The following is a 124500-nucleotide window of genomic DNA, read 5'->3' as shown; positions in this document are numbered from 1 at the left end:
AGGCTGAGAAATAGAGAAACTGCGATTCATTTAATTTTCTCGTGAGAGAAGCAGCGCGATTCACATATTAAATAAAACAATTAAAATATGAAGTATTTAAACAAATTTACAGAGCAAGAAGAAAATAGCTGTCTATAAGAGGACAACTAAAAGTAAAAGTCTCGCTACTGTACATCAGTGCAAGTAAAATTTGTGAAGTTAGTTTAAAGGTATAGAGAGAACTGAACCTGTAGTAATTTTATAGCTTCATCTATTGATTCTGAAGTGTATTTATTTGACCTTTATATATGTATTCATTTAAAATCTGCGTAATAATAATAGATGAACTAAAATTGTACCCGTGATTGATTTAGGGTATAATAATTACATAAATAATATTTAAATCATACAAATGTATTATTCTAAATTAGCATTTCTATAAGCCAGACGATTTTGTCTTTAAAAATCATTTGCTTTGTAGTGACCTTTAATTTGGAGCAGAAACAGGTGGAGTGACTTTATCGCATCAGACATGTGACACTTTGCTCACAGCTGATTGGTCAAACTTCAGTCTGAGATCTCGAATCCAGAACATAACTTGCCCCAGAGCAGTAATATTAACTTTTTTATTTCCTCTAAACCTTTGTAAAAATATTCCATACAACCACCGGTATAACTACATGACATTGGCCTTTATTGTCGATGAGTAGCATACAGCAATACAGCATATTTTATACTATTTTTAACACGTATACAATATTGCCTACATTTAAACTCATGTAAGAAAAATTTTCGAAGTAAAATTGAAACATTTAGGAATAAACATTCAAGTAATTCAAGTGTAATCAACCGGTCTGTTATTCAATATCCACCGGATCAGTGCTGGTTCCCATGCCGGAGATGGACTCGCCTCTGCGGGGGAGCCTCTAACTTTACACCGCCGTCCTGCGTCACTCTCAGCCGAAAAGATGCTGCGACGCGACTGACTCCATCACCTGCCAATAAACAAACAGTGCACAGTTCTGAGGACATTTTATCAGCCAAATTAGTTATATTCATCATCTTTAGGAATATAGTCGTGTGTTTTTTATGCAAGGCGTTACAATCATGCGAAAAGGCAGACGCGAGACGACACTTGTTTAACTCGTTTAAGGTGAGTAACATTGCGTCTCTGTATGTTCTTTCGCATTAAATAAATTGATTTAAAGCACATTAATGATTATACAGATAAAATAAAACATACACACACCTGAATTTCACAGAGGAAATGCACCAATTCTGCGATGCTGAGGAGAGAAGAGAACTGTTCTGGAGACTGGAGAGAGTTCACACAGCACGCGCTCACTCAACCGTTGAGTTGTTGTCACGTCAGAGGGTGGGGGAGGGGTGCATTGTTTTAATTGAGTAAACTTAATTTCTTATGCGTGTTAAATATTAATAATATTGATTTTTAATTGGTTGGTCAAATACTAAATTATTTTAGTGAAAAACTTAAAACTTAAATACAACTGTAAATTTCAGACAAAATTAATTGTTGGAGTTTTAGTCAATTAGTTTGGTATGTTCAACTCAAACTATCAAGTAAATGATATTCAGAGATTTTTATTAAGTTAATAAAGTTAATTATGACTGTGATATTTACTAAGCCACTGAATTATTTTTTAGAGTGTAGGGAGAGAACCACTAACTAAATTTAGTTTAAGGCACAGCAGAACAATCTATAGGCCTATGTCACGAAAAAATTGAAGACCGGAAGTACGTCTTTTAGTAGGGATACAGCTCTTCCGGTTAGCATTTTACAATGGCAGAGTCCATATATACCGCTGTATCAAATCTCTCCGCCACCTGCTTTAAGTCACATATGACGATGTGGTTCGGATGGTAAATGAAAACTCTCAAGTGGAAACGTCGAAACTGAGGAAATGGTACAAGTTCTTCTGGGAGAAATTCATTTTCAATTACAGAGGTAAGTGTTTGAATTCCGCCGCCAGTAAGGTAAACGTTTCTATGGTAACAGCGAGTTGGACCAATCAGCAGACGTTGCTGCTCCGCTTAGGATTGTGGGTACTGTAGTTTTTTTTCATAAGATCGCAGATAAAACATGTTTTTCTTAAAACAAGGTTGATTTTATACGAACTTATAGCTTCTACAGGAGCAAAAAAACTTTGTTTCACAACCTCATAGCTTGTGGTCAGTCTACCTCGGATGGTTTACACATTATGGCAGATAATCCAAATCCTTATAGAGAAACACTGTTGACCGGAAGTTCTGAATCCCTACTCCGCGTTCCGGAAGCAGGAAGTGTGACAGTTTATTGAAGACAGGTTGAAACAGTGATAATACTCAAAACACCACGTATAGCAGGCGGGCGACCAGGATACAAATTCACAGGAGAGGATAAGTGATATGAATAAATCCAGCGTGGATGCCAAACTGGAACAGGATGAGGAGAACTCCAAACGATCTCCAGAAGTCTGGAAACACAGACGAGATCAAGGAAATAACTCTGTAAGGAAACTCAGGCACCGGAATTGGGTAAGAGAGCACAAACAAGAGTGACAAACCAACACCAAGTAATAATCACTCCCGCTAGATATAGCCAGCTAACAACAGAAGTAACTAGCTGCAGCTGCAGGCTGATTAAGTGATCAGCTGGTTACTAAGCATTAAGCAACAAACAAGCACAACACACTCAGACCCCACACCCACAACAACCAACAGATACACAAAATGTGAGTGGGAACAGCTGTGTGCAATGGTCAGATAAGTACAGACAAAGGATTATGGGAAATGCAGTTCATGATGAGGTGGTGACGGTATGGGGAAGAGACCTCTAGTGCAGTGGTTCCCAAACCTGTCCTGGAGGCACCCCAACACTGCACGTTTTCGTTGTCTCCCTAATCAAACACACCTGATTCAACTCATCAGCTCATTAACCCATGTGATAATGAGCTGATGAGTTGAATCAGGTGTGTTTGATTAGGGAGACAAAGAAAACGTGCAGTGTTGGGGTGCCTCCAGGACAGGTTTGGGAACCACTACTCTAGTGAACACCCAGGGAACACCAACCAGACACTGTGACACTTTCAAACCCCTTAATAAACAATACAAAAACACAACATACGGATTTTCCCAATAATAACCAGCAGCATGAATCAAAAGCTTATCTGTTTTTATGTGATGATGATGAATGTTCTGTCCAAACAGTGTAGAAATTAATGTTTGTGAAAGCCAATGTTCAATGGTGCAATCGAAAAGTTCTCCCAGATCAAGCTTGACTCTATAAATTCTGTCTATTTTAAGGTTGATCTAGTAATCAAGGTGGTATTGGAGGTATTACAACTAGTCTCAAGTCTCATTTATTTATATAGCCCTTTCTACTACAACGTAGACCAAAGGACTGTACATCTAAAAGCAAGAAAAAACATACAAAAACATAATATACAATGACAAAGTCAAGAATTAAAAGAAACAGAATACAAATACGTTTTCACACGAATTTTAAAAACATCAACTGACGGTGCAGATCTAATATCAGGGGGAAGAGCATTCCACAGTCTAGGGCCAATGACTGAAAAAGCTCGATCCCCTTTGGTTTTAAGACGAGTTCTTGGAACAAAAAGCAATAAACAATTAAAGGACCTTTGAGATCTACCAGAGTTCATAAGCACCAAATCCTTGATATATTCCGGGGCCAACTCGTGAACAGCTTTATAAACATATAACAAAACCTTATACTGTATTTGATATTTCACAGGGAGCCAATGAAGCCTTTTCAAAACTGGTGTAATATGCTCCCTTTTCTTAATACCAGTAAGGAGCCTCGCTGCAGCGTTTTGAACCAGCTGCAATTTTTAAATAAGAGATTGACTAATTCCTACATATAGAGCATTACAGTACTCCAAGCGTGAGGAAATGAATGCGTGAATCACTGTTTCCAGATCAGGAACAGACAAAAAAGATTTCATTTTCGCAATAGTCCTTAACTGTTAAAATCAATTTTTTACCACATTTTTAACCTGATGGTCAAACATAAGAGCAGAGTAAAAAATTACACCTAAATTTCTTATTAGGCTGAACGTATGTTTCCCATATACCTAGAAAATCGGTTAAACCACTGTCATCCTTCTTCATCCCAAACACCATGACTTCAGACTTGCTGGCATTTAAAGGAGAACTTGGCAAATCTAGCGAACTCTAGTCACTTCTTCGCTGATTTTTCCTTTGTTGTCGCATGTTTTCCCCACGAGCTCCCCCTACAGCTGTGGGGGGGTGTATATTTCAAAACACGGTCGTAAAAAACTCACTTGCGTCGGCCTCCTCCCCCTCTCTACCGTTGCTCATGTGCGTTTGTTTTGATCGGAGCAAGCCAACTGTATCTTGTGGAGCTATGTCTACCGAGGTGGGTAATCTGGTAATACATCATACACGAGTGTGTGTTTATGTTGAATTGCCGTAAAGCAATTCGTGTTTCGCGCTCGTTCTCGCTTCTCACGAGACTTTCAATTTCTATCTTGCCGGGACGGTAGTCCCCAAGTTGCAAGGTTGGTTTTCCGCCTGGGAACGCTGGGGGGAGCGGGGAAAGTCACCAATATCACCAGAACAGGTTGTTTAACCTTCCAAATGAATTCTAGACAGTTTTATTAAGTTAAAAAAGTTACCAAGTTCTCCTTTAACTGCAAACAGTTTTGCTCTAACCAACTAGTCACCTCCTTTAAACAAGCAACCAGGGATAAATTAGGGCTTGATCCTCCAGCTCCAATCGGTAAGTAAATCTGAATGTCATCGGCATATAGGTGATAAGATATACCATATTTCTTGAAAATTTGGCCTAAAGGCAGCAAAAACAGAGAAAAGAGAATAGGTCCCAGAATTGAACCCTGAGGTACTCCACAATCCAGAGAAACTGACCCGGAGGAAAAATCCCCAACCCTGACAGAAATTGAACGCCCCCTTAAATATGAGGAAAACCATTTTAAAACCGTCCCTCTCAGCCCCACAATGTGTTCCAAACGATTAATAAGAATATCGTGATCAATTAAATCAAAAGCTGCACTAAGATCCAACATAGAGCCCCAGTATTGCCAAAGTCTGCAATAAGTAATAGATCATTTGAGACTCGCAGTAAAGCTGATTCAGTACTGTGCCCTGCCCGAAAACCAGACTGAAAGACATCTTACACCTCGTTTCTAGCCAAAAAAGAACTTAACTGAGATAAAACTACCTTTTCCAAAATTTTTGAGATACAAGGCAGCTTTGAAATGGGCCGATAATTTTTAAAATCCAACGGGTCAAGAGTGGGCTTTTTAAGAAGGGGCTGAATAACCGCCTGCTTAAAACTTAAAGGAAAAGTGCCTGTATAAAGACTGCAATTAACAATAGCAGTAATACAAGGCCCAGTGTAATCGAATGTCGCAGCCAACAAGTCTAAAGGCAAAACATCCCAACTAGCAGCTGGGCGTTTCAACTTACGAATAATAAGACTAATATCCTTAATTGAAACCAAATCAAATTTATCAAACGTGCTGACATTTTTTTAAATATCTCCTGTCAAGCCATTCCAGTCATGAAAACCAGATCTAATTGTGTTAACTTTGTCTAAAAAGACATTTAAAAACTTCTCACAACACTCAGTGGATGGTAGTATTGAGACAGTGTTTGAGTTTAGAAACCTATTAATAGATTGAAACAAAATTTTGGGTGATTTTGAATGCTGTGATATAATTTTGGAAAAAAATGCTGATTTAGCATCCTTTACAGCCTTCTGATATCCGTAAATCACATGAAATTTCTTGAGAGATCACAAGTTTATCCTTTTTCCAAACCCGTTCTGCTCGCCTACACTGCTGTCTAAGAGCCCGAGTTTGTTCATTTAACCACGGCTGATGATTAACCTTACTATGCTTGATCTTATATGGAGCAACAGAGTCTAAAACTCCAGAACACACAGAATTAAAAGCAGTAAGTAACTCATCTGGATCTGCCGTAATAGCTACAGACTCAGGCCATGATACATCAGAAAGAGTAATAAAACTATCACCAAACGCCTGAGGTGTAGACTGAGTGATTGTATGGGAGCGTATATAAGAAAGCTGATGCTCCACCTTCTCAATTTGCACATTTACATTAAAAGTAACAGGCAAATGATCTGAAATACAGGCATCATTTACAACAACATCACAGATAGACAGACCTAAAGAAAAAACAAGGTCCAAAGTATGTCCTTTTTCATGTGTGGGACCAACTACATGTTGTAAAAAATTAAATGAGTCCATCAGATCAGAAAACTCCTTCTCCAAAGGCTTCCCAGGGCAGCAGATATGAATGTTAAAATCCCCAACAAGTAAAATATGATCAGACAATAATAAAATAGTGGATAAGAACTCAGAAAATTCCTGAATAAAAACTTGGCTATACTTTGGAGGTCGATAAACAACTACTCCCAAAACAGACTTATAAAACTCAAGTCTTAATTAGAAAAATGCATTTCCGGAGGAACTGCAAAGTGTGCTTGCTCGGGTGCAGTGCACTAACGTTAGCAGGTAGTGGATAGATGCGAGATGCGAGAAAAAATGCGAGAATGCGAGAAAAAAAGATGTAAAACTGTCTTTTATTTTTGAATTTAATTCCTCAATCAGCGCTGGACCGGCATTTTCTGTCTTCCGCTGAGCCCTGGCCGTAGACAGATCATGTTTTACCCTGTCAATGCAGTGGTCTGCGTTGCGCTGATCTTATTCACACTATTGAGTGTAGGTGCAGCATTCTAACATTGAGTCATAATGAGCTGTTTGTGAAGAAATTATCCGCTTCCAAATTATGTCATTTTAATCACGAAATTGAAACATTAAAAAACAATTTGCTCTTTATGGTGTGCGAGTGATAGAGCGCGGCAGCAACAAACCATCAGCTTGCAGCGTAACAACATTGAATGCTCGGCCCAACAGCTGATCATAGCTGTACAGGGCGCCTTATTATTTTCCATCTCCATAAATATATCTAATAGTAAAGCTAATGCAAGGGCTAGAAATCTATTAATCTTTTGCTGATACTTCCTTAGCTGTGTCTGAAACCGCTCACTCATTCACTCGTTCACTAATCCCGTATAGTGAATGGCAGTTGAGTGCACTACATCAGCAAAGAATTCGGACGCTGACATAATTATCACGCGCCAGAGAGCTCAGACAATTTGTCATAAACATTACCTACCCATCTTTAATATTTCCTTTTTTTGGCTGTATGAATTGTATGTAACAATTGTATGTAGTGTAATGATTATGATTCGATGGACGGTGCGTGACGTAATTGTTACGGACAAACACGGAAGGATTTATGGTTTCTGGAACACCTGTGGACGATGAACGATAATTGGGGACTTTTAAAATGGGGGTTGTCGGACACTGAAGGGAGGAGAGAGACTGAAAAACTGTGTTTTTAACCTGCTGGGTTCACAAAGGGGATCTGTGGCGTTCGTGGTTGGCTAGCACCACCGGCGTGAAGAAAACCGGGGTCCCACTTATTGGCCTGGAGGTAGACAGTTGGGGGGAAAAATAGAAAGATAGGGAAGTAAGTGTAGGTGGACCTGGCTGGTTTAAAGAGACCTTCCTACCATTACTGCGGCGAGGCAGGTTGAGTCCTCACAGTGACGGCAGGGTGTCGTCGGACGTGGACAGGGAAGTCCGAAATTATTTTAATCATTCTATATGATTTATTATGTGTGTTGTGTTTAGCCCTTGGTGATTATTGCCTTCATGAACTGTATGTTGATTGCCTGTGCTGGTTATTATATCTAGGGCATGTGATTGGAGTTTCTAATTAAGTGTGCTTTGTCTGAGATATCACTACAGTTTGCTGTGAATTTGGAATGAGTAGGCTACTTGGTTCCCTAACAAAATGTGTGTTCACGGTTTAATGAAATGAGATGACCAGTATATGTAATCAGGATATTTGAGTGAGCGAATGCCATACGGCTGCTATTGTTACTAATAAAAAGTGTATTCCTTTTGTAATTCCTGTTTTGGAGTGTGTTTGGTGTGTTCCCCCCGGACCAGACCGGGTTAGAAATTAAAGGTGGTGGCAGTATAGGTCTCAAGCCGCAAGAAGGCTTGCCAGTGGCCCCTAGTGGTGGCCAAAAATCATTACAGTATGTATTTTTCACGTTTATTGCGTTATTTGAATAATAAAAAAAAGATAATAAAAACACTTGCTTGTCATATTTATTTACTTTTTACATTTATATGTGAAAATAAAAGAGAACAAAACACTACACAACACATTTGTTTATTCAAATATAGATATAACGGTATATATAAATAAATAACCAGGCGTCTGGTCTTATAAATGATTGTTTTCTAACTCGCGTGCACCGTTGCCATGGTGACATTTTTGTTTATTTTTCATTCGCGCTCTATCGCCTTATTGTGTTGGATTGTGGGAAATAGTGTCTCAGCAAGTGTACATCGTATGTACACTCGAATTCAGAGAGGATTGTGGATAAAAGTAGTGAAGAATGTAGGGAATGATGTCGTTCACTCAGAATTCGGACACCACTACAAAATGGCCGACACCCTAAATAGTGCACTATAGTGGATAGGGAGCGATTTCAGTCACAGCTCTTGTCATCATGGAGAGCGCAGTTCATGGTTGCATAGCAACGACAGACGCCACAGGAGAACAAGCGCTTGTGGAAAGGAGACAGCGGCGCGCTCGCGCTTTCCACTTGTTTTTACACATCTAATGTGCGTTCCATTCGACAGGGTCCATATGCAGTGTTCACTGCTCCCCTACTCCCTGAGCACAGTATATCAGTTGAAGTGGACTTCACTGACAATAACCGAAACGCCCAGCAAATGTCATCAAAGAAAGTCAACGACGGAGTCGCACAGATTATGATATAACAAATATATATAGGACTACATTCATATTTTAATTTTTATTATTATATTATATATTTACAATTATATTGCACTATTTTACAACTACCTAAAATAAAACCACTTTACTTCACAAACTAGCTAAGCTGGCTGCATTCACTGAGGTAAATTATAATCATCAAAAATAGTAGGCTATATGTAATATTCACAACAATAACCGTTAAAAATACTGTCATTTGTATAACAATGGCGAAATGTATTACTTGCACACATACGTAAACTCCTCCATCGTTATGACCGTTCTGACTAGTGATGACGTGGTGCGCGAAATGACAGTTAGGTGTGTGATCATCGCTCACTTCCTGTGAAGTGATGTATCGATGTTCCCTTATTCCCTATGCCGTGCGCAGTGCCCTTCGAACTGAACATGTTCGCTCCCTTCGGATTAGACTCTAACTTAAGATGGCGGAAAACCCTGTGAAGTCCACTTCGCAGTCCACAACGCACCTCTAGAGCGACGTTGTTGATTGTTTGAGCATGTGACTGTGCGTTTCTCCTTGTTTTCTATTGTTATGCGCAGCATATTTCCCATACGCACAAACACAGCCACAGACAATGAATTGTTTGTTCGGTTATCGAAGAAGAGCATGATGTATTTTGTATAAAGTTTTTTTATTATTTTTTTATTAACTGCTTTGAGGATTGGAAATGCACAATTCATGCATACAAATCTGTATATATTGATAAATGAAGATGATTAAAATAGACCAATGCAAAAAACGAAATTCATGCCTGCATTTATTAAGACAAACCTGGTAAAAACTAATGCAGTATATATACACTGACTTGGCTGCTCTGTGAAATGTAATACAACAGTGCCACCTACTGTCTAAATGCATTAACATTAAAAGGTGAAACTCTTGCATAGACATAGGTAAATGGGTTTGTCTATTAGCCTGAAAAAAAACAACAACAACAAAAATCTCACATTGGAGTCTTGAGTTAATGTACAAAGTTTGGTTTCGATACGTGACAGAGTTCCTGAAATATGAACTACTTCCTGTTTTGGCGACTACGCCGCTGATTTCGTTTGGCTGTGACGGGCAAATGCTTCCGAAAATCAAAAATCCTTCTAGTAACTTTTGTGAGGCTTGGTCCAAGGATCATGCACGTCCAGTTTCGTGAAGTTCGGACTAAATTTGTGACCTGTGAAAATTTAGTTTCGCTTTCTGTTCAATCCAGTGTGGCGGACAAACGACATGGACTCGTGATGTCATCTTCGCGAGCAACTTAAACCGGTACTGACCGTACGTTTTAAAGTTGGAACGGTGTCTCTGTCTCAAAGGGCCTAGGCGCAGGAGCTGGCCAAAATTTTTCTCCCGGGAATAATAATAATAATAAGAAGAAGAAGAAAACTTAAGAAGAACTATAAGTGTGCTGCTTTCAGCAAGCACACTTAATAATAAGGAAACTTAAGAAGAACTATAAGTGTGCTGCTTTCAGCAAGCACACTTAATAATAAGAAAACTTAAGAAGAACAGTAAGTGTGCTGCTTTCAGCAAGCACACTTAATAATAATAATAATAATAAGAAAACTTAAGAAGAACAGTAAGCACACTTAATAACTGAACCTCAAAGCTCGAGTAACATCAGGTCGATAAACGGTGACATTTATACTGCTGCTTACAAACAGTAGCTAAACCCCCACCACGACCCATCAGTCTCGGGGTATTAATTAACATATAGTCAGGTGGACAAATTTCCTCACAAGGACTACACTCATCCCGATTTATCCATGTCTCTGTAATAAATAGGAAGTCCAAGACATTATGCAATATAAAATCATTTAAAGGGCACCTATTATGCAAAATTCACTTTTACATGGTGTTTGAACATAAATGTGTGTTGGCAGTGTGTGAGCAAAACCACCCTAGAATGATAAAAATCCACCCAGTAGTTTTTTTACTATCTCAATAAATCATAAGCACTGTCTCAGAATGCCCTGTTCTAAGATAGAGACAGAGCGCAACGCGTCATAATCTGAAGACCACGCCCACCCAGGGGGAAAACAAACCAACTGTCTCCATTGACTTTGCATTGCGCGAGGCTGCCTCCTTGTCATTTCTTGCTTCTAAGAAAAGACAGAATAATGCCTAAAAGCTGCTATGTGTACAGCAAACAAGCTAAGAAACCCAGAAATAAGTTTTCACAAGCTGTCGACTCCAAACAACGAGCGTTTGAGGACATAAAAGTGGATACAGGCTGGAACGAATGGGTAAATTGTGGGATCCTGACACTCAGTATGCACTAAAAATACACTACGTGTGCAGTAAGTTAAACATTTGGTCACTGGTGAGTCAAATATCCAAATGTCAGTTTTATATATTATATTTCTGTAAGATAAACTATATCCTGTGTAGCCGATTACGGTCTCCTCCGGCGGACGTACGTTAGTTCTCAGAGTAATGAGTCACGTGACGCTCTGTCTCAACCGTCTGTATCCACTTTTATGTCCTAAACACTCGTTTTTTTGGGGTGGAGAGCTAATAAAAACTTATTTCTGTTTTTTTTAGCTTGTTTGCTGTACACCTTGTCACACAGCAGCTTTTAGGCATTGTAGCTGTCGTCAAAGGCAACTCATATATTTCACTTAAATATGGTTCACAGTTAAAATATAAATATAAATATATAAGGTTAAAAATCATATGATTAAAGTAAATGATGTCTCATGGCCAATAAATAATAATTTCATGTTTATTTCTTTTTGTTTAAAAACTTTGTGTAAAAAGGAGGGAACTTATTTTTTGTTCCGTGTGGAAATATAGTTTGTTGCTATGGGGACGCTGCATGGGTGCACTCGCTAAGATCATAGAGAGAGAGATGTGCTGCGGCTTGCGAAGCCTGCTGTCTGAAGAAGATTTTAAAGTTATCCATAAGTTTTGTTGGTGAAGTGTGAAGATGAATACCCCCCTTAAGTTTACCCTCTCGGGTTCATGCGGCCAATGAGGTATATTTTCTGTCTTTGTCATTTATTTGTATTACACGACTGTGTTTGTAACAAGCCAATTAAGATATTATTTTACATGGCATAAATTTATGTTTTATTTATTTGTTTTCTGTAATTTCGTTTATTGTCTGCAAGTATGTCACGAATTTAAGGTTAATTTATGCTTTCTGTGTTTTATTTATACCAGTTCTGACGGCAATATGGTAATATATGGCAATAAAGGAACATGTCAAGACATGTTTGAAGATTCTGTCACCAAATAAATGCCCGTTAAAACCCAGGAACGACTTGAGCCTTTATTAAAACTCGAGGGGAGTAACAGTCAGAACTCAGCCTGCTTCGTGCTGGAGGAGAAGAGAGCGGTGCCTGTTGCAACGGAGCCATTAACGAGCAGCTCGTTACATCGTTAACTACGCTCACGAGCATCAAAGACAACACGAACTGCGTGCACGGAAAACCCGACAAGTGGCAACCGGAGTCCAGAAGTGTCGTGGGGTCAAGCTACAAAGAAGTAACACATTTAAACAAGTTAAATGTTAAGAAGTAGTTTAATCCTGCTAACTTTAAAGGGACTCTAAAATGCTAAAAGAGGTTGAAGTGTATGTTTCTGCAATTCAAGTTTAAGTTTAAGTGTATGTTTATTTCTTTGTAAGGTGATTATTACAAACTAATTGCAAATCTAATCACAAGTTATTTGCTAAGTTAAAGGTGCACTAAGGCATTTTAAAGGGCAAGTCATATTGGTTTTCTTTGACATTGAAGGCCATTTCTTTATTTCATACAAGGTGAAAACAGTTCATAATTTGCATTAAGGTGTTTACACATTTTAAGTTAATTCTAACAGAGTTAATATTTACAGTTAAAAGTATTATATCCCATAATTCATTACAATAATTTAGGTAACCTTACAAACACAAGTAATTTGACCTTAAGTCAATACACATACATCAGCTCAAGTAGTGAAATGTCTGAGCCTGAAGTCCAAGGAAGCGAAGCTGTGAAGTTGCAGGAGCAAGCAAGCCCCGATGAAGAAACTGTAGACTCAAGTCCACAGCAAGAGGCAAATACAAGTCAAGCAGCTGAAGAAGATGCTTTGAGAAAAAGCCAAAGAACCAGAAAGCTTACTGAAAAGGGCCAAGCTCTACATGAAGAAAGAATGAATAAGCTTCAGTGTCGCTTTAAGACCAATTATGACAAATGGAAAGTGGTTGCCAAACAAGCTAAGAGAGCACTCGATGCACCTAGCACTGCAAGCTTACAGGATCACATCGTAAGGGTCCAAAATGCTTCAGGAGAAGTAAAGCAAACCTATCACGAGTTGCGCAGTTACGACACTCCTGACAGTGATACCCGTCGCAGAGTAGACACATGTCATGCTGTTTCTGTAAGGATAATAGAACAAGCAACAGAGATTCTTAAAGAAGAGGAAAGTGGTAAATACCCAGCTAAAAGGTCAACTCACTGGAGTGAGGCTGGCTCGGTGTTCCAATCAGCAGCATCTCACAGGTCCAAACGTGCGGGTAGTGCAATCACACATTCAAGTCATTCGAGTAAGTCATCTGCGAAGAAACAAGAAGCAGCAGCAGAACTGGCTGCAATTGAAGCCACCTTGAAAGTGATGCAAGAAATGCAGCGTGAGCAAAGGGAACTTGAAAATCTTGAAGCTGAAAACAGAAAAAGACTTGCACAACAAGAAGCAGAAAATGCTGAAAAACAAAAGATATTAGAAGAAAAGCGAAGGCAGATAGAGCGCTTTGAAACTGTCAAGAAAATGGAAGCCGCCAAAGCACGTCTGAAAGTTTACGAACAAGAATCAACTTCAGATGAAGAAATATCAGACCTTCTACACAGTAAGTCTAAGCCTAAGAAAGCTGCATCTTACCTGGTTAGTTTGCCTGAATTTCACCTTGCACAACCCACTGCTAACCTGCAACAACGCACTGTTCCACAAGAGGCCACAAGCCGGCAACATGCAACCAATGCTACACAAGAAGATAGCACTACTGCATTAGCCAGAGCGTTAGCAGAGTCAATCAACATAAGCCGTTTACCAGTACCAGAACCTTCAGTCTTCATTGGAGACCCACTCAAATACAAAGATTGGAAAATGTCCTTTCAAACCCTGATAGACCGGAAGAACATCCCAGTAAATGAAAAGCTCTACTATCTCCGCAAATATATTGGTGGATCAGCAAGAAAAGCAATTGAGAGCTATTTTCTGTTGGGGACGGACACAGCGTATCTTGCAGCATGGGACATTCTGGAGGAAAGGTATGGAAGCTCATTTGTAATCGCCAAAGCCTTCAGGGATAAGCTCACATCGTGGCCAAGGATAGGACCAAAGGACTGTGCTGAACTACGAGAGTTCTCAGACTTTCTCAGAGGCTGTGAAGCAGCAATGTTCCAGATTAAAAATCTTGAAGTTCTCAACGACTGCAGCGAAAACCAGAAAATGCTCAGCAAGCTTCCTGATTGGTTGACAGCAAGATGGAATAGAAAAGTCATTGAGATTCAAGAGGAAAGCGGGTCATTTCCAACATTCAGCAACTTTGTCGACTTCGTCACAAGAGAGGCCAAGATAGCGTGCAATCCAGTAACGTCGCTTCATGCACTAAAGGCAAGTGACTCTGAAAAAACAAAGACCCCAAAGACCAGAAGTGTTGGTGCAAAGGTGCTAGCAAGCAGCTCAGAAGAGAAACCAGACATTAAGATGTGTATCTTCTGTGAAAGGCCAAACCATGGAATTCATGTTTGCAGAAAGTTCATGGACAAGTCAATTACTGAACGAGTCAAGTTTGTACAAACAAAGGGCTTGTGCTTTGGATGTCTCAGCCCTGGACACCATTCAAAGAAATGTGAAAGGAGAAGTATTTGTAACACATGCAAAGGAAAACATCCAACATGCTTACATCAGGAACGTGACAAGGAAGTCAAAAGGACAAAGGATTCTGACAAGGAACAAAAGGACATAAGGGAAACCAAACAACCAAGTACAGAAACACCAAACAAGGCTATATCCAACCGTGTTGTACAAAACACTAACAGTGATCTCACATCCACAATCATTCCAGTTTGGTTATCCACAACAAGCGATTCAGAACACGAGGTTCTTGTCTATGCCCTTCTGGACAGTCAGAGCGACACCACATTCGTTCTTCAAGAAAAGGCGGACGCTTTAGTCACAGAAAAGAAACAAGTGCAGTTGAAACTTTCTACCCTGTCATCCAGGGACACAGTCATTCCAAGTCAAAAGCTATTTGGGCTACAAGTCAGAGGCTTCTACACATCTAAGAGAATTCCTCTCCCAACGACATACACAAGAGACTTTATCCCTGCCAATTTAAGTCATATTCCCACACCTAAGATAGCAAGAGCATGGCCTCACCTAGAGCATCTTGCTGAAGAGATCGCTCCCATGATAGAGTGTGATGTCGGCCTGCTTATAGGGTACAACTGTTCGCAAGCTCTGATACCCAGAGAAGTGGTGTCGGGGAAGGACAATGAACCATTCGCTCAAAGAACAGACCTTGGTTGGACTATAGTCGGCGGTACTGATCCCTGTGTGGACTATGGTGACGCTATAGGAAGCAGCCACAGAGTTATAGTCAAAGAAGTGACACCTTCTGTTCAGTCACCAACCTCCTTACCAAATGAAGTCATGTACGTCTGTCGTACACAAGTCAAAGAGCTAGTCACACCACTAGATGTGATCAAAGTACTGGAGTCCGATTTCAATGAACGCCGCGTGGAGGACTCTCACTTCTCCCAAGAGGATCTACGTTTCATTTCCATAATGGAGGAAGGAGTGAAAATGAATGCAAATGGTCACTGCGAATTACCCTTGCCCTTTAAGAAGGACAGACCAAATCTACCAGACAATAAAATCTGTGCCGAACACAGACTCAAATGTCTAAAGAAAAGATTTGAGAAAGACACGCAATACCACAAAGACTACACAACATTCATGAATGAAACAATAACACGTGGAGATGCAGAAAAGGTTCCATTTGACGAACTGGACAAAAGCCCCTCCTGGTACATCCCTCACCATGGGGTCTACCACCCCCAGAAACCTGGAAAAATAAGAGTCGTGTTCGACTGCTCGGCAAAGTACGAAGGTGTGTCATTAAATGACTTTCTGCTTACTGGGCCAGAGTTGACCAACAGCTTGGTAGGTGTTCTGTGTCGGTTTCGTAAGGGTCAAGTAGCAGTGATGTGCGACATAGAACGCATGTTTCATCAATTCCATGTCAAGCCAGAAGATCAAGACTACTTCCGATTTCTGTGGTGGGATAAGGGAAGCTTCTACTCCAACCCCTCCGTCTACCGTATGCGTGTTCATTTGTTTGGAGCCGCTTCGTCACCCGGCTGCGCAAACTACGGCCTCAAGTACATTGCAGCTCAAGGGCAAGGTCATTTCAGTGATGCCACAATCCGTTTCATTGAGAGAAACTTCTATGTGGATGATGGCCTAATAAGTGTCCACTCAGAAGAAGAGGCTATCCAGTTGGTAAATGAAGTAAGACAACTCTGCAATACAGGCAAGTTGCGACTTCATAAGTTCATATCAAACAGCCAACAAGTATTGGCATCCCTCCCAAAGGAAGACTGTGCAGAGACAGTAATGAAACAAGACCTAGCTCTTGGCGAACAACAGATTGAGAGAGCTCTAGGCGTCAAATGGTGTGTCGCCTCAGACCATTTCCAGTTTCGAGTAGTCGTGAATGAGCGCCCTCTCTCCAGAAGAGGAGTTTTGTCCACAGTTGCCTCTATCTTCGATCCACTTGGCTTTGTGGCGCCTTTCGTCCTACTCGGGAAACAAATACTTCAACAAATGTGCCGTGAGAAGATCGACTGGGATGAGCCACTGTCAAGTGAACTAAGGCCACGGTGGGAGTCCTGGCTTTTGGATCTACAGAACTTAGCCAATGTCAAGATTGAGCGATGCTACCTACCAGTTGATTTCAAAACAGTTCACAAGTATGAAGTCCACCATTTTTCAGACGCAAGTGTCACGGGGTATGGAGTCTGTACTTATCTAAGAGCAACCAGCACAACAGGACAGATACACTGCGTCCTAGTCATGGCCAAGGCCAGAGTATCCCCCACAAAGGTAACCACTGTGCCAAGACTCGAGCTGTCCGCAGCAGTTGTAGCAGTACGCACAAGTGACATGCTCAGAGGAGAATTGGAGCTTGAAGACGCCCAAGAGTTCTTCTGGACAGATTCAAACGTCGTCTTAGGATACATCAACAATGACGCAAAACGGTTTCATATCTACGTAGCTAACCGCATACAGCGCATCAAGGAAAGTACAAACCCAACCCAGTGGAAATACGTGATGTCAGAAGACAATCCCGCTGACCATGCGTCACGAGGGCTTAAGGCAAAGGAGCTCATTGCTTCCAACTGGTTTAGTGGTCCAGATTTTCTCTGGCAGGAAGAGCTTCCAAGCGGTGAGGTTAAGGTGAGCGAACTTGATGCCAAAGATCCAGAAGTGCGCAAGGTCATTGTGCACCAGACCTCAACCACAACAGATTCTTTCACTAATCGCTTCCTTAAGTTTTCAAGCTGGACAAGACTAGTGAAAGCAATTGCCAGACTCCAAAGATTTCTCAAGGAGTTTAAGGGTACAATACAGAGAACCAATGAAGCCACAAGTCTCGAGGAAAGACAGGATGCAGAGCTTACCATCATGCTCATTATACAAAGGGAAGTCTTCTCCAAAGAGATCAATGTTCTTGAGTCACAAAGGGAGATGACCAAAGACAAAACCAGTAGGCTGTACCGACTCAATCCCTTCTTGGACCACAGGGGCATTCTTAGAGTGGGAGGTCGATTAGAGCATGCTGCCATGCATCCACACATCAAACATCCAGTCATTTTACCAAAAAACAGTCACATAACAAGGTTACTGATCGATCACTATCACAGACAAGTGCAACATCAGGGTCGTGGCATGACCATAAATGAGTTGAGATCAAATGGTATCTGGATCCTTGGATGTAGTCAAGCTGTGTCATCAGTCATCTACCACTGCGTCAAGTGCAGAAGGTTTAGACGTCACACAGAAGAGCAGAAAATGGCAGACCTGCCGCGTGAGAGAATGGAGACAACTCCTCCCTTCACGTATTGTGGGATGGATTGTTTTGGTCCATTTTACATCAAAGAAGGTCGAAAAGAGCTGAAACGTTATGGACTATTGTTCACATGCTTGTGTTCTCGTGCAGTGCACATAGAGTTACTTGATGATCTATCAACCGATGCATTCATCAACTCACTTCGTGCCTTCATTGCCCTACGTGGAAACGTTCGTCAACTCCAATCAGATCAGGGCACCAATTTTGTTGGAGCAAGGTGTGAATTCCTGAAAGCAGTAAAGGAAATGGATCAAGAATGCCTTAAACAACTAGGCTGCGAGTTTGTCATGAACCCTCCCTCTGCTAGCCATATGGGCGGAGTTTGGGAAAGGCAAATCCGGACAATCAGAAGTGTGTTAACATCCATACTGGATCAGTCATCCCGAACACTCGACAGTTCATCCTTACGAACGTATCTTTATGAAGTGATGGCAATCATAAACAGCCGACCTATGACAGCACATTTACTCAGCGACCCAACAGGTCCCCAGCCTCTTACGCCCAACCTGCTTCTGACAATGAAGTCCTCAATAATCTTGCCTCCACCTGGAAACTTTGTAAAGGAAGACCTTTACCTCCGCAAGAGATGGCGTAGAGTCCAATACCTTGCCAATGAATTTTGGCACAGATGGAAAAAGGAGTACCTACTGAGTTTACAACAAAGACAGAAATGGCACAAGACAAAGAGAAATGCGAAAGTCAATGATATAGTAATTGTACAAGACGATAATGCACCCAGAAATGAATGGAAGCTGGCTAAAGTCGCCACGGTGTATCCAGCTGAAGATGGATGTGTGCGGAAGGTCCAGTTGCTGATCAGCAACTCAGCATTAGATGACCAAGGAAAGAGACTCAGCAAACCAGTCTATCTGGAGAGACCTATCCACAAGACAGTCACATTACTTGAAGCTGACTAACATAACTTTAACTTACAGTAATCGCTCACACATAGTTAATTGGTTAAATCACAAGTGATTTGGTGGGAGTGTAGCTGTCGTCAAAGGCAACTCATATATTTCACTTAAATATGGTTCACAGTTAAAATATAAATATAAATATATAAGGTTAAAAATCATATGATTAAAGTAAATGATGTCTCATGGCCAATAAATAATAATTTCATGTTTATTTCTTTTTGTTTAAAAACTTTGTGTAAAAAGGAGGGAACTTATTTTTTGTTCCGTGTGGAAATATAGTTTGTTGCTATGGGGACGCTGCATGGGTGCACTCGCTAAGATCATAGAGAGAGAGATGTGCTGCGGCTTGCGAAGCCTGCTGTCTGAAGAAGATTTTAAAGTTATCCATAAGTTTTGTTGGTGAAGTGTGAAGATGAATACCCCCCTTAAGTTTACCCTCTCGGGTTCATGCGGCCAATGAGGTATATTTTCTGTCTTTGTCATTTATTTGTATTACACGACTGTGTTTGTAACAAGCCAATTAAGATATTATTTTACATGGCATAAATTTATGTTTTATTTATTTGTTTTCTGTAATTTCGTTTATTGTCTGCAAGTATGTCACGAATTTAAGGTTAATTTATGCTTTCTGTGTTTTATTTATACCAGTTCTGACGGCAATATGGTAATATATGGCAATAAAGGAACATGTCAAGACATGTTTGAAGATTCTGTCACCAAATAAATGCCCGTTAAAACCCAGGAACGACTTGAGCCTTTATTAAAACTCGAGGGGAGTAACAGGCATTTTTCTGTCTTTTGTTAGAAGCAAGAAATGACAAGGAGGCAGCCTCTCGCAATGCAAAGTCAATGGAGACCGTTGGATTGTTTTCCCCCTGGGTGTGGGCGTGGCTTAAATGCGCTCTGTCTCTATTGCCCTCACTGTGACGTAGAAATGAGCTAAGCCCCACCGACGTGATTTGACTGACATCTGGTTTTGGCATAGACCCCGCCCTCGGTGATCTGCATCCTCCATTGTTTCAACGACAGCCGGTAGCCTAATGTCTCCTAAGCAGAGGCGGACAGAGTACACAGCTACATTACTTGAGTAAAAGTACAGATACCCCTTGCTAAATTTTACTCAAGTACAAGTAAAAGTACTACAGTCAGATGTCTACTTAAGTAAAAGTACTAAAGTACTTGTTTTTAAAAGTACTTGAGTATCAAGAGTACAAGAGTACATTTTCTAAATATTGCATTACTGCTGCCACAGTGCTTACATTGGTAAACACAGAAAATTGAAATAGTCTGGCGAGGTGGGGCCACGGCTTGGCACATTCCCGGGATGCGATTTTTTTTTTTTTTTTTTTTTTTTCAGGATGGTAGGGGAAGACTCATGAATATTCTTTAGGGAAGTCATCCCTGATTGGTCTGATGACCTGCCCCTAACCCCACCCCTAAACCTACCCGTCACTGGGGGTCTTATGACCTCCATAACCCCGCCCCTAAACCTACCCGTCACTGGGGTTAAGACCAATCAGGGATGACTTCCCTAATGAATATTCATGAGTCTTCCCCTACCATCCTGGGGAAAAAAATATCGCTCCCGGGATGGACCTGCTGCGTCTTCATCCATTGTTTCGCCCATGGTTTTGTCTCTTATCTAAAGCTGTGTCCCAATGTAGAGGCTGCATCCTTCGAAGGCCGCGGACTTCAAATGATGCAGCCTATGCGTCCTCCGAATGGCGCACCATGTAGCCTTCGTAGGATTTCCTAATTGCGCAGCCAGGTGTTCCCGATTACCGCTCCAGGCGCCAAGCAACGGTGCGAGAGTATGCTGCTATCCTGATAATTAATTTTATATAATTGAGTAAACAGCTATGGAGCCAGAATTGGCTATTGTCATTTTTATGTTTTATATTTGACTGGAGGACATGGTATGGATGTTTCAGGCCATGTACTTTCGGCTTAGCCGAAGATTCAAATCTTACTTTGATGTGATTTTGTAGGCTAGTGTATTATTTTTATTATGCACATTGTTGTGGAAAATTCAGTATTTCTTATAATCATTCGGTTCCAAACTGTTTAATCATATGTTTCTGTGAGGTTTTCTAGCAGCTGAGGAGGGACAGGGAAGCGAGAGGCAATTTAGGTCATAGATGAAGGCCTTTGGGTGTCTCAGGGACAAAGAACAGTGTGACCTGCACCAGGGGGGTTGAAACCAGTCCGAACTAGCTGAAGATAGGGGGTATCTTTCTGGAAATTTACAAGAAACCTGGAAGGAGGAGTTTTTTGCCAAGAAACTGTATAAAATGTCTATGTTTTATTATGTCTGTTAGGTATTCTATTTCAAAGCTGGGTGGCTGCGGCTTTTGTGAAAAGAATCCTCATTGAAATAAACCTTTTCTCTTTATTACAGTTTTGTCTCTTGAACGTTTCTTACACCTCTGATGCCGTTTGATATTAACCTCTCAAAATTGCCATTACAACTTGGTGTCAGACGTGGGGTCCTGTGCGGATCTTCTTCTCCTGGTCCTGAAGAACGGATTTGGACGGAACTGCAAACCCGGCGGCATCAGGCAGCCGTCTCATACCCCGACTGTTTGAGATAGTGACTCAACAGGTTAAGGGAGAGAGAGCCAATTCCGGCGTTCAGGACCAAGGGAGGAACTCCCACCAGGATCAGAAAGAATCCGCGGCAATTACAGAAAAGAGAAAGCATCTCTGGGTAAGAAACGGCAGAATTGTTTTATTGATGTTAAGTGTGATTTGATAATTGTGTGTGAACATGAACCATATTGGCTGAATTTGCTTTGGGTACGGGCGAGAGGTGATTCAGATAATCACAAATTTTTGAGGGAGAAATTGATCTGACAGATTCAGACCGGTTTCTGCCACACTTAGCTCGTTAGTGGACAGGGGTACCACTGGTGATTCAGATAATCACAGTTGCTGATTAATTAGTTTTGCTCGAAGTCTCTGTAACCCGAAGAAGTCTTGCAAAGGTGGACGGAAGAGCCACGCCAGATTAATTAGGTGAATAGAAGATTTTGAGTAAAACATAATTACAAAAGCACAGCATATTTGCTGAAACCCGACCGATTTTGGGTGAAATAAGATCGGGTCTGTTGAAGACGTTTGACAGATACTGTAAGACACGTGTCGAAAGTGAAATCCAGAAGGGAAATTCAGCCAAAAATGGGGTCATCTAACAGTAAATTAGATCATTTTTATACACCAATTTTCTGTCAAATGAGAAATAATTATGGTGGTAAATGTATGGTTGACATACAGAAACTGATCAAATATCACGATTTTCCCGAAGCGGGGACCTTGAGTAAAATAAGACTAAATGTAGTAAAAGAGTCAGTAGAAAAGAACGAGGGAAAACAGAGTAGCTGCTGTGTGTGTGTCAAACATGTGTGTAAGAACTGTGAACCGACTACTGTATAATGTGTTGGGTAGAAGAGGCTGACAGGCGAGAACGAGAGCAAATACAAAAAGAATTGACATGTAATGTTGAATGCGTAAAAACAGTTCCACTGGAACAGAATTCTACTAATGAACCGAATGTATGTGCTTTTCCACATGTGACTGAGGTGGCAACGGCTCCGCCGCCTGCCTACAATACAGCTCACTACCCAGTAGCAGAGATACCGGCCCTCAGGCTGGACCTCGATCTGGACCGCTTTCCACCGGCCCCGAGAACAGCCCAAGAAGCACGACTTGCAGAAGCACGAGCACAAATTGAACTGGCAGAGGGCAGCCCAAAGAGCAGCGCAGGCAGAGACAGATGCAAGAGCAGCGCGAGCGCGGGCAGAGGCCGCAGAGCGAGTGGCACACAGACTAACAGCGCAGTTTCATGCACAGTTACACGGGCGTTTGAGTGCAACGCTGCGGCACGCTACTCACGCTGAAGAGGACAGAAAGGAGAAGAAAAAACCCCTCACAATGGTGGTTATGCAACAACGACAACCTAAACAACCCAACAAACCTGCATCTTCCTGCTCAAACCCTGCTGGTCGAAAAGGACAGAAAGGAAGAGCTGCTGGAGGAAAATGGAGCTGTTATGTTTGTGCCACAAATGCCCACTCGCTCCGAGACTGTACAAAATATAGAGTGTGCAAGAGGACGGACACTGGAGCAGCGCGTGTCCCACCATGAAGTCGGATTGAACCGAGGGGGCTGGAGAGCGGTACGGAAAGAGTCCGGTTCTGGGAAGCCATTCTCTGGCTGCAGCAAAGGGAAGTGAAAATATTTTTACTAACACACACACACGACGCACACACAAACACATACACTGATTTTCTTTCTGCTACCTGCAATGAAAAAACTGCTTGCAAATCTTTTTGTGTGTCTGATGAAACTTTGAGCAAAGCTATGACTGATACTTTGAGCAGTGTTGTGAATGACGAATGAGATTGTACAAAAGTACAGGGTTTCCTGAAATGCCAATTTACCCGTTATTAGTTAAAGGGGTAGTTATTGACTTTTTAGTTGATTCGGGTATCAGTCTGTCCACGTTACGACCATGTGATTTACCATGTTTTCTACGGGAAAGTGTAAATTAAATTTGTCCCTCTGTGCTGATTCTTATGGAATTAGCATTGAGGAGACACCACAAATTACTTGTTCCAAATTCGAGCCGAAGTGGGCTTATGAATGGCAGGTGACAGATATTGATTGGGCAGAAAAGATTTTGAAATTGGCAAAAGATCGTACAGACCCAGTCAATACAGAGTTTATGACAAATGACAAAATGCATTGTACATCACATGTCGTAACAGAACGAGATTCAGACTTTGAAAAGATGTGGTTTAATTCTGTGAAGAATGAAAGTGTGAAATTTGACCAGATTTTCTGGACAGAAAGTGTGTGTGCGCATTGGCTGCAGTGTTGACAGAAAGTCAGAAAGCTTGTTATCTTATGTCAGAGAACACCGTCTGCCACTTATCTGTCTCCAAGGCCATAAGCCAGCAGTGGAGAGATGCAGGCCTTTTTGTGAGAGAGTGTCTATCGGCCACAGACTGGGTGAGAGTTGACACACACACAGCAGAGAGTAAGAGTATGGGGGCATTTAAATAAAAATGTGACAACACAGGATGAGAAGGATATTTCTGCCTCAGAAATTGATATTTCTTTGGCACAAATATCACCAAACTTGTGGGCAAAAAAAAAAAAAAAAAAATATGATGTGGGGCTGATAAAAGGTTGTGAGCCAGTTGTAATCACACCAAAATCTGATTTCAGACCATGTAAGTCACAGTATTCCCTGAAACGTGAAGCAATAGAGGGCATAAAACCAGTGTTTGATGCTGCATTGAAAGAGGGTGTAATTAGGCCTTGTGATGGTTCACAAGTTAGAACCGAAATTAACCGAACTCCTTTCTTATGTTGATGACCTTTTGATCTGTTCAGAAAGTGAGTCTATTTGCAGGGCTGACACTGTGACTCTCCTGAAGCATCTTGAAAGGGAGGGGCACCAGGTCAGCCTTTCAAAGCTGCAGTTTGTGAAACAGGAAGTGACATTCCTGGGGCATGTTATCAAACAAAACAGCAAAGCACTGTCACAGAAAAGGGTGCAGGGCATAAAAGAAGCCCCAAAGCCTGTAACAAAAAACAGTTGCTGTCATTTTTGGGGATGTGTGCTTACTGTCGTACATTCATTCCCAATTATGCCATTTTAGAACAGCCTTTACGAGCCCTGACAACAGGGAAAGGGTTGAAGTCATGTGACAGACTTGTTTGGACAAGTGAAGCTGAGACAGCATTTGATAACATGAAAGCACAATGAGATATCTCGTTTGTTAGGCCTTCTGGTTGTAGACCATCCGTTGTTTAGATGGTTGATGAAAAGCATGACCTTATGACTTCTGTTCTCCTGTAGACGCATGGTGACCGATGAGAAGGTAGCCTATTTTCAACAAAACTCGACCCCGTGGCAGCGGGATTGCCACACTGTCTCCGGGCGGTGGTGGTAGCTGAACTGGCCCTCAATGGCCTCAAGAGAGTTTGTAGGCTATGCTGATCTGACTTTAGGGGTCTCACATTTGGTGTCTTTGATTTTGCAGGAGCAGAGAACGTCACATTTGTCTACAGCTCGATTGAGGTATCATAAAATTTTGTTTGACATGCCAAATATCACTGTTAAAAGGTGTGCACACCGCGTCCAGATTTGTTGGACGTTCCGCTTGATAATTGTGACAATGTCCTTTTTGTGGATGGATCTGCGTCGAAGAATCCACAAACAGGACAGAATAACGTAGGTTATGCGGTGACGATTGAATTTGAAACTGTAAGATCTGGCAAATTACCATGTCATTACTCTGCACAGGCAGCTGAACTAGTCGCTTTGACTGAAGCTTGTAAACTGATGACTGACAAGTGTGTAACGATTTACACAGACTCGCGTTATGCTTTTGGGGTCACGCATGACTTTGGTGCTCTGTGGAAGCACAGAAATTTTTTTAAGTCAGACGGACGACCAATACTGAACGCTACGTTAGTATCTGACCTTTTGGAGGCCATTATGCTGCCAGACAAGATTGCGATTTGTAAATGCGCAGCGCATACTAATGATAAAAGTTTCGTATCAACAGGCAACGCCAGAGCTGATATGGCTGCGAAGGCAGCGGCAACAAACCCAAACTGGAGCTGATAACATTGGCGCCACTTGCGTACAACTTGACAATAACCTTAACAATGACATTTCTCCTTGTTTACAGAGCATGCAGTCTTTTTCCACAGGAGCTGAGAAAAACAAATGGAAGACGGCAGGCTGCAGCCTTGTTGATGGTGTATGGAGATCTGTTGGTGGACAGCCATGTCTGCCCAGCCATTTTTTCCCACATTAGGCTAAATTAATGCATGGGTGGGACCATGCATTAAAAGAGGGGATGATTATGCAAATGAGAGAATTGTGGTTTACCAAAGGTTTCACAATATATGCTGAGAATTTTTGCAAAAGATGTGTGATTTGCACCGCATATAACATTGCACGGGGCATTAAAACACCACTGGCAAGTCAGCCAGCCCCAGACGGGCCATTTGAATATTTAATGATTGATTTCATTGAACTAACCCCGTGCGGAAAAGAGAAATATTGTTTGGTATATATTCGTGGATATGTGGTCACGATGGAACACACTGTGCCTAAGACGCTGCCAGCGGGGGCGCTGTTGAGCGTGAAAACCAGACGGTAAAGAACAAATTGGCAAAATGCTGTGAAGAAACAGGACTCTCGTGGGTGAAAGCACTCCCCACTGTGTTAATGTACATGAGAATGAGAAAGAGAGTCAAAACAAATTTGAGCCCATTTGAAATCCTCTTTGGTAGACCACCATTCATGGGTATAACGGGGGAAAGAAGGAGGCTTCCATCAACAGATGTGTGTGAGAATGAAATGTTGAATTACTGCAAAGAGATGTCGTGTTTGTGATCTAACAGTTCTGTGCAGGTGAAAGAAATACCAGGGGCAAAGTAGCAGAGACGTTCCTGCACAAAATCAGACCGGGTGATTACGTGGGTGAATGCCAATCACTGCAGGAGAGTTCCACCCATACCAGGAGAGCAACAGGAGGAGGAACCCCGACGACAACAACAAAATATCATATCACCGTTTGGAAAAAGGACTGGTCAGGGTGCTGTTATCCAGCTTTTAATGAATGTGGGAACTTCTGTGTATCTGCCAAACAAGGTGGTTGGAGTTAACAAAGAAAATGTTTAGTGAAAACCTTTAGAATATGTTGAATGATTTTCTTTACAACTTATGGAAATTAATGTGCTGCCAATAATAATGATGAAGATTATGATTTGGCTGTTGTGATTGAATCCACACTGGGGGACTGTAAAAGAATGACAGAGAACTGCTTATCAGTGGCTCTGTTTACATTCCTGATCGGGACACACTGCTTCAAGGGTGTGCAGTAAGTTGGAGCTGTTTGAAAGCCCAATGATCAAACTATAGGCAAAGAGAGTGTTTTAATTATGGTCAGCGGGGCCATTTAGCCTGTAATTGTTAATGGACACTCAGAAAAGAAAGTGATAACGTGAAAGTGACGTGTATTAATGTGGGTTTTTGAAAGTAGAACAGTATTTAAATGACGATATTAAAGTTTTCGTCTGAGAAAGAACTAAGAATGTGAACGCAGTGCTAAAGTAAGTGAAAAGAACGTGAAAGAAAGTTAAAAGAAGGTTGAAAGATTTAAGTCTTAAGGGAATCCTTTTGAAGGAGAGAGCTAGTGAATTGATGAATACAGGTTGATGTAAAATTACAGATGACTCCAACAAATGAGTTGGAAAATATTTTAAAAGTACCGGTAACTAAAAGGATGATAGTGTTTTGAATGAAATGCTTTGATAAGGTTTTAGATGATATAGAATGTATTAGAATGTATCACAAGCAGAGAGGGCAGCCTCAAAAGTTAGTGTGAATCCTAATTGCAGATTGATAAACTCCTAGAAAAATACATTGAAGTAACTGAGAACTTGACAACTAAAATTGAGATGAAATGTGATCAAGTAAGTAGAATCAGTATTACTGGGTTAATAGTTGCTAAATGTGAAATGTGTAAAAAGGCATCTGATTAAATAAACAGTTTGTTAATGTTTTGAAAATGGAGGAATAGTTGACCATGAAAGAACTAAGAGCTGATGTTTTGCTTTCAAAAGATAAGCTTGTGATTGGCTGAGACAGTTTGCTTATCGGAATCTGGTGTGTGCTGTGGCTGAGACGTCCAGTGCGACAGAGACACGATCTGAGAGGAAATTTGTAATGTCTAAATTCCCTGATGTGGGCAAAAGGACAAATATAAAAATTATGTTTATTTGAAAATAGATGTAAATTCTGGCAAAGATGCCTTATGCTGGAGTAGAGTTAAAAGATGGAAGATAAAGTTTGATTTTAGAAGTTTATGAGAGTACAGTGTGCCAGTCCTAAATGCCTAAGAGTTTCTCTCATTCAATGTCAGCTAAAAGCTGTTAACTGAGCCTGTGCGATTTAGGGATTGAGAGATGAGTAATATGATATTTTGTTTTTTTGTGAAGCAGCAGAGATAAGTGGGACTGAGAAAAGATTGATAACATTAAGTTGAATCTGCAGACTAACAACTTGATAGAGGAATACTGTTTCAACACAGTTTTAATGAAATTGATGGCATGTAGTACAAATTTTTATACTTTGTGAAGAGTCCTGAAACAAACAGTGAAAAGAGGAGAGCAAACGCTGTAAGCAGCTGTGCTCTGAAGCTTTGACTTCAAAAGAAATGTGGAGTTTGTAAAATGTTGGGGGTATCATGTTGTTTTAATATTCCTGATTACAGTGACAACATAACCAATATCATCGAGCACATTAGAAAAGCTGTAAAAGAGCCGCCTAAAGCTACTGGTAGTGAGTGGGTGGGGTGGCTGATGTCTGCATGGTCAGGGTGGTTTTTCAGAATAATTCAAACTGACTTGCCAATTGTGGGTATGGGATTACTGATTCTGTTTTGTTTACCATGCATTATGAAGTGCCTTTCCAGCTTAGTGCAGAGATTGATCAGGGCAGGGACGGTTAGCACGTCAGTCCAAGCAGTGAAACTGACTCTGTACCCAATGACTGATGGAGAGCAATGTGATGATTATGACAGCGATGACGTGTATACAGACATGAGTTAAATGTGTTTTCTTTCTTTTTGTTTGCCTTCCTGGGACCAGGAAAGGGTTTTGATGTCAATGATTGACTGTTCTATTCACTGTTTTTATTATTATTATTTTTTCATTATCTTTATTTCTTTTTCCATTGTAAGAATGATGATATGTTCAGAAGGTTAAAAACAGCGGTCATCCGTGTTACGAGGTGACGTACAAGTGGAAGGGTTTGAGCTGAGGGATTTTTATGTATACTATTTCTTTGCATCTTTTTTTTTTTTTATGAATTGATATGTTTTTTCCATACTAATGTGATCTATACTATTTCTTGTTTATACTGAGGTGACTGAGGGTCCGATCTATAGTGTCGGGGATGCAATAACAGTGCTTATTCATCTAGCCCGGTTTCAGAATAAACCTTTACTTGCTTGCTATAAAATTAAGGGCCTATCCTTACAAAAACAGCCTAAGCTTTTTCATTCTAAATTTTAATGAAGGTTCAAGTAAAGTATCAGGTATATAAAAGTCAGACATGAAGAGTATAACTGTGATGTAAAGACTTGAATCAATTCTGTTCTTGAAATGTAATGATGTTTGATCAAGAAATTAGAAGACAAGGGTAAATTTTCCTTTAATACGTTTATCAGAGAATGATAAAGAGGAGGAATTGTTGTGGAAAATTCAGTATTTCTTATAATCATTCGGTTCCAAACTGTTTAATCATATGTTTCTGTGAGGTTTTCTAGCAGCTGAGGAGGGACAGGGAAGCGAGAGGCAATTTAGGTCATAGATGAAGGCCTTTGGGTGTCTCAGGGACAAAGAACAGTGTGACCTGCACCAGGGGGGTTGAAACCAGTCCGAACTAGCTGAAGATAGGGGGTATCTTTCTGGAAATTTGCAAGAAACCTGGAAGGAGGAGTTTTTTGCCAAGAAACTGTATAAAATGTCTATGTTTTATTATGTCTGTTAGGTATTCTATTTCAAAGCTGGGTGGCTGCGGCTTTTGTGAAAAGAATCCTCATTGAAATAAACCTTTTCTCTTTATTACAGTTTTGTCTCTTGAACGTTTCTTACACCTCTGATGCTGTTTGATATTAACCTCTCAAAATTGCCATTACACACATAAATAAACCATGGTAAATATATTTACACAGGTTTTCAAACCTATTTGAATATAAAACCCAGTTGAATATAAAAAGTCCAGTGCGAATGTTACTCCCGCTCTTCATCGGCAGCTGTCAGTCACAGTTGCTAGGTGACAAGAACAATCGTCCGTAGGCTAGACCGGTCCGAGCGCTTCAGATGCGCCCTTTGAAATGGGATGGAGCTGTAGTTAGCAACAATTTGTTAATTTTGTGACAATAGGCCTACATTTTGTTACTTTAATTTTCAAAATAACCAGTGGTGATATGTAAGTTACTACATACTTCATTAAGGCTACTCGAAGTAATTTTCCCACACAGGGGTGCGTTTCCCGAAAGCATCGTTGGCCAGCTATGGTCGCAAGTTCATTGCACCCCAGGACAGCAACACTACAAAATTGTTATTTTACAATATGATGCATTGTTTTACATTAAACTACACAAAAGTATATAGTTTAAATGTATCAACCTTGAAAATATTCAAAGTAAAATGCAACATATGCAGTAATATAAAAGCAGAACCATCATAAAAACCCTGACAAGGTTTTTTTCCTGCAGAATTCCTTTACTTTTACTCTTGATGCCTTAAGGACATTAGAGTATGCAAGATAACTTTGCTTAACTAAGGTTTAAAATATATGACTAGTAGTTTTTCCCCAATGTGGTATTAGTGGTTATTAAAAGTACTTTAGTGTAATAAAGTATCTCAATATTTATTCCATGAGTTGGCCCTGCAAACTATGAAGGACTAAAAATGACAGAACGAAAAATAAATAAATAAATAAATAAAAGTAGAAATAAATAAATAAATGAAGAAATAATAGTAAAAATAAATACATTTTGGTAATATAAATGGCTATTTCTGTATTTTTACATGTATTTATTTATTTATTTATTTATTTATTTATGCATTTCTATATGTATTTATTTATGTATTTATACATTTATTTATATATTTATGTATTTATATATTTATTTATTTATATATTTATATATATATGTATTTATTTATACATTTATTTATCCCTACATTTATTTATTTCTGTATTTCCACATTTCTACATTTATTTATTTCTGTATTTCCACATTTCTACATTTATTTATTTCTGTATTTCCACATTTCTACATTTATTTTTCCCTGCGCATGTATGCTAATTGACCAATGGCTAACCACGCCCCCTCCACTCACTCAGTCAACATTCGGTAACAGGCGCTTTGGCAGCTGTCACAATAGGCTCTATGCACGAACGCTGCTGACGTATTTCCGGTAGGATCTCAGCCGGCGTCTTTGCTTCCGCATAGCGCGTTCTATAGCCATAGATATATACACTAGATGTCGCCTGGGGGTTCTAAGCATGCGTCAAAATCGCCGCCATCTTGGGACAGGGGTCTTGTCATAGGAAGTAGCTAGGTAACGGTGCTTTCTCCGCCTGTACTTCGAATTCATGGATGATGCCGGACTTTTGTGCTGCGTATGGATGTTCACACGAACGAAATCTAAACCAGACAGCAAGGGATTACATTTACTCTGTGGATGGTAGTAGTCAAGTTGTTTTTTTATAAGTTAAGTGTACATTTCTCTGCTTGGAGGAAGAAAATGAACTGTGATTCTCGCACAGAAAATGTATTGTGAATGTGCTGTAGGCTACACTTTAGATATTATTTGAAATAACCCTTGTATTTAAAATGTACAATATGCAGGAGTTGATCCTCAATACCCACTTTTGGCTGTGTTGTGCTGTGTTTTTCCTAACTTTTGATTTTTTTTTTACCGACTGTACTCAAACCTTTTAATGGAAAAAAAAAAACAGTGTGGCGCTTGTAACCTGTAAGTACAGTCCTAATAGTATGCTTGTCCTCTCTCTGTCAATCTTCAACCAGTATATCCATTCTTATACATAGAATTCCACAAATCCTATGTATGTGTACGTTTTGCACAAGGATACAGTGGGCTCAAGGGCTTGTTTCTTCCTGGGGATGGAGGTGTGGAAGGACACTGGAATTTGTGAAAATGTCAACTGTTTAAAGCCTTTCTTTAAAGTGAATTTCGTTTTGTATAAATTGTATCTTGATTTTAATAATTTTTTCATCAAACAATTGCCTGGATTTAGGCCTAATTAATACGAAGCAAATATAACGAACAGACAATATAATCATGGAGGCACCCGCGCGGTCACTTGCATTGCACGTGAACTGGAGCGCATCTCGTCCTAACTTAACGAAACTCAGTGTATGCCTCACACAGACATGAGAAATACATCAAATACACAAAGCTTGAAATGTCTTTAAACGAAATAATTCAAAACGAAAAGAAAAAGGCTACTCTCTGATTATGTAATCCATTATGTGCATTTCTCTCTATAGGCGCGTTCAATATATGGCGATCGTAAACTTCATCTTTGCAGCCGAGTCGACACTGTAGAAAACACTAATAATACAAATTTTAATAAAAAATCAATGCACGCGTGTCACCGGATTTACAAATGCACATCTTGCTTGTTTCACGCACCCATATTATGTCGAAATAACGAGATATTATGTTGAAATAACATTATTATTAATAATACATCTTTTAGAATATTTGATTGAATGCTGAATGTTGCGCTTGTTCGATTTAATAAAATTAAAACTTTAATTGTGATCATTAAAATAATTGAATATTAAATATTTAGTGGCCAGGCCAAGTTTTGCTAATTTTTATATATATATATATATATATATATATATATATATATATATATATATATATATAAGTAGCGATAGTTCATTCTAAGTTTACTCAAGTGAAAGAATGTGACTAAAAAACGTAGGCCTATAGCACTATACATTATATTTTGAAAAAGAAGTAGATTATCTTAATATCAAAACCTTCAATTTTCTCTGGACTCGATGATAAATACATGTCTGACCGTTGGAACGAACCAAAAAAAATAGAAAATCGCATTCATAACGATTTATGGTGATTTTATTTCCGTTTGACCTTTGCCTACATTGACGCTGATGCATTAAAGAGGAGGGGCTCCCCTGTTCCAAGATGGCGGCTCTATTGACGCATTCGTTCCAATGAACTGCCGTATACAAGGCGACATCTAGTGTATATATCTATGTTCTATAGCGAAGTGTATAGCGGCAAAAATTCATTTTCTCAGAAACGGAGACAACGATTTTAGAAACTGATTCTAGTCGGATTTCGCGCGATATAAGAGAATACTCACCCTCAAAGTTGTCGATGTAGCTCGAAATTTATAATTTAAAGAACTTCTCTTTCTTACTCTTATGTGTGACAGTTAACTGCCTCACAATATTGTTAACATCATTCTCGTTAACCGCTGGAAGTTCTTGTAAACAGCGAGTGTAATTTGCCATTATCTCCACCTAATGCAAAAACGGCTTCCGACGCAGCACCGGATGTAACTGGGCGGGCTGAGACAAAACGCGGAAGCGATCGTGCATAGAGCCTATAGGAGACATTTAACAGGAGGCAATTTATTTTTTGGAGACAGAAAGATTATATATCATCTCGATGTCACCAAAAGGGCCTTAAATATGCATTGGAGGGTTATATTAATAATTTTATTGTTGAGAAGGTCGATAAGCTTCAGCTCCAGAACAAAGATTTACAGTTCACAGTGTAAACGTTATAGTTTGGTGCTATTTCGCTTCAAACGCTCGCTTTATACGCGCGTCCTATTCGCTTTGGATTCAAATGTTCAAGCGTCGAACTAGACGCGATACGCGCGAATTTGACGCTCTATTCGCGTTTGGTGGGAGGGAGCGCAAAATAATGAACAGGCTGCGATGTCAAGATTGCATTGCTGGAATGTGTGTGTGTGTGTGTCAGAGAGCGGGCGCCGGGGCGCGATCGAACAGTGGAAACATAAAAACATACTCCATTTTGTTCATACAGGACATCATTAAAACTGCAAAGTGTTTAGCCTACTTATATTTTTGTAAAACACAACATTGTGCTTTTGCCAAACTGTAAACTCTTGTCAAACTGTAACCTACAACTGTCACCCAACCAAAATCACACACACACGCTGTTTAAAAGCCAAAATGACAAGAAAAAACGTAAAAACGAACGAAAACTGATAACGCAATGCATTGCAATGGAAGAGGAAGCAGAGAATTGTCCAAGTGTATTGGGTTAGCTATGCGTACTGTGATTGGCTCATCGCGTTTGGGGGCGTGGTTTAGCCATTGGTCAATTAGCATACATGCGCAGGGAAAAATAAATGTAGAAATGTGGAAATACAGAAATAAATAAATGTGGAAATGCAGAAATAAATAAATGTAGAAATGTGGAAATACAGAAATATATAAATGTAGGAATAAATAAATGTATAAATACATAAATATATAAATAAATGTATAAATAGGCTACATATAGAAATGCATAAATAAATAAATACATGTAAAAATACAGAAATAGCCATTTATATTACCAAAATGTATTTATTTTTACTATTATTTCTGCATTTATTTATTTATTTCTACTTTTATTTATTTATTTATTTTTCGTTCTGTCATTTTTAGTCCTTCATAGCAAACCTGTTGGTAGACAACTTAGTGGATAGTGAAAATATGCAGTCAAACACTCTGGAGAGCATCCCAGATGATGTCCCACCAGCAGGAGGCCTTACCAGGGTCTCTATTGTGGAGCCCATCCCGGTCCAGCAGCACACCAGGGTCTCCCACTCAGCTGAATAAAAGTCTACATCATTTTTTCTTATTTTATGTACTGTAAATTTAAATGTTTATGTTGATTTTTATATGTTTACCGTATGTTGTAAATAGTTGGGGGGAAAAAGGTATAGAAGAATTTGTTTCATGCAGAAATTATGACTGTCATTACAAAAATAAACAATGTCCAGAGCAATGAATTCTCTTTTATTTACACATTTAAAGTTGCATAAAAATAAATAAATGTACAGAATTTTTTTTCCTTTTAAAAAATATAAGTGAAAAAAAGTTAAACGAATATATACTGTATGTATATATATATATACATACATACACATATTTATTTCTCAATCATTCTTTCAAGAAGAGAAAACAGCCTGTCCATTCTCTCCCTACTCTCCTGGTGCTGATGATGGTGCTGGTGCTGCCCCTGCCTCTTCCTCTTTCCGGGTTTCCCACTCACACCCTCACCTGTCCCAGGACACGTGCAATCCTGAGGCAGAGCAAATTAACCATGGCTTGTTAACAACAACAGGACAATACATTTCAGCAAAGATGTGATCTCAACTTTCTTACTTTGTATTTTTAAAATCATATTCATATTCAGAAATCATATTTATGAATACTCAAATTTGGTTAAAACCTTTGTAGACATAGCTTGCATGACAGCACTACAAAAACACATAAAAGTGAAACCCCATTGCCTTATCTACTGCTTTTCTTAGGTTTGTGGGCTTTAGGGTGATATTTCTTATTTACACAAGTTAGACAGACTAGTGCAAATATTACAATACATTTTAATTTAATTTATTTAGTTTTTTTTTTTTTTTTTTTTAATTGCAATTTAATAAATTGGGCTGTCTGCTCCTTACTCCCTGAAACAATTATTAAACTAACATTAGCACAAGTTTTGCCTTAGACCACCTGACAAATGAAGCCACGTAATGGTGACGAAGGAGTTAAGATGAAGTTTATAAGAAAGAAAAACTTGTGGCTTTTAACTCAGGTTTCACTAGCTATTTGAGTAAATGAAAACATAATACTTACATTTAAATGTGAATTTGCCGTCCGCCACTGATCTCTCGGCCGTCATTAAAAAAAAAAAAAAAAAAAAAAAATGCTGTCGTCACCGGCGCGCGATGACTTATGGGGTAGAATAGTCCGCTAAGTGTCCATTTATGTATCCTTCCTTTCACGGGGAAACGAAGGGTGCATTTGCCGTCGCTTTAGCCTTCGTCGCGCAGCGATGACGCAACCGGCCTTCGAATACGGACTTCGGAGGATGCAGAATTGAATTGGGACAGCCTTCATCGAGCCGCGGTGACGCAATCGGCCTTCAAATGCGACCTCCGAAGTGTGCAGCCTTTGAATTGGGACGTCCTTCGTCGCGCCGCTGTGACGCAATCGGCCTTCAAATACGGACTTCGGAGGATGCAGCCTTCACATTGGGACACAGCTAGAATCTGACCATGGAGTTGACTTTGGCGGAAAGCTGAAGGTGATTGCTGATAGGCTGTCCCAATCAGTGGCACCTGCACAATCCAATCACATTTGAGAGGGTTTCCGAGATGTTGCTTTTTTCCTTTTTTTTAGAAGAAGTAACGGGTACTCACAGTTATGGATAGAAATGTAGTGGAGTAAAGAGTACAATATTTGCCTCTCAAATGTACTTGAGTAAAGTCATGAGTACTCCCCAAAAATGATACTTGAGTAAAGTACAGATCCCTCAAAATTGTACTTAAGTACTGTACTCAAGTAAATGTACTGTTCGGCTCTGCTCCTAAGAAGTGTATGTGTTCTGTTGTGGGATGTAAGAATGGACATAGGCTACTAGTCTTCACTGACATCAGAGCCACTGAAAACGCAGCGGATGGATTTTATTTATGAAGAAAAGGCACCACTTAAACTTCCTAAATACGAGATTCATTTTCTGACTTACTGTTTAGTGAACGAGGGTCAAAGTTAATCCTCAAGTGTGGATCGTTGCCTACAGTTCGCGATCCAACGTCACCTCCAGAAGAAGTAAGTGTATTTTATGATTTTTGAGCAAATAGTCATTTCAATCTATGTCAGCCAGTTCAACAATGCGTCTAAAGCTATTTATTGTCGTCGTCGTAGGATGTCTCAACAAACAACGTAAGGCAGTTTTATGTCACGTAGGCATTTTTTTTGCAGCATTTACAAATGTAAATAAATTAAGGTCTGCTCTATCTCCATAGACAGTAGGCTATATAAACGTCTATCTCCCTCCCCTTAAGAAATAAATAAATAAATCGTTTGTACTTAGCAAACGTTATCACAGGAGTGTGTGTGTGTGTAGTTTAAAAAAATTGCGCGAACGTTATCACAGTTCGTGTGTGTGTGTGTGTGTGTGTGTGTGTTGTACATCCATAATGGCAAAGGGGACGCGATTAAACCTTTGTAAGTACATAAATGTATCAAATAACCATTCCGAGACGTTCAACTAGGCACTGTTGGCTCGCCGTTCGCTCGTCCACGGTCAACTCAAGAAGTACACATCAACCGGAAACAAGAAGGAAGAAAAAAAAACCCGGAGTTCTTCGAAATAAAAGTATGAAAAGATGTTTCTTCCCCCCGGATTTCACTTGAAAAGAACTTAAAACTTTGTCTTCACACTACTTTACTCTCTTTTATAATAATTACACTCTAAATCGTCTTTTTTTTCCTCCGCTCTCTTTCTCGTTTTGCAAAAAATGGCATTTCTTTTAAGCTATATTTACTCATCACGGAGAAGCGCCCTCTAGTGGAGAACAGCAGTCACTACACTTTTTTTCAAATTAAGAGTCTGTTTACTTCCTACATTTAAAGAGGTTACAGTTAGTTCATGTTTGTTAATACATTAACTAATTTTAACTAATAAACCTTATTGTAAAGTTTTACCCATGCAGTTTAAATACCATTATGATCAACATGTAAATGAGATGTGTAAAAGCAAATCTTACTTAGCCAGACCTAATTCATAGAGTATTAACCAGTTCTCAAAATAGTAAAATAAGACAATTCAGGTGTGTCTGCATCAGGCTGTGGATGCGAGAAATCATCAGATAAATCTTTGTAATAGATTGTAAATAATGTTTTAGATAATCTGTGGGGAAAAAAAAGAGTCACATGACTTCAGTGTACCCCAGTGGAATATCCACATGCAGCAATGTTTATTCTGAACGGCTGTTGTTCCTCATGGTGTTCTTCTGTGAATGCTGTTTTAGTTCAGACCAATTTTAATTTTGTTTCACTGGTTAAGTCTTATGCTGAGGATTCAGCCTAACATTAAGCTTCATCACTGCTGAAATTTCACTATTTCACAGCATATTATAGTGGACTTTTAGGGAATTTTCTAGAGAAATGTCTTTTTTATCCAGCTTTATGCAAATCAACAACCTGTGTGTAAATAGGATATTCAACAAAGCAAAGTCTGATCAACTTATGATCTTGTTACATTGTTTGAACTCTACGTTATCGGACTCCTGACTTCATGTAACTTTTGGAGAAATGATTAACCATAGGGATTGACATACGTTTTCAACCTACACTGTAAACGTGTTCATGGTGTGTTCAATAAAGACATGAAAATGAAAGCATAGATGCAATGGCACACAGCAGTATGGAAATACAGGACTGTGGTTTACAAAAAAAAAAACAAAAAAAAAAAACAGTAGAACTGGAGTACAACCCCTAACACAGTTTTCATCTCAAGTGTCTCTACAGCATTACGTTTTTTTAAGATCACAAAGGTCTAAGATAGTGTTTGCATATATCTTCAGAGAAAGGATTTCCGACGCTGCTGAAGAAAATGTTTTTCTCGTTTGTTTTTTGCTGTATGTGCTTTGGGCATCTGGTTGGTGAGTTATAAACATGTCTTTATTCGTTGAATTGATATCACAGTGAGTCTAGATTCAGGTGTGTGATGAAATGGTGTATTAGTTTTCTATCTTCTTGGCATATTAAGATTCTAGCATCAGTCAACTCTTTTCATCTGAAGGTGTCCTTCTGAACACTATCACTGTTAACTGTGTAAAGTTCCACTGAAATTCAATTGCAATAAATAAACTTTAAGATTCACTTTTATACAAAGCAAAAACTGATCATATAAAATATGCATAAGTATTGATATTGATATAAATCAGTTTAGTCATTTGATGAAAGCCATCATATGACGGCTTTGATGATTGGATGTGCTGAAACATTAATTGTTTAGAAAAAGTAGCTGAATGAAGGACTAGTTTATCAATTTGATGTTTGAAAACATACCTCTTGTGAAATTCGAGCAAATTGTTAAAATAAAAAAGTGAATGAGGTTTTGTGTAATTTTATTGGTTCAAACACTGATGGTGTTCACACAGACTAATATATACAATATGCCTGATGATAATGAGGATACTATATATCTTTGCAATACTTGACACAAATCTTAATGTGTCACTGTTATTATCAGTAGTTCTAATTTTTTAAAAGAATCTCAATTCACTGCAGTGTTCAAAGTCTTACTTTAATGTCAGTCAGCTAACTACAACAAGCTTAAAGCTTGATTAAACCAGCTTTAATATATTTATGTTACTTTAATAACAACCTCATATGACTGAGAACTGTTGTGTTTTCTCCAGTGTTTGCTGGTACAGATGCAGTAAAGTCAGTGTCCGTGATGGAGGGAGATTCAGTCACTCTAGAATCTGGTGTTACTGAAATACAGAAACAAGATCTGATAACATGGTGGTTTGGACATCAAAAGACTCAAATAGCTTTAATCAATAAATACAAAGAAAAGTTCCCCACATCTGATGTTCTTGATGGGAGATTCAGAGGCAGACTGAAGCTGGATAGTCAGACTGGATCTCTGACCATCATGAACATCATAAACACAGACTCTGGAGAATATGAAGTGACCATCAGCGGCAGCAGAGTGACCACATACAGATTCAATGTTACTGTCTACGGTGAGTCACATTTACAAGTTTGTTCACCCTGTCTAATACACATTTGAACAACTAAAATTAATGTGGGCCTCAATGACGTAACTATGATCATATGGGCCCCATATTTTTCAAGGATTTATTTGACAAACTATAGAGTTCAATGTGTTTGTTACCTCATCCTTAAAAAATACTAGCCCTAAAGGACTTTCACAACATATTTAATATTGTTTAATTATACTGAAAAATCTGCTCCATGAAGCTAAATTAAATTGAAATTAATTATATAGTTACCATAATGGTATTTGCTTGGGATCTTGGGCCCTCTGTATTCATACTCAAATTTATGAACCAGCCAAGTCAATAGTGTGACAAATAAAAATAAATTTGTTACAATGATAACAGGCAAGAACATGAAATAGTTTAGTCAAACTATTCTTAGCATGATTATGAAGATTTTGTTTTACTTTGTTTAAAGCATGAATATTTTCCAATAACTTAATTCAAATATAACTGTTTGTATGGATCTTTCACAATAGTAAAGCAGCTACTAAGATTTATCTTTAAAAAAAATGTAACATCATCTTGCAAGCATCACTTAATGATGCACAGACATCAATACTTGACATACCAAACAACAATGATGACACTCAACAAATAATAAAAACATTTACAACATAAACCAACATTACAAAATAAACATTACAAAATAAACCAACAGCACAAACTGCTAAAAGCGAAGGAAAAATAAGTTCAGCAGCACAGCAACTTATCAAGCAAGTCAAGAAACAAATCAAGAAACTCCACAGCATAATCGATTCATGCCGCATTGCATGCTGGGTACCTTCATAGTACATTATGCACTGTAGAAATACAGTATGATGTTGTTTGTTTACAGTAAATTGTGTTTTCCAATACTGTAAACTCACCGTAAAAACACTTTTTAGTGCAGTTACCAGAAAAGTCTTCTGTGAAATTATTGTGAAAGTAATGCAATTATTAACCTGGAATTTCACACTAAAATTGTTAACAGTGAACCAGTTGTTATTGAGAATCCTTAGATCCTCTATTAGACTATGAAATAAAAAAAACAAAAAAAAGTAACAACAAAATCTTTCATATAGTGCTTTATACAATACAGATTGTTTCAAAAGAGCTTTAAAGTGATAACAGGAAAATTATGCATTTAGGCTGTTGTTCTCATTTATGGTTGGTTGTGCGACGTTGACTTTCACGATTGGCCGTAATTTCTGAAGTTTGCAGCTAATGGACATGCTTCTCTAACAGTGCACGTCATCACAGAATTGATCATCCTGGCAAACTAGAGATGGGAAGTTCAGATCTTTTTACAGACTGAGATCTTTGAATCTCTTTAAAATACTGTAAACACATCTTTTTCAAGTCATTTAGTTTATTCCAGCAGAATATATTTAATGTTCCATAATGATAGCCAAATTCCCCACCACATCTACTTACACAACATTAATCACATTTCAAACAAGAAAACACTATAATGCAGCCAAGGCCAAGTAATTGTTTATTGTTTATTGTTTTATTAGGATCCCCATTAGCGGCTCATTTAATGGCAGCTAATCTTCCTGGGGTCCTCTTTAAAATATTCACAACATAAAATTACACAAAGCAATAATAGGCCGTGGGCCCTGCCAAGGAACTAAGTAATTTGTTTACAGGTGGCATGTAAAAATTCTTTTAAGTAGTGTAAGCATTGTTTCCAACGTTGATGTGTGCACATTTGATGAAGATATCGATCTAAACTCTTAAATTTTTAAACGGGCAAATTTGTAGGACTACTAAATCGTAGCGTCAGAAAACGTAAACAAATCACCCGTCTCCTTGACAACCTGTCACGTCTCCATGACAACCAGCATAGTTGATATCGTAACGTTGCTCTCTTGATAACGAAATCCTATTAAAATAGGCTTTATATACTTTTTGTCTACACGAGCTGTATACTATACATTGTGCACTTACCGTCAGAAGACTCTAACGTTATTGATCACCCGTGGGTGGGCTTTTGTCACCTAATTTATTAGACCGCATAACAAGGCGGGACGTGATTGACAGCCGGTATGCCACAATATGAAGTGCACATGTTGCTTCTAAGGCAAAAAGCCCAATAACCTTATTTTCTCCCATAAGGTTACATTTCTGGGCACACATAACCCATTTCTGGGCACACTGAACAAATGATGCCCAACTTGTGCATCATTTGTTCAGTGTGCCCAGAAATGGGTTAACCTCAACACTGCTGAGAGTTTAATAGCTGAAAGCCATAGCAACATTTAATTTAACAGAAACCTGGAAAGACCAAGATGTGCCAGTTAATGTGGGCTTCCATAGGGAATGCTACATGCTCTTCACTAATAAAGATCACATTGCAAGAGCATGTAGGAGAGAAAAGGCAGCCACAGATACTGAAGTTATGCATCAAATCCATCAATTCTACTAATTCTCTATTAAGATAATTGTGTATTGGTGCATCATGTAGGCTATTATGTTAAGTCAAGTATATTTGTATAGCGCTTTTCACAATACAAATTGTATCAAAGCAGCTTCACAGTATTAAATTAAAATAATACAAGGTTTGTTTCTAGTGAAATTTATTGATTGATAAAATTAATTCAATTCAATTCAATTCAAATTTATTTGTATAGCGCTTTTCACAATACATATTGTTTCAAAGCAGCTTTACAGAAAGTGCATTTCAGAAATGTACATAGAGAAATACAGTTAGTTAATCATGTATTGATTTAGGGCATAAACATCGCCAGCGTCGAGTCGTCTCTTCACAGGTGTTGAGTCGTCTCTGCATGGGTGTTGAGTCGTCTCTGCATGGGTGTTGGGGCATCTGTAGTTTCCATGAGAGGCTGGATACAAACTGGAGCTGACGATCTGTATTTACCTCGGGACTAGCGTCCCGAGATAACAACAGAAAAGCATATGGGAAATAATTAGCGTAGCTGCTGTTCGCAATATTAATGCATTCAATCTGATTCAACTGTAGTATAAAATGTAAGTATTATGTGAATGCCTGGCTGAAGAGATGCGTCTTTAATCTAGTTTTGAACTGGGACAGCGAGTCTGAGCCTCGAACAATATCAGGAAGGCCATTCCACAGTTTAGGAGCTAAATGTGAAAAAGCTCTCCCTCCTTTAGTGGACTTAGATATCCTAGGAATGACCAGAAGCCTCGAATTTAGTGATCTTAAAGAGCGCGATGGATTGTAGGGCGATAGAAGTTCCGTTAAATACACGGGAGCTAAACCATTTAGGGCTTTATAGGTCAGTAGCAATACTTTGTAATTGATACGGAACTTTATAGGTAACCAATGTAGAGACGACAGAATTGGTGTTATATGATCGTATTTTCTTGATCTAGTAAGAACTCTAGCGGCGGCATTTTGGACTAACTGTAGCTTGTTTATTGAGGATGCAGGACAACCAGCTAATAAAGCATTACAGTAATCTAGTCTCGAGGTCATGAATGCATGAACTAACTTTTCTGCATCAGAAACTGATAGCATATTACGTAGCTTAGCAATGTTTCTAAGGTGGAAAAAGGCTGTTCTTGTAACATATGAAATATGATTTTCAAAAGACAAGTTGCGGTCTAATATAACACCCAGGTCTTTTACTGTAGAGGATAAAGTAACAGGACACCCTTCTAAATTAAAGTTGTATTGTAAGAGGTTTTGTGGGCAGTTTTTTGGACTAATAAGTAATACCTCCGTTTTATCTGAATTTAATAGCAGAAAATTACATGTCATCCAGTATTTTATATCTTTAACACACTCTGTTAATTTAGATAATTTAGCGTTTTCATCTGGTCGTGATGAAATATATAATTGAGTGTCATCAGCATAACAGTGGAAATTAATTCCATGTTTTCTTATAATATTACCAAGTGGCAGCATATATATTGAGAATAGCAGAGGGCCTAACACAGATCCTTGCGGTACACCATAGTTTACTGACGTTATCTTCGATTTTTCCCCATTTACGCAGACAAAATGGTAACGGTCTGATAAGTACGATCTAAACCAGTTTAATGCCTGTCCCTGAACACCAGTGTAGTTTTGTAGTCGGTCTAAGAGTATTGTGTGATCTATAGTATCGAACGCAGCACTAAAATCAAGTAAAACTAGTATTGAGATAGAGCCTTGGTCAGAAGCTAAAAGTAAATCATTTTATGATTTTAACGAGCGCAGTTTCAGTGCTATGATGCGGCCTGAATCCAGACTGAAACTTTTCATAGATATCATTTTCTTGCAAGAAAGAGCACAGTTGAGCGGACACAACTTTTTCTAGTATTTTAGACATAAATGGAAGATTTGAAATGGGTCTGTAATTTGCTAGGTTATTATGATCTAATTGTGGTTTCTTAATAAGAGGTTTTATAACTGCCAACTTGAATATTCTTGGAACATGACCTAAGGATAAAGACGAGTTAATAATATTGAGAAGAGGCTCTTCCACTACAGGTAACACTTGTTTCAGTAGTTTAGTTGGTATTGGATCTAATAAACACGTTGTTGGTTTAGATGCAATGATAAGTTTATTTAACTCTTCCTGTCCTATAGTTGCAAAGCGCTGTAATTGTTCTTGCGGGGTGATAATTGAGGCTGAATCATAAGACACCATTAAAGATTGTACATTTACAATTGTGTTTCTGATGCTTTCTATTTTCTCAGTGAAGAAATTCATAAAATCATTACTACTACACTGTGACAGAATATTTTGCTCCGGTAACGTCTGTTTATTTGTTAGTCTAGCGACGGTGTTAAATAAAAACCTTGGATTGTTTTGGTTGTTTTCTATTAGTTTGCGGAGATGCTCAGCCCTGGCTGCTTTTAGGGCCTTTTTATAACGTGACATACTGTCTTTCCATGCGATTCTAAAGACCTCTAGATTAGTTTGTTTCCATTTACGCTCTAAATTACGAGTTTCTCTCTTTAGAACATGCGTAACACTGTTGTACCATGGTGCTTTAGTTTTCTCTCTAACCTTTTTTAATCTAATTGGTGCAACGATGTCTAATGTACTAGAGAAAATGGTGCTCATAGTGCTAGTCATTTCCTCTAGTTCATCTGTTTGTTTGGGCGTTCACTGAGCAGCTGAGATAGATCAGGTAAGCTATTTGAGAAATGATCTGTAGTTGTTGGAAGGATTGTTCTGCCTGGTCGATAACGCGGCGCAACATGACAAATTTCAGCGGTACGTAGTATGCAAGTGACCATGTAATGGTCAGTGACTTCATCACTTTGCGGTATAATATCTATATCGGTTGGATCGGCTCCATGTGATGTAATTAAATCTAGTGTATGATTAAGACGATGAGTGGGACCAGTTACGTTTTGCTTGACCCCAAAGGAGTTTAATAAATCTGTAAACGCAGCCCCTAAAGCATCATTTGAATTATCTACGTGTATGTTAAAATCTCCAACAATTAATGCTTTATCGACATTGACCAAAAGATCTGAGAGAAAGTCTGCAAACTCTTTTAGGAAATCAGCGTAAGGCCCAGGCGGTCTATATACGGTAGCCAAGGCTAGAGATAATATGGATTTCTTTCTTACATCTAAGAGAGTAACATTTAGCACAAGTACTTCAAACGAATTAAACCTGTGACCTGTTTTCTGAGTAACAGTAAGAATATCTTTATAGATTATAGCAACACCACCGCCACGACCAATCAGACGGGGCTCATGCTTGTAACAGTATCCAGGAGGAGTAGACTCATTAAGACCGAAATAATAATTTGGTTTAAGCCAGGTTTCAGTAAGGCAAAGTACATCGAAACTATTATCTGTGACCATTTCATTTACAATAACCGCCTTAGGTGTAAGCGATCTGATGTTTAAAAGACCTAGCTTTAGAAATTGTTTTTGTTCACTAATATTGAGATTTTCTGGTTTAATCACAATTAGATTTTTCTTAGATCCTGCAGTAGATTTATTATTTGATCTCACTAAACGAGGAATAGACACAGTTTCAATATAATGTTCTACATTGGTACTTATATCAATTAAGTTTGGACAGCAAAGAGTGTGATTTGGACTTTGACTTACTAGTCATATGGTGTGTAGCGTCTTGGAGATGTTGTCCGACAGAAGAGCCGCTCCGATTCTGCTGGGGTGAAGGCCATCAGCACGGAAGAGCCTAGGTCGCTCCCAGAAAAGATTCCAATTATTTACAAAGAGCAGTCTCTGTTCATTACACCATGACATTAACCATTCATTTAGAGCAAATAATCTACTGAACCTTTCGTGTCCTAGTCGGTAGGTGGGAAGCGGTCCAGACACGATGATCGTTGTTTCAGGCGATGTGCTGCGTACCGTCTCGATCAGGCTCCTGTAGTCCTTCTTCAGAACCTCCGACTGCCGTAGCCTGATGTCGTTCGTTCCCGCGTGCAGCACGACAGCTCCGACGGGCTCGTCACCGTTCAGAATCCCGGGAACCTGTGCAGCGACATCGAGAACACGAGCACCAGGAAAGCAGTGAGTGCGAACCTTACCTTTACCTATGGTAGCACGGACATGCCGGACGATGGAACTGCCGATGATCACAGCGTCGCATTCCGTCTCGCGTAGAGGGGAGAAGCGGTTCTGGGTGGAGATCTCGAAGGCCGGGAGGGGCGGAGAGGTCCTAGCTCTGGTCCTGGCCCGCGTCTTCCGCTGTGGAATCATCCAGGGTCCATGTTGTTGTGTCGGTGCCGGAGTGAATGAAACCAGGGATGATCGCATCCTGGGCAGAGAAACACATGGAGTAGACGAGGTCGGAGTCAAAAGGTTACTAACCACTGACTTTTGAGCATCGGCGCGTGATGTTTCAAGCGCGAAACGTCGATCTCGTAGCTCGGCCTGTCTCTCTAGTAGGTCGCGGATCTGCTTCTCCACGGATTCCAGCTCTAACTGCACAGAATGCAGCTCGAAGGTGTCCTCACCTGCACTCAAAGGTAACGTTAGACACACATCCGTTATATTCGCCATTATAGCAGATGTGCTATAATGGCGAATTATAGCTTTCAGTGATACGGGTGTAAATAAGTCGATCGATAGGCGCGACCACGCGTGTAATGCTAGCGGGCTAAGGCTAGTAGCGGAAGTTCGAAAGGTTGGATATATGTAGCGATATCAGAGCAATCCGATTGTTTTTTTTTAAGGAGAATAGTATTCCAGATATGTTCACACGCTATAAAAATGAAAAAGTTCGTTTGTAAAAGAGTGTAAAGAAGAAAAACAAGGTTTCTGAATTAATTCGACGGAGCTCCAAACACAACAACGCACTCAGTCGCATCATTATTAAATTAAATTAAATTAAAAATTAAATTAAATATTCCCAAAATATCCCCAACTGAGCAAGCCAAAGGCAACAAATATGTGTGTATTGTAGTTAGTTTAAAAATGTATGTTAAATAAACCTCACAATACCAGTGAATCTTAATCTTAATTACACAATGTGATTTTTAATTAATGTATATTTTAACACTTTGTATCTTAAAATTTGTATTGAAAAGCTGGACATTTAACAAGGGCAAAAAGCATAGATTAAATATAAGATTACAGTGAATAGTGTAAGGTTGACAATGAATTGAACACAAAAGTCATTGTTTTTTTTAAGAATGTTTTATTTGAAACAAAGACATTACATGGTATTCTTTCATATCTAAACAGTGAGATTACTAGATTAAAAGTAACAAACTTGGATAAACACATTCTTTGTCCCCTTTGTTCTGTCCCCTACCTGGTGTCCCATAACCATGTAGATAAAGCCCAACTGCTGCCAGAGGAAGTCAGTGATGACACTGCATCCAAGGTTCGGGTTTTGTGTTCTGCATCAGATGGCCCAAGCCTCCCAAAAAGAGCCTCCCATCTCCTACCAGTAGAAAGCACCAGCTACCATGCACAGACATGTATCTATGTAGGAACTGCTCCAATGCTGTCTAAGGACGCAACACACAACATTGTGAGAGTGCAGCCATGGCCTAAGTGCATGTTTAAATAACATGACACTTATAAAGTTAATCTGGTTCAAGTTTAATTTTTTTGTGTGGTGTTGTTAATTCACTAAATAGCCCTAGTTAGCCGTTGATAATCTAACTCAGGGGTTTTCAAAGTGTGAGACGGGCCTCCCTAGGGGGGCTCCAAACAGTTTCAGGGGAGGATCAATGGAAGTGATACAATATTACATTACTTATTGCATTAGTTATCAAAAGGAGATCACACAGAATAGCCTACATGTGTGAGAGTTCAGAGATACAGTAGTTTTTGGGAACTGTTTTACCCCCATCAGTCAGAAACTAATAAATGCCTTAGGACAGACCTTTGTTTATAACTATATGGTGTAGTAAGAAGTTTCAGTAATATTAGGCTATTTTGGCTAAAATGGTTAGTGTCTATGGGATCAAAAAATATAATTATTAAAAATATAATCATGATCCCATAGGCATCCAGGAATTGAGCGAAATTTACCAAATAAAATAAAGATGTGGTGGTGGGGGGCTTTGGTTGAAGGCACGCAGTCTCAGACTTTGAAAACCCCTGATCTAACGTTTGCCTTACTGTAACGTTAGCCAACTATACAAAACAAATCCCACCTGGACGTTGCCTCATGGAGATACCGTTAATACGTTGCCTACTTCACCCAAGTGAGGTGTTCCAAGAGCGTCTGCCTTCTGCCCTCCAGATGTAGGCTCCACTCCATAGACTGTACATAAAAAGCTCCACTCTAAGGTCGGCTCCACCGTCAGGAGAGGAAACGCATGCAAAATATACATAATACAATGTGCGATTAGACAGGAAACAGGAGATAACGTAAGCTAACTATATGACTGTGTGTGTTTTAGATCTCTCCCCGCCCCAACATGATTCAAACTGTCAACTCATTATGAACTCCGGAAGCTGTTTAAATCATCTGTGTTGGAGCAGGGAGATGTCTAAAACAGGCATGACAACGTGTAACTTACTCCTGGAGAAGTTTGGGAAACACTGTCGCAGTACATAAGCTTTACTTCAAATAAGATTAATTCATTCAGCTAGTCTAACGTTACACGGAAGGGGCTGAACGATGGAAAAAACTTTAAATCTTAACTTTATCAGTTACCTACCGTTTCCACGATGTGTGGTGCAGCCATACGCTGTAGCCAAAAATTATGTCCAACGGAGAACTCGCCACTGACCGGCCGCCGCGCCCGCGACTTCAGGTCACATCCGGGTCTTCGGGCACCGACCGCCGCACCGGTTCAAATAATGACGTGATTGGCCAACTCAAGTTGACAAGGTAACAACACGAGCTTTGATTGGTTCTTACTCCGGCTAACATTTTGTGGTTAGCTAGCGAGATTATATCTACATTATATTTCTAATGTGCAACAATTGACGTTGGAAACAAGCAGTAATGTGCTCAACAACAATTTCTATAGCCAGTTATAAAAAATTAACCACTTCCCTGGAGGAGATCTATCAAATCGAAAACTAAAGGAGAAAAACAGACTTGGCCCACGGCCTATAACAACACAAATTACAATCAAAAGAATTCAAACATTGCAATTACATTCAAAATATTATGAAGTGAAAGAACATGACCATTTCCAGCTTTCACGAGGTCATTTGCAGCAGTTCCTGGGTTACTGTCCTCTTAAATTTGTATTTGTTCTGAATTCTGCGTGATGAAACAGAGAGTCGATTCCAAATAGATATTGCTCTGTAAAATGATGTGCGTTTCAGAAAATTTGTCCTGGGAAGCGGAAGTTTTATGTCACCACCTAGTGCCTGCCTGGTGGCATATAAGTATCCACTTCCTACAAAAACAAGCTGCTCAGAGAGAAACTGTGGCTGTTTCATAAATACTGCATTCCACAATATTAAAGTTAATCGTAGTTTGATTTTGTCGTCAACTGTGAGCCAAGAAAGGCGTGGATGCATCAGGGCCACATTAGTCTTAAGAGAGCACTGGAGGACAGTCCTCGCTGCCCTATTTTGTGCCACTTGAAGCTTACGAAGGTCTTTTTGTGATGCAGACGACCATATAATTGGACAGTTTTCTAAATGGCACAAAACAAGAGACTGGACAACCTGTTTAGCAATGGACATAGGAATATATGACATACATTTTCTGGACATTGCAATACCATTCCCCATTTTAACTATCATTCCATCAATATGAGCTGACCAAGACAAGTAAGAATCCAAGGTGACGCCCAGTAACCTGGCTTGCATCACTTGTCTTAGCTGCAGCCCATTGACTGACAAGTTCAGAGAGGGCTCGGTGATTAGTTTTGATCTTTTCCAGAATATCATAGATGTTGATTTGTCTACATTTAAGACTAATTTGTTATCTTTTACCCACTTGCTTATATTCTGCAAGTCATGATTTAATAGAATTGAAACATCATGAGGAGTATTTGCAGAACAGTACAGTGTGGAATCATCTGCATACATGACAACAGTTGAATATTTCACAATAAAAGGTAAATCATTTGTAAAAATCGAGTATAGCAAAGGCCCAAGGCAGCTACCCTGGGGCACACCACAATGTATTGTCTTAATAGATGAATATTGACCATTAAAGAACACCCGCTGCTTCCTATTGGATAGGTAACTCCCCATCCATGACAGAGACGAAGGTGTAAAACCATAGCATTCTAATTTTTGAAGCAGTATTTTGTGATCTATCAGGTCAAACGCTGCACTGAAATCCAACATCACTGCTCCTACTAATCTGTTTGCATCGATTTCTTCTAACCAGTTGTCGGTCATATGAGTTAAAGCAGTACATGTGGAGTGACCCTCTCGATATGCGTGCTGGTACTTGGTGATCAGCCTATTAGAAAAAAAATATTTATAAACTTGTTCAAAAGCAATCTTTTCCATGACTTTGCTGAGTAAAGGTAATAGACTGATAGGTCGGCTATTCTGTCCTGTAAATGTGGCTCTTTTATTTTTAGGCAGTGGTATGATTTTAGCCTCCTTCCATTTCTCTGGAAATATGCCCTGCAACAAACTTAAATTGACCAAATGAGCAATGGGAAAGGACAGAGCTTCAGCTGCCACCCTGATAAGCCTGGAGTCCAAGTGGTCCATGCCTGATGCCTTTCCATCAGGAAGAGCTGCAAGAATTTTTCCAACAGAACCTCTGTCAACTTGACTGAATGAGAAAGTGACAGAATGGTTCTTCTCACTCATTATCTTACTTAATATTGCATCATAAGATGCTGAGATATTTGGACACATACCAGATCGAAATTTCTCTACCTTACTAATAAAATAATTGTTGAAATAATTAGCAATTCCCTCTGGATCTGTAATGAACACTCCATCATTTTCAACATATGAAGCAGCTGAGTGCTTACTCCTGCCCATTATTTGATTTAAAGTGTTCCATAGTTTTTTACCATCATTTTTTGCCTCATTAATCTTTTCCTGGAAGTACTCTTTTTTTCTTCTTTCTATTCATTTTGACTACTTTATTTCTAAGAGTTCGGTATTGTTTTTGATCAGCTAGTTCGCAAGAAATATTAGCTTTTGTTTTAGCGTTATCTCTAGACAGCATTACATTTTTAAGATTTTTGTCCAACCAAGGGGCACTTTTATCTGCACTTTTTACTTTTTCTGAGAGGAGCATGCTTGTCAACTATTTTCATTAGTATGTCCATAAACCTATTAAGGGCTGAGTCAGGGTCACGATCTTCACACACTTCTGACCAGTCCACACCTTGAATTTCACCCACATACTGCTCTTGGTTGAAATATCTAGAAGTTCTTTTATGAATTATTTTACAGCCCCCTTTAGGCAATTTAGTTTTCCTTGTGACTCCTATGATATTATGGTCACTACAACCAGTGGGCACAGAGACTGCTTTGGAGCATTGTTCAAAAGCGTTTGTAAATATATGATCTATACATGTTGCAGATAACACCAATGTACTGGTAACAACCCTAGTGGGTTGAGTTATGATTTGTTTTAGGCCACATATTGTAGCTGTAGATTTAAGCTTCTGATACATTGGACAGTTTGGTGACAGCCAGTCAATGTTAAGATCACCTGAAATAAATATCTCTCTGTTTTGATCACAAACAGCATCAAACATTTCACATATGTTATCCAAATATTGAGTATTGGCCCTGGGAGGTCTGTATACACACCCAACTAAGATAGACTTTATGTGTGGTATATGAACTTGTACCCATAATGCTTCAATATTCTGCCATATGAAATCATTTCGAACATTATCTGGGATGTTATCCTTAACATAGAATGCAACACCACCACCGTGTCAATTTCTGTCCCTCCTAAATAATCTATAGCCGTCTATCTTCACATCAGCATCCGTGAAGCTAGAATCTAAGTGTGTTTCAGACAAAGCTAGGATTTCAATACTATTGGACTGCAAAATCTGATATATGTCATTAGTTTTGTATCTCAAACTGCAGATATTCAAGTGCGCTATTGTAATACCCTTAATTGGAAAAGCTGAATGACACAAGTCAATAGCCATGATCTAAATTACAAATAAAAACACACAAAAATACAAATAAACAAAACAAAAATGAATGTTTACATACTTCTAACTAGGCTCCTCCACTCTTGGATTTTATGACCAGTTTATCATATTTCAGAGTGGCTATTTCTCCTCTTTCCTGGGCAGCTCGCAGCTTGGGTAGCAATTCTTTTCTTTTCTTCATTACAGCCTCAGAGAAGTCCTCATTTATGTAGATGCGTGTACCTTTTAATTTCTTTGCAGAGGATAAAATGGTCTGCTTGTCCTTGAATCGCAGGAGTTTGGCGATTATCTGTCTGGGTCTTCCACCCTCCTGATGCTGGCCAATCCTGTGGGCCCGTTCGATTTCAATATTGTTATCATTTAGACCCATTTTGCTGACCAACATGTCCTTGATTTTCTTTTCGGATACATCCCAGCTCTCTCCTCTTTCCTCAGGAATGCCATCCACTATAAGGTTGTTTCTTCGTGACTGGTTCTCAATAAAATCCAGCTTTGTAGCCATCTTGTCCAGCTCCTCCTTTGATTTAAGTATTTCCGTTTCAAGCTTCTTCAACTTATTCATTTCCTCTTGTGCTTTAGCCATTTTGTCAACTTTGTCTTGAGTAAATTCCAGGCTGATTTTGATTCCTTGAACATCCTTAAATACATCATCTAAGCGTTTGTTGGTGCCATCAATTATGAGCTGCACAAAAGATTTAAAGTTGTCATGTTGTTGTTGTAACATATCTTTATAAAAATCTTTTTGCTGCTCTAGCGTCTGAGTGAAGAGGCTCATGGTCACCAGTGACTCATCCTCTGGTGGTATAGCCTTTGGTTGTCTGGGAGGCATGTTATTTCTTACCCTGTGCGTCCACCTGGGCCCTGGGTGTAAAACCAAGAAAGTCCTGGGTAGCTCAAGGGCTTCGGCCTACTCCAGACCTCACTCCAAACAAACAAGATTTTGAGGATATTCCAGCAATATCTTCACTCAATATTGTGAAACAGGTTGGATTAGAGGCTCCCTGACACGGGTACCAGAAATATGAATTAATGACAAACAGAAATAATTATGCTTATCGGGGTCTTCAGGCTATCCAGTCTGTTAGTTTGCGTCACCTCCTGATCCGAGTCATTCGTTCTTTTGTTTTGTCCTGTCACATCCCCAGTCTGGAGCTATGCAGTCGGTAAAGGAAATAGAAAGGATCAGTTCACCTCTCGAGTCTTAGGGTCTGAGTCGCTCCTTCTTTTGTCACGTGACCACTTCCCTGCTCAGTATCTTACAACAAATACAACAATATGTTAGTATTATTGACTGTATGTTGTATTATATTAGATTAGATTAGATATTAGATTATGTAGATACCTTTGGTTTATCAAAATGATTTTCCCTATCATACGGATAAAGTTTAAATCATTAACCATCTTTATTACCACATTCAATGTTATGGAAAAGAACCATGACAGAAATTCATTAATTTATAAATTGTAAGAAATAAAAAAAGTTACAATTTGATATCAGAAATACATCACATAACTGTAAGAATGGAAAAACGAACGAATCACTCTCTGAGACAGACTCGTTATTCTCAAGTCATTTTAAAATGAATCATTCATGACCGACTCATCACACTTCAGGTCAATTAACTGGGATGAACCGAAAATCTAAGTTCAAATCCTCCAACGTTAATCTACTCACTCTCCTGACTGCTGTTGGACAAAAATGGTGGATTCAGCGGTTGGCGGATTTTGATTGGTCAGATCGCTTGTCAATCAAACTCCATGCGAAGGGTCAATTGGCATACTTAAGCACTATTCTATGACGTTTTGTAGTATAAATACTGTCAGTCGTGTTTACACTTAAAATTCCAAATAGAAAAAGTGCACTTTCAATACCTGGATAACATGCTGACATTCAAGCAGGCAAAGTAGCAGGCTGAGAATCGGATCCATATGCAGTTAGATTTATTAAAATAATCCTCAAGGTTGAAAACACGGGGAGCGGGAGAAACACAAGACAATTAACCCATGATACAAGCAAACATTTAACGACTGACAAACACAAGTAAAACACAATGGCTATTTATACACAAGACAAGCTTAAGGTAATGAGAAAGTGTGGTTAATTGTCATAGAAACACCAGAGGGATATGGTATCCAGTAAGTAGCATCAGAGAAACATGAAATAAACAGTGCAACAAAGGATACACAGAACTTCAAAATAAGAGTCCAAAACAGACACGGGTAATGCAGGCAGGGATTGTGACTGACACTGAATGATGTACTCAATTAACCGAATGTTGGACATGAATGAATGAGTGCATGAATGGACACTTCATGCACTCAAATAACGTAACAGAGGGGGAGGGGCTATCAGACTCCAATGCTGAATGACAAAATAACCTTATAAAATTCATACACTACACAGTGTATAAGTGCATAATATAATAGTGCATCATTTGGGACACAACTATTATCATAACTTGTCAAGATTTAGCTCTTCCCCTCGGGGAATCATCGATTATTACTCTTTGATTATTCATGCATTGGGGACCTGTTGTCACTCAGAGTCTCACTCTGTGACAGTCGGGATCTCATGGTCATAAACTCTTCAGTCTGATCTTAGTCAGAGGATGCAGGGTTAACTAATTCCTAAGTCAAGTCAAATCACCTTTATTTGTATAGTGCTTTACACAATACAGATTATTTCAAAGCAGCACCTTTAAGTTGGTCACCACATGCTTGCTCATAACAAAATGTGTTTAAAAACCTTGCTAAATCAGTGATAGACAGTAATCAAAAGGTCTTCAGATGATGTTCCACATTCTCCATTCATTCATGCGCCTTCAGTTTGCTCTATCCTGAACACAGATTTGGGGTAACACCAGACTTAATCTACTGGAAATAACTATTCCAGAAGAATACAGAATCAATCAAACATAACATTATATTCATCAAGTAGAAGTGTATCATGCCAGTTACATAATTAAACAACAAGAAGCCAATTCAGAAATGATAATTCATAACATCGATTGCTCAAAGATGAATCTAAGAGTTAGAGATGCCTGACAGTGGAGAGACACACAGCACCGTTCAGGGTTTTTCCGGTTACAGAATCCCAATAACGCTTTTGCCTTTTCCTTAAAGGGGAACTATTATGCCCCTTTTTACAAGATGGAATATAATTATTGTACCCATAATGTGTCTGTGAAGTTTCAGATTTTTTTAGTGGAAGTAAAAACATGCTGTTTTCGATTTCTATAAATGCAAATGAGCTGCTGCTCCCCATCCAGCTTTCCAGAAGTGGGCAGAGCCTTTACACGCTTGTGCTTCCAATACTCTGCCAAAAACTAAAACATCTGTTTGGTTTTGATTATAATCTCTATCGCTCATGCTCACATGACATTGCAGTTCTTCATCATCATTATGAAAGTTTATTATCTGCATGCGTTTTAAAGCCATATCAAAACCAAACCAAAGTTCACATAAACACAGGTGGTTATATCTGTGAATGTAATCAGCAAGTAAAGAAATCGCATGGATATATTAAATCTCTGTATTAAAGTGAGAGCGGCATAATATACAGTTCCTACTGCTATAAATGCTGTTAATATGAATCAACTAACAAAAGAAAAACAGAAAATCACTCACTGCTCTTGACTGAATAACTTTAGTAGCTTTAATTAGAATACATTTCTTACTTGAATGCTGGTATTAAATGCTCTGATTTGAACACTTGATGCGCATGTGCACGACATTGGTGTTTGCGCAGAGATAACTGATAATTGTTTGCACCTTGGAACCTATTTCCGGGAGTGCGTTCTCGAGTCACCAGGCACTGTTTTCTGCAGATGGGTGGCCATATCGTGTTGAGGGTTTTCTGTTAGAACGGTGTCGTGTTAGCGGCCCCTAAGTTAATAACTAATGATCTTCGCAATGGAAGTGTATCAATCAAAACTAACTTTAGCTGGACAATAACTCTATCCTAGAGCTGCTGTAAAGCCAAAACAATCTCTGTTACTGTAATTTCCTATTATCACTTTAAAGCTGCTTTGAAACAATTTATTGTTAAAAGTGCTATATAAATGAAGGTGACTTGACTTGGTTGTGTACACACTGCTGCACGGCACATATATGTTTAAACACCACCTAAAAGTGAATTTTTGCATATAGGTCCCATTTAAATACCCAGACCAGAACAAAAGATCTGTAAATATTTACTATCTAAACAATTGTGGAATTTTGTTGGGCCTATTCACATGCCTCAAAGAGTTGTACTTAGTTTCGGGGGTGAGGACCAGTGCATTATGGGTGTTTAAGTTTTCCTACCTATTGGGCAAAAGGAAAGAAAACTTTTTTCTCTGTTTTCTGTTTGTCAGGTGGCACTGATTTAAAAAAAAAAAAAAAAAATCTACTAGGCAAGGCATAGGCAAGATTTATTGAAAGTCCATTTTGCCAGCGGTGACATACCCCTTTACAATGATACCAAACATGAAAGGGAAAAAACAATAGATTCACAAGTTACGTGGTATAATAGACATTCTTTGTGAACTTTTAGTGACTTGAATCATGGGGAAAGGAGAGGGAGGTAGGAATAAGAGGACTTATAGGTGATGAGAGAAATTTGTGCAAGGTGGCGTCCTATGCTCTTTCTCTCCAGATTAGTGGGTTTGTTTAATTGCATGCTGTCTGTTCTTGTGAGAATTCTTGTGTTCAGTATCCGAAATTTCAGCTTTACACAATAATAACCAGAAAAAGATTTCATGCATAATGCGGGACTGCATTGAAATAGGCACAAAATACACTGGGGGTTGCCTGCACCAGCTGTTTGTAAATTACAACTTTGGCCCTGTTTACACCTGGTATTGAGATGTGTTCTGGTTGATTGGATCACAAGTAGACGAGGGAGACCTTTTACACCTGGTGTTTTAATCTGTCTCTTTGGTCCACTTTCAACCACTTCTGTCCTGATTTCTTTGAGGGGAAGGTCTATGTGTGAGTAAATGTATGCGTTTATTCCAACCTTTTGATCTGATGGACAAAATAAGCTCGCACAATTTACATACAGTATGAACGTGTCCGGAGACTACGGAAAAACAAACGGAGAGCAGCTTTCATTTCTGCTCTGAGTGAGTGTGTGTTAGAAATCAGGAATGGTGAGATAATGTTTGATATGTTTTTTATCTTCAAACCAAACTTAGTAATCCCATCTGGCATAGAGTAGATGGTCTTTTGTGCCTGTTCGAACGCATTCGACCACATGAAAGCAATCTGGTCGAATGGGTTTTAATTTTTCTGTCAACCTCCAAAAACATGTGCATCATTCAGGAAAAATTGACACCAAATTATTGGAAAAGATTCAATAATTTAAAAATGTCAACAATCTGTTGTCAGTTATTCATAACATATTAATTCTATATTCCAGCTCGTCTGCCTGTTCCTGTCATCAGCAGAGACTGTTCATCGTCATCATCAACATCATCATCATGTTCATTGGTGTGTTCATCAGTGTTGAATGTGTGTGATGCGACTCTCTCCTGGTACGCAGGAATCAGTGTATTGTCCAGCATCAGTGTGTGTGATCTCAGCATCAGTCTCTCTCTACCTCTGGAGGTGAAATATCAGGATAAAAACACCTACAGCTGTGTGCTGAACAATCCCATCAGCAACCAGACCACACATCTCAACATCAGTGAACTCTGTCACACATGTGCAGGTACATTAAAAGTTAAATATTGTGACATCTTTAGACCGGAAAGTATCTGAAGTGGCATTTAATATATACCACAAATATTATATACATCAGGGGTAGCCAACTCTGCTCCAGAAGATATGTCTTCCTGCAGACTTCAGTTTCAGCTCTGCTCCAACACACCTGCCAGTTGGTTTCAAGCATTCATGAACAGCTTGATTAGCTGGTTCAGGTGTGTTTTATTAGATTTAAGGCTGAACATTATCTGACTCTATTTTGTACCTTAATAGCGGTATTTTTTTATATAGAAAAAGCCTACGACATGATGTGGAAGAAGGGGTTATTAATCAAAATGAATAAGATGGGTGTTGAGGGGAAAACGTTTAACTGGGTAAATGATTTTCTTTTCGGACGGAAAGTGCAAGTGAGGATAGGGACAGACATGTCAAATCAATACATAGTTGGAAATGGTACACCACAAGGGAGTGTGATAAGCCCATTACTCTTCATTATTATGATTAACGATATATTTGAGTTCCAGAAGACATCGGAAGGTCTTTGTTTGCAGATGACGGGGCGTTGTGGAAGAGAGGAAGGAATATAGATTATGTAGTCAGAAAAATACAGGAAGCAACTGATAAAGTGGTGGAGTGGGGCTATGATTGGGGATTTAGATTTTCTGTAGAAAAGACACAGTCTTTCTTTTTTACTAGGAAAAGAGTTCAGGAAGCCGTAAAACTAAGAATGTATGGAAGAGTTTTAAAGCATGGCAACAGGAAATAAACAATGAGTAATAAAAAAAAACAAAAAAAAAACAAACAAACACTTGTGCCTATCTTACAGACCAGAGTGCAAGAGAAACCTGCTAGTAACCTACTAGCAATGAGTGAGCCATTGAATTATTCATTCAAATCAATTTGTTTAGAAATGTTGATTCTTTCAGGAATGAAACATGTTGCTCAGAGATGTGTATCGTTTCTGATGTGGCTTTGTTTGGAACTATTTTATTTTGTTGAAAGAGCAAAAATAGACAATATGCGTCTAAAATGTAAGTTACTTAATATTAACTTTCTGTTTATTTAACTGTTCAATAATATCAATATCACATTTGCAATATGCTTTTAGGGGGAAAAACAGCATTGTGTGATATATCTTGCTTGTGTGATAGCTTATTGCTTAACTATATTATCATAACTATAAAAGTCACATTATTATCAATATTATAACCATAGCTCAATTTTGGGGACATTTTTGTTCATTTTGATGTATTTTTGCCACAATCCCCTGTTAATTTCAGTCCCTGTTGTGCATCAATCAAGATCCAAGAGGAAAGAAATAGACTAATCCCGTTTTGACAAAGTAAACTGTGCAAGATTAAAATGGTTTGATAAAAGGTTTGTAGCCCACAATTTGCCGGTCGTTAACGCGGGTCTCATGGTCAAAAAATTGCCAGTCTGATCATTAGTCAGAGGTCATGACTAATACAATTGAATAGGCCACCCATGCTTGATATTATTTAAATAGTAGTTCTGCTTAGTTCCTTACAGTTACCTATATAACAGCTCAACTAAAGTTAAACAATAACCAGAGGTTATGGTTAGTACAAAGACACATGCTTGCTATTATTTCATTAGTATTCTTTTGTGTAGCTCCCAACAGATTTGCAACTGCACAACAACTTAACTATTATTAGTCAGGTAAACATATCATGCCAATTAAGTAATCATTCAGTTCGGATATGAAAAAACAAAACATCAAATTCTTGAAAATAAATCTAAGAGTAAAATATAAAAACCTGGCATAAGAAAGAATTGCCCCAAGCCTTTTGCAACAGACAAAGCATTCCCTAAATGGAGGCATGAAGTTACAGTAGGAATTTGCATTATTTAAGATCCCAGATCTGGGTAGTTTACACCTTACTGAGGACAGAAGGTAATTTGTGTGGAAGACCCTGAGAGAGGGCACACCTACCACAGTATAAGCAAAATATCTCTAAACTCTTCAAATTTTTATCGTTTCGTTTATTTATTTATTTATATAGCACCTTACAGGCTAACACAGTAGTTGCAAAGTGCTGTAAGTTACAATGAAAAGCAACAGAACAATACGACAAAACATAAAAACGTCCATGTACTAATGTACTAAACTGCGAAAGAGTACAGATAAGATTTTAAGCGGTCCTTAAAAACATCAGGAGTAAAGGAAGATCTACTATCCAATGGCAGATTATTCCACAATCTAGGACCAGCGACAGAGAAAGCACGATCACCCTTCAATTTCAGACGCGCACGAGGAATAGTTAGAAGAAACTTTTTTGATGATCTTAGTCTTACGCCTGAACTGTGGGGTTTAATAAGCTCAGCTAAGCATTCTGGCACAATTCTGTGAAGTGCTTTAAAAACATTTATCAGAATCTTATACTGTATCCTAAAATGTATTGGTAGCCAACCTAAAAAGATAACAAGGGAGTAAAATGATCCGTTTTTCCAGCATTTATTAACAACAATTAATTAATCAAATTTATTACATTTTGGTTTACTTCTGTGGGGATGAGACCTTTGTACCAGTTGCACTGAGACATTTCAAATGATACCAAACATGTATAGTGTTGTGTAATAATTGTTCACATTAAACCATATAGATTTTTGGGTGAATCTCAGGTGATCTCAGCATGAGAGAAGATATGGGGGGAAAAGGGGGTGAAGGAAAGGAAATGAAGATAAGATAATACTGGGGTTTGATATAGTAAGTGAGATTGTGTCTCGGAAGAGAACCCTAATTTTGCAAGAGAGAGTTCAAATAATAATGTCCAAAAAAGTCTAAGTGTATGCTCTGTCATGACAACAATGTTTAAGGTTGTTCTGATTCTGCATTTTACGTGCAAAAACAAACAAACAAAAACAAAGCAGCATCAGATCCAAAGCCACAGTGAAGGTTGAGGCGAGTCAGATATTGTACATACTGTATATTACATTTATATGCCTTTGTATCTTCACACAGAATTTGGAGCAGATGCAGAGATGCTTAACTCAGCTGTGCTGATGTTTATAGTGTCTGTTGTAGATCAGACATATTCACTTACACTAATGACTCCCTTTACCCATTACAGCACAGACCACACACTCTACTTCGCAGTCATCCTCGCAGTCTTCTCTGCAGACTTCTGTGCAGTCATCCTCACAGTCTCCCTCACAGTTGTCGTCTCCTTCACATTCTCCAGACGTGGGCCCTCAGAATCTCATAGTGCTGATCTCTGCTGCTGCTGCTGCCGCTGGATCTCTGTTGACTGTTACTTTAGTCGGGATCTTCTGGATCTGCAGAAAACGTGGAAAAACAGTCCAAGAAGGCAAGCATTACCTACTGCTGACACATCTGTTAAATATAATTTGTATTAAATCAAATATAAAGATGTTGATGTTGGCTTAACAGCTTTAAGTTTTTAAGTTAAGTTTTTAAGTTTTATCCCCGATTTCACAGACAAGGCTTAAGTCTAGTCCCAGGCTAAATTGACCTGTTTTAAATTAAAGCAACTTGCACTGATATTTCTTCAAATATATCAGTGCCATTGTTTTGTCTCAAGATGCACATCAGTAATGTTTTTTTCTAAGGCATGTTTATAAAAGCTATAAATGTTGTAATTGAACTAAGGCCTAATCCTGGCTTAATCTAAGCCCTGTCTGTGAAACCGGGCATACATGTTTTAGGTTTGACAGTTTTAAGTTTTAGTTTAGAAGTTTTAAAAGATAGAATTTTAGACAGACAATAGATAGAAGCAAGGGAGGAAGGAAGGAAGGATGGAAGGAATGTAATATTAGAATGGAGGATTAAACGAGTCTATAGAATTTATGCACCAGAGAAACAAGCACACAGCTCGTTTTTTCGGGTAGCTCTACACATTGGCATCGCTGTCGAAGAGTAATTAGTTAGTGAAGTGGATATAGAGATATACAGTTATCGTGAGCATTGTAATGTCTGATGTGGATGTTAATGTCAGTGGACTGGGAAGATTTTAAAACAAATGGTTCATTCATAAATCCATAAGATCTTACCTTCATGCTCTGAAAATTCAAACCAGAAGACAGAACACAACGAGCGAGGCGCTGAAAAGAGGTGGGGCTACATGAGGTATACATGGCTTAGAAATATTACATAAAATGGCAGCTTAAATGAGTCAAGTGGGCTTCTGTGTGTTTTGAAATTTGAAGTCTAAATAGTCTTGGCTTATTTTAACATTGTGGCAATGTAATGGGATTTTGGAAAACCATATGTCCATTCAGTTATAAAAGAGATAGAACACTAAGTAAGAACAGTCTAAAGGTCTGAGTCGAGTTTAGTGGATTGTAGGTTGAAAGCTTTGAATGATTTTGTCTCAGAATTATAATAATAAGTTCAAGCCAACATAATAAGGATATACTTGAATATTATACTTGAAATAATAAAACATGTTAATGAAGAAACATCTAATATCTCAGAGTTTAAGATTGAGCTCTATTGTTTTAATACATCTATTCTTCTTGTTAGAAACAGTTCGGACTTCTGAAGATGAGATAACTTATGCTGATCCAATATTCTACAAAAGAAATGTGCAAAAAGCGGTAAGATCATTTATAACTGTGTCATCTGTGTCTTGTCCTTAAGCTTAAAGCAGGGATGGGCAACTTCGGTCCTGGAGGGCCACTGTCCTGCAAAGTTTAGCTCCAAACCTGATAAAAACTGACCTGTCTTTTTAGTAATGCTGAAGACATTGATTAGCTGGTTCAGGTGCAGGACAGCGGCACTCCAGAGCCGAAGCTGCCCATCCCTGGTTCAAAGCATATTTATCAAACTAGATGTCTTTTGTTCAATGACCACTTACTCTTTCCTTTCTTTTTCTGTAACAACAACAAAAAATATTTTAAAATTAATTATATAAATGTTATAGAATATTCAGATTCGTTGTGACATTCCATACAAGAAACCCTTTGTGATTTTGAGGAATGGACATCCATTGTTTCACTAGTATTAAAGTAATTTTAGAAAAAAGATGAAGAAAAAAGAAGTTAGTTCTGTGAAAGGATCCAGCAGCACAGATGGTTAACATAAAACGGGAAGTTCACAGGGGAAAAAAAAAACCTTTAGTGTGAAACGAGATGTCAGTAAAGCTGACAACACCATTATAAAAAAACAGCAAGTAAATATGCAAACTTAAGGTCACGTCAGTCCAGTGCTCCACGTCTGCTCTTAATCACTAATAGCAAGACTATTAAAATTCACTTTATTATGACTATTGAACTGCTTGAGTAAAGCAGTAAAACGGACAAATAAAGAAATAGTGCACAAGCAAGAGAACTAAATATAAACACAAAAAACGACTTGCCATCACTTGGTCATGCAGTCGCTTGCTACAATTAATTCATTTTAAACACTAGAACTGTACAACAAAAAATGTTTGAGGCCTGGTTTCACAGACAGGGCTTAGATTAAGCCAGAATTAGGACCTTTAAATAGCTTTTTTAAACCTCCCCTAGAAAAAAAATCTTGACATCTTGAGACAAAACGATGGCACTGATATTTTGTCACGTAATGTGATGTATTTGAACTCACAAGATCAGGAATTCTTTAAGGAGAAAAGGCTTTAATAACAAATACTCAGGAAACATGATTAACTCAGGAGAAATACACATATACATAGATACTAACATTAATGAGAACGGACGAAGACTGAAGAAGAACACAGGGACTAAATACATGGAGCTAACAAAGGAGCTAAATGAGTAAATTAACAGGGCACAGGTGACTGAAATGACTGAGGATTACGACTCAGGAAAACTAGGTCACAGAGGACTGAACCAAAAACATAATAAAACACATGCAGGAGACAGAACTTGCATGTAAAAATTGTAAGATATGTCAAGTCAAGTCACCTTTATTTATAGCGCTTTTTACTATATAGATTGTTTCAAAGCAGCTTTACAGTGATAACAGGAAAATAATGCGACAAAATTTGTTTCCAGAAGAAAATGGCGTCACAGTCCAGCTTAAATAAGTTCAGTGATGGTTCATTTTTGTTGTAAAAGTTATTAATTTAGTTCATTTATATATATAGCCACGGAGAAAACCGTGATGTCATCGTCCAGCTCAGTTCAGTTCTCATATATATGGTGTAAATGCTTACACCAAATTGTTGAATATTAAATTAAATGTCCACAACTAAGCAAGCCAAAAGCCAATGGCGACAAAGGCAAAAAAAAAAAAAAAGTGACAGTGGCAAGGAACAGTTGCTTTCAGTTCAAACAGTTCAAACAGCTCAAACATGCATTTTAGTCTGAGACTAGACTCGAGACTTGTCTGTGAAACCGGGCATAAATCTGTTAAACATTGAAAACCATTTTTGCAAAAAAAAAAAAAAAAAGTTGTGATAAAGTTTATTAAAAAAAAGTTACAATTGAGAAATATAAAGTCTCAATTAAAAGAACTAACTAGTTTTTCATTATGTTTTGAAAGGTACTTCTATAAAGAAAGAAATGAATAACATTCCATTTAAAGACATTTATTTCACTAGAACAATCACCAGCGAGAAAGAACAGAGGGGAGAAAAATACATAGGTTGCAGGATCTCTATATGCTGCTTTCAGGAAAGTGTGATAACACTTTTAACAGTTGACGTTATATAGTTACATTTTTGCTAAACGAGCACTGTTAAACTGTCTCACCGGAAACTGAGGCCTTAAGACACCCAGTGTGAGGGGGGAAAATGCAAATATTTCTGCTGATTTAAGCAAGTATGTGTGGGAGACTGAAAATGTGAGAAATAAGGCAGAAACAGAGAAGTCCATGAAATAATAAGGTTGTTAAAGTTCACGCTATTTTAAACGTTCCTAATTTTGTTTTGGAGTCTCCTTCCGTAACATTTATCAGCTGAAGGTGAGTTGAAGTTGAGAACCCAGGTGCAGTTTTATTGACAAACATGAACCAGATATAAAACAAATGAAACCAAGACGGATTAATGCACGGACCTACCAGGCACAAGACACAACTGAAAGCAATGAACACAAAGAAATCAAAACATGACACATGAGACAATGGAACCACATGATAAGATCACATGGGTTAAGACATGACAGGAAAAATGAGGTGTGGACATCGGCTGCGGCTGGATGTAACCGATCGGCAAGAGTTGTCGCGAGGAGGAGCTGAAAACTGAGACGTGAATTCTGACACTTTCTGCTTACCGTAGTGACGTTTGCGGTGTGTTTGCACTTTATCACAGCTGAAGTGAAATAAATGCAATATTTGTCAAATACACCGATTTTTCAGAGACATTTTCATTCAATACTTTATACTGCTTAATAGCATCTGTTGTGTCAGACTTGAGACAGCGCCGACGCGATCAAAATAAAACTGATTAAAAAAACGTAGACCCCACTTCATTGATAGTTTAGGCTTATGTTAATAAACTTTATTATTGTACAAACAGACACTGTATTAAGTAGTACATAAAGTATTAAATAGAAAAGTATCTGAAACATCTGTGTAGCCTATTTGACAATATTGCATTTATTTCACTTCAGCTGTGGTAAAATATGCAAACACAGCGTGACCGTAACTATGGGAAGCAGAAAGTGTCCGACTCCAGGTCTCTGATTTGAGCTCCTCCCGCCTGAACAAGGAAACTCTCGCCGATCGGTTCTCACCAACACACCTGATGTATTCGACTTGAAGTGGCGATGCGTAGACAGATCGCTCTGACATCAAAGTACCATGAGAGCGATTAGAGAGCAGACGGCTCCAAATTGTAACGGTCACTTTGTGCATTTACGGTAATTCAAGGTACAATGAGAACTGCGCATGTCTGTTAGAGTAGGCGATGTCAGTAATAGATGTGTCAGGTGAGGAGAAGAGATAACCGGTCTACCGAGTTTTGTACACTTTCATTTATTTCCCTTTCTATTTGTGACCAGAGTTGAATGTTTATTTGTATGCTTTTTCTCACTCAATCCCCAAGTATGCGGATGAGTGTGTTGCTTAAGTAATTTTATTAAACCCGGGGAAAATACGTCATCTCTCGTCTCTTGGGCATCTTTTCTTCTGACACCACATATTGTTTTTCTCTCTGGGCAACATCTCAACTTTGTGTTACAATATGCTTTCAAATCCTCGGTCTGCACCGATTGGTCTGTGTAGTTGAGCACGAAGCTAGAATTACCAATATTTGAACACTTTAACATTATTCTGTAAACACTATTTCTGTAAAATGGCGGTTATTAATAATTATGGCAGAAATAATTATTTTATAATTATTAAATCAATATTTATGTTGATTAGCTCCATAAAATCTACTTTGTTTGTATTTTAGATGTATTGAGGGTCATTTTTTGTGTGTGGATATATTCATGCATGCATTACATTCATTAAAATTCATTAATTTTACCATTTTGAATAGCCGGGGGTAACTGTTGATTCACAACCAATTTCAAAGTTCTGTGCGACTGACACTAGGGGGCGAAATGCGATAATCGTATGCGATAATCGTATGCGAATATCGTGTGCCGTGGAAAGGCGGATTTACAGTGAGTGTCGGACAGGAAACATCCATTACCGTATCTGAATTTCAGCTCTGGATCTTCCTCAGCACTTGAATACACAGTGATGGCGTTAGTTTTACCGTATTAATTCCAGCACGAGTCCTCCTTTGGAAGTGCGTCAAAGTGGATTCGTAGCGCAGAAAACAACAATAACATGCTATAACATGCTGCTTCTCAGCTGAAACTACAGTGTTTGAGGATAGGTCAAAGTAGACGTTCATGTGCAGTCTGTAAGCTGGCATTAGGCAAATCTGTTACAAACATAACTAGATATTTGAGACTGTAATTACTGACAAGTTCAGTTCAGAATTTATTTTTTCTTATAGGAGACAACTTAATTTGTTGCGCACTTTGATCTTTAAAACTTCACAAAGTTTTTACTTTCACTAACAGCTATAGAGAATCAGGAGTTACGTCACAATATTTTCACTCCGCATTGCATTTCAGGAAGGTGCCGCCATCTTGGAAGGATACGCTATCCGTTGCCATGGTTACTTCTACAGTGAGACCGAGAGAAATAGCGACACAGAAAGAGAGCAGCTTGATATTTGTTTGCATTTTTCGATTTGCCACAGTTTCTTGGGAATAAATGGAGAAGGAGGAAGCGGAAGGAAAGGGATTTAGTCTCTATCAGGAGAGACTAAATAACAATGTCAGGCATCGTTATTTAGAGAAACTGCTTGACACTAAACTGACAGCAGCGACAGTGAGCACTCAGAATGATTGCAAAAGCAACACATTTCAGCACCAGATCGTCTTTTATTTAACACAAACGAACAAAACTAATACTCTCCAAGTCAACTAGAGTTGTTTAATTTGTTATAGATATATCTGTACCGCGAAATGTTTCAAAAAGTAAGTTTTTCAACGACGTACGACTCGCATTGACAGCTGCAAATGCACGTAACGTTATCTGATTTATATCAGATTTATTTCCACATATGAATGAGGCCTGAAACCAGGGTCGGCGCCACGAGGGGGCCCCAGGGGGCCTGGCCCGGCCACCTAGGTTACTGTGCCCCCTCACCTCTGGTCAGCACACCACCATGCCTCGGAGCGCGATTTCATCCGTTGAGACTCAGCAACAGGCATGGTGACGGTTCCACTGTGCCCTCTTATTCCTGACATATAATTAACTACATATCGTCGCTGTCGCCTGTCGGGTGGAAACCTCGTATGTCCAAATTTGGTCAATTTCATATTTTTTCACAAATCGATGCTATTGGTCAGTCCCCACGTGGTACTGTTATTTTTACAAATTATTAACCAATCTAAAGTGTTGAAAATAGCTTGAGAGCAAATCTCTTAACTCCATTGGACACTTAACTGTCTGAGAATCCTCATAACTCCACCTCTTCCTCACTCCGCAGCGGGCGGGAGGCTCGCGGCATTTTGTCTCCTCGGGATTGAAAAGTCACAACGATTAAGAAGTCCTCGTCGAGCAACACGTAAAGCAAGCCTTAACTCTGATTTTATCTGTGTTAAACTATGATATCAGTTATTGATGTATTTTAAATGTCTACTTATTACTAGGCTTATTATTACTAGGCTTATTATACGTGTGCATTGAAGTTTTAAAATGTATCTAATATAATACTTGAATTGAATTAAATGTTTTGGATACCAGCATTAAATTATTGTTTTTATTATTTTACTGACTCGAAGTTGGCACTGTGCATGTAAAATACCCCAAGTAGCAAGGTTTTTATTTATGGGAGAAAAAAACGTTAGTCAGCTCATCGTTTTTTGTTCTGCTTCACTTATAGCTCTTAAACCTTTAAAATGGAGTTTAGGAAGATGTATGTAACCAGTCGTTAGCTTTGGTTAACTACTGAAGCCTTTTCTCTTGTCAAAAGGCTCAACGCGACCGCTGACTTTGTTTGCATGCAGATTAATTTCCGCCTATTTTAGACAGCCTAGTATTTTGGTATTGCATGCATCACTCATATCGATTAAACATGATTTTGGGGAAATGTTGTGTTAATGTTGGTACACAACAGTATAGGATAGCAATATAAGGTATAACACCAACTTTAACGATACAATGTTTAATAACTAAAAAAAATGACGTTTTTTTAATTTCCTGAGAGATACGAGGATTCCGCCCGACAGCGACGATAGGCCTATTTAAAAAAAAATATATATATATATATTTTTTTTTTTTTGTAAATTAATTTAGTTTTACTAGAATAAAATCAGCTTTGCAACTTAGCATTTTCACTTGCGACAGGCGATTAAATAAATTACGTCACTAGCAGCTCAAGTATTTTTTTTTTCAGTCAACTTCTACTCTTTATTCATAATCTGTATTCGTCTAAAACACCTAACGTGCTTGATCATTCAAGCAATCATGGATTTATAGAGGTTGTTGTTGTTTTAATTAAAAGTGGGTGTATTATTCCGTCCTTCGGATGAGACGTTAAACCGAGGTCCTGACTCTCTGTGGTCATTAAAAATCCCAGGATGTCATTCGAAAAAGAGTAGGGGTGTAACCCCGGCATCCTGGCCAAATTTGCCCTTTGGCCTCTGTCCATCATGGCCTCCTAATCATCCCCATATACTGATTGGCTTCATCACTGTCTCCTCTCCACCAGTAAGCTGGTGTGTGGTGGGCGTTCTGGCGCAATATGGCTGCCGTCGCATCATCCAGGTGGATGCTGCACATTGGTGTGGTTGAGGAGATTCCCCCTTCCTTGTAAAGCGCTTTGAGTGCCTAGAAAAAGCGCTATATAAATGTAACGAATTATTATTATTATTTATTATTATTATTGAGGGTGGGAGAGGTATGCCCCCCCAGTGACACAACGAGGCCCCCTCGTTCCGTATGTCCTGGCGCCGACCCTGCCTGAAACCTCAAGTATGACTGAGCTCTCGCAGTTTACAGGTTTGTGGGTTTGTAAGTCTTGCAGAATTGTTCATAAGCTTCTAATGATTTAAAGCTTCTGAATTCTTGCATTGTTTATGCACTGATACCCTTAACCAGGTAATTGACTATGTCAGGGTGTGTGAAAGGTGGTCGTGCTTCTGAGTCTTTCGTCCATTCTTTTGCTGCAGGTCATATGGGTCAATATTGTTGATGTTAAGCAGTTTCTCTAAATAACGATGCCTGGCGTTGTTATTTAGTCTCTCCCGATAGAGACTAAATCCCTTTCCTTTCGCTTCCTCCTTATCCATTTATTCCCAAGAAACTGCGGCGTATCGCAAAATGCAAACAAATATCAATCTGCTCTCTCTCTCGGTCTCACTGTCGAAGTAACCATGGCAACGGATAGCGTATCCTTCCAAGATGGTGGCGCCTTCCCGAAATGCAACGCGGTGTGAAACGCGTGATGATTATTCTTATTCTCTATATTACACACTGCATTAAAGGTAATTTTCGAAAAAGCATAATAGGGGCACTTTAAATATTGATAATAAAGTCTGCATTTAAACTCAAGTGGACTGCTTTAAAAACAGTTTATGTGAATGTTTAAACAGATGCTTCCCATGTTTCCCAAAAGCATCATTAGCCAACTATGGTCGCAAGTTCCTCGTTATCAGCAGTTCAACGAGTCGGCGTTCCCCGAAACCATCGTTCTTACAAACATTCGCAAACTTGTGTGTTTTGAACGACAGCTCTCGACCTGTGGTTAGAAGCAGTTTCTTGTTTGTATGACATGTGGACTCAATAAATCCTAATCTTGAGCCAAATAATCAAGCTGACATTCATTACAATGTGTGTCTTTTATTTAGAATACATACAAATGTCATTTATGTCTTTTAATTTGTCAAGAGATTTAAAGCACTGTTTTTGAAGAGTGCGTAAGAACGAGCCTATGGTTGAATGATCACTTATTATGATACGGTTTCAAGGAAACAGTCTTGACTCGTGACTAGCTGCTTGATTTCTTCAATGACGCATCGTACTATGGTAGTTAAGCAGCGAGTTACGTCATTGTAAGAGAAATGCATCCCAGAGCAGCTGCTGTTATGTAAAACTGCAGGTTGGTGCACTCATGAACAGATTAAACAACAGACGAAGAATCTGGAATCGGCTGTCTTGCCTCTGAATTTTCTTGTATTTGCTGTTGTTTGATCAACACCATAGCGAACACAAATATCTGAATGGCTGTTCAGTCACCGTTTGACTTCCTTTCTTCTCTGTGATGAGTATTTTCATAGTGCTATTTTGTATACTGGAGTAACCGGGTATTTCTGCTTTCCCATAAGCGCCACCTACTGTCAGCGAGTAAATTAGCATTTTCATTTAGTCCTGTTTTTGTTTTGTTTTGTTTTTTTCACTTGGTTGTTCTGGAAAACAAGAGCGCTCTCATTAAATAATGTAATAATAGCCTATTGGCAAAATTAATGACAAATGCTCCGATCAGTATTTGTGTTTGTGCTCTGGAGAATGTCAAATATTTCATTTAGTCACAATCCACTTTTTCTCAGTGCTGATGCTGAGTTCTGAATGCTTGCGAATCCTCTCATTATAACAAACAGAGTGTAGACACGATGTACGGTAAATAAGAGATTTGTTGTCCAGTGTAGACAGCCTCATTGATTGTAACAGAACTTTATGAGATTTTTTTAGTGATTGTAAAGTGAGCGCTTTTTGCACACTTTTTAGGTTATATATAAACCTTTCAGAATTTGAATAAAAGTTTTTCGTGCTTCTAAGAGGACAAATGGCCACGTACACGCTGCAACGTTTCAGATTAAACATTAAAAATTGCAATGATTGGCTTAGTGATAACCATAGCACAGGCTATGGCGACAAAACTGTTAAACATGGAACGGCTCAGATATTTGTTCACAAGTATTTATTTTTAGCAGGATGTTTTTTTGTTTGTTTTGTTTGTTAGTTTTATATTCTTTATTCTCCTCGATGCATGCAGATGCATGCAAATGTCATTATTTAACAAGATGATGGCCATTATTCTGATGGTTTAAGTTCAAATTAAAACTTCACATAAATCTTTAGCATTAAAATCCGCAGAATAACAGTACACATTTAATTTCATGATAAATATTAGCAGAGCAAACAGATGTTTTTGGCATATTTTACAGTATTGCATTCAACAGACTCAAACCACAGAAGGCCTCAGTTTTAGATCTGGAAAGAAAAGTGGTTTCATCTGTTGAGAGTGTGAGCAAGATAACGTGTCTTTACTGGATGTTTGTGGTTAATGTGTATCAGTGTTTGCATGTTTTGAGGCGAGAATAGTGTGAGTGTGTGTTCTTGTGAATCTTGTGGGTTTGAAGAACTTCCACAATTTTACTTCCTCTTTTTGAGTAACAGTCTTACCTCAAAATAAAGTATGCAAACTATTTGATAAAAATACAGTTTCTTTGAGATCTTACTGTGTGTGATGTGTAATATTAAAATGTATCATAAAGCCTACTATGGGTATGTGAAATATAAGATTTATATTCAGCAGCATATGAATCTCTCTGTATATCCATGATCTTATACTCATATACTCATACAGATAAGAAGTGTTAGTTACTGTTAGTTATTTGCAGCTCAAGCAACACTTCATTATTTCTGAGAAGTTTCCACTGTTATCACGCCTGGGTCCACCCATCTTTCCAGTGAAGATTGTCATGTTGATCATGGTGCATGTTAATGACAAAGGCACAATCGTTTTAAAAACAAGTTGATGATTAAAAAAAAATTGCATTGCAATGCAAATGCAAATGCAATGCATGATTTTTTGTGCAAGTTGTGTGTATCATAAGTGACCCATAAGTGATGATTTATTTTTTCATCCATTTGGGGGAGTTGCTAACTAAAAGCAATAAAAATTTCCAATAGCATCATCATAGTTTTAAAAACGTTATTTTACAACCACTAGCAGTGTAGCGTGACAGACGACTGAATCACAGGTCATGTGACTGATCACTCTATATTAAAACTTCCTTCAGCAGGCAGTGAAAAACACTCATCTGTTTTACACTATTAAAAGCCTCCAAAAATACTACCATTTAATAAACATCAATGGAAACAGATGCTTTTTGGCTGCATGAAAGATTGTATATTAGTAACAGCAGGGCGTAGCTAACCAGCTAAACTCTGAGCCCCTGTTATTAGAGTCATGATACACACGTGCTTACACTGTAAAACTAGCGTTCTCTAGTGTGCAAAATATGAATTAACCTCTACAAGAATAGCTCTACTGTTTACAAATGGGGCAATATAAATAGATCTCAAAGTAGATCAGCAAATCCAGTTTGAATCTAACTTTAGGAAAAACATTTCTTTTTTTTATTTTATATTAAGGTTTTTTTATATATATATAAAAAAAAATTTATTTATAAAAATTTATATTTTTATTCATTTGCATTTATATATATATATATATATATATATATATATATATATATATATATATATATATATACAGTACAGGTCAAAAGTTTGGAAACATTACTATTTTTAATGTTTTTGAAAGAGGTTTCTTCTGCTCATCAAGCCTGCATTTATTTGATTTAATATTGTGATATATTATTACAATTTAAAATAATTGGTTTTCAATTTATTATACTTTAAATTATCATTTATTTCTGTGATGCAAAGCTGAATTTTCAGGATCATTACAGTCTATCACATGATCCTTTAGAAATCATTCTAATATGATGATTCATTATCAAAGTTGGAAACAGTTCTGCTGCTTAATATTTTTTCATAACCTGTGATACTTTTTTAGGATACTTTGATGAATAAAAAGTAAAAAATAAATAATAAATAAAAAAAAGCAATTTTTTTTAAAATAGAAATCTTTTGTAACAACAATATACACTACTGGTCAGTAATTTGGGTTCAGTAATTTTTTTTCTTTCTTTTTTGAAATAAATCAATACTTTTATTCAGCAAGGATGTGTTAAATTGTTAAAAAGTGATAGTAAAGAAGATTTATATTATCAGAAAATATATTTTTTATTTTGAATAAATGCAGTTATTTTTAACCTTTTATTCATCAAATATATTAGGCAGCAGAACTGTTTCCAACACTCATAATAAATCAGAATACTAGAATGATTTCTAAAGGATCATGTGATAGACTGGATGTCACATGTGACACTGAAGACTGGAGTAATGATGCTGAAAATTCAGCTTTGCATCACAGGAATAACTTATTTTTTAAAGTATATTCAAATAGAAAACTATTATTTAAGTTGTAATAATATTTCAAAATATTACTTTTTTTTCTGTATTTTTGATCAAATAAATGCAGCCTTGATAAGCATTAGAGACTTCTTTCAAAAATATAAAAAAACATAATGTTTCCAAACTTTTGACCTGTACTGTATATATTCAGGTCTAAAAATAATTTGATCTGCAGTAAGGTGTCGTTAACAAATAAGTTTAACTTAATAAATACCTTCTTCATCACTGACAGAGAAGGCATTTGTTTTGTTTCAAAAGACTGTCTGTAAAGATTCACTTCATCCAAGGCTCTTGGTTCTCTGTATGGTGTTGCTAGTGGAAAACTGCTCTAAACGACTCATGGCTTCAGACCTTAAAGGAATAGTTCACCCAAAAATGTTAATTCTGTCATCATTTACTCACCCTTGTGTTGTTCCAAACCTGTATGAGTTTCTCTCTTCTGCTGAACACAATTTTCCCCATACTACGGAAGCCAATGGGATCCATCTACTGTTTGGTTACCAATATTATTAAAAATATCTTCTTTTGTGTTCAGCATAAGAGAGAAATTCATACAGGTTTGGAACAACACATTACACGAGGATGAACATGATGACATAATCTTCATTTTTGGGTGAACTATCCAACTATTTGGGTGAATTATCATGAAATCATGACTTTTTTTACTTTTATCATGACTTTTTCTATGTTTAAAAGCTATAATCAGGTCCCCGGTGCATCTACCAACCCAGTAAATGGTAAAAGTGACAACCCAGTAACTTTATTTTGGTAAGCCGTTCTCTGCAAGCATGTCAAAAAATAAGCTGATCAGATTTCTCTCCATTTCTAACGTAGGAAGGGGATCTTATTATAATAATAATACTGCCCCTTAAAGGTGCTCTAAGCGATGTCACACGTTTTTTAGGCCAAATTTTTTTTGTCACATACAGCAAATATCTCCTCACTATCCGCTAGCTGCCTGTCCCCTGAACACACTGTAAAAACGCGGTCTCTGTAAACAGCACAGGCTCCACAAACGGCAAGAAAAACAAACTGGGCAAACCCGCACCACGAAACATAATAAACTGTTCCAGCCAATAACCGACAATAAGGATTTGGGGTGGGGTTAGGGGGGTTAGTGCGTGGATGAGGAGGAGGGAGGGTGGGTCTAGCTAGCCTCCGTTTTGTTTGACAATACTTTAAACGTCAACAAGAAGTGACATCACCCAACATCACCTAGAGCACCTTTAATCTGCACGTTTACAGACTTTCCACCCAAGCAAAGTATGAAACTGTTCTGTCGTTGCTGCACAGATGAGCACTGAATACTATTTGACCAAAAAATGTCACAGCTGTCTTATAAAGACGTCAGGGAACTGTGTCAACTTGTGTAAAAGTTAAACATGACGGTACATGCAAGTCAGTCAGAAACATCCAGGTGCATCTAAAAGTTGAACCTTCTTCCTGAATTTCTCCGTAAGGCTGGACTCCACTATTGTGATATTTCTGAGATTTTAGATGAGTGAGATTATTCTCCTGTTTTGTTATTGTATCCAAAGCTTGTGTAAAGGATCGAGTGTCTTCTGAACGGAGGCGGAGCAGCAGCTCGTTTGCATTTAAAGGAACACACAAAAACGGAGCGTTTTTGCTCACACCCCAAAAAAGGGGCAAATTTGACAAGCTACAATAAATGATCTGGGGGGGATTTTGAGCTGAGATTTCACAGACACATTCTTGTGAAAAGTGGCATAATATTTAATGCATAATTCGGGCTGAATCGCAAATCAGTTCAAATCATTCTGCTAACTCGTTTTGCTAATTGATTGCAAAGAACCGATTCAAAAGAGTGATTTATTTATGAATATAATTGGTTCTAATTCTAAACAGCCGGCAGAAAATCCCAGACACATTCCTCTGGTTTCACAGACAAGGCTTAAGTCTAGTTCCAGGCTAAAATGCATGTTTGAGCTGTTTTAACTGAAGGCAACTTGCACTGATGCATCTTAAAATATATCAGTGCCAATGTTTTGTCTCAAGATGCAAACCAGTGATGATTTTCTAAGGCAAGTTTATAAAAGCTACTTCAATGCCGTAATTGAACGAAGGCCTAATCCTGGCTTAATCTAAGCCCTGTCTGTGAAACCGGACCATTATATGATTGCTGAAAAAAGGAATAGCCTATTAAATAATATAGGGATAAATATTTAAAACAAAAATGGTGACTGTGAATATGAGTGATTTGCGGTGTAGTTTAAAGCAGTTTGCAGGTGTAACAGACAGGGCCTCCTTCATGAGTTAAAGTTCATGCAAAATTTAAATCGTATTCAAATGTAATTCAATCCGCAATTTAAAACAACAAGATTGTAAGCATCTCTTGAGCATGTATCTGTGATTGTATCTTCTGTTTTTGTGTTTTTCAGCAGGAGGATGAGGTGGTGTACGCAGGTGTTGTAACGAGACGCTGAAGCAGTTCCTCTCAAATTGATGTTGTGATCACAGTCAGTACAGTTTACATGCACACTAGAAAGATGGATATGGCGACAAAACGTGCATAACGTGCACAATCCCATAACTCATCTATATGTAACATGCAAAAGAAGTGGTGCGTTTACATTAGGGCTGTCAAACAATTAATCGCATCCAAAATAAAAGTTTGTGTTTACATAATATATGTGTGTGTATGGAGTATAATTATTTTCTATATATAAATACACACACATATATTTAAGAAAAATTTGTTATTTATATATAAAATATTTATATATAATATAAATTATATATAATATAAATATATATACACAGTATATACATGCATGTGTGTGTATTTATATATAGAAAATAATTATACACCATACACACACATATGTAAAAACAAACTTTTATTTTGGATGCGATTAATCGCGATTAATCGTTAGACAGCCCTAGTTTACATGTTTCAGGGCAAATTAGATTATTTTAAGTGCATGTAAACATCATCACTGACTGTCACTCTGAAAATGTTTATTACTTTTACATAAAATACTTTTATTTGTGTTTGTGTGGCCAGAATTTTCTGGTAGAAAATCAAACCTGAAATCGAACAGTGTCAAATTGCGTTTGAGAAAAAAAAAAAAAGATAAGTCTGTGTATAACTCACATTTCACTATTATATTTCAGAAATAATGTAAAATACTGGTAAATAAAACAGAACATTTACAAACTTTACATAACAAGTGAAAATTACATTGGTATTTATAAACATTTATCATAACATTCAAGCCTAAACCAATTTAAAGCAAAATGAGTTACCGGCGTGTAGGAAATGTGCAATATTCCGATCTCACAGAGAAAAAAAAACATAACTATTGTACAAGGTGGTGATTTTGTATAATTCATACAATATGAATCATGCAAAATGTAGATACCCGTCACTGGGGTGTAGTAGTAGGCCTATGTATAATTTGCAAACAATTGCGTTGACTGATATTTACCGTAATTTACAAAATTCAAAAATACCCTGCAAAAATTTGTTTAAAATAAATAAATAAAAAAGAATAAACAATAAAGACTGAGATATAGACGTGAGAGAGGTTTTAGGAAGACAAGGGCTTCATTGTGTAGACCAGTGCTAAAATCATGGAAAATAAGGCTATGTCTACATTAATCCGGATACAAATGAAAACGGCATTTTCGTTTATAAACGCTCTCCGTCCACACTAGCGTTTTCAGGCGTTTCAGTGTGGATGAGAAACTTCCGAAAAACGCCTGAAAATGCTAAATTCACCTTTACTGCGCATGCGTAAAACCCCACAAAAGATCACTGATATGATTCAGATGGAAAATAGATAATGAAGTTATCGTGCAATTCTTCTGACAGGATAATTTTATTTAGTAAAATATCTCACCATTCATTGATGTGGTCCAGGTCGCACGCAGTCACCATATGTTTGGTCTAAAACGCGACCGCTCTTGTGATCCCGCAGGACTGCAAATGTGAGTAAATGTCATCTTTTTAGGACTAATATGAAGGGTGTGCTATGTAGAATATTTTTAGCAGCAGTGTGAAAGTGAATAGCACATAACAGGCACAATACTGGTATAAACATGAATATCTATTGGTACAATATGCGTCACATGACTAAATTTACGTCATCGTTTTTAAATACCACGTGAAAACTGCGTTTTCAAAGGTATCCGCTATGGAGAGTGTTTTCAAAAAGCTTCGTTTTCATTAATAAAAACACTGTCTCAGTGTGGGCGGAAGGCCAAAAAAACGGAGAGAAAAATACAAGTTTTCAAACGATCACGTATTAGTGTGGACATGCATGGCCTAAGGCGAGCAGCTCACAAAAACCACAATACAAAAGCCGATCTGGCTTAATCCAAATTTATGGGCTCACTTAACTTTATCATTCAGCCCAAATGAAAAATATTCGCAATGTAACGTTCAGTTGCTAAACTATTATTTATTGTAAATATATATGCTTTATGTAAACATGGCTTTGTACTAACATTGTTAGGCCTACTTTGTTAATTACTTAATATAGGACTAAGTAGCTTTGCAATAATTCGCAGCACATTTCAGATGATAAAAACGCATCTAATATTCACTAAAATATCGGTAATTAAAAATGTTTTTGAATAATTTTTGATTGATTTGATTACTGGGATCCTGCATGTTAATGCATATTCCAGTTACTGTATATAATGGTTTAGTTTTAGTATAGTTTTATTGATTTATATAGCACATTTAATTACAACCAAAGTGCTGGTCAAAAGGTCAAACATAATTTCATATGGAGAAAGCTGAGCATCATGGGGCATTAACTGGATTTTATGATAAAAGAGTTTATGTGAAGATTCTGTGCATTTAGTTTTAGTTGGTGAGTCCAGAGTGTCATCAGAGCTCTTCAACAATTCTCCACAATCCCATAACTCATCTATATGTAACAGATATTTACAGTACATGGACTGAATTTAGGACAAATTCTGATAAAAATCACAAAGTTACATATAAAAACTAAACTTTACACCATCTCTATGGTTCTGATGTTAAAGCTCACATGAAACAGCTCAGATATTTGTTCACAAGTATTTATTTTTAGCTGGATGTTTTTTAGTTTTGTTTGTTAGTTTCATATTCTAGCACATTTTTCTCCTCGATGCATGCAGATCAAATGTCCTTATTTAACATGATGACGGCCATTATTCTGATGGTGTGAGTTCAAATTAAAACATCACATAAATCTTGAGCAATAACATCCGCAGAATAACAGTACACATTTAATTTTGTGACCCATACCAGCAGCAAACAGGTGTTTTTAGTGTATTTTACAGTATTGCATTCAACAGACTCAAACCACAGAAGGCCTCAGCTTTAGATCTGGAAGAAAAGTGGTTTCATCTGTTGAGAGCATGAGCAAGAGAACATGTTTTTACTGGACGTTTGTGGTTAATGTGTCAGCGTTTGCAACTTTGCATGTTTTGAGGCGTGGATAGTGTGAGTGTGTGTTCTTGATAATCTTGTGGGGAAGAACTTCCACAGTTTTACTTCCTCTTTTTGAGAAACAGTCTTACCTCAAAATAAAGTATGCAAACTATTTGATAAAAATATATTCTCTGTGAGATCTTACTGTGTGATGTGTAATATTAAAATGTATAATAAAGCCTACTATGTGTATGTGAAATATAAGATTGATATTCATCAGCATATGAATCTCTTTGTATCCATGCTCTTATACTACTGCTGTGACCCTACAGATAAGAAGTGTTAGTTTCAGTTAGTTATTTGCAGCTCAAGCAACACTTCATTATTTCTGAGAAGTTTCCACTATTCTTGTTATCACGCCTGTGTTCATCTATCATGTCTGTGAAGATCATATCATGTTAGCCCTATTCGGACGGGATTAGTTTTACCAGGGTAGATGGAGTAAAGTAATTTTACTACATGATATCTGTAATAATAATGGCCATCAATTCGCACAGGATAAGAGATCTCAGTAAAACTAGCAGAAGTGGGAGGGGTAACTCGATTTACACACCGCCGTCATCTTTCTGTCGTCATGTGTGCATTACGTTGCTTCCTGATATAACATGCACAAACACAAATAACCTATATTTATATGTATAAAATGGTAAGGTCCGGTCGAACGATTTATTAATTCAATTCTGCTTGGATTATGTTGGTAATAGGCACTTATCTAACGCTAACAACTGCTTTCAACCTTCTTTCTGATCTGAATAGTGTGTGGAAAACACTTGAGTTTTGCCACAGATGCACATTTGGATGGGACTAAAATCCCAGAGAAGCTCTGGTGATAATTACTTTACCCCACCTCTCCATGTTAAACTAGTCCCATCCGAATAGGGCTTTACACAATCATCTTAAAAATAAGTAGATAAAAAATTATATTAAAAAAATGCATTGCAATGTATAAGGTTTTTTCAAGTTGTGTATCATCCATATTAAAATGTATCATAAAGCCTATGTGTATGTGAAATATAAGATTGACATTCAGCAGCATATGACCTTATAAACTAATGCTGTGACCCTACAGATAAGAAGTGTTAGTTTCAGTTAGTTATTTGCAGCTTAAGCAACACTTCATTATTTCTGAGAAGTTTCCACTATTCTTGTTATCACGCCTGTGTCCACCCATCTTTCCGGTGAAGACTGTCATGTTGATCTGGTAATGACAAATGCACAATTGTTTTAAAAATAAGTTGATGATTAAAAAAAATGCAAGTTGTGTATCATCCATAAGTGATGATTTTTTTTTTCATCCATTTGGGGGAGTTGCTAACTAAAAGCAATAACATTTTCCAATAGCATCATCATAGTTTTAAAAACGTTATTTTACAACCACTAGCAGTGTAGCCTGACAGACGACTGAATCACATGTGACTGATCACTCTATATTAAAACTTCCTTCAGCAGGCAGTGAAAAACACTCATCTGTTTTACACTATTAAAAGCCTCCAAAAATACTACCATTTAATAAACATCAATGGAAACAAAACAAACAAAAATGCTTTTTGCCTGCATGAAAGACTCGTATCTAACAGCAGGGCCTCGGCTATGCTAACCAGCTAAACTCTGAGCCCCTGTTATTAGAGTCATGATACATGTGCTTACACTGTAAAACTAGCGCTCTCTAGTGTGCAAAATATGAATTAACCTCTACAAGAATTACCAGACAGTTGATGATCCCCATAGGCTTCCATGGTATGGGAAAATAAATACTATGAATGGATGTCAGTGGGGACCAGGAAGAGTTTGGTTACCCAAATTCTTCTAAATATATTATTTTGTGTTCAGCAGAAGAGAGAAATTCATACAGGTTTGGAACAACTTGAGGATGAGTAAATGATGACATAATGTACTTTTTGGGTGAACTGTCCCTTTAAATGAATCATTCAGACTGACTCGCGATTCAATTCAAACCATTCTGCTAACCTGTTGGGCCTATTCATTGAAAAGATTCATTCACGAATCGGATTGGTTCTAATACTAAAAATCAGACAAAAAATACAGGCCACATTATATGATAGCTGAAATAAGGAATAGACTATACAATTAAGGACTAATTTTTATTTTATTTTTTTTTTATTTTAAAATGGCGACAGAGAACATGAGTGTGATATACATACCATAGATATCATATAAAGGCTAGATGTCTCGTCCGCGCTGCTGGCCAATGGAGCTCGACATCCGCACACGGCGGCCATCTTACGACAGGATGCTCGCTCACTCATAACATGGTGCATGTACTTTTAAATAACCATAACTTGCTCAATTTTCTACCGATTTTCAAACGGTTTGGTTTGTTATAAACGTCAGAGATGTAGCTATTATACTGCATACATATGAATAATTATGTTCAAAATGTTTAAGCATTCAGAATTATAGCCACGTTAATAACGTTTGTAAGAAACCAAACCGTTTGTAAATCTGTCCAGATTTCAGCGAGATAAGAGGATTTGTGTGCGTGCTGCTCACTCACCTTAATTCACAGAGTCCTGTCCTAAGATGGCCGCCGGTGATGCCGGAAGTGACTCCGCCTTAAGACATCTAGCCTTTATATGATATCTATGATACATACAACCGGCACATCCGGGAACTTAACTGTCAATTTTGTAACCGCCCCTTTTTAGGGGAAAACAAGCCAGACTTCCCATAGACTTCAATACAAAATAGCGGCACAAAACAACGTCCGTACACAGCCGGCAGACGTGTATAACTTCAGAAATCACTTAGATGAAATATGTCGAGTAATTATATGTCCACCCTGCCTTCCATAGAGCGTGAACGATACATTTATAAACTTAATTTGAGCAACTTAAAAACATATCCCGTTTCATTCTACCAGCGTCAGTTTGGCACAACCCCACCCAGTGGTTTACCCGGACATTTACTCGTACCTCATCGAGTCACCAGGTAGCCAGTGAATGATTTTACTACGGTTTTAAGACGTAAACATCTTTAAATGTATAATATTGTGTCTTTATATTTAGAGTAGCTACTGAGTGCCCTTTTTTGTCCAGCTATACAACTAGCCTGATTTAGCTTTCGATAGCATCATCCGTAATTCATGATATTTCCATAACAGCAAGATATTGATGATGATGGCAGGCAGAGATGGGCATAAATACATGGAAATGTATTTAAAATAAAATAAATAAAAAGAAATACTGTGTGGAAAAAAATAATTAAATACAAATACATAATAGGGGTAGCCTACTGTGTGAAAAACAATGTTTAAATACAAATTACATGTTTGTAAGGGTTAGTACACGTCCTCAATCCGTTACTGTGTATGGCGCTCGCCGGATTGTTTTCCCCTAAAAGTGGGCGTGAACCTTTTCAGAGACGTTCTATGACGCTACGCCGGTTGTATGTATGCAGTAGCCAGCAGATGTAACAGAAAGGGCCTACAACTAATTTATTGATACAACGGTCCATAACTTGCATGATATGCCCAAGGATGTACGTAACAACCGTTACAAACGATTTACGCAAATTCTGAGCTTTTTTTCCTGAGTATTTAAACGTAATTCAGTCAGCAATTAAAAAAAACAACATTTTTTCAAGCAGTATAGTCTAACGTAACTGTCTCGGAAAAATAAAGTTCAATCCCAAATGTCTCGAAAAGGCGTTTACCAAACAAAATCTCACCTTGAGTGATCCTGATGGCATCAAACTCCTCCAGACTTCTGAGGGACTGATGAAGATCTGCATCTTCTCCAGCTTTGCAATAGTCACCCAAGGTGGTCTGAGGTTTCAGTGACGTGCTATGTGGTTTCTGTGGTGTTCCGTGTGTTTCTAGTGGTTGTTTACAAGGTTAAAGAGTCAAATAAACTATCATATTGCTCGGGTCCCTCATTCGTTCCAAGTCTGTGGGAATTATCCATGTGTTTTTAGTAAATGTGATCACTTGTACTTGCAAATCACAACTATGCATTATATTTTTTTAGATTTAATGTTAATTTGCCCAACTCAAAGTGATACTTTCCAACTTATGATAAGAAACGTGCAAAATAATGCCACTCATATTTACAACTCATGCGGAAGTCCATAACTTTCGTTGCAGAGATGCGAGTGCGCGTGACGTCACGCAAACATGGCGGCACGCAGCGAGATGTGATGAACACATGATAAACATTCGCTTTTAAATAAATGAAATTGATAGAAAATGACACTACATTATTTAAACCTCTCAGTAAACGCTTTCGGAATCTGGTATGTGAAACACGGACCCTCTCTGAACGGTAAATTACACAGACAACACAAACGCTAGCACTATCAGTTTCTCCGGAAGAAGGACATATCAAAGCTTGAACCCAAAGACAGCAGAATGTAAACAACACCCGCAGATATTAAACCATAACAATTCACAAAATAAACGACGCCTGTAATGTGTTATTTACACAGGGAAGACTGGCTATTTCGTCATATTAAGGATATTAAAGTACACAAACTTCGTAAAAGTAAATCAGCATTAAAAAACGTAAATTATTTACCATGTTATTCAGAGTTTTAATATGACCTCTTCTATGTAAGACGGTTCAGAATCCTTGATAAAACATTACCATACTTTTACAGAAGAAAATACAGTTAGCATTTTCCATTGCAAATTAACCTACGGACAAACAGCTCATGTTTGAAAAGGCCTGACATGAATATTGAGTTGGAAAAGCTTATAATATGTGAAGAAATGTACGAATAAAGTGAAGAGACAAACATTAATTGCCTGACTTATACTGCACTAGAGCGCTATCTAGTGTTATTAATCAGAAATTCACCTTTCCAAGATTAGCTCCACTGTCCAATATAGATAAATGAAACAGAAAGCTTTTAAATTACAGTCGATTAGACACTGTGTTCAGGATTGAGTTTAACAGCTGGTCATCGCTAGTAAAGCTCAAATGTTGAATAACATGTTAAAGGTGAAAGTTTAGTGCATCACTGAATGCTCAGAGACACTAATGATTCACAGAAGTTAAATGGAATTAACAGGATTGATGATTCAGTTACACAAAATACCATAAACATGGAGTTATTACTAGAGACGAACTGACAATTGATTTTACTGATATTTATATCAACACCAACTAAAATGTTTCATTAACAGCATCTCATCTAAAAAAAAATGTGTTGGTCATTATGGAAAAATAGCAGTATCCTTTCATTTTCACATTACTAGAACTTTCCACTTCCATCAGCGCTTTAATGGGACTGAGCTCTCATGTTAATCTGTCGTGTTCAGTAAATGTGTCTCTAGAGCAAGAGTTGAATCTAGCAGGGCGTTGGACATTGATCTGTTTGTCAGAAGTCCACATCCATTACCTCATATTACTGAAGCTGTTGGCCGTCTCTGCTCTGGTCGTCTCATTTTTACAGACTGAACAAACCAGACAATAGCAGCGAGAATGTATTTTTGGTTAATTATTTATTATTGTATTCAGTGAAGTGAAGCAAATTTTTTTGCATTAAGCTTAAAACATCAATACAAAAAATACAGAGCTGAACATTCTCTAATAAAATAATAATAATAAAACATTAACAATCAAATTAAAAAATAAAATCAATAAGCTCACACAACAATGGTAAATCATCACCCGTATCAGATAATTAACATTCACAATCAGAGAGTAAGATGGGCAGATTAACTTCAGAAAACACAAAACAGAGATGAAATTAAGGAGAAATTAAGTGTTGTATAGCAGAAAAATAAGGCACAGTGTATATTATAAGCAAATAGAAATAAAAGTGCAGATTATCCCTGCAATAAAAGCGTCACATCAAATTTGGTACACAGAGCAAAACTGTCAGTGTGGCACAAACACACGTTTCTAGAAACATTTAGAAAGTGTTAAACTAAAGTGTCACATGTCATTCCTATATAGTCCATACATGACATTTCTCATCAGATATTTTGTCTAATAATTGCAGAAACAGTAAGTGGTTTATCCAGTATTCATTATATGCACTGAGTGACAGGTATCAAATGTGAGACTTTGAGTAGATGTGTCTGCACACAGAGGATTTCAGAGGCTCTAATGAGGAGAAAAATGACTAATTTTGAATAAAAAACGTCACATTGGTTTTGTACCGAAGCTGTTGGGAGAGTTTTACTTTATCAAAGGCCAGGCTGAGTTCTCTGGCTTATTTCTTCTGTGTTTAGTGGAATCTGACAAAAACAAGATATGAAGAGACAGACCGATTAAAAATAAACAACATATGACACAAAAGAGCAGTGTTTTGGATGTACAGTTGGGAGTAAAGACTTTTGACCAATTAAATGTGTGTCACAAAAGTGTTTGTTCATAACAATTAAGAATCCACTCAAATGGGAAGATCAGATATATTAGACATGCATACCATATCAATACAATATTACTAATGTTAAGAACACATTTTTTCTAAATATCTCAAGTTAGTGTCTTTTTTAGGAAAAAGATTTTGATCTTCATGATCAGATCATTTCATTTAGATTATTTAAAACAATTTAAAATGAGCAGATGCTTTAAAATAGATCCGATCTCTTCAAATGAAGGCTGTTTTGGAAAACTTCACCGATGTGTGATTTCACAGCATCACGAGGATTGAGATTGATATGATAAAAGAGCTTAATTCAGAGGATTTCTGGCATCTTTCTGTCTCACAGGACACTTTCTCATGTTCATAAACAGCTTATTGCAGTGAAACTTGTTTTTTATATAACTCACAATCATTCATCAAAACAATTAACACATGCTCAAATAAGAATAAATGTTAATAATGATACGTGAATGTATTTAGATCAATATTTGAGTTACTTACCAGCGACAGTCAACATGTCGCAAAAGCTCATACTGTAGAAACAGAAATATTGAAGATAAATTATAAGAACAATCAAAAATAACAGAAATGAACAAAAGAAACACTAATCATTTGCTCCATATCTGCCTCCTGTTTTCTGTTCAGTAAAGGGGTGGTTGATTCTGATTTCACTTTTCTCACTTTAGTCAGTGTGTAATGTTGCTGTTTGAGCATAAACAACATCTGCAAAGTTACAATGCTCAAAGTTCAAAGCAAAGGGAGATATTTGCTTTTAAAGAAATGGCTTTTTAAGGACTACAACAAACGGCTGGTAGAGACTACACCACATTCCTCCCGGGTTAGTGACATCACCAACCCTAGAATTTACATAAACCCCGCCCCCTGAACACGATTTATAGATTATCAAGACAGAATATGCTAATCAGTGACTAGAAGATAACTACACATAAGCTACATAAATTCATCAACTAACCATTCAGAAATGTCCTGTTGCTTCTACATGTTGTCACTTCTTCTAGAGTCTCTCCATCATTGTGTGACTCCGGTTTGAACATAATTTTTATATGAATATAATATTTGACATAATTTTCAGTGCATGTCGGTGTGAGGTAATCAAAGCTGCTGAGGACACAAGCTGTTGAAGCTCTGCCCTCTGTACTGGGAGCAGCAGCTCATTTTTGCTCACCCTCAAAAAGTGACAATTTTAACATGCTATATAAAAATATCTGTGGGGTATTTTGAGCTAAAACTTCACATACACACTCTGGGGACATTAAATAATTATTTTACATCTTGTGAAAAGGCTATTATACCACCCCTTTAAATCTTCATAATCTGTCATATCACTGTCATCTTTAAAATGAGTATTAGCCTAATTATAGTTATTTATAATGCTGCAGGATAAAGAATGCTGCTGGATAAAGGCACAAACTTAATCTACAGCACAGTATTTATCTCATGCTGTATCAGCTGTAATACTTACACATTTGTCCCTTTTTCCTGTAGCCATAGTAAATGCCAACAACAGCTGCAGCCACCAACACAATAACACCAACAACAATCCCTGCTATTGCACCTGGAGACAGACCTGAATCAACTAAAGACAGAGAGTCATTACTGTAAGTGTAAAGCCACAGTGAAGGAGATCACAGAGCTGTTGGTTTCTAACAGATGCTTCTACACTGCAAAAAAAAAAAAAAGATTTTGTTTTACAAGAAAATACAGTTTCAGATACTTCAAACTTTCACGCTTAATTTAATGTGTTACTTGCCGTTTCTTTGTAACCATGTGTAAAATTACTAGCAAAATTTTTTTTTCCATTGTGGTCCACCTTCAGTCTGTATCAGGTGACGCATTCTGACGCATTCGCATTCTGTATCAGTGATCACATTCTGCTTTCTCATTGGCTATCACCACATCTCTTCGCAGCTCATTTGGATAAAGTTCAACTCTAAACCATTGATGGAAATCACCTGTTTTCATTTGCTCAGTGTGAACCCTTAAAATGAATTAATCCAATCTATAAAAAACACTATGAACTCTTTATAAATACACTGTTGACTTGTCAGTGATCACATGACTTCTGTTTTTTGAGGTTATGCAGATTTCATTTTTGGGGAATCATCCAGCCACCCATCTACATAGTTTTATTATAAAATTACACTAAAACCAGTGGTGTGCGGTGGTGAAATGAAATGAGAAGGCAAGTTTCTCACAGTATATAAATAAATTGTACATTCATGTTACAATTTGGGATGCTTTTAGAGATTTGCGTTGTTTTATTTTTGTAATACGGATTATTTTCTCATACATTTTTACAAGGAGTCACTGCCTCCCTTGCCTCCTCGAAGGAAACGCCACTGACTAAAACAATTAAAACTACATCCAGGTAATTTCCTATAACTGGAAATCTGCTTTACAGATGTCTTGATTTTTTAAGATACATGGACTCCTTATACATCTTACATGTTTAACAGTTCAATTTCAGAGCAATTAAGTACAGAGAAACAATGTAATAAGCGAATAATAACACTGAAATGAATTAGACACTCACCTCTGATTCTGAAAGTCTTCTTAAATTTGTTGGTGCTGTTGGAAACTTCATAATCTCCAGAGTCTGAGGATCTGGTGTTCAAAATGGTGAGATCTCCAGTCGGACCAGAGAGTTGTAGTCTACCTTTGAATTTCCCATTAAGTTCAGTATCAAATATTTTGGGGATATTTTCTTTAATTACTCTAGCTATGAGATTTTTTTCAGCTCCAAACGTCCAGTCCATCATATCATCCTTCTGTATTTCAGTGAGACCAGTGTGTAGCGTGATAGACTCTCCCTCTTTCACTGATACTGTTTCTCCAAACACACCTGGAAAACAAAGAGAAACAGTTCCACAGTGAAATTAATTAAATTAAAATCTCATTTCACTTCATGGGATGCATCTGAAAGCTGTAAAATTCTGCAATAGGTCACATTCTTCATCTGATCACATTTTGAAGCCCCGTTCGGAATGTCCCAGAGGAGGACACGGGTTTCATGACATCATTGCGTACAAAATAAGTCCCATTTCATTAGCCAGGTGCCAACCAATAATACGACTCCCTTGCGCTCCTTTGTAACGAATCTACAAATGTTAGTTACACATCAGTTAATGTTAAAATAGTGTACACTTTACAATGAGGTTCATACATGCCATTAATAAATACTTTATTCATGGTAAGTCATGTTAATAAAGAGTCTACAAATGTTAGTAACACATCAGTTAATGTTGAAATAGTGTGCACTTTACAAGTAGGTTCACAAATAAATACTTTGTTGAATGCAAGTAATGATAGTAAAGTGCATATTAACATGAACAACATATTTTTCCGCTAGTTTCCGCTGTAGAAATCTGTTTACCAACCGCCTAAATCAATGCCTTAATATTAAATAATGTTGGTACACAACAGCATTTTTACCTTTAGGGTAAGATGGTGATTTAGACATGTTGTGTGTCAACTGCTACGTAAACTAATGTATATGTACAGTAAGTTAACCTTACAAAACAGTAAAGCTATTCAGAGGCATTGTTCATGGTTAGTTCATGCATTAACTAGTGCTGTTAACGTGAATGATGCATTAGTATATGTGCGAGTTAACGTTAAAAAACGTTAATGCTGCACAGAGGCGTTTTTCATGGTTAGTTAATGTTAACTAATGCATTATCTAATGTTAACTAATGGAACCTTATTGTAAAGTGTTACCAAATCTCTCATTTCAATTTGCAACAAGAATATTTCATATGGCACTGTAACAATATATAAACATGTTGACAAACAATCAACATCTGCATTCCCAAAAATAAACACTTAATCACCTGTAGAAAGCATGGCCTAAAATAGCGGGAATAAGAAGATTAAAAAACAATTGATCAATTCCGTATTTTACAAAAGTGAAACCAAAAATGGTTAAGAACGAAATATTAGCCTTACCTTCCATAAACACTAAGGACATAAAGAACAACGAAATATTTTTCATATTGCTGTAGATTTCAGTAAATTAGGGGATTCCAAAGATGATCAGTGGATATTATTTGTAATGATCTTCCGTTTCTGGGCGTGTCAGAGTCGCACTCGATCGACAGAAACAGACTGCAGACTGAAGATCAACGAAGAGACTTTATATCTACCGAAAATGTAGTGATTAAGTTTTTTTTAAAATGATATCTGTACTGTTGAAAGAATTTACGGGTCTTTATCTTCTATTATTGTTAAAGTAGAAAGCGCTGAAAATCCCTGACACGGCCGCTTCTTCATCTGTTGATATGCTTGGCCTTTGGCACCCAGCATAATGTATCATTACCGCCACCTACCGGACTGGTGTGTGGAACAGTATATCGTAAACAACAAAAGAAACGGGGAAAAGAAGGGGGAAACCTTAAATCATCTCCATTAACCCGGATTCTTCAGATATTTAGTTAAATGTTTGTAAATTCCCCACGAATTACCTTCTAAGAGGCTTCCTTTAGGTTCCTGCCCAGCCATTTGAGAGGCGCTTATAATCGACGCGCTCGCCTTCTAAACCAAAAGAAGTTGCATAGAAGAACGAAGTAGTGTTTGCCGGAACAACGTCAGATCATAACGTCAAATCTAGTTTTAGTTTTTGTCAAAACATTTCTTGGAAAGAGAAAGATGGTTTGTGAAGGTTGTTTATGTGACTATAGGCTACATATACCAGTTTTTATTTTTGGACTGAATTAAAAAAAAAGTTTTTAAAAAGATTTTGTTTTATTCAGCATCCAAAATATTCGTTAATGAACCAAGCCAACCAGTCACGAGGTAAATCACAATCTTACAAACTATTATTTGAAGCAAAAAAAGTATTTGAAAATTAGACTAAAAGAAAAAGGTCCTAGACTGAGAATGGCTTTGGTGAGGGAAATATCTACAATCCTATAGGCTACTATTTGCGAAATATAAAACTATGAATTTAAAGTTGTTTATCATAGAAACAACATTTTAATTCTATTGCAAAATATACACAAATATTTAAGTAATTTGTGAGCCTATAAGAGTCTGACTAGATTATGTCATTTACAGTGCTTCATGGAAGTGGGTGGACCTAAAGACCTCTCTTTGCTTGCTGCAACTCTGACTGGTGGAATTTTCTGTACCGCATCATGGGTAGTGTAGTTTTCACCAAGAATTCCGCTATTAAATAGCCTACAATTATTTAAAAAATAAGTTCAATTATCAAGAAGGCTTCAAAAAAATCAAATACAACCGATTAACAACCTTGGAGCTCACAACAGCTCTGTCTATAAAGGTTTATAATCTATTGTTATAAGTCACTTTCACTGTGGAGAAAATTAGTTTTTACTTCTGGAACCCGACTGCTGCACTATATTCTAAATGTTTTCTCAAATATACTCCTTTAGAAATGTATTAAAATATATTTTTAGATAAAGATTGTAGAGTAAGCCTTTTTTTTACTAGAGCGAAAAGTGTGTTGGGCATGCATTCAACAATTATTCTGTAACATATTCTGTAAAAATGCAAAAAGAATTTATCATACACAAATATTTTAATACATTTCTAAAGGAGTATATTTGAGAAAACATTTAGAATATAGTGCAGCAGTCGGGTTCCAGAAGTAAAAACTAATTTTCTCCACAGTGAAAGTAAAAACCATCTCATCCGAGGAAATGGACTCTTGGACATGGATTATCGTGATAATAACTACCTAAAATAATAAACACGTTTATTACAGAGTCCATTTCCTCGGAGGAGATGGTTTTTATTCGGATGAGATGGTTTTAACATTATTTTAATCTACAATATGTTATTTAACAGCTGGTGTGGTTCTTTAATGCTTCAATAACTAGCAGAAGACACCTATAGCGAGGTTTAAATCCCAGCTGGGCAGATGGGGTATGATGTCAGTCACACTGCGATCCTCTAGAACTATGCTATTAATTAATGTTTTTTAAACATTGTTTGAAGCCAAATGTGACAAAATGTTGCTGTTATTTTCAGTGTGAGCCGCTTTACAAATGGTGCCCCATATTTATATGGCAACTAGTAAAATAAATAAATAACTGGTATAATTCAATATTATTGTTTGAGTGAAATGTACTGCAAAGGAAATTTCAACTAAATCGGTATTAATCAACCTTTTACTAGCCAAGTTAAAATTACTTATTTTTTGTGTTACTTTCACTTAACTAGGTTAAGTAAAGTTTACTTAATTCCATATTCCAAGTAAATTTAACTTAAAGATTTCTAATTAAAGCTACTGATGAATATGTTTAGGTTTTTACTTGGCAAATCTATGTAAATTTACTAGCATTTTCTGAGTGAAAAAAGTTTCCTAGCTTTTTTCAAGTAAATCCTACTCCAATTTTTTTTCAGTGTAGTATCTAAAAAATAAGTACTAGTAGGCTACCTAATAAATAACTACTAGTATCTAATATATATGTACTAGTCACAACTGGAATACATACTAGTCAGAACTGAATAGTTGATATCTGAATGACAGATCCCCATAGAAGTCAATGGCATTTTTTTTTTTGTTACTAGTAACAAAAGAATAGTTACTAGTCACTACTGGAATAAGTACTAGTATCTAATGAATAAGTACTAGTATCTATTTAATAGGTACTAGTATCTAATGAATAAGTACTAGTAGTATCTAATAATAAGTACTAGTATCTAATAATAAGTTCTAGTATCTAATAATAAGTACTAGTATCTAATAATAAGTACTAGTAACTAATGAATAAGTACTAGTATCTAATAATAAGTACTAGTAACTAATGAATAAGTACTAGTATCTAATAATAAGTACTAACTAATGAATAAGTACTAGTATCTAATAATAAGTTCTAGTAACTAATAATAAGTACTAGTATCTAATAATAAGTACTTGTAACTAATGAATAAGTACTAGTATCTAATAATAAGTACTAGTATCTAATAATAAGTACTAGTATCTAATGAATAAGTACTAGTAACTAATGAATAAGTACTAGTAACTAATGAATAAGTACTAGTATCTAATGAATAAGAACTAGTATCTAATGAATAAGTACTAGTATCTAATAAATAAGTACTAGTATCTAATGAATAAGTACTAGTATCTAATGAATAAGTACTAGTATCTAATGAATAAGTACTGAATAAGAACTAGTATCTAATGAATAAGTACTAGTATCTAATGAATAAGTACTAGTATCTAATGAATAAGAACTAGTATCTAATGAATAAGTACTAGTATCTAATGAATAAGTACTAGTATCTAATGAATAAGTACTAGTATCTAATGAATAAGTACTAGTATCTAAAGAATAGGCACTAGTACCTAAAGAAAAAGCACTAGTAGCTAATGAATAAGTACTAGTACTTAATGGAATGTAAAATAAGTACTAGTAGCATGAAAATACATAATAGTTGGTTGAAATGATTAAATGTTAAAACGGCTTGCCATAATCCTACAGCCAATGTGCTCATCAGCCCCGTTCGCAACACCAGCGACACACAGCGACAAAGCAACATGATATCCTTTATTTCAGTGGAGAGCTGTCGATTTCTGGCCACATGAGCGACAGTGATCGTTGGCAACAGGATGTAGGCGTGTCCAGTGATGTTATAATGTTGAGATATGTTTAACTGTATGCAAATGAAAAGCAACTGACAGTTTAATACAATCATATTTAAAACAAGGAAGCATAAAGTAGTATGTTTTTAAAACGCCAAAGAGGTATTAGACTAATCTAAGAAATAACAGTCAATGATCAAGCACAATCTATACAAAAAGAAAGATTTTCTAGCATGATTTTGTAAATGGTTGTTCCTGTTCTTGCAGTAACTTCCACTTAATGTTTCCTTGTATTAGCAACACAGTGGTCAGGAGGTATATTGCACCATTTGTCTTAGCAAAACTAAGACAGTTCAGAAATATTCTTATAATATGGACAACTTCAGAATGTTTCTTCTTTTAAATGTATAAAAGAAGTATAAAAGTATAGTATTTTAGTATAAAAACTATATGTCTTTCACTGACTCTTTAGCTGAAGATTCTTCTTAACATTGAGCATTTGCCTCTATTTCATCATAAGCATCAGAAGCAGTGCTGAACTTTCTCCATTTATAGACATTACAGTGGACTGATCAACATCAAGGCATTAGAATAACTTCTAGAGAACCTCTTTTTACAATTATTTCCAGCTTTATTCAAATCAACAAACTTCAGTGTTGTGATGAACTCAGCTACTTCTCCAGTCATTGTTTTGAACTAAATGTGGGCCAAATCCTGGCAAATGGTTTTGTTCACATCTACATCTATCATACTAGATATTAGATACTCACATTGCTCACATGTGACTCAGATCTGTTTTTCTCATGCTGGTGTGAACAACACACTCCACAAGGAATTCCGATTTGTGCTACTTCCATATGTGATCCTAAATCCGATATTTATTTATTTTGTATTGCAGAACTAATACTTACAAATATACATGATCAGGGAAATGAACCGTGATTGTATTTCTTTCAATGAACAACAACAGCAATAAAAATAAATAAATATACTGGATTTGCGTACATCAAAATATATAATTACTCTGAAAAGAAAAGAAAGAAAAAGATAAGAAAAGCACAATAATAAGGTCAATCATTAAATCATATCTTTGAATAATTCATTCATAATGCATAAAAAATATATATTTTTTGTTTTTTTATAAGTCTAAGGGATGAAATAAAAGTTAAATTCAGAAAGAAGAAGAGGAAAGCGTAAAGGAGACTTGAGTCATTTTTGAACAATCATATGGGAATTACATCACTCTAGACTAGAGCAACATTCATCACAATTCTGCGCTCATTGGAGTCACTTGAAATATTTGACATACATACATTTACATACATTAGCTGGCTTCCGCGGCAGATCTCACTATACATAAACGAGTAATCACTTATTTTAAAGGATTAGTTCACTTCAGAATTAAAATGTCCTGATAATTTACTTACCCTCACATCATCATCAAAAGAAATTAAGGTTTTAGAGGAAAACATTCCAGGATTTTTCTCCATAAAGTGACTTCAATGGTATCCATCGGGTTGAAGGTCCAAATTGCAGTTTCAATGTTTCTACACGATCCTAGCCCAGCATTACATAATGCGTGTCAAGCATTTGTGGTTAAAAAGTATATAAATGTTGTTGTTTTTTAAGAAAATGACCGATGGTTTGGCTAGATAAGACGCTTATTCCTCGGCGGGGATCATGTAGAACCTTTGAAGCTGCTTTGAAACTGCAATTTGGACCTTCAAACCGTTGGACACCATTGAAGTCCACTATATGGAGAAAAATCCTGGAATGTTTTCCTCTAAACCTTCATTTCTTTTTAACTGAAGAAAGAAAGACATGAACATATTGGATGATGTGAGGGTAAGTAAATTATCAGTAAATAGTAAAAGTATATTTAATGCGATGACACGCAGATAAAAAAAAAAAAAAAAGACATGACTGTGGTTAAGTACAACCCCCAACAGACACAGACTGACACAGACTGAGGCAGTTTTCACATCAGTGATTATAGACTTCTCTACACGACTTTTAAACATTTCCTCTTTTCTGAACTGATGAAGAAAATGTTTTGCTCGTTTGTTTTTTGCTGTTTGTGCTTTTGGCGTCTGGTTGGTAAGTTCAAAACATTTTTTTATAGTTTAATTTGTACCAGAATCATGAATCAAACTGTGTTTGGTCTCAGTGCATTAGTTTTCTATTGCCATCCTAAATCTGAAAGCTGAAGTCTGAATCTAAATGTTTGTCTGCTTTTTCCATCTGAAGGTACAAAATATCTGCAATATAAATAAAGCTTATGTCCCATCAGAATTTCAAACTGGGACGAGCCTAAATCTTAATTAAACATGTAAAACAAAAATGTACTTTTCTACTTTCCAAAAGCTGAATGTTCATATGCAGATAATGCCATACAAGCAGCTTTATTGATTTATATATTTGGTCAGGTAGTAGTAGTAGTACTTTATTGATCCCAGTTGGGAAATTAAAGTGCATTAGCAGCAATACATGCAGACAGTAACTCACAGTACACATAAACCAACCTATACACATATAATAAATAAACAAATTGGCAAAAGAAAATAAATAATTATTGCACATCATGTTTAAAGTTTTAAGAAGAACAGAGTTAAATATAAGTAAAAACCGGTCAAACAATAAAAGCAGTAATGAATATTGTATGTCTGATAATGAACTGCAGCTATATGATGAGTGTAGTGAGCTAATTCTAGATTGAATGGTTAATGACACCTCGGCACATGATAGATGAATTGTAGCGTTCTCTGTTGCACCGTGGCTGGATCAATCGGTTGCTGAATGTACTTCTCATTCCAGCAAGCATGTCATGAAGGGGGTGTGAGGTATTGTTTGTGATGGTCAGCAGCTTGGACATTATTCTCCTCTCTGTAACAACCTCAAACATGTCCATATCCACTCCAGTGACAAAGCCTGCCTTCTTCATAAGCTTATTCAGCCTTTTGGCATCTCCAGCTTTAATCCCAGTGCCCCAGCACACTACGGCGTAAAACAGGGCACTAGCAACGACAGATTGATAGAACATGTGAAGCATCTTGCTACACACATTAAAGGACCTGAGTCTTCTCAAGAAATAGAGTCTGCTCTGGCCCTTTTTATAGATCTTCCAATGAACAGTATGCTGTTCATTCAGCACCTCTAGAGATGCTTTGAAACGAGTGTCTCACTTTGATATTGAAATGAGTGATCATTATAAATGCCAATGTAAAAGATCATTCTGTTGAAGTAGTAGTTTGTTGTCATTTGAGAGTTTTGAAATGTTGGCCCTAGTGAAAATTCAGAGATCGGCATATTTGGGTTCAGTTCATGATTTTGGGTACCAAACACAAACGGTTTTCATATATATATTAGATCACGCCTGATGATGATAGTTTTGCAGTTTTTCACGATGCCCGGGCCTAATGGTCAAAAGTTTTATTAATTCTACTTGCGGTCTAAAATCATCACAAGAGATGCTGATGTCCAGTTAAAAGTACTCAAAACAGATTTGTCATATGTCATGTTGTTCTTTGTAACCGCTGCCTGTGGCTTTATTTCACATCTGATGTTTAAGTTCAACAAGAGCAAGTGCTTTTTTATTTTTAAGGATCTCACTCCACCACAGTGTTCAGAGTCTTTAATGTCAAAGCCAAAATTAAAGTTTGTGATCATTTCACTACAAGAGTTAAAGATTGATTAATCCAATGTTAAAATATTTATTTTTACCTTACGAACTGTGTGACTGAGAAACTCTCTCTTCTCCAGGAGTGTTTGCTGGTACAGATGCAGTAAAGATCGTTTCAGTGATGGAGGGAGATTCAGTCACTCTAAACTCTGATCTTACTGAAATAAAGGCACGTGATATAATAACATGGACGTTTGGACCTCAAAGGACTAAAATAGCTCAAATCAATAAAGAGGATGGAAAACCCGCCACATCTGATGTTCCTGATGGGAGATTCGGAGACAGACTGAAGCTGGACGATCAAACTGGATCTCTGACCATCACAAACACCAGAACTGAAGACTCTGGAGAATATCAAATAATCATCAAACGCACATCAAATCCGGCCACAAACAACTTCAAAGTCACTGTCTATGGTGAGTCAACAATTACAGGTTTGCTCGTTTTATGAACTGTTTATTAGTAAAACTAATGTTAAAATGGGTTTCTTACCAGTGGTATTACTATGGTGATTTGGCCTTTAGTTCAAAAACACTTGACAGGCACTTGATCACTCTCACAACTTACAAGAAAAATGCAAATACATGAAAATATCAAAGTCATTTTGGGTTTATAATCCCAAAGCTGGTGGTCTCAAGGCATCTTTTCACAAACTATGAAAAATTCAGTGTGTTTAATAAAGCTAAAATTGAAATTGATTAATTATACCATTTAATATTTCCAATTAATTTGCATAGCGTTTGTCAAAACATCGTTTCAAAGTAGCTTTACAGAAAGTCATATGAGTGTGTACTATATGAAGAATCAGATGTAGTCAGATATACTTAACTTGATTTACTTGGGAACCATGTCATAGCACAGTTTTTATATGATGACATCTACAGGCCTGAGAAGTCAGCCTGCACTGCTATTAGTTACTATACTGCTGTCTGCTGTCAAACTCCAAAAACATTTGCAATTTGCATCATAGAGGGAGAACAGATCACAGAGACTCAAATTACTGAACAAAATCAAAATTGTTTTGCTAAATATTCCCTCTTTATTCCAGCTCGTCTGCCTGTTCCAGTCATCAGTAATTCACAATGTTTATCATCATCATCATCAAACTGTTCATTGGTGTGTTCATCAGTGTTGAATGTGAGTGATGCGACTCTCTCCTGGAACGCAGGAATCAGTGTATTGTCCAGCATCAGTGCGTCTGATCTCAGCATCAGTCTCTCTCTACCTCTGGAGGTGGAATATCAGGATAAAAACACCTACAGCTGTGTGCTGAACAATCCCATCAGCAACCAGACCACACATCTGGACATCAACACACTCTGTCACACATGTGCAGGTATGTGAAAGGTAAAATGTGCCATCTTTGACTGCAAGCAACAACTACGTATACCACAAATAGAATAATACACAATTATTAGTTGTGAGATTTATGCACTATAACCACAGCAAAAACATTTAAGGTTGCTCTGGTGCTGCATTTCATTCACAAAAACAAACATACAAACAAAGCAGCATCAAAACAACCTGGCCCAAAAAATACTCAGAGCAAAATATTTTTTTTGTTTTTAGCATAGGGGTAAAAAGAGGTTAGCGAGCAGCGGTACTGTTACTAAACAGTAGAAAAAAAGAAAGAAATAAAACACTGGTGCAAGGTACAAGGCTGTTTAGACTTAACTCTTGCTGTTTAATTAATAGTGTTTGTTATAGACAGACACATTCACTCATACTGATAACTGTTTAGCCGTTACAGCAACAGTCCAGACTTCTTTACAACCTACTTCACGCTCTCCAGAATTTCTGACACCACTGATCTCTGCTGCTGCTGTTGGATTTCTGTTGCTTATTGTTGCAGTCGTGATCTTCTGCATCTACAAGAAACAAAGAAAAACAGACCAACAGGGCAAGTGTCACCTACTGCTGACACATCTGTAAAAACTAAAAGTATTAATTAAGGACATACTTTAATTATTTACCTGAAATAATTTAGTTTTGTTGTTTTAATGCCTCTATTATTATTGTTGTTGTTGAAACAGATCAGGCTCGTAATGAAGACATCACTTACGCTGATCCGACATTCCTCAAAAGAAAAGCACAGAAATCGGTAAGATCATTTATAACTGTGCCATTAATGCATGTTTAGATGTTTTTGTCCACCATTCACCCTTCCTTTTTCTTCTGTAATAATGATAAAAATACTAATTAATTATTATTAAAAACGATGTTACATAATATTACAATGTTACATACTGTCACAGTTGTGTTTTGTTTAGTTTGTTTTCATTGGACTTGTCTGCCTGACATCACGTCACGTGTCTTCTTCACTGTCATTTTCAGTTAATCTGTGTCACCTGTGTTCAGTTAATCATTGTCATCTGTGTTTGCGTCTGTTCAGTCAGTGTTTGTCTGATCTACGTTGTTTGCGTGTTGCTGCCTGTAATGCTATCATTTATCATTATTAAACCTTCGTGTTGGAAATATATCCTAGTCTCCGTCTGCCTTCCTGCAACCTCACGTGACACATACAGACTTATTTATTTAATCTGTGTGGTTCTGAGGAAATTTAGGGGAACTGAACCACCATATATATATATATATATATATATATATATATACAGTATAACGTAAACTAGCAAAAAGATGAAGTTAGTTCTGAGAAAATATCCTGCGGCACAGGTGGTTAACATAAAAAGTCCACTGGACTTTATAATTAAAAATAATTAAATTAGTGCAAAACAGATGCCAGTAATTCTTACAGTAGCCTAAAGACCATGAACACAAAGTAATCACTAAAACATAAATTCATACGCACAAATGTAGCAAACAATAAATAGTTTACATTACAACTGTGGACTAGAACTGTAGAACAGTCAATTTTGAGTCTGTGTGAAACTGTTAAGCACTGAAGAAGACCATTTCCATTTACAAAAAAAGCTGAGAAACTAAAAATAAAGTTAATTAATTAGGGCTGGGCGGTGTGACAATATATATTGTGGCGAAAACATAGTGTCAGTTTTTGGAGATTTTGCTATATCGCTTATATCACGCAAATGTTCATAAATATCGGCATTGCACACTATGGCTTTAAGTTATTGACACGTTAGAGCAACAAAGAAACATGGATGTGAATGGGAAGTGCTTGACATTAAGAGCTGTTATTAAAAGCGTAATAAACCACCAAAAAGAAGTAAATTCAGTACTTGCACGCTGACAGATGGCTTTATGTTCACAGCCAAAGCACAAGCACAGAAAGAAGGCAATTCTAGTTTATAATCTAGTTGATTCTAGTTTAAGTGTAAGTACCAAATTTACTTCTCTTTTGTGGTTTATTGCACTTGTGCAAAATATGTCAAAATGCTGGTCATTGTGGGTATTAACACAAACACAGTTGGTTATTTTAAAGTAAACAATGGGAGAAAATCGGTGTGTATAAATGTACTGGATCTGTGCATTAGATAGTGTGACAGCAGCACATACCTGATGACTAGGACTGAATCCAAAATCATCCCTAAACCCTCAATCACTATTCCCCACGTTAGTCCACTAATACAGTTCACTTGAAGGAGTGAATGGAAACGAGTGAGGGAATTCGGACAGCTGCTGAGTGTACTTGTTATTGCGGTGCAATGAGTGCACTCAATAACGTCCACTATGGTTTCAGACACCACTACAAATGAATGCCCCCTCAAATAATGCCCTATTTTAGGGTAAAGGGGGGAAAGTGGAGCATTGCAATAAAGTGTAACAGACCAAAGGATAAACATCACGGTCAGTTAAGTGTAAAAACCACTTTTAACGGTTCAGTGCATTTGTGCTAAACAGGCACTCTTAAACTGGAAACTGAGGTCCTAAGAAAACCAGAGTGAGAAAAAATTTGCAAATATTTCTGCTGATATATGCATGGATGGGTGAGAAGGAAAATGTGTCATAATTGTTTTTTAAAATTATGACAGAAAATGTAAAAAAAAAAAAAAAAAAAAAAAAGAGAGAGAGAAAGACATAGGTAGACAAGTCACTTTTTTCCTGGATAGACTTGCGAAAAACATGAACTAAAATGAAACACTTCATGTAAAGCAGCAACATTAAGGAACCCTGAAATGTACATATCAAATAGTTTGTTTCATAAAACAAGAAAAATATACTAAAAACAGCATCTCTTGTATAATGTAATCAACTTTCAACGACTCTCGCAACCCTTAAAGTCCCTGTAAAGTCAAAATTAAGTATGTGTTCTGAGTTTGTCACACCACAGAAAAATGTGTTATTAGCCACCAAGCCAAATTTTAATGATAAAAAAGCCGGCAAGTACATAAAATAAGCGATTATAATCTTGAAAAAATGAGCAGTAGTCTCTGCTCTCAAACGCTGGGGGCGTGTCCGCTGGCTACGCTGAAACCACGCCCACTCGCAGGAAAGCTCGCTTCCGTCGACTCACAACACTCAACTGTCACCGCTACAGCCGGAAAGGATGCTCGTAGCAGCTTAATTTGTTTTACAAAGCCATACATGTTCGAGCCTGGACTACCTACTATAATTATAACATAAGCACACAAGGCAACTTACACTAATTGGTGGGCACGCACTGCCGATGATGGCACTAGTTGTCGGCGCGACGGGAGGATGAAGGCCGAGGCGGAAGATAGTCTGTTCGGCCACATTCACCAGTAACAGCGGATTATCAGTGAATGAATCCCAGTTGTCACCGACGAAAGTTTATAAAACTATCCTGTGTAAAATGATCACTACAGAGGCGGGTTTTGGCAGTGATCCTCAGCTCTCCATCAAGGTGGCTCTTCACAAAATTAATCCACCTCTTGTTGATATGATAGTTTTTCGGAAATTTAAATAAGGACACCGATCTGTTTTGTACGTGATCGCATCCAGGTAATACGCATTTCCGTGACGAAGGCATAGCTAGCTAGCAAACTGTAGGATGTAATAACTAATAGTACTGACAGTAACTCGCGATTGAGTTGCAAACTGATGTGAATGGGCTCCAGTGCGTCATCAAGTTGGGGCGTGTCCAGGAGCTCAGGGGCTCCAGTGCGTCATCACGTAGGGGCGTGTCCAGGAGCTCAGGGGCTCCAGTGCGTCATCACGTAGGGGCGTGTCCAGGGGTTCCAGTGCGTCATCGAGCCCCGTTTTAGCCCCGCCCAAAAAAATCCGGAACACAGCAACGGTGAAAAACTGTTTAAAGGAGAACTCCGGTCAATTTTAACATTGAGCTCATTTTTTTGTACATTTGGAGTGCTTTCAATACAGAGAACAACGACAAAAATCGGTGTTGCCTACACCGAGTTATTCTATTTTTAAAATTTGCACCCTGTTGACTTCAATGGGGCAAGTACTAAACCTGCTTTTAGCCTCTTAACATCCTTGATGTGTCATTACAAGTGCACAGAAAATGTGAGTGATTCCTTCTGAGTGAACACGAGTGAGTCTGACTGCAGTAGATGTGAAAGAAATGTATAAAAATGATGTTATTTAAGCTAGCGCAAATACCTTTGTTTACATCCTGTTTTTCGGTTGAAGTCCAAAGTAGTCGATTGCCGTGTTCACGCGCGTGATCATAGGTACTAAACCTATGCGCGTGAACTCGGCAATCGACTACTTTGGACTTCAACACCGATTTTTGTCGTTGTTCTCTGTATTGACAGCACTCCAAATGTGCAAAAAAATGAGCTCAATGTTAAAATTGACCGGAGTTCTCCTTTAACGGTCTAACTCCACAATTCAGTACTTCACAGTGCACAGTCTTTGTAATATGATTTAGCAATACATTTCTAACATTTATAATGTGTTTAGAATTTTTTTTTAGAATTGCCTTTACAGGGACTTTAAATCTGCCGTGGCTCACTCATGAAAGATTTTTGGAGCAAAGAAATCTCTCTACTCACTTAAAGCACTATGGCTGATAATTGGATTTGTAGTGCCCCAAACACATCAGGTTACAAGTGTACTGAGAGAGGAGCTTCTTACAGCATACTCACACATGAACTTCATCTCCAGAGCTGCTCTGAGAGTCACTGCAGCAACATTTCACCATTTCATTTGAGAAAACGATCGTCCGATACACACAGAAACGCCAAGCTCTTCACGACAACCCGCCAAAATAAAAGTTCTGTTTAACTTCAATAAATTATGACAAATATAGTTTTATTGTACAGTAGAATGTACTTTTTAAAGTAATAAGAATTCTATATAAATATAAAAAATTAATTAATTTTAAGTTAATCAATTTGAAAGAAAACCTCTGCGTTTAGCACTTTGCCAAAAAAATCTAAATATTTTTTACAATTATATTTTAAAATGTTTAATTTTTATAAAATAATTGTACCTCCACAGTCTTTCATAATAACTTTGTATTTTTGCATCATTATTTTCATTGTTTATGTACTCCTGACATTAAAATAAGCCACTATAAACGAATATAAAGGCCCATAATGTGATACTGCCAGAATCATAAATAATTCTGTGAGAGAGATGTTTGGTCATATTTCCCAGCACAACTTAAAGAGTTAGATCACACAAAAAATAATACTTTCTGTCAGTAATTACTCTCCCTCATGTCGTTCCAAACCCATAAAACTTTCGTTAATCTTCGGAACACAAATAAAGATATTTTTAATGAAATCTGAGAGATTTCTGTCCCTCCATTGACAGCTACGCAACTACCACTATCAAGCCGCCGACATCTAGTAAAGACATCATTAAAATAGTCAACGTGACTACAGTGATTTAACCTCAGCTTTATGAAGCGGTGCAAGCATAATTTACAACTTTATTTACAAAATGTTGTATTGCAACTGTTCATGAAAACCATGATATCTGACAAACTCTTCTACTGTCTCCTGTCTCTTTGTATGTTCTGTGTTTGTGTTTTCTTTCAGGAAGTCAAAGTGGAGGAAGAGGTGGTGTACGCAGGTGTCGTTACCAAAAATTGATCAAAAAATCCTCATCAATGGTGATGTGTTCACAGTTACAGTTGCATGCTGGGAAGACAAACAGCAACATCTATAGCAACAGAGAAACTGTTATACAACAGCTTCTTCTATTATATAATTATATACAACAGCTATGTACAGACTTTAAACAGCCATGTTTAATACGGCTTATATGGCCTAGCAACATATAATCTTCACTGCATTCAGATCAAACACCATTATATAACAAGATGATGGCCATTATTCTGTAGGTGCAAATTCAGAATAAAACTACACATAAAACTTTAGCAATAAAATCTGAATCATGTAAAACAAATATTAGCAGATTTTGGAGTTTTTGACAGTATTGCATTCTATTGAATCAATGTCATGAATGTGATTCACTGAATGCAAGCAACACTTTGTGAGTCAAGCTGAAACCTGGTGTGGTCTGCTTTCTTTAGATCTGGAATAGAAATGTAGTTTCATCTGTTGGATGGACAAACAACTTCTGCATGAGAATGTGTATTACTGTTTGCTTGTGGTTATTAGTACCACATTTGTGCAATACTGTGAGTCTGTGCGTGTGTGAGTGTGTGTGTGTGTGTGTGTGTGTGTGTGTGTGTGAATAGCATATGGTTGAAAAGACTTCCACAACTTAACTTCCTCTTTTTTATGTAAAATAAAATGCATAATCCATGAATGCTGATGCTAGAAAATAAAATTATCTCAAATAAAAGTGATATTACTGTCAAATAATGAAAATAACATATACTGTGTACTTGAATATTAAAATACATACTCAGTGATCCTGTAGATAAACTGTTATTTTCAACACTAGCAAGAGTTCAGAAGTTCATTCTTAGGAGTTTCAACTATTCTTGAGATCACAGACATCCTTTTTTATTATGAACATATCCTCTTTTTATCTGTCAAAAACATGCATGACATCTGTCAACCTTTGCCCAAGTCAAAATGCCATGTGACTGATCCCATTATTACATATTAGAGTATTACTATATTATAGTTATTTATTATGTAACTTCTTCCAGCAGGAAAAACAAAATCTACTTCAAGAGCCTACAAAAAAACGTAATTTTGACATCTATGTAATACAGTTCATTCGTGTTTGGATGACAGTTGTATCTGATATCATATTACCACAGTTTTACCTCCGTAAAAAAATAAAACCACCATACCCGTTAAAAAATACTGGGTTGTTCTCTTACGAGAGGTCTCTCGTATTGCGTAAGGTTAGCTTACGCATCGGGAAAGTCTTCTTTCTTCGAGATCTGAAGCCAAAAAATTATCCTTAATTTTGTATACATTGTCAACGCAGTGCAGCAGCCGACAGACCTAGGCAGGCTGTATGAGCGTGCTCATTGGCTGCTCGGCGGCAACTGCTTAAGCCTATCGGTGAGCGCTCTGAACGCGGCAACCAATGAGGGCGCTTCGCGCCCTCCGCACCCTTCTAACCGTCAGAATGGGTGTGGCCAGCGTGTATATATTCAGCGCTCATAGGCTAAAATTCTGATTTTCTTGTCTTCAGCGACGCTCTTCGCATCGCTGGATCTTGAGAGCCGCCGCCGTTGAAACCAGCGACCAGCAAGCTTAGGACAGCGCCTGAAGAAGCCGGCCGTCTTCGCCGCCTTCAGCCATCCGTGCCTGCTACGCTATCCGGCGACATATCCTTTACATTATTACTGTTTCTGTGTGTACTCTAAAAGAGCACGAGGCGTTTTTGTAAAAACGCCTCGTTTTTGCGGCTCGTGCCGCGCCCCGCTCAGCAACGGAGACCGCCACCTCTCTGCGCTCTCCACCTGGGCCGCGGGCACGCCGCCACCGCACTCTCCGAGTGCGAAGAGCTTTCAATGTCGACCCTGCGGGCTCGACTTGAAGCTTTCGACCAAGCTGTCGCTCCGCCTGTCCCTGCCGGGCCGCGCAATAAGAAGCGCCGCTCGCAGCGACCACCGGAGACTGTTGTGACTGAGGAGCTCGCCGGAACCTCTCCCTCGAGCTCTCCCTCGCCCTCTCCCTCCCGGCCGCTCAACCGCCGGCTCTGCCCGCGCCGCCGCCGCGTCAGGAGATGAGGCGAATGTGATAGATACCCGTACTCTCCCTCTGTTCGAGCCGTGCAACTACGCCGCTCACAAGGGATGGCAGAAGCGGACGGTCTCGGAGCGAGTTTCCTCTCCCTCTGTTCGAGCCGCGCAAACTGCGCCGCTCACAAGGGATGGCAGGAGCGGATGGTCTTGGAGCTCTCTTTACGTTACAAGAAAGCTACTCCGTCCTCGCGCGTCACTCACCGGTGAAAGGGGAACAGAGTGTTTTCGTCCCGCCGTGGCCTGGACTATAACCTCCATTCTCACACATTTCTCAGTCCCCTCTTAAGTTCAGGCGACTGGAATTGTTACTATTGCAGTATACGAGCCTGTTATAAATACACGCTCGCCTGCAAGCAAACGCCGTCACAAGACATGATGACGCTAACCGAGTACTAATGTATTCTCCCCTGTGGCTCAGTGGCGGAATCCTAGATTGTCAAACTAGAGACCGGAGTTCGATCCCCGCTCTCGCGGCAGTTAAAGTTTATGCTGTTCGCTTCTCCGAGCTCGCGGCCAGTTTTTCTTACATACAGAAAACAAGCCCGCTCTCTCCCTCGTTGGGCCGCGCAGATTGCGCCGTTCAAGGGATGACAAAGCGGACGGTCACGAGCAGCGTTCAGCGTGCGCGCCTCACTCGCCGGCGAAAAGAGAAGAGAGTGTGTTAGTCTCGCTACGGCTGGACAACCGCCAATCCTCACACATTTCTCAGTCCCCTCTTAAGTTCAGGCGACTGGAAATATTACTATTGCAGTAAACGAGCCTGTTTTAAACACACGCACGCCTGCAAACAAACGCCGACGCGACACATGAGGTCGCTTTTTATATGCTCGCGCTAACTGAAAGCTTATGTGTTTTCCCCTGTGGCTCAGTGGCAGAATCATACGCTTTCATGCGAGAGATCCGCGTTCGATCCCAGCTCTCGGGGAAGATAAAAATTTATGCTGCTTGCTTCTCCGAGCTCGCGGCCAGTCTTTCTTACTTACAGAAAGCGAACCCGCCTCTCGCACCACACCTTCTCAGGGTGCTCGAGTATTTTTGAGCGTCTAAACACGAGAGAAGAAAAGACGGTTAAATCCCGCAGCCCTGCGGCTGGACCACCGTCGAAGCTTAACGCTGTCAGTCCCCGTTGCCACGGCTACTGCAGCTGTTTACCCCGCAGTCAACGAGCCGGTATCTACCCGCTCGCCTGCGCGCATCCGCCGTTCTCACGGCAACCCAGAAAAATTTCAAAAGAGCATATGTCTGGTTGCACGGCTGACGCCGTATGTGTTTCTAGTACAGTGAATGTGCCCACGTTCTGTGCTCACCCCTGTACACAAGCACTATACATCCCGTGTCTCTCACAGAGCCCACTCTCATGAAGCAGGCAAAAGCCGCTTTAGTGTTAAAAGTAGGTCACGTGTCCACTTCTCCGTGCCCACACCTACTCACTGCCCGCTCTGTCACACGGCCTCGCACGACCGGTCATGTTTTAAATGTAAGTCCTGTGCCCGCCCTCGAGCGCTCACACATACTAACTACATTTTCGCGCGCCTCACACTATGTTCCCCGTCCAAAGCCACCGGGACACTGTGTGTAAAACGGCCAGCTATCGCTACGTGCGATCCGCCGTATCTAACCACCAAGAGCGCGCGCGCCGCGCCCGCCCCTGAATGTAAGTCCTGTGCCCGCCCTCGAGCGCTCACACATACTAACGAACATTTTCGCCCCCGACGCCGCCATCGCGCGTCGCGCCTCACACTTTATGTTCCCCGTCTAAAGCCACCGGGACACTGTGTGTAAAACGGCCAGCTATCGCTGCGTGCGATCCGCCGTATCTAAGCACCAAGAGCGCGCGCGCCGCGCCTGCCCCTCCGTTTCGAGCTCTCGAGCCCGCGATGCGCGGCGATCGGAGCCCGGAGGCCATTCTGCCCCTGGCTGCACACGCAAAAGCGTGGGAAACTATTCCAGGCGCATCAGAACGGGTGCTAAGCACAGTAAAACAGGGCTATACTCTGCAGTTCGCTCGCCGCCCTCCGCGCTTTCAAGCGCGTATCGAGACCAGAGTGAATGGGGAAGTAGCACATCTACTTCGAGCAGAAATAGCTACACTTCTGTGCAAAAGGGCTATAGAACCGGTTTCCCCTTCCATGAGCGAGTCGGGCTTTTACAGCCGTTATTTCCTCGTTCCCAAGAAGGACGGAGCTCTCAGACCAATTTTGGATCTGAGACATTTGAACAAGGCTCTTATGAGAAGACCGTTCAAAATGCTCACAACCAGACAAATTCTCGCGCAAATTCGCCCGAGGGACTGGTTTATATCTCTCGATCTAAAAGACGCGTGCTTTTCAGATCCTGATAATACCCCGTCACAGGCCATTCTTGAGATTCGCCTTCGACGGTCAGGTATACCAGTACACGGCCCGCCTGTCGACACAGCGCGCGCGCTGCATTCGACGCCTGGCCGCGTCCCTCCGGCCGGGCAGCACCGTACCTCTCAAAACATTTCAGAGGTTACTAGGTTGTATGGCCTCAGCCGCAGCAGTGCTTCGGCTGGGTCTTTTACGAATGCGCCCGCTACAACGCTGGCTGAATGCCCGAGTGCCTCACAGAGCATGGGCTTCCGGCGGTATCCGCATCAGAGTGACTCAGAGCTGCGTTTCAGCTCTGAAGCCCTGGTTAGCGGCCGACTGGTACCAGCGGGGAGTGACAATGGGAGCTATCTCACACCGCAAAGTTATCTCGACGGACGCTTCCACCTCAGGCTGGGGCGCTCTGTTCGAGGGCAAACCGGCTTTTGGCCTGTGGTCAGACCGGGAAAAATGCCTCCACATAAACTGTTTGGAGATGATAGCGGTCGAGAACGCGCTCAGGCGCTTCCTCCCATTCATACGGGATCACCATGTGCTAGTCCGCTCGGACAACACGTCCGTGGTATCCTATGTGAACCGACAGGGCGGTGTCAGATCCAGGAATCTGTGCAGGCTGACAGAACGCCTTCTCGTGTGGGCTTACCGCTCGCTGCGCTCGCTGAGAGCCGCGCACGTGCCGGGCCACCTGAATGTCGGTCCAGACAGACTGTCCAGGGACAACATTCCCCCGGGAGAATGGTCTCTGCACCCCCAGACAGTCCAGTTTCTCTGGCGCCTATTCGGCAGAGCGGAAATCGACCTCTTTGCGTCGAAAGACAATGCTCAATGCCCGAAGTTTTATTCGAAGAGCGAGGACGCGCTGTCCCAGACATGGCCCAGCCTCCCGCTGTATGCTTTTCCTCCGATCTCCCTGTTGCCACAGGTCATTTCGAGGATCAGAGAAACGCACCACTCAGTGCTGCTTATAGCCCCGCGATGGGAAAACCAAACTTGGTACCCAGAGCTAGTGAGGCTGTCGCACTCACCCCCATGGCCGATCCCGGTGAGAAAGGATCTCCTCTCCCAAGCCGGTGGATCGATCTGGCATCCCCATCCAGAGCGCTGGTCGCTGCATGCATGGGTGATCAACGGATACCCGTTGACCTGTCAGAAGGGGTCGTGAACACGATCACACAGTCGAGAGCCCCCTCCACGAGACGGCTCTACGCGTCTAAATGGTCGGTGTTTTCTAAATGGTGCGCTACTAAAAACTTGGATCCGCGCGCATGCGGGGTCCCGCGGGTGCTCTCCTTCTTACAAGAGCTGTTGGAGAAGGGCAGATCCCCTTCCACGCTCAAAGTATATGTGGCCGCTATTGCAGCGTTCGCTGAGACGACGCGCGGCCGGGCAATGGGAAGGAATGAGCTCATTATCCGCTTCCTCAGAGGAGCTAGACGGATGAATCCCCCGCGGCCCCCCTCGGTTCCCTCGTGGGATCTGTCCTTGGTCCTAGCGGCCCTAGAGGCTTTTCCCTTTGAACCGCTTGAATCCGCGGATCTAAAGTATCTGTCGCTTAAAACCGTTTTTCTGATAGCTCTGTCTTCAGTCAAACGAGTGGGTGATTTGCACGCGCTATCTGTTAGCCCTGCATGTCTTGAGTTCGGGCCGAATGACTCGAAAGTCATTCTCAGACCGAGACACGGTTACATCCCCAAAGCGATTGGAACCCCGTTTAAGGCACAAGTTATGTCCCTCTCGGCTCTGCCAGCATCCGACAGTGGGGACAGTGATAACCTCCTATGCCCTCCGGGCGCTGAGAGTTTACATCACGCGCTCCGCCGCTTTCAGGCGTTCAGAGCAGCTCTTTGTTTCCTTCGGCGGACGCACCAAGGGTCTTGCCGCCTCGAAACAGAGCTTGTCCAGGTGGATAGTGGACGCGATAGCAGCAGCTTATGCCTCCAGACACCTGCAGTGCCCTCTGGGCATCAGAGCCCACTCCACTAGAGGCATGGCCTCGTCGTGGGCCTGGTCCAGCGGAATTTCTAATCACGGTATTTGTATGGCGGCGGGCTGGGCCTCCCCATCAACATTCGTGAGGTTTTATAACCTGGAAGTTCCTGCCCTACAGGCAAAAAGACTGTCAGCATAAGTGACATGTATGCTCTGCCCATTTCTCGTGTGCAGACTACGTTCATATGCTGGCGCTATTCTGGTACTATACTCAGGGTGAAGTGTTTGACTCAGACCGGCTGATCCGCTCTGTTTCCTATTTCCCGTTACGCGCTGTTGTCGGTGCTGGCCCGCGCTGCTGGCCGCCCGTATTATTCTCTGTCGCGCGGGAATTTTTCCCTTCATGTGAGACCGACTATGTCGTTTTTCTCCTACCCTTATGAGTGCTTATGTACTGTATGGGCTCGCTCTGCCGGCCCTACTGTTTGTACTGTTATATGTTTATAGACCGGCCGCGCCGCTCTATTTCATATGCTGCATGAAGTGCCTGTACTGCGCTGGCCCGTCTCTCCGACCGGCCACATTTCCCAGCAGAGTGTTTTCCCCGGTTTCCCTGGGATTCATGGGCTGGATGCTCGGCGCACACGGCGTTGACAAAGGGTTCCCGATGCGTAAGCTAACCTTACGCAATACGAGAGACCTCTCGTAAGAGAACGTACTCGGTTACTAATGTAACCTCGGTTCTCTCTAGAAGAGGGAACGAGTATTGCGTAACCTGCCGTGTCGCGCCACGAGCTTTTGCGCTTCAGACTGCGAAAACCAGAATTTTAGCCTATGAGCGCTGAATATATACACGCTGGCCACACCCATTCTGACGGTTAGAAGGGTGCGGAGGGCGCGAAGCGCCCTCATTGGTTGCCGCGTTCAGAGCGCTCACCGATAGGCTTAAGCAGTTGCCGCCGAGCAGCCAATGAGCACGCTCATACAGCCTGCCTAGGTCTGTCGGCTGCTGCACTGCGTTGACAATGTATACAAAATTAAGGATAATTTTTTGGCTTCAGATCTCGAAGAAAGAAGACTTTCCCGATGCGTAAGCTAACCTTACGCAATACTCGTTCCCTCTTCTAGAGAGAACCGAGGTTACATTAGTAACCGAGTACGTTTTAACCCAACTTTGGGTCAAATGTGGATAAACCCAAACGTTGGGTTAATTTTTTGGGGGTTTATTCATATTTGACCCAAAATTGAGTTGAAACAACACAAGAATTTTTATGTCTGCAGAAAAGTGCAGTTTCCCACAATTAATTGTACTAGGCACAAAACAGCCTAACACTTAACAAATAAAGTGAAGGAAAACATTAATTGGCCCGTTTTGTTCATAAAGTGAGTTCCAAACAGCTTTTACTGCACTAGAGCGCCATCTAGTGTTCATTACCAGCAATTAGACTTCCCAAGATTGACTTCACCATCCAGTATACACTCGATTACTCTATAAATCACTCAGTGTAGCTTAGCTCAGTGTTTTACATTTATGCATTTTGATAAACAGTCGTTATGAGAGAATCGGATCTGTTTAATTGCATTTATTATTAAACGCACATAAAAATATCTTTTTGGCACAGCTTTGCAAACCACTGATGCTTTCCAATAATTTCCAATGGTTCATTACTGGAACATTTTTATTAGGATGTACAATGTGGCCATCTGGTGGCCAAAATGATTAATTTCTTCTTTCATTTTCTTTATTCTGTACTGGTATCTATTTGTATTTCTGTCAGTTACACTTTCTTTTTTTTTTATGTCTTTATGGTTCTTAATTTTAATTGTATGCAGCAATGCTGCAAATGCTTTGGTAATATATATATATAAAAAAATAATTGTTATGCCAATAAAACATCTTAAAACGGAAACTGAATAGCATCTACTGAATTGATTTACATCTATGAATCATATCTATAGGCATCACTGCTTTATATACAGAGGCATACACTCAGACAGGTCTAAATCTCAAATTAAAATTAAATTAAATTAATTTTAAAATAATGAACAGACTCAAACCAGCATATCCCTATGTTTTCTTTATTTGAAATGAACAAAATTAAAACGAAAGTCAAATCTAAAACAAATAACTGTGAAAAAATTCCCCCAAATCCTAACTTTATTACAAACAATATACAGTAACATGTCAATTAACAAGACTTTCTAATAGTCAAAAGACTTTCAATCCATGTTTGCTTTGGACAGGCACATTCTGACAAATGAACCAAGATATGTTGTCATATAAGAGTACACTACAGTCTATCTATGGTACACTAGTGTTGCAAAAATACTTATAAATTTACTTAAATGTGCTGACAAGTTTAATCATTCAGCATGTTGTGTCGGTGTCTGTCCGTCGCTGAGAGAGAGAACTCTGATTGGCTGTTCAGGTTAGTGAACGAGTCAGCGCACGAGAATAAACGCGGAAGTGATGAAAGCAAGCAAAGAAGTCAAGACGGTAGCCTACAGACAGAAGGCTACATCATCTTACCTGAGCATTCAAAAGCATGAATATTTTCATAATAACATGAGGCAACTTGAAATACTGAAGAAGGTATTGAAAAAGCTGCTTTGCTCACAGTTTGTATCTGAAATCCTAGTTTCGGTTTCCCTTTTTGAATGACTAAAATAGAATATTGACACCTGCTGATATCAGGGGGCCAATGTTTCAGAAAAAACTGAAGTTTCCCTGGGCGCCGCCATTGATTAGCAGACCCCCACCTGCTGTTAGCATCCCATTGACTCCCATTCATTTTGGCGTCACTTTAATAGCGAATAACTTTACATCTGAGGCGTTTAAAGACTTCATTTGTCCATTATTTATTTCTAAAGAAACACAACAATGTATAAAAGGCTCCATTACCTTGTATCTTACGTTATGGCCCCGTAGAAGCAGTTTTTGTAAAAATAGGCTAACGATTGCATCATAACCACACGACTCTCTGTCGCACAGTAGAGAGATTACCGTATGGACAGGAGGAGAAGCTCATGGGCAATCGGGGGGACGTGGAGGCAAAATGACTAAATAATTCATCAGAATACTTAGCAAAAGTTTCTCCTGCTCCTGTCTCACGGACATCTCCTACTCACACTCTCCGTCTCTGCAAGTTTCGGAAGGGAATGATTCAGATTTCTCTTGGCACAGCTGCTAGAAGACAGACGGGTTGCTCACGTCACATCTACGTCGTCAAGCTCAGTTTGAGTCTGCGCAGTACACTCGACCATCAGGAAGTGAGAGCTTCTAATTGACACTTTTCTCCGTTGAATCCAATGGGATCGCTATGTCCATTTCTTTTACTGTCTATGGCTGATATAGACACATTTCCTTACACGCAGGCGCAGGACACACATACCAGTTGACAGTCTCCTTTTGGTGTTTTCAAGTGCAGTTTTTTGGCTGAGGCGCAGCTGACGAGAGGCGACAGCACAATTAGCTTTCGTTGCTGATAGATCTTTGACGGCAATAACGCACCGACTGCAACAAACGCCCTTCCTCTGGTATACTTCCGAGTGCAGTGGGACCTGAAAGAAAACACATCCGATGACTAATGAAAATCTTTGCTTTTGTATGGAGGATGACCAATGAAATGTGTGGCACAAATCAAATATATAACTAATATAGTTTCTAAACCATCTGAAGCTAATGTGTTTAAAGAGGACATGTTCAGCTTTCTTTAGTGTGTAATGTTGCTATTCGAGCATGAAAAAGCTCCAGTTATTCTCTACATCAGTGTCACTGTTTCTGAACTCCCTGAATCGCCTCCAGTGTTATCTTGACGTTTCTTCCGGGAACGAACACGTCACAGTATTCCTCATTTTAATAATTTATTCGCAGAATAAAGGGGCGGGACCTGGTTGAGTTAGTTAGTAGTGTGATGAAACTTGCGAAAGGGGCGGGACACTTCCCAAACACGCTTGAAGCGCTCGACCAATCGCAATACACTGATCCAGCCAACCAATCAGAGCACAGTGTGCTTTTCAGAAATAAGGTGCTTCATAGAGAGAGGATCTAAACAAAGCGTTACTTTTAATGGGTGGATTTAGGATGTAAAAATTATCCCAATTGTACTAAACAGTTTTGAACAACACATACTGAGGGTTTGATTCAGATCAAAACCATGATTGGATTACATGATCTAATACCATTTCAGAATCATTTTTCTTCCTTCTTTTGAACAACCTATTTTCAAGATTTGATCCAAACCGATTATGCCGTGATTAAGTCGTTGAATGTCTTGAATGTTATGATCACACTCCTCTGGCACTCACTACATGCCCAAGAAAGGCAGTCTCTTACCGTAGTAAGTGACATTTTTTGGATTGAGTCGTAACCCAGCTCGGCGGATAGCAGCAAAGACCACCTGGAGGTGTTGCAGTGCCCCCTCAAAGTCAGGCCCATGCACCAACAGGTCATCCAGATACACCACGCAACAGCGGCGAGAGACACCTGCCAGGACCTGCTCCATCAACCGGGAGAAGGTGGCTGGAGCATTACAGAGGCCAAACGGCATTACCCGGTAATGCCATAGCCCCTGGCCGATGGTGAAAGCGGTCTTTGGTTTGGCCTCCAGAGCCAACTCCACTTGCCAGTAACTCCGGAGGTCAAGGGAACTGAATCAGCTCAACCCCGCGATACAGTCCAGGGTGTCGTTGATTTGAGGTAGATGGTACAAGTTTTCTCGTGACTGCGTTTAAGCGGCAATAGTCCACACAAAACTGCCAGGAGGAGTCCTTCATTTTGAAGAATAAGGGGCTGCCCATGGGATGTTAGACGACTCAATTACTTCTGCTTTTCCTTCTCCCGGATTGCTCTGCTGCTCGATTATGCTACCCAGCTGCTTCCCCTCTCTGCTTGGCCCAAGGGTACATCAACTGTCCTTTTTCCCTACTGTAGGGGAATGACTAAGCTTTGGTCACATTTATACAGGCCCCACTCAGTGTCAAAAAGTCTAGTCCCATAATACAAGCATCCAGCCAAAACCCATGATAAAACCCGAAATAAACCCTGACAATTAATAAAAGAACACTTGATAATCTTATAAGATAATTAGATCATTGCATTTGAAAGATAAAAAATAAATAAAAAATTGCAATAGATTTGTAAAGGTTTTTTTTTTTTTTTTTTTTTTTTTTTTCATGTTTGGTCCAGGTTTTTGTTGCATTTACACTGTTCTGACCACTAGGGGTCACCGTGGAGACGGTGGTCGGAGTGTTTCGAAGCCTCGACTCAATGCAGCACGTGCCCACCACTACCTGGAAGAACTACATTGCTCTGAAAAATGCAAAAATAACCAATTTCCTCTTATTGATGAAATGTGATATGATCTGGTAAAACCCACCACATGGTGAAATTTGACCTATTACAGGTTTTGATACCATATTAATGCGGGTTTCAAGTCCTTTCCAAATCTGTTTTTATGTCTTTCATCGTTTGTCTGAAGCAAAAGTTATGGTTATCTGAAATCGGCTGATCGCTGTGATTTTCAGGAACAGAATTTTGAGAAAAACTGGTTTAATTAACGTCACGTCCTACTAGCGGGACCATTGGCACTCTTTTTTATTGCCTTGTTTTCATATCACATATTTTAGTAATCATCATAGATTAGGTATCATTCGAAACCTTACGAACTGAAAATTAATCATGTGAAAACCGTTTTGAAATTGGACGATTGAGAGGCGAGCAAGATCTTTTAAGCGAGCAGCTACTTCAGACTCCGTTGTTCTCTTCTATTTTGATAGGTGAACTGTCTTTGTAGTGTTAACAGAAGGAGAGCTATGGGCGATTTTATTTTATTTATTTATTTTTGCACCTCCGCCATGCGTGTTCTTAAAGAGAAAGACACAGCCTTTTCAGCTTGCCACTATAAATTGCTATTTTTCTGCACTAAACTAGTGAATTTTGCCAAGATATATTCAGAGATGATAGATAAGATGCTATAGAATAATAATTGAATGAAAAGCCAATTTTGACAAAAAAAACTCACATTCGATCTATTTTAAGATCTTCCTGAAAACGTACCAGCGCGACATCCGTCGGGTTTTCCCAGATCGCATCACAATTGTATGTGTGCTTTTAGTATTTTCAGTAATGTGCAGCCTGTACATATCTGTTTACATTTAAAAAAAAAATGTGTTTTGGGGTTTCATGAGCAACACACCTAAAACACACCTGAAGTAGCTCATTAAGAATTATCAGGTATTAAAGGGACACTCCACCCATTTGCATTAAGCTTTGCATTGTTAGAAACCCAGTCATACTATTGAATGGTCGTGCAACACTCTCTCATTTTCCCCTGAGACGGGAGAAATCCGTTATTTACCTCTTACACTTCCTCCTACAATGACGCAAAAATCGTCATTTTGCGTCATTGTCGGAGGAAGTGTAAGAGGGGGGGATTTCTGTTGAGACTACAGACACTCGTTCCTCATCTTTCCCAGGGGGCGGGACCCGCTCACGCTACAGACCTATTACAGATCAGTGGGTGGGACTTTACTCTCTGAAACTGAAAGCAATATCCTCCATCTTGTTTGAAGCTAAGCTAACAGGCGCTGTGGAGACAGATGTAAAGTTATGACAACAGCGGAGGAGAGTGCTCAATATGATATAGAAGAAGAGGATTTCGGAAGTCTGATGCTTGAATCAGGTGTTTGTGGCTACCTTTACAAGCCGCATTATAGCGAAGAGCAGCCGAGGCAGAAGACCTGCCTGCCGCGGACGAGGAGCCCGGACTGGCTCGAGTTAGGGCGGACTGGTGGCGCCGGTGATCTCACTATGCAACTACGAACCGCTACGAACACAGAGATAGAGTCCGTCTGCGGCAAAGAATTTCAACGATGACAATTTCTCCTGGACGAAATCTCTGAATCAGACGAGGACACGGACGTTTGTGTTGAGAACTATCCTAGTTTCGCACCGCATATGTTCTGACTGAACATCCAGGTACCATGCAATAATTCACCTTTTCGAAAGAAATACAAACGAGGAGTAATGCACTAATGAGTTCGCCAACTAACTAGACATTTTATGTGAAATGAATTTCAAGCTCTGGTGGTAGCTAGCCTTGTAGACGGAAGAGTGATTTCTCTTATAGGCAGATATGCGCTTTCTGGATTAGTGGGAGTGGCTTGCGGAGCTGTGCAATGTGGTGCATTGTGGGAGTTGTTGTCTTTCATACAAATGCGTCCTGAAGTTATTTTTTGTCTTTTCTCGGTCACGAAGGCACCAAATTCAAAATTTATTTTACATTTCGACTACATATATGACCCACTTTAAATAAAAAACAATGTTCAAATGGGTAGAATGCCCCTTTAAGAATACCTGATAATTACAAACAGTTGTGATTGATTATGATTGGAACTGAAATACGTACACATACATGACAGACACAGTGTTGATCTAAATCAAGGTCATTATTACACTGGAATATTTGAGATACTCACCAGAGACAGAAACATTGAATAACTTGAATGAGTTTTTTCCACTTCTGCTGATCTGTAGTTTATACGGTCCAGAGTCTTCAGCTGTCGTGTTTGTGATGGTCAGAGATCCAGTCTGATGATCCAGCTTCAGTCTGCCTCTGAATCTCCCGTCAGGACCATGATCTGTAGTGGTCCCTCTGGTCCCTCCTTTGGATTCAGCTATGACAATGTCTTTGTCTCCATACATCCAGAGGATCTCATCATCTGTCTGTATTATAGTATGATTGTCCAGTAGGACAGATTCTCCTCCCATCACTAACACTGGCTTTATTTCATCTGTCAAACCAGCACAAAAATAGAAAATATAGTAAAGAATTTAGAACAAGAAAACAAACCATAGTAAAAAGCAGGTAAAGCAATGCTCAGTGTCTCATGTAAACTCAGCCTCTCATTATATAAATATAAATGTAGCTATAAATATATTATACAAGTCAAATAGCTCAATTCCCATGTCTGTTTTGATCGTGTTTTGGACAAATCATATTCTCTGATTCATTTATGATCAGTTACTGTAATACATGTGGCATTCATTCACTAATTCAGTGTAATTTTATGTCAGGAAACAGGTTGTAAACATTTAACTTAAAATCAGATCAATTTTATTTCATTTGTTCTACATTTGACTTTTTCTCATTGTTGTATGTTTGTACCATTCTACAGTTCTTATTTTGATGAACTCTAGACTTTATATTTTAGTATAAGGTAAAATTTAGGTTTTTATTTTTTAGGTTTTGTCACATTTGTCATGTGTTAGGTAACATAAGAGTTCTCTGCAGAAAATTTTTATATTCTTTGAGTAGACTGAGGGGCAGAATTATACTCACCAAAGAGAGAGACACTGAATCTCTTGAATGTGTTTTTTTCACTTCCACTGATCTGTAGATTATATTCTCCACAGTGTGTGGTTGTGGTGTTTGTGATGGTCAGAGATCCAGTCTTCTTGTCCAGCGTCAGTCTGTCTCTGAATCTCCCATCAGGAACATCAAATGTAAAGATTTTTCCTCTTCTGAATTCAGCTATTGGGGAATTTCCATTTTCAAACGTCCACAGGATCTGATCATCTGCCTGTAGTTCAGCATCAGTGTGTAATGTGATTGAATCTCCCTCCAGGACTGACACTGACTTCACTGCTTCTGTGTCAGCAGCACCCAGAAACAGAAATCAGAACAAGAAAACCAAATATGAACAAAATCAGCACTGATCATTCGCTCCAAATATCTCACCTACTCAGTGATTGATCATGAAACCCAACAATCAGCTTGAGCTGGTTTAAGGTGGACTAAGTTTGTTAAAGTCGGCATGAAACGTTAAGTTGAGATTGTAATTTTTTTCCTTGTTGTGACGTATATCCAAGTGAAAAGGCTTCTGAACTTAGAAAAAAATGTAGGGCGGGGCTTGATTTCGTCCATCGGGAATTGATTGGATCGTTGGAGGTTGGGCGTTGTAAACAAAATGGAGGCAGATTTGAATGCCATTTTACATTCAGTTGTGGAGGATTTCTCTGAGAGGCGGAGCAGAAACGAGACAGACACCGATAGCCGCACCCTCATCGGCTCTGGCCGCACCCTTTCGCCATGGCACGTGACCGAAAGAGAAGAGAGGTCGTTTCGAGGGGATGGTAGGGTAATGTATTTGATTAAAAATTATAAGGGCACATGATTTTTTTTTAAATAATGAAGTGCACAGATAACAAACACTACAATTTTACATATAAAAAGAAGATTTGTCGAATTTGATTTCATGCCGACTTTAAAGTTCGTCTTCCAGCCTGACCAGCCAAAGATGACTCTAAAACCATCCCACAGACCAGGGTGGGAGACCAGCTAACACCATGTTACCAGCTTCAACAGGGCAGGAAATAAAGTACTCATATACTCACAGTTTGATAAAACAATTGGAAACCTGGGGCCAGAGACCGGTTGCACCAGCTGTGTGCAAGTTACAACTTAGACTAACTTTGACGTAAAAAGGCACCAAGTTACACCTTGCACACAACTAAATATTTTTTTTAAGAACTTATGAATAGGCTGGTGCAATCCGACCCAGTTGCAAGACTGTCCTAAAATATAGTATAGTATCGTTTTTCAGATTCTAATTAGAGCAATCAGCTTTTTAATGTTACTGACTTAGAAAAGTTACGACCGGTCTTGAAGAAAAAAATGATTTTACTAACTGTACTTGTAAGAATAATTTAAGTCATTTATGCAACCGTCTACCTGAATTTGAACAAACTCTAATGCAGTCTAGCAAAGCTCATTGTTTTTCTCTTGCTTGTATTAGCTATAATATGATGTGCTTTACGTTTCAGTTTAGAGATCTTGAGGCGACGGTAAATCACAATAGCAACTACAGCAAACACCAGCAGGACAACACCAACAATGATCCACCTTGTTTCCCTTGAAGACAGACCTGGTGGTGAAGATAAAGAGAGACAGTCATTAGTATGAGTGAATAAATCTGACTATAACACTTATAGGCTAGTAGTAAATGTGAATCTGATTCTGTTTAATTTGAATCATAATTGAGCCTCTAATATAATTTTAGATATTATGATTTTCTAATTCACTGTGTTCATCTTCTGTATCATGGTGTTTGATGTGAACACAGGGCTGATTTCAAATAAGTCATTATTAGCAGTAAATGCAGATTAAACCGTTTTGAAACATGCCAGCGGTCTTAAAGCATTTACTGCAGATGTCATGGGCTCTGACATGTTCATAGATAACTAACAAAAATCATCACTGTATTAGTTTCTTCCAAGAAAAAAGAAAAGCTTTCTTTTATTGCCTGAGAAAATTGTAAATACTACTATTAAAAAAATAAAAATAAACAAATGCATACAAATACACACTATACACTAGAACATTTGTGAAATCAACGGTCAGTTTTTAAATAAAACTAAAACATTAATTTGAATAAAAAGTGATTGTCTTAAGAATCAAACCTTGATTTTATATATTTACTTTATAACATAGTATTCTATACAAATATTTCAGTAATTTGCACCACGATTATTTTGAGCGATTAACAAACAGTTAAAGATACAAATTTCATGTTTAACAATTCAAATTATTTTTAATTTGTTGATATAACTTCATGATTGTTTACAGAGCTCTGATTTACACTTGATCAACTCACCTCTGACAGTAACAGTGAACCTCAGGTATATGGCATGTCTGTTGATCTTCAGTTCATAGACTCCAGAGTTTGAGGTTTTGCATTGTGTTATAGTGAGAGATCCAGTCTGGTTATTAAGCTCCAGTCCGTCTCTGAATCTTTCATCAGCACCATCATATGTATAGAATAGTTGGTCAAGCGAGGACTGGTTTTTATAGATTTCAGCTAGGATAATGTATCCAAACATCCACGTTATGAAATCATCTTTCTGTATCTCAGCAAGACCAGTGTGTAGAGTGACAGACTCTCCCTTCATCACTGACACTGTCCTCATTTCACCTGTCATGACAAACACAAGAACAGAGAATGAAATGCTTACAGGAAGATTAAACAAATATTGCAGTTAAAAACGCTCACTAATAAAGAGAAGGCAGAAAAATCTGCCAAAACAATGAAATAAACTGTAACACGCACTTCCACGCGCACACATCAAGAAATCTCTTGCATGAGAAGCCTTTCTCTGATGGGGAAAGGTGTGGCCTCAAAATTGAAGTCACCATGAAATCAAAATGGACAATTCTTTTCTATTTTTTTAAATGAAATATTGCAGTATTTATTCTAAATGATTTCTGTCCACATCATTATTAGTTTTAAATTCATGTGCCTCTAATCTTGAATCAAAATAACTTTCCCTCTTGCAGCATCTCTTCTCTTCTCTGATGATGAGGGCGGGGCAACCTGTCACTCACATGCGATCCACCAATAGCAAACCAGAACCATCCAATCAATTCCCCACAGACAAAATCAAGCCCCGCCCACATTTGTTCTTGTTCCGTCACAATAGAGAAGAAAAGACGAGTGCAACATGCCGTCTTTAATATTACAGTCAGTTTCGAAACAAATGGTGTTGTCCTGTTAGTAACACTATGCCATTTATAAATCCATATATTTTTCCATTAGAGAGAGTTTGAAGACAATAGTTATTAAACTAATAGTTCCAGATATGTATCTGTTTTAGCCTTAAAAAAATTATCAAGTGCAAAAAACACTTTTAATCTTACATTTTTTAGTGCTGATCCAGTCAAATTCATTATTACATTAAACCCCGGTTCCACAGACCAGGCTTAAGTCTAGTCCAGACTAAAATACATGCTTGAGCTGTTTTAACTGAAAGCATCTTGCACTGACATATCTTAAAATATGCCGCAGTGACATTGTTTTGTCTCAAGATGGACATCAGTAATGTTTTTCTAAGGCATTTTTATAAAAGATAATTAAATGTCTTAATTGAACTAAGGCCTAATCCGGGCTAAATCTAAACCCTATCTGTGAAACCGGTCCTGAAAGGCACAAGCTACTCACCTCTGACAGTCACACTGAATGACTTGTGTATGGTGTGTCGGTTGCTGATGCTGATGTCAACTTCATAAAATCCAGAGTGTTTGATTTCAGTGTTCCTGATGGTCAGAGATCCAGTCCAATAGTCCAGCTTCAGTCTGTCTCTGAATCTCTCAGGACCATCATGTTTAGAGACTTTTCTATCCTTTCTTTTGATTTCAGCTATAGGAGGGTTTAGATGTTCAAACCTCCACCGTATCACATCATCTCTCTGTATTTCAGTAAGATCAGTGTTTAGAGTGACTGGATCTCCCACCAGCACTGACACTGTCTTCACTGCATCTACAGGCAGAACTGAAAAAAAAAAAAAAAAAAATGGAAAGAGTTACTGCAAGATAACTCTCCTGGATAAAGCAACAACACTTGTGACCCTACAGAGGTTAGTGCACATGAGAAGTCTCCTGTGTGTTGTGGTCATAAAGAAACGGTTCTACGACTAAATCACATCTGCTTAGCATTCATAACCATTTCTAGGCATATGAGAACTAGAGCAGATGCTAATTACAACATTTAGAAAATGTAATATTGTTACATTGAAATGTAAACATCTCAAAGTGTAATACTCACCAGTGACAGTGAATATCTTGTTAAAAGTATATCTGGTGCTGGTTACTTCATAACGTCCAGAGTGTTCAGTTCTGGTGTTTGTAATCGTGAGATCTCCAGTTTGAGTGTCCAGTTTCAGTCTGTCTCTGAATCTCCCATCATCATATACAGAGCTCTTTTTGGCTCCTTTGTTGATTTGAGCTATGAGGGCACCCTTAGCTCCAAACCTCCACTGTAACACATCATCTCTCTGTATTTCAGGAAGACTGGTGTGTAAAGTAACAGAATCTCCCTCCGTCACTGACACTGACTCACCAAACACTCCTGCAGATAAAAAAGGAACAGTTACACAGACAAAAAATAAAATAAATAGATGTAATTATAAACAGACTTTTGTTCCTTCCAGAAGCTTGTGTTCTGCAAGTCTGCATCATCCCAAAGAGACACACATGGAAACAATACATCATTATATCAGTGTAAGACTGGTTTTCCTGCCAAGACAGAAGAAGAGATCAAAACACCCTGCAATAAAACCATAAAACTCACTAATCTGGAGAAGATCGCAAAGAGAAAGCTATACTGCACTAAGAGTAGTTACATTTATATGAAAAACTAAAACATTATTTACATTACATTGCATATGATTAAAGAGTATGAACATGAAGGCTTGAGAGCCAATGATTTTGAACCTATTCCTGGTAAATTCAGAATAAAATGTCACACTCAATATGGAGCCATATTCCTAACGACATTATTAAATATATTGGCGAATTTGCCGTAAGATGTGATCTTGACCTCTGTAAGATTCCTTTGAAGGTATCTAATTTTCATAAACAAGTACTGCTTTTTGGAAAATGATATTCACCCATAACTTTTCACCTAACAATTCTACTCTTTGGAGTAATAGGGCTGTATTTATAGGAAAATCTCTGTTTAAAAGTAATTGGTATAGGAAAGGCATTATTTGTATTCATTATTTATCAAATGATAATGGGTATTTCTTATGTCATAATGACGCATCTTTTAGCAGTTATATGGCTTTAGTTGCCCCAAAGGTCAAGGAGACTCATTACAAGATAATGTTAGGGATTTACCCAGTTAGTGATTTAATACAGAAACAACCCAACAAGATGTCCTCTTTTTAAAGTGATTTAAATTCACCCTTCTCTGATGCTGTTGTTTTATTGATGGGTATCATATCTATACTTGTAAATGGATAAAAAGTAAGACCTCAGTGAGTTTGTTAAAATGTTTTAGAGCTTGAAATGCTTCAAAAACATAATAAAAAGTCTTAAAGTCTTTGTCAAAATCTTTATTATTGTAGTATATTTTTATTTTTTGTCTATATCATCTCCCTGTTTGTCTTCATCCTTGCTCCTTGCTTAGTTCATGTTTACTAGCATAAGGCTAGTTAACTAATAAAACCTTACAGTAAAGTGTTACCATTAGGCCATATAAAAACACAGATGTTACTTACAGCAAAGTTGTTACAAATAACCATCTCCATTACACTTAATTAACAATTAAACCAGGCAGATCCCATTTTAACAAAGATTGACATCGTGCCCTTTAAAAAGGTAATAAATGTATCGAGTCCTGGAAACTGTTAGTGCCTTAAGGCTATACTAAAATGTTACGCATAACTTACTAAACATTAACAATTTAGTAAGAAACTGTGTGAATAAGAATATAAAATAAATGAAAATAAATTTGGGATTAGGATTTTACAAACTGAAACGAAACAAAGCTTACCGTCTGTGGCAACATAGAACATAAAGATCACAAACACGTTCTTCATATTTCTGTAGCCTAGATGTCAGCAATAATCTGCTCCGCTGTCAGTCGCTCCCGAGGATAGAGAAATGAAAACTCGACTGAAGCTCGACAGAAGACTCCATGCCGACTGATGAAGGATTCATTTGATTAGCCAATATCTTTTACTGAAAGAGTAACTGTATATTTACTCTCTCGTTAAAATAAATAAATAGGCTAAAAGCAAAAAAATGGCCGAATCTTCTCCGTGACACTCGATTTCGATACAATCAAGGAAAGTTCTAGGATCAGTGACTGGATATTCCCAAGAAGTTGTATTGTGAAACTTAACTATCATGCACGTGACGTTTTATTGGGAGCTGTCCTCAGGACGAGTGCGGGGACAGGCACGGGAATCGGCTGACTGCAGCAGGCAAAACGGGGCGGGGCTGCACGTACGTGTAACTCCGCCCCATACCTACTCTGATTGGCTCAATCGTCTTTCACATGCATACATGGGACTGCGTCCCTAAAAGTATTGTAGCCTAGCCTACTCTTTTTGTGAAGAAGACTTACTTTTGAGTGTTTACTGTTTAGCAAAAGATTAGGGAAGCTTTGGGACCTACTTCGTCAACTTTAACGGACTCTGTCGCGTGC

General features: G+C 38.5%; 4 protein-coding genes across 9 annotated transcripts; 2 read left to right on the top strand and 2 right to left on the bottom strand.

Moving 5' to 3' along the window:
• The first annotated feature begins 38054 nt into the window (after positions 1-38054).
• LOC307169938 (SLAM family member 5-like) lies at positions 38055-75695 on the top strand. Its single transcript, XM_079890817.1, has 6 exons — positions 38055-38207; positions 38970-39299; positions 57199-57489; positions 60575-60811; positions 61987-62060; positions 75579-75695. Exons 1-6 carry the CDS (start codon positions 38159-38161, stop codon positions 75621-75623), a joined length of 1026 nt encoding a protein of 341 aa, XP_079746943.1. The 5' UTR covers positions 38055-38158; the 3' UTR covers positions 75624-75695.
• Positions 75696-82749: 7054 nt separating this feature from the next.
• LOC307169942 (SLAM family member 5-like) lies at positions 82750-104305 on the top strand. Of its 3 annotated transcripts, XM_079890825.1 has the most exons (7): positions 82750-82905; positions 86465-86577; positions 96288-96623; positions 97256-97543; positions 97949-98107; positions 98241-98308; positions 103095-104305. In XM_079890825.1, the coding sequence occupies exons 3-7, from the start codon at positions 96329-96331 to the stop codon at positions 103146-103148; spliced, it is 864 nt and encodes a 287-aa protein (XP_079746951.1). In that variant the 5' UTR covers positions 82750-82905; positions 86465-86577; positions 96288-96328; the 3' UTR covers positions 103149-104305. The 3 variants fall into 3 exon arrangements, with proteins under 3 accessions (XP_079746951.1, XP_079746950.1, XP_079746949.1); XM_079890824.1 differs by lacking the exons at positions 82750-82905; positions 86465-86577 and adding an exon at positions 94476-94625 and having other exon boundaries at positions 98000-98107; XM_079890823.1 differs by lacking the exons at positions 82750-82905; positions 86465-86577 and adding an exon at positions 94476-94625.
• Positions 84070-89543, bottom strand: LOC307169977 (uncharacterized protein). Of its 3 annotated transcripts, XM_079890885.1 has the most exons (6): positions 89181-89262; positions 88925-89090; positions 87513-87821; positions 86442-86555; positions 85460-85491; positions 84070-84827 (listed from the first exon to the last, which is right to left on the bottom strand). In XM_079890885.1, the coding sequence occupies exons 2-5, from the start codon at positions 88968-88970 to the stop codon at positions 85487-85489; spliced, it is 474 nt and encodes a 157-aa protein (XP_079747011.1). In that variant the 5' UTR covers positions 88971-89090; positions 89181-89262; the 3' UTR covers positions 84070-84827; positions 85460-85486. The 3 variants fall into 3 exon arrangements, with proteins under 3 accessions (XP_079747011.1, XP_079747009.1, XP_079747010.1); XM_079890883.1 differs by lacking the exons at positions 88925-89090; positions 89181-89262 and adding an exon at positions 89440-89543; XM_079890884.1 differs by having other exon boundaries at positions 88925-89275.
• Positions 104306-111577: 7272 nt separating the features above from the next.
• LOC307169925 (uncharacterized protein) lies at positions 111578-124242 on the bottom strand. Of its 2 annotated transcripts, none has more exons than XM_079890797.1 (8): positions 123844-124242; positions 122113-122415; positions 121510-121839; positions 120169-120486; positions 119332-119439; positions 117855-118160; positions 116992-117306; positions 111578-113073 (listed from the first exon to the last, which is right to left on the bottom strand). In XM_079890797.1, exons 1-8 carry the CDS (start codon positions 123887-123889, stop codon positions 112982-112984), a joined length of 1818 nt encoding a protein of 605 aa, XP_079746923.1. In that variant the 5' UTR covers positions 123890-124242; the 3' UTR covers positions 111578-112981. The 2 variants fall into 2 exon arrangements, with proteins under 2 accessions (XP_079746923.1, XP_079746922.1); XM_079890796.1 differs by having other exon boundaries at positions 117855-118163; positions 123844-124240.
• Between the last annotated feature and the right edge of the window lie 258 nt (positions 124243-124500).

This window comes from Squalius cephalus, assembly GCF_949319135.1.
Source record: "Squalius cephalus genome assembly, chromosome: 13".
NCBI lineage: Eukaryota > Metazoa > Chordata > Actinopteri > Cypriniformes > Leuciscidae > Squalius > Squalius cephalus.
The sequence above is the reverse complement of the archived record's forward strand: the minus strand, read 5'-3'. Positions and strand labels throughout refer to the sequence as shown.

Bases quoted from the DNA above. Each gene is read 5' to 3' on its own strand.
- LOC307169938 (XM_079890817.1), top strand. From the start codon at position 38,159: ATGTTTTTCTCGTTTGTTTTTTGCTGTATGTGCTTTGGGCATCTGGTT. The intron at 39,300-57,198 runs GTGAGTCACATT...TCTATATTCCAG, and splicing joins ATTCAATGTTACTGTCTACG to CTCGTCTGCCTGTTCCTGTC. The intron at 57,490-60,574 runs GTACATTAAAAG...TACCCATTACAG, and splicing joins ACTCTGTCACACATGTGCAG to CACAGACCACACACTCTACT.
- LOC307169977 (XM_079890884.1), bottom strand. From the start codon at position 88,970: ATGAAAAATATTTCGTTGTTCTTTATGTCCTTAGTGTTTATGGAAG. The intron at 87,822-88,924 runs GTAAGGCTAATA...TTTGTTTTCCAG, and splicing joins GTCCTTAGTGTTTATGGAAG to GTGTGTTTGGAGAAACAGTA. The intron at 86,556-87,512 runs GTGAGTGTCTAA...CTCTGTCTTTAG, and splicing joins GAAGACTTTCAGAATCAGAG to TTGATTCAGGTCTGTCTCCA.
- LOC307169942 (XM_079890823.1), top strand. From the start codon at position 94,568: ATGAAGAAAATGTTTTGCTCGTTTGTTTTTTGCTGTTTGTGCTTTTGG. The intron at 97,544-97,948 runs GTATGTGAAAGG...ATAACTGTTTAG, and splicing joins ACTCTGTCACACATGTGCAG to CCGTTACAGCAACAGTCCAG. The intron at 98,309-103,094 runs GTAAGATCATTT...GTTTTCTTTCAG, and splicing joins AAAGAAAAGCACAGAAATCG to GAAGTCAAAGTGGAGGAAGA.
- LOC307169925 (XM_079890796.1), bottom strand. From the start codon at position 123,889: ATGAAGAACGTGTTTGTGATCTTTATGTTCTATGTTGCCACAGACG. The intron at 120,487-121,509 runs GTGAGTAGCTTG...TTGTCATGACAG, and splicing joins ATTCAGTGTGACTGTCAGAG to GTGAAATGAGGACAGTGTCA. The intron at 118,164-119,331 runs GTAAAGCACATC...CTGCTGACACAG, and splicing joins CAAGATCTCTAAACTGAAAC to AAGCAGTGAAGTCAGTGTCA.